The following is a 130,010-nucleotide window of genomic DNA, read 5'->3' on the forward strand; positions in this document are numbered from 1 at the left end:
GAGAAAACATGCTAGGTAAACTATTTCCTAGGTGAAAATTATCTCCTAGGCAGAGATGTAACTCTCTTACTCTAATCAGAATGCAATGAAACTCATCAAAACAAGACCAAATATCCAACACTTTCCTTAATCTTTAAAGACAATGTGTTCCTAGGGTCCATTTTAAAAAATGATTCCTGTATTTGTATAGCATCCTCCACTGTATAAAGCAGTTTTGTGTAAATATCTCGTTTAGCATTCACAAAAATCTTTAAGAATAGGCATAATTATCATGAGTCCAATTTTGCAATTGACATGGTGAAACCCAGAGAAGATAAATGAATTATCTAAGCGAACAGGAATGACAAGTTAGTATGCCAGGACTGGGACCCGAGCTATATTACATTTCAACAGCAGTTCAGACTGGCACAGCTAAAAACAGTTTGAGGCCCCAACTCTGGTGAAAAATCTCTCTAAAATATGATCTCATTTTGTATTTGTGTGGGGCCATAAAGACACTGAAGAGTTGATGCTGGGATTGTTGGCACCCAGCCCTGCCTGCATTTATCCATCAGAAGAATTGACAAAGGATTTCCCATCACAAAATTCAAACAAGAAAAGATTGAGTGGCGCATGCAACCCTGGCGGGAGTCTCTCAGGCTGTGCTGCTACAAGCTTTAAACCACCACTTAGCAGCAACGCTCCAGATTCTAAAGCCTTGGATGCTTCTTCAGAGCTCAACCTGCTCTTTGAACACGACACAGAAATCAATGGCACATACCCTTGAAGAAATGAAAGCCAAAGCACTTAGAGCTTTGCCAAGCAAAGACTTCTCTGAAGTGTTGCTTGGTGTGAGGTTGAGATTTAGCATTCCGGAGTGAATGCTAGGTTCTGTGACAGTATAAAGAGATGCAATTTATTGGCTGGTGACAGGAGAGCCCACCCATCCTTCCCCTCTGCTCTCCCCCCTCTTCTGTTTTAGGACTAAATAAATGCCCTCTAATAAAGCCCGTCAGCTTCCAAGGCCTGAAGAAATATCACTTACGGAAGTCATTAGTCAACTTTGCCTTTGCTTTCTGGTGAGTTGGTATCTAAGTTGGAGTTCTCTCAGAAGCTTAAGAATTGTGAAGACCAGGACCATGTTCCTGAAAGGTGAGGTAGCCTAGTGGAAAGGGATGAAATTTAGCACTGGAACGGCTAGCTCACCTCTCATCCTTGCACAACCTCCCTGTGTCTCTGTTTCCTCATCTGTGTAATGGAAAAGTATGAATAACTCCCAGCATCCCAGAACAGCTTACTGCAGGAATTCCCATGAGGATATTTGCAAAAGCTATAGAAGGACAAGCATACAGCAGTGTAGTTGAAGTATCTTAATTGGCTCTCTTTTTAAAGAAATGTTTAAGATATATTTATTTTTATTGGAAAGGCAGGTTTACACATAGAGAGAGAGAGAAAGATTCCCATCAGCTGGTTCACTCTCCAAGTGGTTACAATGGCCAGAGCTAAGCCAATCTGAAGCCAGAAACCAGGAGCTCCTTCTGGGTCTCCCAGACAGGTGACGGGCCCCAGGGTCTGGGACCGTCTTCCCCTGCTTTCCCAGGTCACAAGCAGGGAACTGCATGGGAAGTAGAGCAGCCAGAACAAGAACTGACACCCACATGGGGTCCTGGCGGTTGCAAGGCAAGGATTTAGCCAATGGGCTACCACACTGGGCCCCTTAATTGGCTCTCTTTTCAATTCTGTATTAACGTAACTTTTTATTCCATGAAATAGAATTAAATGTTCCATGAACTGAGCAGATAAGGTTGGTTTTGTAGGAAGGAAAGTAAAGAAGAAAGTAGAAAAGGACAAAAACAATAAGAAATTGGTCATTTCAAAGCTACTTTTCCTGGTAAGGGAGGGACAGAAGAAAGGACAATAGAAAAATAGCTCAATGGTTAAAACCAGGCTACTATCTTATCTATGAAGATTCAAACAAAAGGACCTTGATTGCTACACCAGTTGAAATCAACCTAAGAAAGACTTGGTTCTCTCTCCTATTTTACTTCCCACCCCCATTTTTATTTATTTTTTTTTTTTCTTTTCAAGATCTATTTATTTAAAAGGCTGAGTGAGCAAGCGAGAGAGTTCTTTCTAGGCCAGGATGAAGTCAGAAGCCTCAAATCCCAACCTGGTTCCCCACGTGAGTGGCAGAGGACCAAGAAATGGAGTCAACATCAGCTGGCTGCCTTCCCAGATGCCTTAGCAGGGACATAGTTCTGAAGTACAGAAAAGGACTCAAACTAGCACTCCTCTATGGGAAACCAGCATTGCAAGAGGTGGCTTCCAGCTGCTAAAGCACAATGCCGGTGTCTCTCCCAACTTCTTGAGAGGTTAGAGAACAGCTTACTTTTGGTTTGCTGATGTGGAGAGTTGATAGTATGGATGGCTCCACTTTGAGTAGTAGTGTGGTCCGTTGAGACCCAGTACAATGTTAGGTCCAATAGCCTCCTGTAATTTTTAAAAATGGTTTATAACCTGCCAACAGAAATATATTTGCATTTTTCTTTCAAAGAGCTTTAGTTTCAAGACTCAAAGAACTTATTGGTAGGACTCTGTAACTAAAGTTAAAATAAACAGCTGAGTTCTGGGGCAGGTGTTCAGACCAGTGGTTAAAATGTCAATTGGATACCCACATTTTACATCAGAGTGCCTGGGTTCAAGTCCTGGCTCAACTCCCACTCCAGTTTCCTGCTAACACATGCCCTGGGAAGCAGCAGGTGTTGGCTCAAGTAATTAGGTCTCTACCATGCATATCAGAGACCTGGGATGAGCTGCTACTGCCTGGTTTTATCCTGGACCAGTCCCAGCAATTCCAGAATTTGAGGAATAAAGCAGAGGATGGGAGATCTCTTCTTATCTGTCTCTCCGATTCTCAAATAAAATGAATAGTATTTTAAAAATTGTGTTAAAAAGAGTAGGTTAAAAGCACTACAAAATGTTTTTCTTTTCATGCAGAGTAAATACAGGCATCTCAATGTTTATTGCAAATGAAGTTTTGTCTGAAAATATCTAACAGCTTTGATTTTATGTATTCTATATTTGGGGCTAATCAAGTTGATTTACAGAATCTGACCTTGTAGAATTGGCAAAGCAGGGAACTCAGATATTTTGAATGGGGCCAGTGTCGTGAAGCAGCAAGTAAAGTTGCTACTTGTGACCATGGCATTCCATACTGCAGCACCTGCTCGAGTCTGAGCTGTTCTGCATCTGATCCAGGTCCCTGATAAGGGCTCGAGAAGCCAGTGGAAGAGGGATCAAATACTTGGGCACCTACCACCCATATGGCCCTGGCTCCAGCTTGGCCCAGCCCCTGCCCCTGCCACTGCTACCATTTGAGAGTGAGGAGTGGATGGAAAATCTCCCTCTTTTCCTCTGTCACTATGCCTTTCAGATAGATAGATAGATAAACAAATAGATAGAAAGAAATATCTATTTTAAAAAGAGATTTTGAATGACCTCTTATTTGTCTGTCTTGAATTTACCCTAGATTACACAGTAGTATCTGGTGGCAGCATGTGATAGTTTAGCTCAATTCTTGTGAAACTTTTTTTCTTAATTAAAAAATAAAGAAAAATTTTAACATTAGTTTTGGTTAACAGAAAAACCATAAATATAGTACATAGAGTTCCCATAATCCTTACACTCATTTGTACTTATTATTAACATTTTAAATGAGTATAATATATTTGTCAGGATTGATAAGCTAATACTGATACATTATTACTGACTAAAACCCATACTTCACTAAGATTTCCTTGGGGCCACAGCTTGGAACACTGCTTACCATGGTGTAGTGTTGGTCTATGTCCCAGTTACACTACTTCCAATCCAGCTTCCTGCTAATCCATGCTGGGAAGCAGTAGATGATGGCTCAAGTACGTGGGTCACTTTTCCTCACGTGGAAGATCCAGATAGAGTTGCTGGTTACTGGCATTGTCCTGGCCCAGCTGCAGTGGATATGGGCACTTAGAATTGAGCTAGTGACTAGAAGATATTCCTTGTATCTTGCTGTTACTTTGCCTTTCCATAAAATAAATCTTTAAAAATTAATCTACAATGTCCTTATTTTTTACCTAATCTGCTTATTCAGTTCCAGGGTTCATCCAGAGCACCACACAGCATTCAGTCACATGGCTCTTCAAACTTTTCTTGGCTATGACAGTTTCACAGACTTGACTTGGTTGAGATAACCTTGACAGTTCAGAGGCGTACAAGGCAGGTACTTTGTGGAGTGTCTCTCCGCTGGTCTGATGTTTTTCTCCTGATTAAACGAGGGTTCTAAGTTTGAGGGAGGAAGAGTCTTCCAGACACTTTCATTTACTTGAGCTTGAGAATATTCCAGTAAAGAGTCAAATCAGTCTCTGGAACAAGGAAAAGCCTTTTGGCCTGAAGCCATGTGGTCCAGAGTGGATATCACACAGCTAGGAAAGAGCTGCAAACACAAAGTCTTCCAGAAGAATCTGTCTCTCAATAGACTTAGTAGCATCCATAAGCCATCCCAGATCTGTCACTACCTTAAATGCTTTCTTTCCGTGGGAAAAAAAAATGCCTAGGCTTACAATAAAACTTAATGAGAAAACACAATTTATTTTGCAGAATTCCTCTTAGGCAATATAACAGGTCGTTCAGTTATGTCTGGATATTTTGAAATTCCTATGCTGTCCTGAGAAGAAGTATATGAGTAAGAGTATGAGGTTTATGAGGACATTCTATTAGAAGATAGGAGTAAAATATAAGTTCATTTCAGTACAAAAACTTTTTTGAAATCCACTCAGATTTTGACATAGTCCACATTTTCTAACAGCCTTTTAACACCCTCCTCTTATGTACTCAATGGAACTCTGATAGTTCTGCTGCTGAAAAACCTGCCTTAACCAAGAGAAAAGTCAAATTCATGGATTCTCTCCCATATCAAGCATTTGGGGTTTCATCCAAAAATGAAGTGATGGCTTCAGAATCTAGAGCCCAGGCACACCAGGACAGCTGATTCTCAGGAGATTCAAGTTTGAGTTGGAATCTAATAGAGGAATCTTGAAATACTCCTCCCAAGAATTCAGCATTTTATTCCATTTTCTGCAAAAGCTAGTTGTTAGGAAACAGTTTCCCAAATATAGCAAAATTTAAACATTATGTAATACACATGCATATGTTCTATATATGGTTTTGCAGCCAAAAAAATGATCTCAATGTATGTGTGCAGAGACGGACTATCCCTCTATAATCTCACTGAACTTTTCAAAGTGAATCTGTTCTATGCAGATATAATAACAGCTCAACTTATTTAGAACTTATCTGTGTTTATGTCATATAAATCTCTGTATTGTCAACACTCACCATCTTCTATAAATAGGAAAATTGAAGCTTAGGGTCCTACCCTGGGATACACAAAGTAAGTCAGAATTTGAATTGAAGCACTGAACCATCTGGCTTCAGATTCTTAGCTCCTGATCACTGGGCTCAAGTACCCTTGCAACAAGAAATCTATTTCAAAATGCATTTTGTTGAGAAGAAGTTTTTTTTTTTAATCTTAACTTTTGGGGTCTTGTGATCAATTTCTATTGATAGGACACATCATTAATAACATCTGAAGATCAGAAACAGGAAGATGTATCAGTATTGGAAAGTCAAAGAGCTTCAGCCCAGTTGAGCCACAGCGGAACAGTAAGAGATTGCACTCAGCAGCCTTCCCTGGAAACCAGCTTGGTGCTCCACACTCCACACACAGCTCGGCAATAGCAAACGAGAGGGACAGCAAGGACAGCAAGTCAGGGGATGCAGGCATTAAAATGGTTTGTTACTCCCAGTTGCCTGGCATCCCTGGCATGTCAGGCTGCAGGAGATGACCCGAGGAGACTGTGGTCAGCAAGGGACTACAGCAAGAGACGTCAGTGTGGCGTCCAAGGGGAGTAATGAGCAGAACAGCTCAACGAGCAAGAGGTCTTCAAAAAGTCCACAGGGAGGGGTCAGAGTGAATCTGTTCTATGCAGATATAATAACAGATTAAGACTCAGATGAAGATGACATGTGTGATGCTGATAACCTACGGGAACATAGGTTCTAGTCTGGACTGCTCCACTTGTGATGAAGTTCCCTGCCAATGTGTCTGGGAGAGCCACCCAAGATTGAGCAAGTGTTTGGGCTCCTGCCACAGTGTTAGAGACCCAGACAGAGTTCCTGGCTCCTAGCTTCAGCCTGCCCCAGTTCTGGTTGTTGAGGCCCTTTGGGGGAGTGAACTCTGTCTATTGATCTTTGTTTCTCCTTCTGTTCTGTATGTAACTCTGTCTTTGAAATAAATAAAATATTTTTTTTAAAAGATCACAGAGAGGGCCCGGTGCAGTAGCCTAATGGTGAAAATCCTTGCCTTGAGAGCATCAGAATCCTTATCGGTACCTGTTCCAGTCCCAGTAGCCCTGCTTCCTATCCAGCTGCCTGCCTGTGACCTGGGAAAGCAGTCGAGGGCGGCCCAAAGCCTTTGGATCCTGCACCCATATGGGAGACTTGGAAGAAGTTCCTGGCTCCTGGGTTCAAATCAATGCAGCTCCGGCTGTTGCAGCCTCTTGGAGAGAGAGTCAACAGAAGGAAGATCTTCCGCTCTGTCTTTGCTTCTCTCTGTATATCTGACTTTCCAATAAAAATAAATCTTTTTTAAAAATCACAGAATGTGTACGAAGAAAAAGCAGTGCATGAATTTCAACATTTTGTACTCAGGAAGCTCATCATTTGAATCCAGTTTGCTCTGTCGGCTTGAGGGACTCTCGTAAACAGACTGTGGTGGCTTGTGGGGAGTTTCAGTGGGCTCTGGTGCGCCAAGGCTTCCATCTTTACACGAAAGCACAGCCTTCCTTTTCAGAAAGGTTAGAACCCATCCAATACAAGAAAGCAGCTGCAACAATTAGTCTTAAATCTACTTTGTGAGCAATATGCATTCTACCACACACACACACACACACACACACACACACACCTTGTCTTACTGTACGCACACCATCAGACAGACCGTACTGACCTTCGCCCTCCACACACACTAAATCACACATTTTCAGAAGTTTGCACTGACTGGATCCCAACTGACATGACCTTTTAATGTCTTAATAAATAGATTAAGTCAGTGCAGAGCTTAGCTTGGGCTTACAGCTTCCTTAACACAAACAGCAGGATCTCAGATCCTACGGGCTGTTTACCGCAGGCCATGCTTTCTTCATAATCCCGACAAAGTCAAACACCACATTATCTCAAGTTCCAGCAAATACTTTATTCTCTTCATGAGCGTCTCCAAACAGAAGGAAGCCAAAGCTTGTTAAAGTTCTTCCAGTAATGAATTTGACTGTTTTTCCAAAAAACAAGAAAAAAAAGTTGTGACTGGATATGAGTTTCCGTGAACTGTGTTATGAGTCTTTTAGTTGGGCAAAGTCCTCAGATTTGAATAAATTAAGCACAATGTCGATAGAAGTAAAAGAAGTAATCTGTGAAGAATATTCCAGCAAAATAAGGGTCTGTGGAACAGTCAGCTAAGTCCTGCCAAGACAGGAGAAAAGTGAGAACATCAATAGAAGACATAAGTGTAGTTCAACTGCTTCTTTTATACATAGAAACATTCATTCATTTATTCTCTTACTATTAAAAAAAAAAAGAGGGATGGGCCTTCATTACAAGGGCTCAAGTTGAAACTTGGGAAACCTGTATCCTTTATCAGCGTGCCTGGTGCAGCCCTGGCTGCGCTGCTTCGGACCTAGCTTCATGCTATGTGCATGCTAGGACGCAACACTGACAGCCCAGCCACCTGAGTCACTGCCACCCATGGAGGGAGACTTAAGGCAACCTTCTGGCTCCTGGCTTAAGCTCCACCCAATATTGGCTATTTTAGATATTTATACCCAGATATAAATATGTGTTTTAGATGCTTATATTTAGAAACCTTTCTGTCTCCTTCCCTCTATTTCCCCCTCCCTCCCTTCCTGCCTTTAAAATGAAAATTAAAAGGAATACATAAAAATTTTTAAAGTAAATAAAGAAAACAAAATCACACTTACTGGTGCCGCTACGCGAAAATGGTAAGTGCTGTCAGAGAATGGAGCCACAGGGAGGCTCCAAATATGCTGATACCCCTAAACAAGGAATGAAAGATATCCATTTCATCACCATATTCTACACTCCCTTGGATAGAGCATAGGCTGGAAGACACATTTCCTAGGCATCTGCAGGAGAGGATTCTGTGATCACAGCTTTTGCTAGGTGTCACTAGCAGGTTCCACGGTTCCTTAAGGTCACAAGATGCTGAGTCAAGCCCTGTGATTGGGGTGAGCTAGCAAAGAGAAACACTGGCATTTGGCCCAACGCATCCCTTCCATAGTAGGGGACAGAAGCCACAACTCTACACGTTTGTACTAGAAAGGAAGGCATTACCTGTGTCATCTCCTGGGAAACTTCGTAGCTTTGGATCGCTGTGGTTTCCATTTTACTACGAAAACATATATTTCCAAGGGCGAATTTGCATTGGAAGACTATCAGTGGCTCCGTTGTGCTTTGGGAGACAAAAGAAAGGGCAGATGGGAAAGGAGTTTCCAGTTCCTCCTGGACTGCACCTGACAGCAAGAGGGCTGATGGGAACATAGCTTGCAAGTCTCCTTGAAGGGAGGCACTCTCTTACACTTTCTTACAGGAAGCTCCGTGTGCCCACAGGCTGGCTCCCATGTTGTTAGAGAGGAACTCAACTGCAGCTGAACATGCCATCATACGTTCATGTCATGACTTAAAACACCTCACATCAGAGCTTCCCATTTCCAAAGATTTTTACAATGTCTGCATGTGAGATATTCCTTCTCTTACACTGGCAGCTGAATTTGCACTTTGCAGCATTTCCAGGATTTTAGATTCTGTAACTACTCTGGCTTGAGTAGATGCTGTTTGAAACAGCAAAGCAAACAAACACAGAGAGGGCTTGGGTGCTTTTAAAACTATCACAATGGAAGGCCCGCAAGAAAGGATGGCTATTCTCTGGCAGTTGACTCACTTGTCATTATCAAGTAGATGATACCCATCTGAGTTTGGAAACCTTCTGTGTGATGGAGGTGACCTACAATCTCAGCTCAGTGTATGGCAGCCATCCCTTGTCTAACACCAACAGCAGATGGCCCAAATTCTGGATACTACTGTATCCTGCGTAGGCTGTATACTTGCACATTCATACCTATAATAAAGTTTACTTTCCGGGCCACAGGCAGGGTGCTGGAAGGGAAGCGGGGCTGCCGGGATTAGAATCGGCGCCCATATGGGATCCCGGGTGTGCAAGGCGAGGACTTAACCACTTGCGCCACCGTGCCAGGCCCAATAAAGTTTACTTTCTCAATTAGGCAGCAGAACAGATTAACAGTAACAACTAACAATAAAATAGAACAACTCTAATATACTATTATAAAAGTTATGAACTTTACTTCCGGAAACTTCCATTTAATGTTTTCAGATAATGCTTGTTCACGGGTAATAGAGCTATGGAAAGTGAAACCGTACATAAGAAGTGTACAGTGTGTGTTATTTTAAAGTCACTCATGTCAGAAACAGTTTGCAAACCCAAAGGCCTGACTGAAGTGGCTCATAGGATCTCTGGCTTCTTCGGCAAACATTGTATGTAAAGTCCCTTCCTTCCAAGAAGAGCCGGAAATGAATACGGAAATACAGAAAACCAGGTTCCTCAAGGAGGGTAAGGGGAAGGTACAGTATGCTAACCTGTGGATGCTGAATCCCCAACATCAGCTCATTAAACAAGCCTCCGCAAGGCTTGGCAGAAGCAAAGCTGATGGGAGGATGAAGATGAAACCTGGAGAATTCAGAGGAAGAGATGCAGGTTGTGAATAATGGCAGCGGAGGCAGAAGACAGAAAAGAAAGGGGAGGAAAGATGAAGTGTGAAGAAGGAAAGCAGGAGAACTGAAATCCAGAGATGTGAAATAACTCCTGCATCTTCAAGACAACTCGCTCACTGCATAACTTTTAATGAAGTGGGTGGAAAGTCTGATAGCACTGAAATGATCTGCCATGTCTGATAACAATAGGTAAAATCAGACTTGCAGCTTTGGAGGAAAGGTGGTCATCATAAAGATGACCGTTTGCCGAGTGTCTGTTCTGTGCAGGAACGAGCACTGTCCTTACAAACAGATAAAGGATGAGCTAGGTTTGCCCCTCGGCTCAGCTACTGATCAGCTATGAGTATCAGAACATAGTTACGGATCACTCTATACCCAAACGGCCCTGTCCGAAAAGTAAAAAGTAAAACATGCATGACACGCACGCACCCCAGGTGGGTTGTGGTGCAGGTGATTAGGGCCCACTGCGGAAGGTAAGTATCTGATGGGCTTTTGGTGTTCAGCAAAGAGCCAGCAGTGGTTTCACCAGTGCTAACAGCCATCCCTCAGCAGCTCTGGATGCTGGGACCTGATCTAACATTCATTGCATAGTAGAGAAATGATGGCTTGGAGACACAGAATCAGAAAACCCTGGCCAATGCACCTGCAAAGACTGACTCCTAGTAGTCTCTCTCTCTTCCCTGGGGAAAATTGTGGAGTCTGCTTTCCATTGTCACCAGTTCCCCAGGCTGTACAGCCCCTCTTCTAGGGGCCACATTATTACCATTGGTCCCATCCCATTCAGCAGGTGCAAGTGTAAAACTGAGAACCTTGCCAGTTCCCAGGGAGCACCTGAGTGATGCCAGTCTCACCTTGGGATCCTTCCTCAATGAGGCCAGAACTCAGCCTGTCATTAGTTAATGTGGATCAATGCACTGATTGAGTCATCAGTTTATTAAGCAATAGAGCCTATCAGTGCAAGTTAACATCTGCAGCTTCCTGCCTTCTAAATTGTTGATCAAAATGTGAAATACACTGAGACTTGTAGTTAATAATATAAATGGTCCCATATTCCAAACTGCAAAACTAATTTAGCGACAGCGGAATTGTTAAGTCATCTTCACGTCTCCTCTGAGAACACTGAATATGACTCCTGTTTCTGGAATCAACTGAGAACAAGTTTATATTTTCTAACTTTAAAAAGTTGATGATAAAAGTAGAGTTTTTACTATCACCACACACTTACTTGATTTCCAGGGAGAATTTGACATTAGTTGGTGTCTTCTTATTAACAGGAATATTGTAATTATAATTTCCAGGCCTAATTTACAGAAAAAAAATAAAAGCACAAATCAAAGTAAGCAGTAAAAGTTTCAAAAGGCTAGTTTGCCATCTTTACACATGATGTAAGCTACGAAATACTGTTTAATACACAATAAATGTGAAAGATTGAGTTTTATCTGCTACCATGTTACGCATTTCAGAGATATATGTGTTAAATTTCAGGGCAATCTTTCAGGTATTCACAGCAAACATACAACAAAGAGCTGTGGGGCTTTAGAATGTGCAGAAAAAAATGATGGAGCGTTAAACCCCAGATCAAACACACAAAGCTCAACACACAGGAAGTGACTTCAGGCCTTCCTAAGGAGATAACAACTTTCAGAAGATAAATGAGGCAAAGGTTTCAAAGTAACAATCTCCCTGGAAATAAGGATTGGAAATAATAAATGCCAGTTCCTCCGTCATAAATCACTCCTTTTAAGCAACATTAACACCATATATCACACACTTTTAGAATCCAAGTCTACTAAAATTATTATAATCCTAGTTACCATTTAGTAATGGAGAAAATTACAAGATAAAAATGCTTGCAACTGGGGAAAAGGAAAGTTCCTGTGACTTGTATTATACTGAAAAACCAGCAAAACTGCAAAATGTATCTAATACAAGTTTCCCTATGATCTGTCATCTCTTATTTGGAATTACATGGAATAATGACTTAAATAAATCAAATAAGTGGAAAAGGAACCAGTGGTTTTAGATTCTCTTTAAATAATATTGCACTGAGCTGTTCAAATGTGGAAGTATGCAGCAGGTGTTTGACTCAGGGTTAAGACGTGTTTGGGGATGCCTGTGACCTGTATTGATGTGCTGGGGTGCAAGTCCTGAACCTCTTCTGATTTCATCTTTCCAGTGATGCACACCCTGGGAGACAGCAGGCTTTGGGGTCCCTACCACCCATACAAGAGATCCAGATTGAGTTTTAGTCTTCTGGGTTCAGCTAGCCCAACCCTGTAGGCTGCAGGCATTTAGGGAGTAAATCAATGCATGGACAATCTCACTTTGGTTTTGTCTCTTAGTTTGTAAGTTAAAAGTAAAAATAAAGGAAATGGAAAGATACAGCCTTTTACAACACACAAATGTAAGAAAGCAAAACATCCCATTGTACTCCATACGTTAACTTTTGCATGTGTATCCAAACAAAACTGAAAAAACTGCACTACCTTTGTATCAAGTAGAGAACAGTGCTATTTCAGTAAGGAATTTATTTTTAAAAATCAGAAATATCTGCACTGAGATTGGGAATACTGGATCCCATGGGATTCAGTTTTTATTATGTTTCTCCCAATATCAGTCAGTTCTGCAACAACCCAACTTGGCAGCCTCCTCTTATATAGGTGAGAAGTGGATATGCAAGCAGGAGCTCCAGAAACTGAACCTAAAACGTCTGACTCCTGGTCCCAGTGCCATCTCACCATAGGAGTGCAGATCTGTGCTGACACACACCAGATGGGTGAGCCTCTGCGAGCCTTTTCCAGGTTACTGAAACTCAACCATCAGTTGAAGATAAGCAAGACTAACCTCACAGGGAGTTTGTGAGAATTCAATAAGGAAACAGGGTCACCCACAAACCAGAAGACAGAACATAGGTTATTCTTGCAACTCCAGACATTCCATTGAAAGCCTAAATTACATTGAGTTGAAAAGGAAAAAAAAAACTTAAAAGCTCACAAGATTCATCACTTCAGTTTCAAATACTGGCCTGGCATTTAACCTAGCCAAGAAAAATAGCTCCTCGTTCTCCACGCCTACACCTTGCATATGGTGTTTGCTGGAGCAACCTGCACTCTTGCTTCGCCATGTATAGCACGATCTCCATACAGTGGATGTGGCTGACAGCTTTTGCAATCTCTGAATTCTTTGCTCCCCTAAGAAGAGCTAAGATAAGATATTTTCTTTAGAAGTTAAAATAATGACATGTCTTCTATTAGAATGTGCAAATATGAGTTCACTCATCACCTGGAGCCATCAGTAACACTGTCTTTTTTTTTAATCCACAGAGTCTGCCAGCAGCTCTGGGCCTAATAGTACTGTGCCCCACCCCCCAAGAGTCACCCACAAAGCTGCTCCCTGGGCTTTCTGCTTTGGACTTTCTCATTAAACCAAACTACTAGAGTCAACGGGGCTGTGCTTTGTTGACATTTGCTAGTACCAATTGTTTTATGATCTCTTTGTCCACTGAACAACAAATATATTTTCACTTAAGGAGCAATGTAAGCATGTACTGATTTCACCATGTCATTTTAGCATCCATTCCAGTTTCAAAAAGCCAGAGCCCTGGGTAAATTCCAGAAACAACTAGGACATAAAGAGTAGGCTTACCCACCTACACTGGAGGCTTCCACTGCAATACCGGTGATCTATTATTTGCTGGATTTCCATAATCTGAATAGAACTGATGGTTGTATCAATCCCTGAATTGTGAAGAAATGGAAGAAAGTAAACTCTTCTACAGGGACAAGGTGTTAACATTCTAGCGCCGCCCCCTAAATTGCATAGTGTGAAATGAGTTTTCCCACATAAGCAGATTTCATTTGCATTCACGTAGAAAAACAAAGGCAAAGAGAGGGGAAGGGATTTGGGAGGGGTGGGTAATGGTAAAATTTAATAAAAATCCAGGCTCCAATAAACTGTCCTTGCAATATCCAAAAGAAATTTTGGAGCTAAAAAAATCCTACAAAATTGAAATGTACTGAAACGGAGCAGGCAATTTGAAAAGCAATTTGTTTCAAAAAAGAAAACAAATTGAAAATATAGTCAGAATGGGGGGGCAGGAAATTCAAAGGCACTATTAAAATCCACAGAGCTCAACTATCACACTTCTGCTAGGCAGTAACCACGTCTTAGGCCTCCTACATTTTGGGGATGGCACCCATTGTAAAAATGCAATCCCTGGGTGTAGGTGGCAGGCAGGGTGTGCCTTCGTCTTTGCTCCTCACTCCTGGAATGCCTTTCCAGCTTGTAACGGCCGTCTGGCCCTGCAGAGCCAGAAAAGAATGTCACTTAAATGTCAACTTACAGTCACTTCCCCAGCGAGCTCTGGTGAGTACATCTCTTTGCAAGAATGATTTGCTTGTGTCTTCTAAGGAAGAAAAAAAGGGCCATGAGTCTTGAAGCCTTGTTCAGGGGGAGACGAGAGGAAATCCCATGTGGGCCTCAGTTTATCTAGGTCAGCTGTATGTCTCTCCACCCTTTTTTTTCCCTTTCTATCAACCCCTCAGGTCTCTAACCCATGTCTTGCTCATCTGGTTTTTTCTTACCCTTCTCTATTTGTTATGGACTTAACCGTATACCCTCCTAATTTCAGTGTTGCGGTCCTAACCCCCACTACTTCAGAGTGTGACTGCATTTAGAGGCAGGACCTTAAAGAGGTAATTAACAGGAGGTCATGAGAGTGGCCCCTCATGTAATCGTGTGTCCTTGTAGAGAGACACTAGGGGCACAGCATGGAGGAAAGACATCAGGAAAGCACACAGAGATAAGGTACCATCTGCAGGCTCAGGAGAGAGGCTTTGGAACAAACCAGGTCTTCTAACACTTTGATCTTGGACTTCAGCCCCCATAACAGAGACAATATTATCTGTTGTTTAAGCCACTTCAGGAATTCTGTGATGCCAGTCCAAACAAACCAAGCTATCACGCACAATTAGGTCCTGCTGCTCCCAGTGCCTACCTTTCCAGAGCCATAGCATTTATTGTTGAAGTACCTTACATGGCCATCAACCCAAAAGTGTCACTCCATGGAAGGGCATATAATCTCTGGATCATTACTTAGCTTTTTTTTTTTTTTGACATAGTTTTGCTCTTTCTTGACAGCTTGGAGGTAGGGAACCTTCATTAACATTGTGAATTCTTCAAAATCCTTGGCATAATATGTTGTTCATATTAGGAAACCATTTGTCTTTCTAATTAGTAGCTACTCTTCATCAAAATCATCAGATTTAGATCACATGGGTTCTTTTCTGTGCACCCTATTAGTACTATCTGGAGACTACACATGCTTGTATTACAAAATGTAAGTATGTCATCAAGGAATCTCTGTTGAATACCTCCACTGCCAAGTGGCTCATTGACTTAGAGAGAACCATTCCCTCCTTTGTCAGGTGGTTCTGAATGTGTTTTTATTGAGCGAGCATTTGTCTTCTCCTGGCTCCCCCTTTGGTGAACATTCTATCTCTTGAGTGAGTGTAACACCTGGAGAAAATTATTCTGCCCAGTCCAGGTGGCTGAGCAGCAAGGCATATCCACGAACCCTATTGTCTTTTCTAGGTGAAAACAAAGACCATTAAAAGCAGGAAAGCAGGAAGGAGAAAGAAAACAATAGCAGGTATGTCTGGAATCTGATTTCTGATGTGTTCCAGGAGACTCAAGAGGAAAGCAAGAGAAGGAATTCTTCGGTTTAGTCCCTTTAGGGTTCAACCCAGAGCCTATAGCTGAGTGGATATTGGACCCCATTAGTTTTTCAACCCTTTCTACTTCTGTGGTCTCTATGCCAGATAAAATATCCTGTTCAGATGAAATGTATAGTTCAAGGGCAGTGAAAAGAGAAGGTAAAAATGAAGAAAAAGAGTAACAGTAGAATCATAAAATGCTAACCTTCTCTACACAAATGGAGTTTGGGGTCTCTAAAGATAAGTACAACTTACAAATTGATTGCGCTTTCCTAATTACTTAATACCTGAATATCAAAAGCTAGAGAAAATTCTTTTAAAAATTATACACACATACACATATAAAGATGTATTTATTATCTGGAAGGCATAGTGGCAGAGAAGGAAGCATAGACAAGCAGAGAGAGAGCGAGGGAGAGAGAGAGAGGTCCTCCATTCACTGGTTCATTCTTCGAATACTTACAAATGCTTGGGACTGGACTGGGCTGAAGCCAGGAGCCAAGAACTCCATCATGTGTCCCAGGTACATGTCAGGGACTCATGTCCTTAGACTATCATCTGCTGCCACCAAGATGTATTAACAGCAAGAAACATCAGAAGCAAGCAGTAGTTGAGTTTTGAATTATCACTCCAATATGGGATACAGGCATCCCAAGTAGCAGTTTAAGTCACTGTGCCATAATACCTGCCCTGGAAAAATTCTTTCCTATTAAAAAATAATTGAGAAGCAGAGAGACAGAGCTTCCAACTGGCTCAATCCTCAAATGCCCACAACAGCCATGGCAGAGTTAAGGCCAGCGCCAAGAGCCAGGAGCTCAGTCCATGTCTGCCATGTAGATGGCGGGGTCCTGACTGCTTGTGTCACCACCTGCTGCCTCCCAGGGTCTGCATCAATGCTTGAGTCAGAAGTCAGAGCTGGGAGTTGAATCCAGGCACTCTGGAATGCCGACCACTAGGTCAGAGACCATTCTCCGTTGCAGAAAATCCTATAGAATTTACGTATTTTTGCCTTGAAGGGTAATTACAATAACTCAACTTTTTATGCATTATCACATACTACTTAGGAAGGTTTTCCTTGCTTGAAAGGTAACCTAAGAGAGGCACTGTGGGGTCATTATGAAGAGGAGTAGTTCCGGTCCAAATAATCTGATTCCGGTGTCAGCAATTTTCCTATGCTGCACATGGGGCATGGTCGGGGGAAGAGGGGGAAAGCCTGTTTCAAGCCTAGGGTGAGAACGAAGCTGCAGCCAGGTGAAGACAGCAATGAGCTCCCCGTTGAGGCCAGAGTCACCGAAGGGCTGGCCCACTTACTGTATCCTAAATGGCATTTTGCAAGCAACTTTGAAAAAAGTTATCACTCAGATCATTGTTATTACAACTATGGAAAAAAATAGGTCTCCTTTAAAAAGCAGATAGTGAAATCAACCATTGAGTGGGTTGCAAAAAAAAAAAATTAACAGAAGTTTATAAACTGTTGGCAGTCATGTTTTACCATATTTGTAGATTTAGATCCACGTTCAACTTTCCCTGCCAAATTCTGGGAAAGAAAGAAAAACCAATAGTGTACAGTACTTGAGTCCCATCACTCTCCTGGGCATCTCTGTGCTGGTTAGTCCTTCCTCCCCCTTTCAATAGGTAGAGAAGTTGGTTCACTTGTCTGCCCATCAGATTGTCAGCTCGTGGACAGTCTGCAGCTTGTTCTCTCTTGTACCCCCTGATAGGACAGTGCCAAGCTCACCTGTAGGTGTTCAATAAACATTTGCAAAAGGATGGAGGGAAGAGAACCAGGGAAAGAGGAAAGAAGAGAAGAAACATCAATTGCTGAACCTCCAAAAAATATTTCTTCTATATTCACAGGGAAAATTCTGAGGAAATGGAGAAGAGGAAATTGAGGAAACTGGAGAATATTTATGAGAAGTGAGCTCCTTTATCAAATAGGAGGGGGGCAGAACCCAAAGGTAGGGCTGACTTTGTAATATATAAAAAAGTGTTACCCAAAAAGGTTTCTAGAGTTGTTGGATTCTAGCTAATCCAGTAATAATGTTCAAATACCCTCCTCTTACTGAATTTTGCTTACTGTTCCCACATAAGGTTGTAAGTTTAAAAAGCAAATAAAGCATAAAGAATAGAAACTGTGGCTTTTCCACTCTACCTATTTTCTTTGCCTATTCTTTTGTTCTATTTTCCTGCTGAATATGCAGGGAAAGGGCCCAGCATAATACGCCCTAGCCAGAGAAGTACAGATTTGTCTTCTTTCCACAGAACTATGTTCTCAGGTTCCCAGAGATATAGAATCCTGCAAAACTGAGCCTACTGGGATAAAGTATTTTCTAAGACAGTAACAGAAAGATCAGGCTAAGAAGAAATAATTTTGGGACTGGAACCATGAAAATACTTTTCAAAAGCAGAAAAATAAAATTGAAATCTCCTTACAAAATACTGCCAATTTGTAACATCTTTGAAGCAACACTCTTCAACTTGGAATGGCTGATTGTTGGAAAAGCATAAATCCTGCATTAGTCATACAGGGGTAGCCCTCATTTTATAAATGTCTTCCAAAAATATTCACTATAAGCTTGGTATGCGTGCCTGCTGATTTTTGCTGTAAAGTTGGAGATGTATTTCACAGTTGGCAGATAAGACCTCCCAATAAACTAAACTGGAAACCTCTGGAGGAAACAGTTCAGATGGCATGTCACCAAAGTAGATCTGGCGTGGTTGAAGGTGTATATTGAATTACATATAAAGCTAGGTAGACGGCTGAGTCCCAGGACAGCATCACGGATATCATTCCATGGACTGAACCAGATTCATGCCAAGAAGTCAGTGAGGCCCCCAATCAATCAACGAATCCTTTAACTCTGGAAATCATTTCCCTTTGCTCTTCTCTAAGCTCTGATCTCCAAAACAGAACGAGCATGAATTCCAGATGCTCTTTGTGATATTCTGTAAAAATCATAACTTTATAATCCATAGGATTACACAGAAATCCACATCCTCCCAATCATGTTCTTTGCTTTTTTAATATCCACCTCTCTTGTCAAACCCTTATTGGTCTCTTAGATGAAAACCCAATCCATCACATACAGGAGCTCCTTACAAGTTCAATATTCCAAAATACTTTTCACACTCTCATTAGTTGTGTCCAAACTTTTATTACGTGAAGGGAAGAGAGGAATAACTTTTATGAAAGACACTTTATAAAAGCTAACATAACCAGCTTAGCCTCCAAAGACAAATAATGACTTGAGCTTAGTATGTCATAAAAATGCTGATTTCAGCTCTACTGTTTTATTGTAGTCCTACTCCTCAGAGAGGAGGTTCATCAATGTGTTTTGGGATTTATTAAATTGCTAGATATTATTCTGCTTCCCATTGAGAATCTTCCTAAGCTTTTCTTTACCCTAGCATTTCTCTTTTCTGTTTATTCTTTCAGTTTCAGTTGGTCTTCAATGCCTTAGAAACATCTGGTTGAAGTAAGAGTTCCCTGGTTTTCCCCTTTTGTATTCAGGAGTTCCAGTATTGCATGGTGTCCTGGGAAGAAGGAAAACTAGACCAATTGCAGCACAGAGAACCTTTGCTCAAACCCTCAGCAATTTCCCACATTGGGGACATCTGGATGGCTACATGCAAATCTGGCAGTGTGAAAGGTACGTTATGCCTAGGTGGAAATTTTAAGAGCTGGTGCAGTGTGTCTTGTTCTCATATCATTACAAGATAATGGAATCATGTATTCAGGTGGAGTCTCCACCAAGTGAGCAGTGAATGACAATGATGCAATTGTGATTTAGATTTGATACTGATACAGTTAGGAACAAAATTTTTGCCATATAAAATCACTATTACTAGGAGTTGCTATGTAGTGCAGCCACACTTATAAACACTGTAATTATTATCTATTATTTTAGAAACACATTAATATATGTGTATAGGAGAAAATTTTGAAACGGCACAAATTATTACACATGTGGGAGAATCCTAATTGATCAGAGATAGTTTCATTTGTAGCCCTTATTAAGTTGCTATAGCTTTTTAAATGTGACCATTGTTACTTGAAAAAATTACACATGCATTACGTGTGTGTGTATGTGTGTACGTGTGCATGCCCCTAGAAGGAAGAGAGAAGAAATGTCAGTCTTGTAGGTTTCATCCTGTGCTCTAATTAGAATTCCCCAAGACTTTTATACAGCATCCTAGTTGCTTTGGGTGGAGAGCCCAGACACCACGTCATTTCTTCAGTTCAAAATGAGTCAAAAAAAAATCAACCCACATGCCCATGATTACTTCACTGATGCTATTACTATCTTTCTTGGCAAAAGTGGAATTTCTCAGTGGAAATCATAAAGACTTGAACCAAGCAAAATATTCTCCCTGGGGAAGGAACTCAATATGATAAATAAATCACGATTAGTGTGTATGTGTAGTTGAAGATTTTGCCACCCTAAGTAGAAGTATGGAGGTACTAATATGATCCAAGTAAATGCTGACAAGGGAAAAAGCCCTAAGTTCAAAGGCCTCATGTCTGCCTTTGCCCATCATTTACCTGCCCGCTGGCTGCGATGGTTCTCAGTCTCTGTGGTCTGGCTTTGTAAAGGACTCGGAGAGACTCTTCTCACGCTCCAGATGGGGCAGCAGTTGGTCTCCTGGCAGGGCAGGATCTCACAGAAAGTGATCTCAGGTACTGGCAAGTAGGTCTGTGTTGTTGCCAGGGCAGTGTGAGGTGCTGTGAGGCATTGGACAGAAAGGAAGAGAGGCCACAGGGTGAACCTGAAAAGCTGGTTTCTCCTGTTGACAGAGCCTCACACTGACAGCTCCCAGGAGACACTGACAAGTTCAAGAGTGAAGATGGGAAGGCCTTACCTTCAGGGGAGGTTGTGGACAGCAAAGCCGGCTCCCGAGAACTTGTGATGTTGCTAGGAAGGGAACACAGAGAGTCATGCAAGCCGACTTCCAGAGTCCCTCACCCCCTAGGAATATGTCTCACCTGGTAGGGAGATTTGTGCCCTGTCGGTCTTGGTCTTTTAAGCTAAGTATGTAAAGGCAGACTATTGTCAAGGCACTGTTGGGGAAAAAGAAAGAAAAGTGTCACATGGCACATGAGTCTCCAGATCTCCTACATCCAGCTGGTCCAAGATGGATGCTCTCAGGCCATACAGATGGGAAAAGAGGGGAGGAGTGGCCAGAGCTGAGAGAAACACCAGGGAAACCAGCATAGGCAGGCATTCCTGCCTTGGTGAGAAAAAGGCCTCAGCTTCCCGGAGCCCTGGAGATGCACGCTGGTGGATTTATTTATCTATTTGTTTATTTTGCCTTGGGGCACCTCCAGCCCTGGCCAGCTGTCTCAGACAGAAGCAGCTGTCAGTAGTGGAAGATTCCAAGAGCAAGCATGTACACAGCTGGAGGCAGTCCTCTACTGCTTGCAGGAAAGAGTCAGGGCAGGGCTCACAGCCTGCTGGGGAAGGTCGCCTGCACAATGAAAGGCTGCTTGGGTCTACTAGCTGTGGATGCCAAACCTGTCTTTTCAGAACAAAAGACACAAAATTGGGTAGGGGAAGGCAAGGCAAGGCGAGGCATGGCAGTGTCTCCCTGCCCCCTCCAGTCCCAGTGCTCAGGGTCCTCAGCTCTGCGAAGCTCTCCAGAATCATGCTCTCACATCCACGCACTTACTCTCTTTGGCACTATGTAAAGTGCGACAGCAGAGTTGTCCAGAAAGTCTACTGAGGACTGTATAGTCCCAGTGGGTGCTGGACTTGAGGCAATGCTAAGATGTCTTTGCCTGCTGGATTTCACACCTGGGCCTCCAAATGGGATTCCTGATTTTAATCCCATCAGAAGTAGTGCATTGACCGTGTCCTAGGTAACTTCAGAATATTGATGGGAAATGGAATTAAGGGATAAGTTAATTTTGGTGCCAAAAAACACACCCACATCAAATTCATGCATAATATTTTCATAATATGCATTTTCCAGAACTTTTGGAAGATCTTGCCACTTGTGGACAAGGAAATTTGCCATGTGTTTGAATGCCACTTGCAAAGAATGAACTCCTGATGTGTTCTCAGCAGCAGCTGGTGACTGGCGGCAGGCTCAGTTCTACCTGGGGAAGTGGTGTGAGTTTCAAAGACGCCATGTGACAGAATGGAAAGAGTCACCGTGGTGATTGCTGAGGTTCAGTCTCTTTCTCCCCAGCTCTGTGTGACTAATTCTTAAATTCTCCATCGTATTCATCCCTGGTGTCTGCCTCAATGCATAGCTCAGAGAACGTGGCAGGAATGCAGAATCAGTTATCTGCTCTCTTCTTGAGGGATAAGCCCTGGTTTGCTTCCCTCTCAGGTATACCGCAGGCCAGAAACAAGCTATTAAGCCTCAGGCCTCCTGCTGGTGGCCTTAATGGACACCAGCATTGTAATCTAAGATCTGAGAAGCATGTTTAGAAAACAATCCCTACCTTAGCGTCAGACGTCTAGATCCCTCCCATGGGCTGGGAATCTGTGCTAAGCACATCCTCCTTGCTTGATGTAAGGATCTCAGCCAGAGAAGGCAAGCACACTCAGGGGGATGAGAGGGTAGGGCTCCCAACAGAGAGAGATACTCAGTGCAGAGGATACCAAGTGGGCACAGGTGGCCAGACAGATATGGGTGTCAACAGTGCATTTGCTTTGTTTAACTGTCTAGCAGATTTGGCTACATTTTCATATTGCAAGTTTTGGTGACCCTTTGGTGCAAATCCACTTATGAATCTGTAAGAATTACAATTAAAATATGAGTGACCAGAGGGAGTGGATTGTATCTGATTTCACATTCTCACCTCCCACACCGCCACCCCCCAAACAGGAAGGAATGAAAACAAAGACTGTAAGAAAGTTATTTGAGAAGTTACCAAGCACACACACACAGTGCCACCATTACCATATGCATGCATGCATGCACACAAGGAAGATATTGGTACCACTAAGACACCAAAGTTGACTAAAAAAATCACCCTTTATCTCCCACTCAAGTGCAGAAATTCTGTGCTTTTTCTTCAGAATGTAAGTTTTAGAAGGCCTTCCTCAGTCCCAAGCTGCCAGAGGTCAGTGCCTGGTTTACAGGGCTTCTTGTCATCACAGTAAAATAGAAAACGGGTTCCAGCTCCGAAGTAAGGGGACAAAGAGATGAGAAGAAAAATAAAAGAGTTTGGTACAGCACAACATTGAAGTTTTTCTTACCAAAAGGCCATTACTGCTGTCAGACTTATAATCAAGGTCTGGAAAACCCAGTTAGGACACGACTGGTTTTTTCCTGAAAAATAAACCTATAAAGAGGGTCAGTGATGCTCAGGCCACCTGTGGAACTCGCAGCAGGGATGTCTGATGCCCCCCTTGATTGGTTCCTGCACCTGCCTAGATTTACATCTCCTTCCCTGCACAGGATGCTCTTTCAGAGCCCATCTCTAGGCCTTCCCTCTCCTGGATATCCAGGCTATTCAGCCTTCTCCTTGACATCCTGCAGGACAACTGGCTATGCCCTTCATCTGGTATTCACCCTTGAAATTTAATGGGAGATAAGGACTAGGATACTGTCAGAACGCTGAAGTCAGCTTCTTTTAATTGGAGACTTTTGGAAATCAAAACATTGTCAAGATGTGAAGGTATATGCCTAACAGAAGTCTAGGCATCATGACGAACTAAAGAAAACATTTCTGCAGCATGAGAGCTTACCAAGTAATTAAAGCATACAAAGGTGCTTCATAAAGTTCATAGGAAATAGTCTTAAAAGATAAAGTGAGTAAGGGACAATGCAATGGTTCTATTGGCTAATCCTCTGCCTTTTAAATACCAGGATCCTATATAGGTGCTAGTTCATGGCCCAGCTGCTCCACTTCCAATCCAGCTCCCTGATGGTGGCCTAGGAAAGCAGTGAAAGATGGTGCAAAGCTGTGGGATCCTGAACACGTGTGGGAGACCCAGAGACTTTGGATTGGCTCAGCTCTGGTCACTGAGCCAATTTGGGGAGTGAACCAATGAATGGAAGATCCTTCTCTCTGTTTCTCTTTCACTCTGTAAATCTGCCTTTCCAAGAAAAATAAGTCTTTAAAAAAAAAAAAAAAGATAATTGGTGTGGGGGGTGGGGGGCAGAAAGGAAGTAGCCCATGGTTCAACAGGCTGGTCTTCCACCTTCAAGCAGAGACATCCCATGTGGGCACTGGTTCTAGTCCCAGCTGATCCACTTCCAGTCCAGCTCCTTGCCTGTGGCCACAGAAGGCAACAGAGGACGACCCAGGTCCTTGGAACCCTGCATTTACGTGGGACACTCAGAAGAGCTCCTAACCATATTGGCTCAGCTCTGGCCACTGTGGCCATTTGGGGAGTAAATCAGTGCATGGAAAATCTTTCCTTCTCTGCCTCTCCTTCTCTCTGTAAATCTGCCTTTCCAATAAAAATAAACTAAAATAATCTTTTATACAATAAAAAAAGATAACATGGGGAGGAGGTGTTCAACCTAGGGATTAAGAGGCCAGTATCTCATATCAGAGCACCTGAGTTTGATTCCCAGCTCCGACTCCTGACTCCAGTTTCCTGTTAATGCAGATCCTGAGAAGCAACAGTGATAGCACAAGTGGGCTAGGCTGCGTTCATCCATGGATAGACCCGGATTCGATTCTTAGCTTCAGGTCAGCCTAGCACCACTTTCAGGAATCAGGGAAGTAGCATATGGTAACTTGGTCACTCTCTCTCTCTCTCTTCCTCAGATAAGTAATTTTTTTTTCATTTTCCACACAAATTTTGAAGTTCCCTTATACATATTACTATCCAAGTCTCCCACCTATTTAGAAGGACAGCCCTGAGTCTGTTTCTTATTAATTCTGATTCCCATTCAATCAGACATTTAGTGAGCACTACCATATACAATACTTTATACAGAAGATATAAAATGGGTGAATTACAGTTTTTAGGAAAGGAATAGGACAGACCTTCTGGACTGATATACATTAGCATAAAAATTTTTTACTCAGGGAAAGGGCTAAAAGCTACAGGCTACACAGTTCTAGAATTGTGGAGAATCTGAAGACATGGCACATACCCTGCCCACTTAAATAAAGTGCTCCTAAAAGATGAGTTTTCTACCAGTGCAGTGGGAAGTATTACATTTGCTTCTTTCCAGAGATACAGGGTAGAATCATTCTGTTGGTTGTAATGGTACTAAAGGGAAGGGGTAAATAAGAAATATCTTATAATCAGGTCAATTTGTTTTTGTTTTTTAAAGATTTGCTTTATTTTTATTGGAAAGGCAGGCATACAAAGAGGAGGAGAGACAGAGAGGAAGAAGATCTTCCGTCCAATGATTCACTCCCCAAGTGACAGCAACGGCTGGTACTGTGCTGATCCAGAGCCAGGAGCCAGGAACTTCCGCCAGGTCTCCCACACGGGTGCAGGAACCTAAGGCTTTGGGCTGTTCTCGACTGCTTTCCCAGGCCACAAGCAGGGAGCTGGATGGGAAGTGGAGCTGCCAGGATTAGAATCAATGCCCATATGGGATCCTAGTGCATTCAAGGCGAGGATTTTAGCTGCTAGGCCGTCGTGCTGGGCCCCAGTTCAATTTCTTAATCTTATCTGCTTAAAGAAATTATCTCTAACTGTAAAAGGGAAGGGCTTAAACAAGCTCTTTGTGATAAGGATACAATCCCTGAGAGGTATGGTGAATGCATCAATTGAAGTGAACTTTCTGAAAACCAAGAAGGCATCAGCCTAAGACCTGAAGCCAGACTAAGTAACATAAATGTCACTGATCTTTGTTTTCCTAGCCAATGAAATAAGAACAACAAGGGAAAAAAAACCCAATTAACATTTTCATGGCTCTCAAATTCAAGTATGTATGAGAATTACATTAAAGCCGGTAAGAAACTTAAACGCTGTGGGTACTTCTGCTGTGATAGGTTTTATTTTGGATGGGTGGGGTGGAGACTGAGATTCTCTAAATGGTGAGATGATGGGAAGTATTTATTCATGTTCACTTCTCTCCATTCTCCTCTCCTCCTCTTCAAAGTCCTTTCCACTTCACTCTGAACTCCACTAGAAGCAAGAATCACCCACATGGGTGCCTTGGAGACAGGAAAAGGAACAAAGAAAGAGGGGTGCTAGACCTATGAGCCCCAGGTCAGGGGACACCAAGGCTCCCCCAGTGCGAGCTCCATCTTGGCCAGTGTTAGGAACTGGCTTTCTCTCAGTTTCTTACCAACTGCTGAAGCCTATCCACTTGCTAACACAGCAATTATTTTGCTCACCAATACTCCACCGCCAACCTGTATTTCCACGACCTCATGGCCCAGTGAGCTGGTGGTGGTAATGGAAGGGAAAGTCAACTTGCTGAAAGCAGAGACCTGCTACCAACACCACAGAGGGCAAGTATAATACTCCTAGTTTGTATTCTTAGCTAAGCTGCAGGGATGATTCTGACAAACACCAGACTCTAAGAAAAACTAAAACAGTGGGTTTATTAGTGCTAGGAATGATGAAAATCACACGGTGTGCCACCTGCTCTTCTGAGTGTTTTATTTCTACTGTTGGACCCAATCTTCACAGTGATCCTCAGCAGCCCCATGAGGCAGGTCATTTTATCATCCCCATTTCAGAGACAGGATGAAGGAGGAACAGGAAAGCTGTGTTTTCTCCCAGGTTCTTAAGAGAAAAGAAAAGTTCCAGAATCTGTACTCTTAACTACAGCACTGGGCTGCCCCCTTTTCTGTCTCAGTATAAAAAAGAAAACCCTACACAGTGTAGAAATCTTTGTTATTATTCAGGGTCTTCGTGGCTTATCAGGAAATCCAAACCTGCACTAAAGTGTTTTCAGCCTTATCTATCCTCCCTAACCAGTTCCCAGGCAGCCTTCAATGAAGCCTGGTCCAGCTCCCAGAACTTTGTTTATGCCTCTGTTTGAAGCCTTTCCTCCAGTTCCACACCCCTTGCCAGCCTGTCTTGTTTTGGGCAGCATTTATCCAACCAGGTACAACCTTGCTTTGTGTTTTCTTTGCATTCTCCCAAACTACTTTGTAATGCCTCAGAAGAAAAGATCACATCTGACTCATCTTTGCCACCCACAGGGCGTCTGCAGTGATCAGGAGGGCTCTGGGTTGAATGGATGCTCTTTCATGCATCCATGAAGTCCCTGATCCAGTGTCCACATCTCAACTCTCACCCTGCCCACACACCGGACACTCAACCACTTAGTATTTTCAGCTGGAATCGTGAGGCTTCAGGGAATATTTTCAGACTGAACTCTCCACTCCTTTATTTATTTGGTAAATATTTTTTGACCATCTTTTCCGTGTTAGTTCCTAGGGATACATTAAGACAGATCCAAGGCCTACCCTATGGACCACACATTCTATTTATTATTCAGGAACAAGTAAAGACCTTCTGGGTGAAAGGTGAATTTAAAGAAGCCGAAGCTAACAAAATTGTCCCTATCTGGCTTCTCTTTATCTTGTAATCACAAACTGCTTGGTGCCAACACCACCTTTCCCTACTCAACATTTTTAGTGTTGTGTTTCTTGAGCTGCATGTGCTGGACACTATGCAATGAGCTCATTTAATCCTACCAACAATCCTAACACGATGGGTGCCATATGGAGCTCTGGTTCCCAGTGTGTCCTCAGAACACTTCTATATGTATATTTTCCTGTGTGTTTGTGCTTGCTGATATACCAAGAAACTTGTCAGCAACATGTTTCCCTTGTCTTTAGTAGAGCTATGCAACGCAGTACAGCGTGAAGCTTAGAGAATAATGTAGGCAGTTACTTAAGCACCGGTTAAGTTGCCTTTAACAAGGTAGTCGTTAAGGTCAAGAATAACTTCCTTGGGCAGGTCCACTTTGAGGTCACTGGTGGATCAGAGGGAGCAGGGCAGGAAGGGAGGGTTGCGGCTTTTCCCTCACTAACACCTCTCTGTGATGGAGAGAGTGGCCTTGATGCTAATGAATGTCAGCCTTCACTTTCCAATGTCAGATTAATCCTAGGGATGAAACTTTTCTTCACTTGTTAGTAAAACCATCACATTTTAGCCTTTGCAAGCAAGTGAAAACCTATCCTTTTCTTTTTGCATGCTAAGTACCAAATACCAAAGGAAAAGGGGAATTTGAGGATTAAGGGAAGGCCCTTTGGGATCTACGGGAGTTAAAGATAAGTGACTAAGTGGGGTCAAGGAACACCGGCAGATCTGATGGCCCAGGGCCCAATGCATGGAGTGGCTGGTTAATTTCACCCAACAGGAAATATGAGCAAAATCTGTCAAGACAGTTCTGAAATGTTCTATACTCATTTCTCTAAACTTTTATGCTTAAAAACAGTTAATATATTAAAGGATTAGTACGTAATTTCCAAAAATATGCAGGATGCAAACTATATATAAATAAGGAAAACTTCTTCGATCATTTTCCTGAACTACTTTTCTTGAGTATAAAAGATATCATCCCGGTTCATTAAACATGTAAGTCCATTTACCTTATTGGCTTTTTTGGAAAAGGTCTTTCTTGTAGAAGATGCACTAACAGTTCTGCTAAATTTGCTTTAAAAAGAAAAGAGAGAAAGAAACAGAAAAAAAAAAAAAAGGTTACTCTTCTCTAGGAATACATGACAAAGGCCCAAGCTATCATAACACAGTAGTGTAACTTTCCTTCCTGTGACAATAATTTGAGAAAAGAAAGCTCAAGGCAATCCAGGCAGTTAGGCATTCTTTTTGTGAAAGGAGACATCAGTAGGCGCAGTGGATGCATGAAACACTAAATTTCTCTTTTTCGGGAAACTCAGCCATGGGAAATATAGACTTACTCTTTCCATAACAACAACAGCAACAATAATCAGTTTTTTTTTTTTCCTGAGGACCAAAGTTCCCTAAATTTAGAAATTGTGACCTCTCCAGAAAAGAAGCCACTCCTGCCAAAACTGAGCACTTCCTGTAATGCTGCTTGGGCTTTGTCAGTTCTCAAGCCACAGAGAAAAGAAGGGAATGACCACAGAAGGCAAAGCACTCTCCGAGGACAGGGACCTCCTTCTCAGAGAGTCCTGGTCTCTACGTGACCCAGAGGGCCACTGAACCTGTTACCTGGAAAGAACCCGGGCTCGTTTTGCCCCCCAACATCCATGGCAGTGCTGGACGCACCTGCTGGAACTGGTTTCACTGACAGAAGACTTCCAGCTGTTGAGTCGCTTTAGCCTGGCCAGTTTTTTGTTCCATATCTCCAGCTCTTCTATTCTTTCTTCTAGGTTGTTGGTTAGTTTGCAGAGTTGCTTCACCGCACCCACATTTTCCATAAAGATCTGGTCCTAAAAAGGAGATTATAAATACAGAGTGCGTATGTACACGGGGTGTGACCCAGCAGGGGATGGTCCACAGCCCACTGCAGCACAGCTGGCACACACACTGAAAGTGGTATGTCCCCATGTCAAAGTTCTTTCCAGATAAATCTGGAGAGGTGTGAAACTGAGAGCTGTCTTGCTCAACTGCTGGCTCTGTAGTAAAACTGCTGCTGCTCAATTTGCAATAAAGGGGAAATATGTCCTTGTAACCCAAGAGAGAGAGGGGAGCTGAAGGACATTATTAGATTTGGGACCCAAAGATTTATTTCCAATGGCTATGACGCTATAGTTAAAACTCGTAAAACGCAAGTCAGAACTGGCTTCCAAGTGTTGATTTGTGTGTTCGTCGCTAAGTCCCCCTCAGAAATGCGCCCAGGTTTGCTGGTTAAACATGCATCACCCTGCTCTGGTGAAGGCAGCAGCAATGAAGAGCCAGGCTTTTGTCGGGTTCTGCCTCTCGCTGGAAGTTGAAAACCTGGTGAAAGGTCGTAACTTCTTTGGGCTTCTGTCAGTTCAGCTGCCCATGAGAGAATAATGCTCGATGTATTCATTTATGTTTCAGCATCCCATGAAGTACTGTGTAAAATTTATACTTTAACCGAAATTCCAAACAGAAGTTATAAAACCAAAAGGAACTTCCTGTCCAAAGAAAGCCACTGACACATCAGAAAGAGAAAGGAAAGACTAACCAAGGCCACAAGGACAGCAGACTCCTCCCCCGTACCCACACTGTACCATAGGAGCCATCCTGCACCCCGACACTGCAGCTGTCCTGGGAACATGTGTATCTATCTCTTAGCCATAACCCGATCCCAGGGAGCTCTTCTCCACTCACAGACCCCATGCCCTCAGCTCCTTTTCCTCTCTCTGTTTCTATGTTCAAAATCCTACAGCACTTTCTGTGACTCACAGGACCTGGTTAACTGTTGCCAAGGACTGAGCTAAAGAACAGGAACTCAAGGGTGTTCGAAGGTCAAACTCAGAACCTGTGTGTCTTTCAGAGCCCAGCCTACAAACAAGCTTCATGAGTTTAAGATGCTGGAAAAGTGGGCCCAGAGCAATAGCCTAGTAGCTAAAATCCTCACCTTGTACATGCCAGGAACTCATATGACCACCGGCTGCATCCTGGCAGCCCTGCTTCCCATCCAGCTCCCTGCTTGTGGCCTCGAAAAGCAGCCGAGAACGGTCCAAAGCATTAGGACGCTGCACCCACATTGAAGACCTGGAGGAAGCTCCTGGCTCCTGGCTTTGGATCAGTTCAGCTCAGATCTGGCTGCTGTGGCCATTTGGGGAGTGAACCAGCAGATAGAAAATCTTTCTCACTATCCTCCTTTCTGTATATCTGACTTTCTAATAAAAAATAAATCTTTAAAAGACGCTGGAAAGCAATTGACAAAGGAATGATGAGCTGAACCTGACAGATGCAAGGCTTGCTTTGGGCAGCTGCATAGCAGGCATGTGTTCTGAAATACCAGCAGGCTCTCTCCAATTTACAAACAGGGAAGGGTCTCAGCATTGGCCCAGGGCTGGGACTTCACTCCAATGCTGACCTGTGATTTAAAAGCAATTCCCCAAATCCCACCCCAGCCAGGAGCTCACGGCATCCCTCTCTTGCACGATGTCCTCCTACAAGTGATTTATCACCTGGCCACTTGTCTTGTCTTGGGCAGGTGGGAGAGCAATGATTGCACACATGTATTTATGTATCCCGCCAGCACGGAGCACCAGGCTGTGCCCACAGGTCATGCTCTGGAAGAACACACAAAAGGTTGGGAAGTCCTAGGAGTCAGATACTTAGAAAAACAGAAAACATTCTTCTTTGGGAAGTGAAATTGCCAGAAGCTTAATCTCTGAAGCCTATGCTTTTTTTTTTTTAAGGAAACACCAAAAAAGATTAATTCAATATTAAAATTAAAAGGCACCTCTCTGTGCTGTCTTCTCAGAAGTCACCAGAAAATCCTAAAATTTTCCTGAGGTTTCAACCAAATATTCTTCAAATATAGCCAAAGAACACAAAGTGATATAACTACTATGGAATGGAATTTGGCAATATCTAGCATCACTGCATTTATTCTTATCTTTAAGTCTGTAATCCCACTTCTAGGAATCTATATCAGGCTTCTGGTAAAACTAAAGGGAAAAAAGGGTCAAAATCAATACAAATGCCCATCCTAGTGGACTGTGATGACGCAGTCATGTAGCAGCGCACAATGCAAGTGGAAAAAGGAATGAAGACCATCTCCATATATTGTGCTGGAATAAAATCTATCATAAATGAGGGCACTTTAAAAAAATCACAGAGGGTAGATGCTGCGGTGCAGTGAGTTAAGGCGCCACCTGTAACACTGGCATCTCATAAGGAAGTGACCTGTGCCAATTCCAGTCTCTGCTGCTCCATTTCCAATCCAGCTTCCTGCTTATGCACCAATTCAAATCCCAGCTGCTTCACTTCTAATCAAATTCCCTTTTAACATGCCTGGGAAAAGTAGTAGAAGATGACTCAAGAGCTTGGGCCATTGCCACCTAAATAGGAGACACAGATGAAGCTCCTGGCTCCTGGCTCCCGCATGTCCCATCACTGATCTTTGCCAGTTAGGGTATGAACAATTTGGGAAATGAACTAGAGAACTGAAGATCTCTTTTTCTCTGTTTCTCCCTCTCTTTCAGTAACTCTGCCTTTCAAATTAGTAAATAAATAGACAAATAAATAAATCAACAATATTTTAGAAAAATAAAATGAAACAATTGCAGTTTAGACACAAATTAGGTTTGATGATATAAAGGAATCACCGTAAGCCTGTGTGTGGTAATAATAAAGTGATTTGATTTTTAGGAGGCAGTCCTCTTAGAAAACGTATTGAAGTAGCCAGTAAAATAATACTATGTTGAATCTTGCTTCAAATAATCCAGTTTTCTTGGGATTTGGTGGAGGATTTAATTCAAATGAGATTGCATAAAAATAGGTAACTATGGAATCTTGAGTGAGGCATCTGAAGGATTTCATTCTAATTTTGTAAATGTTTTACATTCCTTAAAAATGCTTTTAACAACACACACAAATTCTTCTGACAAAAGCCCCTCTAAACTTCTTAATCTGATGCAAGTTTTCCTTTAGTTCTACATTTGTATTAATAAAAATGAGGCAGAAATCACGAGGAATAGCATTCTGCGGTTCTAAATCACAATAGATGTTAATGTAGTTACATACTGTGTTCATACTGGAAGGTGTTTTACACTATAACCTTATTTAAGGGAGATCACATGCTTAATTATTGCATACAAAGAAGGCCAAAATAGAATCCCATGACCCTGTTCGACTCCTTTGTGCATCCTGCTTCTCACTGGCCATCTCCCAAGGTTTTCAACTTCACAACCCAAACTTTGCTTCTCTCTGTCTTCCACAAACACTACTGCTCACACCTTTTTTTTTAACCTTCTCAACTGGCTTCTTACTTTTTTTTCTTTTTAAAAAATTTTAAGCCCATTTGACATATGTACAATTTAAAGTCACAGATGAGCACAGCTTTCATTTATTTAACTCATATATTTACTTGAGACAGAAGACCCCTCCTGCAGGTTCACATCTGCCAGTGTACACACTGATCAGGGACTGAGCCGAGGCTGAAGCCAGAAGCCAAGAACTCAAGCCAGATCTCCCACATGGGTGGCAGGGACCCAAGCACTGAGTCATCACGTGCTACATTCCAAGGTCTGCGTTGGGAAGAAGCTATAGTCAGGAACAGGGCTAACCATCAACGCCAAGTACTAGAGAGGGCAAAGAGGGTATTCTAACCAGAAACTCATCCACTCAGCCTAATGCCTCCCTCATATTTCTTTTAATTGTTTGTTGATACATTAATTTATGATACAGCCCAAAGCATGCAGTGGAGAATCATAACCAAATTCCTTCTAAACCAAGTAAATTCTTTCAGCAACATCTTCCTCAGCAAAACTGAATACAGCCTCATGAAATATCAGCAGTGGCTATAGTTGTCCAGCAGCTTGTCAATAATGATTTAATTCTCTAAGTCAAATTTGCCAGCACTATACACCTTCCAGGTAGGTCTAACAAGCAAGAAGATAATTCATGAGTTCTTCTATTTGGGAGGAAATAAAAGGCAGAGGAAATTTACTACCTTCCTGATTCTAATTATGGCCAGCTCTGATTTTATGGATTCAATGGAAAATTACCAAAAAATAAATTTCCAGGACATGTTAGATGGACTCTGATAAAAACATTTGGAGTTCTGACTTATGTCCCCTATCACCACTGTGAAGTTAGTGTAGAAAGTTTCCAAAATGTAAACTTGAGTCTTCTGAAAATAGCCTTTCTGACGTAAATAATAAGATCTGCTCTAGAGAATTTTAACAAGGAATATGCATATCCTACATGCCCTGGGAACTTTTTCTACACGCATACATCTAGACCCCATGTAGGGGCCTAGAGTCATTAACCCTGAGAAAAGGGGTAAGTGTGGAATACTTTGAAGAATTTCCACATTTGATGCTCACTCTTGGTTAAGAACTATTTGGTGACTGAATCTAACTTAATTACTCAATACTGTTCCAGCTAGTAAGTTTTAGAAGAGATTGAATAAAGCAGCTGAAGCATAACGTAACCACTGTGAAAATGATTGGCCTAGCCTACCACCACGAGTCACTAATGACACTGTGAAGGAAAAGTGGCAATTCTCTCAAATCACTAATGAGCTCTTCTCTTAAAAGACTCTATTGGTCATTGTTAGAAAGACTTGTTTTGGAGTAGAGTCCAAATGGACAAAGGATGAATGTGTATTTTAAGTGGACACTTAAGTATTACTGTACCTGGAAGCCACAGAGGGGTATTTGTAAAATCAGAGCTGCCACCAAGCTTAAAACGGATCCCTTATCCAAAACTTGTCTTTCCCCGAAGCCCCATTCTCAGTTTGCTCAAACTGTTTGGAACCATTTGTCATTCACTGAACTCACCATGCTTCCTCCAGTCCCTGTAAAAGTGCAGGCTGCTTCCACTACCTGCTCTACTTTCCTCAAACATGGTTTACAACATAAACACTTGGACAATGGCACCAAAGACCACATCCTGCTTAAGCCAATTCTCCAGCAGGGCATGATGAATAAATGAATGAATGTTCACACAGGGTGTTTCATGCCATGAACAGCTCTCTAGTGATAAAGATGGCAGCCCACTTCTTTCTTTTTTTTTTTTTTTGACTGCGTAAATTACTCTTTAAAAAAATTTTTTTAAATAATAATAAGGCCCACTTCTAAATTATTCTTTTGTCTGAAATTTCACCCAGAGATGCAGAGGAACTAAAGTCCAAATTTCCTTTTTATGTTAGGGAATGTCCATGGAAATTTGGGTGAATTAAGCAAGCACTTCTCATCTAATCATCTTCAGTGCAAGGGGCCAGAGGTTTAAGTACACTGGGCTCAATCTGGGCTAGCTCTGTTCCTCTTTGGAAAGGAATGGGCTCAGGAAACAGACAATAGCCCTTCAGCCCTTGCCACCATGGGAAACCCTCTGACTTTGAAGAACACAGCTTGCAGCTCCTTGGTCCCTTGCACATCTGAGGATAACAAACCAGAGACAATGGAACACAGCCCAGGCAGTGGAGTTGATGTCTCTCTCCTCTTTAGCAACTGCAGATTGTCCTCTACCCGGTAACACTTAGTGAGAATAACCAATCTGGTTGCACAGAAAGCTTTGAAAAAATAAAATAACCCCTTATATATTTCCAAGAGAGAGCTACAGACTAGCATGCACTGATGTTTTATAAGAAAATCATGAGAAGACAGCTTATAATTGAACATTGTAAAAATAATTGCCAGAGGGAGAGAAACTGTCTTTAAGCCAATGGGTGTTCCTGATAGTTATTTAGGCTTTGAATAAACTCAGCTTTATAACTTTGTCTAGGTGTCTATTTTGTGCGGAATTTCACTAAGCCCTGACACGGCTTTCACAAAAGCAGGAAAAGCAGGCTACTGAGTGGCTGTGGAAGCATTGATGCCCAGGTCATTGACTGTCCACAGACCCTGGACGACAGGACAGGCTGGCTGTGCATGTGCTTCTCTGTTAAGAGGCCAACTCGGGCTCATTTCCTCGGATGCCATGCTTTGACTTTTTGCCTTATATGGGAAAAATCTGAGATTCAGGATGTTTATTAAATTGGGTGTCTTACTGCTTCCTCTGGTTGTTTGCCTTAGAATTTAACTTACATTTCTGTTTAGAAAAAATTTCCCAAAAGTTCATGAAAAACGTATATCAGGAAAAAACTATGCATGGATTTCCAAATTTGTGTCTATCAAACTTGTCTTTTCATGCCATTTTTCACATTTTAAAAAATATTTGCCGATTTATTTAATTTGAAAGACAGAGACAGACACCTCCATTTGCTGCTTTACTCCCTCAAATACTTACAATCCTCAGGGCCAGTGAGGGCCAAGGGCCAGGACTGCTCGATGCATGTCTCCCACACGGGAAGCAGGGACCTGAACACTTGAGCCACCACTGCTGCTGAGCAGACAGGAGCTTGCTCAAGTGCCCTCAGAAATGCAATGTTCTGTGCAAAGACTGAGACAAGTTTCTAGTTAAGCTAACACAAGATCCTTTGATCTCTCATGTTACCAGTGGCTGTTCCTCTGGAGGGCAATGGGTCTTGAGACTCCCCAAAGCTAACCCAGCATCTGACCTGGCCCAATATTCAGTGAATGAGCAGAATCAGTAATTCTTTAGCCAGTCACCTTTGAGGTGCCAAGCACCCTCCCAAGTGCAGAGGCAAAAACAATTAGATAAATCAAATAAGATAATTACCCTCAAAGACTACATTGTCTTTTGGTGGAGGGAAGGCAGAATTATCAATACCATATAAATCACAAGTAAATAATATTGCTTTAAGTTGTAATTAGCACTAGGAAGGAAGCCAACAACAGAACAATTTAAACAGAACAGAAGTGCCACCATCTTAAGTTACTGCTATAGATTTGGTTTTATTTTTGAGCACTGCAAAACAGTAAAGCAATACAGTCCAGTGAAAAGTTATATTCCTACCCTGGAAAATACAGGAATCAGAGAAAAACACTAAGGCAAACAATTACAGAAGAAGAAATCCCAATAGCTGACAAGAAATAAATGCGCAACTTAATATTAGAGAAAGGCAAGTAAGAACAAGCTGATGGTACCTTAAAACAAACTAGACACTGTTATACATAAAAAGACACTGTGAAGGAAGTGAAAAGACAATCCATAGAATGGTAGAAAATATTTTCAATCCTTATATCTGATAATGGATTCATGTTCAGAAGATATAGAGAATTCATAAAGCTCAACAACACGAAAACGAACAACTCAACCCCAAAGTGGGCAAGGGACTTGAACAGACATTTCTCCAAAGAAAATGTGCAAACAGCCAGTGAAAGATAGTCACTATCACCAATCATTTAAAAAAATATATAAATCAAAATTGCAATGATACACCACCGTATGCCCATTAGGTTGATTATGCTAAAGAAATCACATGTAAGTATGTTAATGAGGATAGGGAGACACTGTTAGTAGGAATGTACAATGATACAGCTACTGAAGAAAACAGTATGGAAATTCCTCAAAATTAAAATAGAATAACTTTAGAATCCAGAATTCCCCTCCCAGGTATATATCTCCCTGAGGAATTGAATATTTGTACCCACATCCACAATAGCATTATTTACAACAGCTGAGACATGAAAGCAACCCATGCATCCATCAACAAGCAAGTGGATAAGTAAAACCTAAAGAATTCACACACATACAACACACTTTATTTGGCCTTAAAGGGAAAAATAACTCTGACATAGACACAACACAGATGAACCTTGAGGACGTTACACAATATGAAATCAGTCATATGTTGTCAAAAAGACAACATCGTACGACCCCACTTCCAGAAGACAAAGGCAACAAGATCACTGAGACAAAAAGCAGAATGGTGGTTGCCCAGTGGCAAAGGGGAGGGAGGATTAGGGAGTTCCTGTTTAATGGGTGCAGAATTTCAACTTTACAAAATGAAGGGTTTTAGAGAGATGGTGGTGATGGTCACACAACACTACAAATGTATTTCATATCACTGAGATGTACACTTACAAATGGCTGTGATAATAAAGTTCATGTTTTGTATACCCTACTATTACATAATATTTGGGAATCCATACATTCTTAATGACACACCTCTTAAATGAAAGTGCTAGTCAAGGCTCTGGAAAGACATACTGAATAGTCTCTTCTTCCTGAGAACAGAAGGCAATAAATCCACTCTCACCACCCAACTCTTACAGCTCTAGGCTGAACTTATGCCCAAGACAATTCTATCATCTTAGGGTTCATTCAGTCACGACCTGGAGTGGAGGGGCCTAACCTGAAAGGTACACTCCAAAGGTGGCTGGCAACTACTGGTGTTGGCAAGACTGGCATCACCAGGAGGCTGGTTAGAAGTACAGAATCAGGGCAGGCATTGGGTTAAGTCACATTAGGTGGCAATATGGGTTAAGTCACTACTTGAGATGCCAATTCAAGATTCAGCAACTCCACTACTTTAAGGCAGCTTTCTGGAAAAGCAGAGCAAAGTGACCCAAGAGTTTGGGCTCTTGCCACCCATGGGACAGAACTGGACAGAGTTCCAGGATATTGGCTCAGCCCCATGTGGACTGAGAACCGCTGAGGCCAAATGGAGAATGAACCAACAGATAGAAATTCTCTCTCTCTCTTTCTGTTTCTTCCTTTCTTTGTCACATTTTCACTCTTTCAAATGAATCTTTAAAAAACCTGTAGCATTTCTGTAGCACCCCAGCACTTTCTTGCAGAATCATAATCTGCATTTTAATAAGATTCCTATGCTGTACTTTGATGTTTGCTGAGTGCTGCCTTCATGAACTGACCAATTACAATCTCTACCCCATATGTCTCCCCACAACTACCAAAATCCTGTTTCGGTCTTTCCTCCCAGCATCAAATGAAACAATGTAGTGGGCTTGCAAGCTTTGAAAACATGCAGGATTTCAGAGTTGGTAGGCATAGTATCAACAAACTACTCAAATAACACATACAGCATTGACAAGCAAGGAACTGGCAGGCTCAGCCTGTTGCCAAGCAAAGGGGAGCTAGTCTACAGGCATATTAATGTTCCTTCAAAAGATAGTGATTTGAATATCAAAGAAGTAAGGCACTCCCTCAGGTGAAAAATGATGAGGTCCATGAATATTTGTAAAAAATGACCCACTTCATTATCCTACAGTGAAAGTGACACATATAATTTTATCAGCGATGATACTCAAATACAGTTTCAACACTTCCTTCAAACTTTAACGATTTTATCAAAAGGCATACTGGGAAATCAGAATTTAAGCTATATTACATAAAAAGAAGATACATTTTTCCAAGCTTTTGCTCCATTTTAAAAAGTGAAATATAGCCAGAACTTTTTGGATCAGCATTTATCATGACATTTGGTTCTTCTTTTATGTACATTTATGCTAAGTGGACTTGTCCAGTGCCAATTTGTCTTCAACAATCTGCTGGACCCAAATTCTACTACTGTATATTCTTCCCCCTTGTCAAATTATAGCTGCATGTATTTGTGGTAAGTAAACTGATGCTTGATGTTTTAAACACAATGTGGAATAACCAAATCAATCAACTCATTCATACCCGATGAGAGTGTGGATTTATGTGATTTCTTATTAACACCTATGAACAATGCAAAATATTTCATACTAATTCACTCCACAACTCAGTGTCCCACATCCTGCTGGGATGTTTCAGTCCACTGTGCTACCACACACACTGGGCTTTAACCCCGGGGTTGGTCGCAATTATAGTAGACATCCGGTCATCAATGAATTACCTTGTCTACCATGAGGAAGTTCTCCAACGTCTCGCCGTTTTCACAGGTCACATCGCCAACGTCTCTGACGGCACTGGGCAAGATCTCCTGCACCTCCTGGGCAATCATGCCTATCACAAAACACTCAGGCAGGTTTAACGAGGGACACACCTTCGCGGGCGCACATCAGAATGACACAAGGCAGCCATGTGTATAAGTGCACACTTACCCTAAAAAAGCTTTTGTTTTCATCTAGGATGCTTTTGAGGCAAATAAATTTTTTTTCCTTAAGAACTATGATAGGATAGGGGCTGGCATTGTGGCAAGGCAGGTTTAATCTTCATCTGCGATGCCAGCATCCCATATGGGTGTATGGGTGCCGGTATTCTAGCTATTCCACTTCCAATCCAACTCCCTGTTAATGAACTAGGAAAAGCAGTGGAAGATGACTCAAGCACTTCGGCCCCTGGCACCCATGTGGGAGACTCAGATGAAGCTCCTGGTTGCAGCCTGGCTCAGCCTTGGCTGTTGCAGCCACTTAGGGAATAAAACAGCAGATGGTACAGTGTGTGTGTGTGTGTGTGTGTGTGTCTTCCTCTCTCTCTTTCAAATAACTCTACCTTTCAAATAAGTATTAGAAAAGAAGGAAGGAAGGGAGGGAGGAAGAGAGAGAGAGAGAGAGAGAGAGAGAAAGAAAGAAAGAAAGAAAGAAAGAAAGAAAGAAAGAAAGAAAGAAAGAAAGAAAGAAAGAAAGGAAGGAAGGAAGGAAGGAAGGAAGGAAGAAGGGAGGGAAGGAAGGAAGGAAGGAAGGAAGGAAGGAAGGAAGGAAGGAAGGAAGGAAGGAAGGAAGGAAGGAAGGAAGGAAGGAAGGACTACTTGGACCTGGTAAAGCTGTGTATCAGGCTAATCCTTTGCTTGTGACATCGGTATCCCAAAAGGACACTAGTTCTAGTCCTGGCTACTCTACTTCTGATCCAGCTCCCTGCTAACAGCCTGGGAAAATAGCAGGAGATGGCTAGATGGCTAAAATCCTTGGGTGCCTGCACTCACTTGGGAGACTGGGAAGAAGCTCCTTGCTCCCAGCTTCTGATGGGCACAGCTGTTCTAAACTCCCACTCCATTAGCAAGAAGACTCCAGTAAACAGACACAATGTGCCCAAACTACTCCACCAAGACATTGGGGTGCAGGCATCCAGATGCTAAGCCAAAAGAACCCAGAAATTCTTTAACCTTCTCTGTTTTAACGATTATGAGATTTCCCAAAGCATGAGAGACCAAATGCTGTCAAATACTACAACACACACCCTCCAAATAAAGAGAGGATTACAGTTTTAATTGTCCACTACATAGAATTAAGAGGGAATTTGTGTGCATACCTGTTTGATGTGCAGCGTTTATTCCCATTGCAGATGCAAATTCAGGCTTGTATTCATATTCAACAATCCTCATCTGGGCTATTCTTTTCAGCTGTTCATTTGTGTCAACCTAATTTAATTAAAGAAGAGCAGACTTCACCCACCTAGATATTTGCTATTCAAATCAATACCCACGGTGACCAAGAGAGATTAGAAATATTTTTTTCTGCTGTTCATTCTATTTTAACAAATATTCTTTCTTTTCCCCTCAAAGTTTCAAAGTTCCCATCAGTGGCTTTCTTCCCCTAATTCATAAATGGGCCTAGAGTTTTCCTGTCTAAATCATAGGGCCAAACTCCACCATTCACTGGTCTTGCCTTACATTCTTTCCTGCACAAGGAGAACCCTCATTCTGAGAAAACAGGATCTTACTTTGGAGCAAAACAACCACTGTTTAGGGTTGCAAGGCATAATTTTCAAATGGGCCCAGGGCAAAACATGAGTTTGCAATAGAACATGTAGGGCTTCATTCAACTTCCAACCTGGAGGAATGCGTAGACTGTATTGTTCATAGTATTTAGACATTTTATTGGAGGAAATTGCTCGTAGGGGATTGTAAGCTCTTCAGAAGGCAGCTCTCCTCCTGTTTCAGAATTCTCTCCCAGGAATCCTGTACTGAGAGCACTGTTTTTCCACAGAAGGCACTCCCAGCAGTCATTCAAGGGTCCTCAAGAAACCGCACTGGCTCTCAGCAACAGTAAGAAGACAATAGAGGGAATCTTCCCAAGTGCTCAGTGAGTTCTATCCAAAAGATTCCACTTTGAGCTGGACTTTGCCAAGCGATTGATGATATTAACAGAATAAACATTTTTTGCTTAATGACCTTATTTGACAAGTAGCAAGTTAGCACCCTATGTAAGCTCCCCAATCATCTTTGGGTACATAACTGGATTACAAAATCAACAGTGTCCTTATAATTAAAAAGAAACCACATAGGCTTTCATCTATGAGTCAGAAGAATAAAAAAATGCTTGTTGTTGTCTTAAGAGAAACCCTGTCGAGGTCCTCAGCTTTTCCCTTGATTCATTGTATGAGGCAGCAGGAAATGCTCCTGGATGGTCATTTAGGATTCTCAGTGCCTGACTATAGTTTGGCTGGTTATATAAAAGGGTGGCTATGTGCTCAATTGGTTAAATACACTGGTTTTACTTTGGTTACCTATCCAGAGTATAGTGTTGAGCTATTTTGATATTATCACCAAACTTTTAGTTCAATTCATCCATTCGTTTGTTTCATTTGGCTAACATTTACCAATCACCTTCAACAAATACCTCACATACAATTAGGAATTGGAAATGGCCTAGACAAGCAGACGCCTCACATATGATTAGATTATAGTATGAGGTGTGGTGCAGGGTAATGATGTAGTTAGGGATGGAGAATTATGGCAGTTCCAAGAAGGCACATATAATATTCTAGGGAAGGAGACAGCATAAAAGAAAGCTTCCTGGCCAATCAGGACTGGTCTCAGTCCCTCTTCTTCAGTACCTTGGCTTGGACCATTTTCCCCGCTTCAGCAGCTCTACTTCGACCTCTCAGTGTCAACATCCCTTTCTCCAAGCAGTGTTCCTTGATCTTCAAGACTATGAAGAGGTCCTCTGCTTCACATCCTCACAGCACCAGTCTCAACTGTCACTAGACAGTTGTGTCCATTTTATTCTGCCTTGCCTTACAGAATGTACACCCCGGTGGACAGACCTGAGCTGTGGTCCTGTCCATCATCTTCTGACAAGTTTCTAGTCCAATTCCTTGCATGTGGTAGTTGCTCAACTGATTATTTTTCAAATACATTGTTAGGGAAGTAAGGGGAAGGGCAGGGAGAAGACAGAAAGAATGCTAGGCAGACAGAACACCTTGGCAGAAAGATCCTTGAAGGATGCCTGGACAACCAAGGCTGAGTTTGGCATTACCGGACTATAAAGGTTAAGGATAAGGTCAGGGTAGGGAAGGTCTTACAGCTCATGTAAGAAATAACAAGTATAAATATCATATTGTCTGTGCATGTATCCATCACTGTGAGCTCCTTTGGTCATTAAACAAGTATTTACTGAACAACTATTGCATGCCAGAGCTGGTAATTGTCATACTCAATGTCCTTGCATGTTTTATTTGAAGCTTAAATTGTGATAAAAAAAAAAACCCATTCCTGCATGTAAAGTTTGTGTTGTATTCATTTCAGAACCTGCTCAGGGCCCAGAAAAGAAAACAAAAAAGAATGAAGGTACTGTCATGGCAGGACAATTTTTGAGAGTAACAGAATGGAAGGAAGGAAGTCAACGAGAAGCCAGCCTACCTACCTTTCTACTCCCAGGCCCTGCCCGAGTCTTTATGCACTGCATCATGACAGTGCTGTTCTTGTTCCCCACCTTCCCCCTGGTTCCTGTGCATTCTGCATGAGCTTCCACTAGGGAACAAAGTGGAGGCTCAGTCAGTTCCTTTCTTGCTGAAAGCAGAGAATACACCTTCACTCAGGCTGTCCAAGATGCAGAGAAGAAAAATGGTCTCTGGTTTCCAAGTTGGGCCCTTGATTGTATTTTCCCTTTTTCTAACTGCAACCTTAAAGTTATTCATGTATTTAGCAAATATTAGACATAGCGATTAGGTCCTGTTGTACGATTACCATCCTGTTTTAGAGAGTTTTTTTTTTTCCATAAGAAAATGTTAAGAGTTATTAACTTGGAGACCTAACTGTCTTACATAACAATGTCCCTCAAAGGAAATGCTCTTCTGATTTCCAGGGCTGGCTTGGAAGCATCCCAAAGCCAAATATAAATGCTGTGTCTGGCATGTTCCCTATGAACACACTTGGCCCAGAGAAAATCCTTGAGGCCAGCGCTAAGCTTTCTTTGAATCCTCCCCAGGAACTCCACACAGCCAGCAAGCACGAAATGTCATTCTTTGCTCATTAGTGTGTGTGGAGTAAGAAGCCACAAGCTAAATGTGGGTTTTCACAACAGTTTTGGAAAATTTTGACTGTACAGGTGAATGAACATGTTTGTCCTGCCTCTTCACACCAGAGGTTTCCACATCATGAAATCAAGAACCTCATCGCACAGAAGACAAATGCTGGTCTATTCAGAAAAGGCCAGTTGTTATCTATCATCTGGTTGTAGTCCACATCCTGCCTTAGCCCAGTGCCATGAGCAACTTGGGTGACACCTGCTCATTCCTGGCTGAGGAACTTCTGCATGTGACTCTGAGGGAGACTCTGAGTGTGTTTTCACTTTCCTGGGCTTTTCGCCTTCAACCAGCAGTCTGGCTGATGTGGTGGGGAAAGGGCAAAGCAATCTTCCAGCATATCTTCTTCACTGATTTCTTGCTCTGGTCTTTGCTTTTCACTCACTTGCAGCCTGTTTTCAGTCTTCAGCAGGGAACCTCATAGATGCACTCAACCCTCAATAACCTCACTTTCTTTTTCTCATTGACATCAGTACCCTGCAGCTCTCTTAGGTTTTCAGTGGGTTCCTTCAGCCACTTTCTGCCCAGGATCCACTGTAAGAACTGTATTTCCTTCTCCAGTCTGCACCCACATTGGTAAAAATAAGACCACTGGCAAGCCAAGTAGCTCCTCATATGGAATGATTGCATCTCACAACTGTTCCAGTGACATGGGTTCCAAATGTACTTGCATCAACTTTTCTGAATCAATGTGCATCTGTGTGAGCATTAGAGGGTTCCTCCACCAGGACTCTAGGCAGTGCTCCTGTTTACCTTGTCTTGAGTGAAAAGACACACAGGGCAAAGCAACCATCCACAGTCACTTTCCCATTTTACAGCATTTGGCAACATGCTCGGATATTACATTTGGCAATATGAGCTTGTCAGGAAACCAACTCCAGCAAGGCAGACTTCCCTATCAGATGAGGAACTGTCTCCAGTCCTATGCATGCAAAGTGACCAAGGGCAGGATTACCATTTGAATGATGGTATCCTATTCAAAATTCATGTGAAAACTTAATGTTCCTCTTCCATCCCCTCCACTACATGAAGATACAATGTTTGAGGAATCACCTTGGAAGTGGGAGCAAGGGCCTTCACCAAACACCAAACCTGCCAGCACTTTGGACTTCCTGGGCCCTAGAACTGTGAGAAACAAGTTTGTGTTCTTTATAAATTACCCTCTCCATGGTATTCCATTATACCAGTACAAATGGATTAAGACAGTAAGCTTCCCAGAGAAGTTGGAAGAATGACTTTTTGAAAGTTGAAAAACTGAGCCAGGGAGACAGATGAAGTTCATCATCTCTTTTGTCTCAAATAGAAAGCAGACAAGAAAGATGGGATTTTCAGGGACATATATTTCATAAATGTGGAAAGAGCAAAGGTAGAACAAATACATTAAAATAATATAATGAATGAATCCTATAACTTGCATTTTGTACATGCAAATAAAATAGCTATCTACTCTACAACTAGAAAATGTCTTACATCTATGAGCATAGAAAAATCTCTTAACAGGGATAGAATGAATATGGACAACCCCTGTGCACAGATCATAAACAAAGGCATAGAACTCCCTGGTCTAAAATCCCTTGGCTGGTGAAGCCAGACCTAACCCTCTAGTCCAAGAATGGAATGCAGAAACTTTACATTTAGAGCCTGGATTGGTGTAACCTTTAGTTTAAATAGATAAGACTTCCAGGAAGGTATCTGCCACTCCACGATAATGAACTTCCCTCGGACTAAGGAGCAATGTTTGAACACTCTGGTAGATGAAATTGCTTGTTAAGTCTGAGAGTAGCAGGAGCATTTCCTACGTGTTATATTCCATTCCCATTTCAATAAGACTCAGGGCAAATTTCATAGACTGTTTCAAGGATAAGTTTTTTTTTTTAAGATTTATTTATTTTTATTGGAAAGTCAGATTTTACAGAGGGAAGAATGACAGAAAGATCTATTAAAGCCAGACTCCAGGAGCCTCTTCCAGGTCTCCCACGTGGGTGTAGGGTCCCAAGGCTTTGGGCCGTCCTAGAAGCTGGATGGGAAGCAGAGCAATAGGGACATGAACCAGCATCCCATATGGGATCCCAGCACATGCAAGGCGAGGACTTTAGCCACTAGGCTACCATGCAGGGCCCTCAAGGATGAGTTTTTAATCAAGGATTTGAAATGCAGACAGTTCATCTCATGTTACAAATTCAAAAGCACAATATCTGGAAATGTATGTAAGAACTTTCCAGTCCTAAGTTCCCATCCAGTTAGTAGGTCACAACTCTTCTAACATGAGCTGCAAATTCTTAATCAGTATAAAAGTCTACAATTACAACCATTCTTTAGAATCCTCCATGCAAAGGAGAACATTCCTTGGCTGATTTAGAGAAATCAGTGCTGATTTGCACTGAGAAAGGAATTTAGGAGGAAGAGCAATGATTAACAGATTAAGTCTCCTAATAGCTTAAAAAAAAAAAAAGAATAAAGGAAACAAGGGAAATGAGGTTTAAAAATACATAGACTGTGCAGACTCAAAAATTCTTTTGGGAGTTGAGTGGGTGAGGCATTTGGCCTAGTGCCTCAGATGTTTACTTGGTTAGAGTTCTAACTGTAGTTTCCTGTGTCCTAGGAGACAGCAGGGAATCGCTAAAGTTCTTGGGTCCCTGGCACCAATGTGGAAGACCCAGATTGAGTTCCAGGTCCTGACTATGGCCTGATCCAGACTTTGCTACTTTCAGGCATTTGGGGAAATAAACCATCAGGTGCAAAATCTCTCTGTCTCTCTCTATATCTTTCAAATAAAAATAACTAAATATTGTATCACCCCTCTCCAATTTAAAGTAATCATCAGAATAAATCATGAGGAAAAAATCTGTTTTAAAAAAAGAAATGTTTTCCTAGTAGCAAGTTGGAAGTGGGATAAGGAGTGGGAGCAGAGTGTGGGAAATGGAATGAAATCGGCACTGGTTAACTGATCAGAATCTAGATCCTCGTCTCTTTGATTATAACTCTCCATGATGACTTATTGTCTCAACTAGTTAAAATATAAAAAACCCTTAGGGTATCAGACTAGCGAGCGTTCTTCCACCAGGAAACTCTATGAGTTAAATGTTTTTCCTGGGCGCAATTGCTGGCGAGAGCTCCAAGTCTAAGAGCAGTGGCCTTGTGTCTGGGTAAGGATTCTGATTTCCACTGTGGCATTCCCCCTTCTTCATGGAGAGAAAAAGTTTTCACCTTGAACCCTGGTGGATGGGATGACCCAGTATAGGTCAATAAGGAAGAGCCTTTTAATGGCTCTCCAAAAAAAGATGGTACACTGGGAAGACAGTAGCACCCATGGCTGATGCCAGGCATCCTGGGAGGAAGAACCTGGTGAGCATCAGCAGAAAGACAACCAGGAACTAATTAACCTGAGAAAGTGCTCGAAAGATAAGCACAGAAATTGAAAGGATAATGGCGTCCTATCATCGTCTACCACCCTTGTCAAGTGCATTTGTTTTCTTGGGTAGGGACTGCTTCACAGTTTCAACAGTGGTGCCCGCCGGCTCAAATAGTCATCATGCGAAACAGCAGGTGCAGCTCCTGCGATAGGCAGCATGCAAGGATGCCTTCAGAAAGATGTGTCAGAAGCCAGGGGTGTCAATACACCTGGCTGAGGGGTCAGAGAAGAGGTCTGAGGCCTGCCCCTGTGCTTACCTCCTGGATATTCTGCTTTGCACGGCTGTCAGAGGGATGCATGATGGTCCCCATTACTTTCATGTTGCCACAGACAACCAGCGCCTCATCCGGTGCATCTGTGTTTATGCCTACTCGACCGTGACAGATGACAGACTCTGGAACTTGTCCTCGCTGCCATAATGCATCACTGTCATTTTCAAATTGCCCAGGGTTAGAGGCCTGGAAGAACACATAAATATATCACCATTAAAGTTACAGTAGCAGGAAGAGATGATTGTGTTGGTGTTCTGAGCAAAAGTAAACAAAACACTGTTGAAGATTTTCACATGGGAATTCTACATTAGGCAGGGCAGCCTGGCACTCACAGGTAATTTCAGGGTCCCAGCAGAACCAGATTTCTCTAACCACCCACTTCTCCAGCAGTGGTGACTCTGTATGCCGGGGATTAGAAAAATCCAATCTCCAGCACATCTCTCTGGGAATGAAAGGTAGGTGATAAAGAAAAATCAGGGTCTAGCACTGTGGTAGAGTAGGTTGGACCATTTTCTGCAATGATAACCTCCCACGTGAGCACAGATTCTAGTCTTGGCTGCTTTACTTCCAATCCAGCTCCCTGCTATTGCACAAAGGAAAGCATCAGATGATGGCCCAAATACTTGGACCCCTGCTATTCATGTGGGAAACCCAGAGGGAGTTCCCAGCTCCTGGCTTTGGTCTGGCCTGTTTCAGTAATTGTGGCCATTAGGAGAGTGAGCCAAAGGATGGAAAATCTCTCTCTGTATCTCTCCCTATCTCAATAACTCTGCCTTCCAAATAAATACGTCTTTAAAACAAACAAACAAAAAAATGGAAAGGAAGAAGAAAGAAAGAAAACAACAACAACAACAAACCTAAAATGTCAATCTTCATGGGCAAAAAAGTTCAGGGGGCTGGCGCAGTGGGGTAGCGGACTAATCTCCAACCTGTGGCACTGGCATCCCCTGTGGATGTCAATTTGAGTCCTGGCTATTCCATTTCCCATTTAACTCCCTGATAATAGCCTGGGAAAGCAGCAGATGATGGTCCAAAGCCTTGGGACTCTGCACCCCTGAAGGAGACCCAGAGGAAGCTCTTGGCTCCCATCTTTGAACCAGCTCAGCCGTGGCTGTTGCAGCCATTTGGGGAGAGAACCAGCAGATGGAGAATCTCACTGTAACACCAAATGTCAAGCAAAATACATAAATCCTAAAAAAAAACCATTCAAGTTTATTAAAGTTCAGACAAATAAAAGCAATGCTTTTGTAGTTTCAAAACACTCATATTTATGATTTGATATGCCATTGGCAAAGGTAAAACAAATATATTTAGTACACCTCAACTACCCCATATGTACAGATACAACTGAGGTAAAACAATAATAACTACATTGATTTGGTATTAACTCAAAATGAAATCCAATGACATATATATTATTATCTTCATTTTATTGGCACTGAAACACTCAAAGAGTAAATAAATCCCCTAAAGAAAAGCTGCAAAAATCTGGGGCTGAAATTACAGGTCTCCTGATTATTAAACAATGTTTCTGATTTTACCTATTTCCTGGTGTTACCTACAGGTGACCCCAGCATTTGTCAAATAAAATTCAAATGAAACTATTGAACTTGACAAAGTTTTGGAGATTTCACTCTTCAAAGAAATTCTTTGCAAAAAAAATTTTCCACTGTTCAGCCTAAGGCTTACCTAGGGCTGCTGAATAAATTTCCAAAGCTGTTTAAGCAGGAATCTCTAAATCTCTCCAAATTCTCACAAGGACATTACTTTATTTTCAAAATTATGGCATATTCTACATGTGATGCTTTGTGTATGTGAGACATGTGGCCATAAATCTAGACATTTAGGGTTCTGGTCATCCAAAAAGTCACTATTCATGCAATGAGTTCACTTTTTGCCTCTCTGGTGGCCTATGAGACTTTACAAGTTTACATGAGTTGAATGTTTCCAGATGATATCTGAGGATGATTATGGAAGCTTCTTGCAAGAATGGAGGCAGAGATGGAAGGAGTTTCACTGCTCTCAACATTCTCTCCTAATACTGTGTGAATGTTTTGCCATATGTTTATGTTCTCCACTAACACGTCGCTCAGGGCAGGCACCTCATCTTGCAGTTAACTGGAGTGTCTGTGTTCTTACTCCACCTGGAACTCCTGATCCAGCTGCCTGCTGATGCAACCCGGGCAAGCAGCAAGCGATGATTCAAGTGACTGGGTCCTTGCCACCACAAGGGACAGCCACCTTGACTTGCCAGCTCCCAGATTCAGCTCTAGTTGAGTACTTGGCCATTGTAGGCATTTAGGAACTGAACCTGTGAATAGGAGCTCTTTTTTTCTTCTGTTTTTTTCTCTACCTGTCTCTCTCTCTCTCTCTCTCTCTAAGCCTCTTCTATAAACATTTCCAATTATTAATAAAATAACACAAACACAAAATTGCAGAACCTTTAGTTGCCTTCAACTGCCTCTACCATTCCCACAAGTTTGAGCCTGAGCTGTGTGGAAGAATGTATCATCAACACTTGACAGACAAAGGCAGTAAAAGAAAGTAACAACTTTCAACATTCTTTTCTGTAAATTCACCCGAACAAAGAGCTCTTCTGTGAGGTCCCTAGAGCTCCCTTGGTTGTGAATGGCAAACTGGCTTGGACTCAAATCCTTTTATAGTGAGCAATCAACTACACCCAAAGGTATGCCCTATAAAATGTCTATGATTTTGCTCAATGCTGAGCATAATGAGCCACTTCAAGGAAACAAAATAGGATACTGAGGAATTTTTTTTTCTCTTAATGAGCTTTGGGATAATTATTATCACATTGGTAACTTGATACTGGAGCTCTGGGTATGAGTACATTTAATTGTTTGGAACAATTGCTTACACTTGGCTTGCATCAGATGAGAAAAATCATATGCCTGAAATACGTCCAAATTGTATAGGAAAGAGGCATGGATTTACAAAGTCCTAAACCCATAACCCCAGAGAGGAGACTTCATCAGGAACAGGAAGTACAAGATCCGTGAACTTACTTCCTTGCTCTAGAATCCACAATCTTCACATATCAAAGCAAACTACAATGGGACACATTTTTCTGAAATGCTATACTCACCTATGTCCCAGTAGTGGTTGATGGGACTAAATCACAATAAATTTGTTAATGTTTCTAAAATAATATTATTATTTGTGTCACAGCTTCATCTATTTAGGGAAGACCTGAACATTGTAGTATAAGATATTTTGAAAAGTTTGGAATCAAGATGGCAGAATAGGGTAAGGACACGTTTAAACAGACGGAAAAACATTTAATCAGGATGAAGCAGAGAGGACACATTCCAGGAAATAGGAGATGACAGAACAACAGCAGAGGGGTACCTGGAGACTGACAGACACAGGAAAGCAGTGGACACGACGGTGTGGTGTTGCAGTGACTGATACTCCAGCGGCATTCAGCTAATGGCGATCTGAACTCCACCAGCAGCCAAAACTCCACCAGCAACCAGGTGGGAAGAGACTTTCACTGGAAGTTTGGGAGGAGAACCCAGAGAAAGAACTGTCCATCCTGCTGGTCCATATAGTTTGACCAGGAGCAGAGACAGAGCACCAGATCCCAGACAGGCTGTGTGAGAATAGGGTAGATTTCACAGCCCAGTCAGCCCCATAGAGCAAAATTGGGTGCCATTTTGCATAAGAAGGCAAAGGCAAAGGAAAGCACTGAGCATAAACTGAGCTGGGAGTGAACTCATTTCTGACTCAGTGAACTGCATCAATGTGGCATTCTACAGGTTCCACCCAAGACAGATCCAGGTAGCCCTTAGACCTGACAGCCAGCAGATCAAGAACTGTAGTAGTGGTACGTCAGGCGCCATTTTGTGCACTGTGGCAATAGCTTTAGGACTGCAGGGGACAACAGTGAACTGTGCATGTGCTAAGCTCGCAGGAACTCACTGAGTTAAGTGGATTGCACTGGTCCCGCAGGAAAATAATACCGATTATGGCATCGTATGGGTCAAAATAGGTCTGTGTAACACCCAGACCTAACATCCAACAGGTTCTGGTAAGATCAGCGCCACCAACAACCTAGCCATATAGGACACCCCGTGTCTCCCTAATCTTGGGACCTGCTCCAACTGGAGGTGTGAGAAAGGTTGTACAGACAATGATGCAGCCTCAGCATGGAATCACAGGAGGTGGAGAGTGGTGAGCCAGGAGTTGGGACTACTGAGTTCTTTGTGGAAATCTAACATAAGAACCCAGACCTGGAACTCACTGGAGGGAGTGGCACAATTGGCTGCAAGCAAGAGTGTTGTGCCAACTGCAATAAGTAAAATCAAACTGTAGACCTGTGTCACTGTGGGTGACACAGATTAGAAACCTGCCCCAAGGAGAAGACTCTGCTAACGAGAAGTACAATGACAAAGAACAAAAGCACAATGAATATGACTAAAGACTCTATGGAGCAAAACCCTATGCCAACCTCAGAGTTCACTGAGAAAGACATAGTGAAAATGGGGGACACAGAATTCAGAAAACTCATTATAAAGCTTTTGATCAAAAATGAGAAGCACATACAAGAGTTCAAAGAATTTAAGGAATATTTTACACAAGCAATAGCAGCAATAAAGCAAATCAAGGCTGATATATATCAGAAATTAAGAACACAGTAGAGCAAATTAAAAGTACAGTGGAGAGTCTCCAAAATAGAATGAAGCAAGCAGAAGAAAGAATACAGAATTGGCAGATATTTCCTGTCATCAGAGGGAAGCAAACAAAAAGCTTGAAGCAGAGCTGGATCAGGCCAAAAAAAAAATATTCAGGAACTGAAAGACACTATTAAGAGGCCAAATATAAGAGTTATGGGAGTCACAGAAGGTGCAGAAAGAGAAACTGGTTTTACAAATATATTTAATGAAATAATAAGAGAAAAATTCTCTAATTTAGAGAAAAAATTGGGAAACAACATCCAGGAGGGATATAGAACTCCCAACAGGCTTGATTAAAAGCAGTCTTCACCAAGACACATGATCAACAAGCTCTCTTCCATTGAACATAAGGAAAAGATCCTTAAATGTGCATGTGAAAAAAAATCAATTGACATATAAAGGAATGCCAATTAAACTCACAGGAGATCTCTCACAGGCAAAAAGAGAATGGGGTGACATATTGCAGAGTCTAAAAGAAAAAAATTGTCGGCCTAGGATAACATATCCAGCAAAGCTTTCTTTTGTCTTTGAAAATGAAATAGGGCCTGGCGGCATGGCCTAGCAGCTAAAGTCCTCGCCTTGAATGCGCCGGGATCCCATATGGGTGCCAGTTCTAATCCCGGCTGCTCCACTTCCCATCTAGCTCCCTGCCTGTGGCCTGGGAAAGCAGTTGAGGACGGCCCAAATCCTTGGGACCCCGCACCCACGTGGGAGACCTGGAGGAGGTTTCTGGCCCCCGACTTTGGATCGGCACAGCACCGGCCATTGCGGTCATTTGGGGAGTAAATCATCAGACAGAAGATCTTCCTCTCTGTCTCTCCTCCTTTCTATATATCTGACTTTGTAATAAAAATAAATAAATCTAAAAAAAAAGAAAGAAAATGAAATAAAATTCTTCCACAATAAAGAAAAGTTAAAAGAATTTGCCTCTTCAAAATCTGCCCTACAAAGGATACTTCAAGATGTTCTCTTGACAGAGAAGAGGAATAGTACCTACCCAAACAAATGGCAAATGTGAAGAACATCCCAGTAAAATGACAACAGAAGACTAAATCAATGACCAACCCAATCCTAAAATGACAGGACCAAAGTACCACCCATACATATTAACCCTGAATGTAAATGGCTTAAACACAATCAAATATCATAGATTAGTAGACTGGATTAAAAAACAAAACCCATCTATTTGTTGTCTAGAAGAGACACATTTCATCAACAGTGGGTTGCATGGGTTTTGATGCTTTCTGTTAGTTTCATCTCTTCAAAACACTTTCTTCTGATTAAATTCTTCAGTGACTCATAGATCACATAGTAGCATCATTTTCTTCAAGAAGGTTCTTGATTTTCATTTCTTCAGCTACACGTTAGTCATTTAGTAGCATGTTATTTAACTTCATGGTATTGTTAATTTCTTTTTTTCTTCCTGATGTTGATTTTGGTTTGTGGCTTTTCATTTAAGGGGATGTATAGTAGCTGTGTAATGGAGACTGTCATATCTAGTAACATGTTATTTAACTTCATGGCATTGTAAATTTCTATTTTTCTTTCTATTGTTGATTTTGTATCATGACTCTTCATTTGAGGGGATGTACAGAAGCTGTGAAATGGAGACTAACATATCCAGATGTGAGGATACAATGTAGTATGCATTTCTACTTCCAAAGATGGACTTACAAGGAAACTTTTTACTGTATCTTGATAATGTGATGCTGGACTCTCTGTCATTGTCCATGCCCGCAATGATGGACATATGACTGTGTATAAAGAACTATACTTGAGTAATGATATAGAGGAACTAGGTTGGGGGGGTGGGAATTGGGGCTGGGATAAGGGAAATACCAGGAGCCTATGGAACTGTATCATAAAATGATAATAATAATAATAATAACAATAAAAGAAAAGTTTGTAGAAAACACAATTAAAAGATACGTATTTGGGGATAAGATTTTTTTAAATTCATGCATAGCTTTTTCATTTTCATAAAATGTATTTCCTATAACCTTTGTGAAGATTCCTCATATGCACGAATTTCAAACATTTTTTGCATTAAAATAAATGTATTTGTTCATTCCATTTTCCATGAACTTATTGAAGTATCTTCATACATAATGACACTAACTGGTTATGTGACCTTGGGCAATCACCTAACCTTCCTGAAGAGTAAACATAATTTTCTTGGGTCCAGCAGAATGGCTCAATTGTTTAATCCTGCCCCTTCAAGCTGGCTTATGTCCTGGCTGCTCCACTTCCCATCCAGCTCCCTGCTTGTGGCCTGGGAAAGCAATGGAGGACGGCCCAGAGCCTTGGGACCCTGCACCTGCATGGGAGGCTTGGAAGCATTTCTGGCTCCTGGGCTTTGGATTGGCTCAGCTCTGACCACTGCAGCCAGTACGGGAGTGAATAAGCAGAAGAAAAAAATCTTTCTGTAGATTTGCCTTTCCAATAAAAATTTTTTTAAAAATTTAAAGATAATTTTATCTTCTTTATCCATCTCAGAGTGCTATTGTGGGATTATTTTTAATCAAGGGTACATGAAACTAGAGTCTCAGATGCATCCTGATCACACCACCGTTGGACACAGCAATCAGTCCATCCTATAACTGATAAATCTGCTTTCCTCAGCTAATACCATCCTGGCAATGGGACCTGCATCCAGGTGCAAGTGGGGAGTGATACAAAGGGTGCCCCTTGCAGGTGCTTAGGACAAGAAAAAGCAGAAGTAATCTGAGGCCTACTCCGAATAAGTGTGAAACAAAAATCTAGAATGTTGTTTTTCTTAGTTTTACCAACACATAAGCAACATCCAAAAAGCTAACTGGAGAACTTGAACTGAGAGAGGCAGTGTTTAGGAAATCAATTTTTATTTTTACCCTTTAAAATAACTTCAGAAAACGGGCCTAGAAAGTGTTCCCTTTCAGGAAATGGCCCATGAAGCATGCATCAGCACCTCTCAGGAGCTTCTTAGAAATGCGTATTTTTGTCGTCCTTGAACTAAGGTGTCAAAACATAGGCAGACCCAGCTATCTGTGTTTTCACAAATTTTCTCAAGGATTCTTACTCATGACACAGTGTGAGAACTATTTCGCTATGCCCTACGCTCCTGTTCATGCCTCCACACTTAACAGAAAACTCTGGAGTTTGTATAAAGGTTTTATGTATTTGTTTGAAAAGCAGAGTGGTTGAAAGAAAGAGAGACCTTCCATCTACTTGTTCTCTGCAAACAGCTACAATAGCCAGATATGGTCCAGGCTAAAGACAGGGGCCAGAAATTCAATCCTTGTACTCCAGCCATCTTCCTCTGGTTTCCCAAGAGCACAAGCAGGTGATTGGATCAGAAGCAGAGCAAAGGGACTCACATCAACACTTCTATATGGGATGTCTACATTGCAAGCTATGGGTTATCCCACTATTCCACAATGCTGGTCTCAGAAAATTCCACTGAGCCTCAGCTACAAAGTGAAAATAATATTACTTCACAAATAAAAGCCTTTGAGTGGAAAAAAAAATCTGAACTTCAGAAGAGGCATTGTGCTTGCAGAATTGTGTGTGTGTGTGCGCATGCGCTCGTGTGTGTGTGTCATAAGCAGATGGATGTTGTGTGACATCAGCAAAGCAGGTGAGCACCCGTGAGCACCCAGGAGAGCTCAGCTCAGCCCAGCCCCACCCTTGGCCATTGTGCCTCTGCATCAGTTCTATTTCCCTCCCTGCTTCTGGGTGTTGGTTTTCCATTTCAGTACGGTTTGCAGATCAGTAAGAGATGAGTTCTTGCAGCTGTGCCCATTCTGTTTTCCTGGAAAAGAAACTGGAATAACGTATTCACTTCCAAAATGAGGAAACCCTAGAGTGTCTTTGCGAAGCAGACAAAAGTAATCATTTGTCCTACTTGCAACACAGCACACCAAATCAGGGTTAGTGAAGTGTTTTAGAAGGAAAGTAGATCTGGGGATCTGAAAGAACTTTGCTGGGGAATGATCATATACACAAAATCCTAGGAAATAAATCTGTGCCTTGAGTAAATTGCAATTGCCACTAAACTGGTCCATTTGCACGCTATGACAATAACATAATTCCAAGCTATCTTGGAACTATGACAACCCAGACAATTACTGGATCCTGCCCACCATTCTCCAAGCAGAAGGCTCACAACTGGGGCCTTCTGCAGCCCTGCTGAGGACCTGAAACCCACCAGGTCCAACATTCATAAATTATCTTTACCTGATGGCAAAGTGTTGATCACTATTATTTGAAGGAATGCTTGTTAGGCCTCAAAATAGATTTGGATTTAGTAAATGCAGCATGTACTTCTCCATCTAATGTGGACAGGAATTGCAATGCTTTTGACAAATTTTTCTTCCCATCCTTCATTTTTGAGCTCAGAATAACAGAACCAAGACACAGTTTAAGAGGCCACATGTGACTCTTCTAAAGAATAGTGGCTATTCTGCCCTGTGCCCAACCCAATACATACAAATGACCTTTAAAATGTTCATAAAAGGGGTCAGTATTATGGTACAGTAGGTAAAGCTGCCATCTACAACACCAGTGTCCCATATGGGCACTGGTTCATGTCCTGACTGCTCCAGTTCAGATCCAGCTCCTTGCTAGTGGCCTAGAAAAAACAACCTAATATGGCTCAAGTGTTTGGGCTCCAGCCACCAAAGTGGGAGACCTAGAAGACATTCCTAGCTCCTGGAGCAGCCTGAACCATTACAGCCATGAGAAGAGTGAATCAGCAGGTGGTGGCTCTCTCTCCGTTTCTCTCTCTCTCTCTGTAGCTCTCTCTGACTTTCAAGCAAAAACAAAATCAAAACTTCATGTAAAATGTAACCTATGAAAAACTATGAAAGAATTGTAGTTTTTAAAAGATTTATTTATTTTTATCTCATAGACAAATTTACACAAAAAGGAGAGACAGACAGATCTTCCAACTGCTGGTTCACTCTCCAAATGTCTACAACAAGCTTGAGCTGGGTCAATCCGAGGCCAGGAGCCTAGAGCTTCTTCCAGGTCTCCCACATGGGTGCAGGGGTCATCTTTTGTTGCTTTCCTAGGGAGTTGGATAGGAAGTGAAGCAGCTAGAACTTAAACTGCCACCTGTAGGGGATGCTGACACCTCAGATGTTTCACTTACTATGTTTCAGTGACAACTCCATGAATTTTAATTTTCCCCACCAAAATGAAATCATCTTTCAGTTCCATTTCTTTATTATATTTTGAAAGCACCCTCATATGTGTCAGGATGGCCTTCTAAGGAACTTTGGCACAGAAATGTATTCAGGAGACATTTCTATAACTCACTCATTTTGACACTAACACCATTTTTAAAAATCAGTTCTTCCTCTTGGTTGTTTTAAACATGAATAATTAAAGAGTTGGGGGAAATCTGCATTTGTTTTCACTCATGTGTTTTGGGGTTACAATGACATAATATCAGTAAGATGTTTCCAGTGAGAGAGAGGGTAAGGGCTGGTGTTAATAATGCTTTAGAATAAACTTCTATGACTCAAGCAGAATGCAGGGTCTGCTAACTCTTCAAAAACATCTGGGCTAGGAAAAAACTCCCACCTGGAAAAGCATCATTTCTTAGAAACAAAAATTTGATGGCTTGGCATGATAGCCTAGTGGCTAAAGTCCTCTCCTTGCATCCACCAGGATCCCACTGGTTTGTATCCCAGTTACTCCACTTTCCATCCAGCTCTCTGCTTGTGGCCTGGGAAAGCAGTCAAGGACAGCTCAAAGCCTTGGGATCCTTGCACAAATGTGGGAGACCTGGGGAGGGTTCCTGGCTCTTGGCTTCATATCAGCTCAGCTCTGGCCATTGCAGCTATTTGGGGAGTGAAGCATTGGATGGAAGATCTTTCTCTCTGTCTCTCCTCCTCTCTGTAAACCTGACTTTTCAGTGAAAATAAATACATCTAAAAAAAGACTTAAGAACATAAAAATTTGTGATTAACGTGACACATAATCTATGTCAAGTGAAATTTATTACTTTTAGTATTCATATTGAAAATGAATTACAAATTTTTCATCTTTTTGAAGGGCACCTTAAGGGGCTGAATGTCACTGTGCTTTGGGTACTTGGCAGGGTCCATCAGCTGATTCTTTGGTTCCCTCTCAAGCTGCTTTGTGTGGATTCACAAAGCAGCCATGGCACAGCTTAACAGGAGCTGCTGGTGGCAAACACAGAGACCCTGGCAGCAGGTAAATGATTCTGAGCATGCAGGTGACCAGCAGACTGCCTGGGGCAGGAGTCGCCCAGCTCAGGATGGCATGGTCAGCGCAGCCAATCCGTGTGCATTCTGAATAGAATGGCTTTGTCAGTCTTTATTCCTTTCTGAGAGAGGTCAGAAACAGCAGCTAGGGATCCATGACTAGATTTACAGAGAGAAGGAAAGACAGAGAGAAACATCTTCTATCTGCTGGTTCATGCTCCAAATGGCCACAACAGATAAAACTGAGGGGATCCAAAGCCAGGAGCCAGGAGCTTCTTCTGGGTCTTCCACATAGGTGCGGGATCTCAAAGCTTTGGGCTATCCTCTACTTCTTTCCCCAGACCTCAAGCAGGGAGCTGGATGGGAAGTGGAGCCGCCGGGATTAGAACCGGCACCCATATGGGATCCCAGCACATTCAAGGTGAGGACTTTAGCCGCTAGGTCATGCTGCCAGGCCCTATCTTCTACTTCTTTCCCCAGGCCACAACAGGGAGCTGGATGGGAAGTGGAACAGCCGGGATTAGAGCCAGCGCCCACATGATGTGCTGACACTTGAAGGTGGAGGATTAGTTTGTTGAGATGTTAGTGCAGTGGCCAGAATATGCCAGAACACGCCAGAACATGCAAGACAGTGCGGTCCCTGCAGAGGATGTCTGGCACTGGTGCCATCCACTCCTGACTCATTCCCTGACCCCGCTGTGGCTCCAGGGAAGCCTCCTTTGCTGCAGGTAATCCCAGCCCTTACCCTGCAACGCTTAAACACATGAGTGTGGACTCATGGTGGGGACTGCCATGAATAGGAAGCTTGGTACTCTGATTTGGCCAACAGCATCACAGTGGGTACTTTGTTTCAGGCCAAGAGAAGCTCAGCTCTATGTGTGGCTATGAATGCGTGCATCCCCACCCTCTCTGTGCCACTTCAAATACCTAGGACCAATAATACCGCCCCTCCCAGGGCGGCCAGGCCTGCACTCACCTGTTACCTCATGCCCTTGGCATTCACAGCAGTGGCCAGGCGGACCTCACACAGCCATGGCTGCAGCTGCCAAAGGCTTTCTGCTCTCACAGCTGCCAAGCCTCTAGTCCACAGCTGTGGCCAATCACTCATTCAGCCTAATGTGGAGCCGTTCCCATTGGCTGAGCAGTGGCCTGGATGCCCTGGGGCCACTCATCACTTTGCAGCCCGGACTGCTTCCCTACTGCTTTCTCTGCCAGAGGGAGTTAGGTCACCTTCCAGGCTCCATCATCTACAAACCGCATGGTGGCCAATAAGCTGGCTTCGAGAGCTCAGAGTCCTCTGGATGTAAAGAACAGAACGCCAAGGAAGATGATGTGAAATGGCGCCATATCTAGCTTACTTAACACACAGCCTAGGATACAGACTGAAGTCCTGGGTTTCTCTACCTCAGGATCACTGACATTTTGAGAGGAATTGTTCTTCATTATAGGGGTTGTCCTGAGTACTCTAAGAGTATGTTGGGCAGCAACCATATTCTTTACCTGCTAGATGCCAGTATTAATAACCAAGAACGCTTTCCAGACCTTGTCATATGACCCTTGGGAAACAAATAACCCCTGGCTGGGAACCACTGTGTAAAGATAGAATAGGTTCTGCCATTATGATCATCCTATAATAGCACATTTCAGGCATCCCATTGGAAATTCAAATTTGACTGCCAGGCACGAAAACCATTGAAAGAAACCAAAAAAATGAGCTTACCCTTACTATGATCCTTTCAGAGACATGCGCAGACAACAGATAGAACTGGTCTTGGTTAGCAGCATATAGTCCAACCACCAACATGAAGTATCTAATTCAGAAACAACACATAAGAGAACACAGAGAAAGTTTGCAAATACACCCTAATTGATCAGCAGCTCATTTACCCATAATAGTACTTATTTCAAGACTGCCTTTTGCCCCCCATAGTGAAATTAGCAAGCAGTTGATCACTTGCTATTGCTCTGGGTCTACCCTTTGCCTGTTGGAGACACTTATGGGCTATTTGTAGGCTCCATGCAGCAGAAACATAGCCTTCCCTTTCCAGACACCTTATGAGGGGCTTGGGCTCAGTGCATCTCACTCAGCCACATCCCTGGCCTTTTAATAGTACAACACTGCTCACAAACAGGATGGAGCACGTGGAAGACCCTTTGTCCAGAGACACCCAGGCCTTCATGGAGGGTGACCTGGCAGGATCTGCCCGCCATACAGGATCCTTCCCACCCCAATCTGTTCTTGGCTGTGTAGCCTGAACCATCATCATTCTTGACTTGAGCCCAATACCTGAACAACACCTCTCATCCCCAATTGCTCCAAGGGCAGATAATGAGCAGTTATTTCAATTGCATCTTCATTATGTTTCAATGACAAGTTTAAGATTAGATCAGTTCTTGAAGGCCAAACCCCTTATCAAAGAAACTTTAGCTTAATTAAACAAAATAGAAAAAAACCCTATCTGCCTGCATTGGTATTTTCTCTGGACTCTCTAGTTTCTAGGGAATAGGAATTTAGTCTGATATTTACATTAATTCAGCCGTTACTGGTACCAGCTACCACAGAGAATTCAAAATGTGTCATATACCAGGTTTTGCAATTTACCTATGATCTTTCTTTTAGACACCAAAACATTCCTACTGAGACAAGAGATCATTCTTGCCCCCATTTCACAGTATGAAAAAATGAGTCTCAGGGAGGTTAGGTGCCCAAAGTCACCCAGCTAGCAGAGGCAAGATCTATGTTCTAAAACCAGTGGTTCTCCAGTGCTAGCATACAGCAGAATTATCTGGATGGCTGCTTCAAATGCAAAATGCTGAGCCCCACAGCCAGAGGTGGGTCTGTAGGGAGGTTGAGAACTTGCTTAGATCTCTAGCAAGGCTCCAGGCATTGTCTTCTCTGCTAGTCCTGGTAACACACTTTGAGAATCACAGGTCCAAATCATGAAGGCATATTTTCCTTTTTAATGAAAAAAGTGACAGTGAAGCTCTAAGACTCAGAGTACTGCCCTGGTTTCCAGCATGCCGGACTGAGAAAAGCACTCAATCCAACCCACCTTGGCTATGAGACATGCACATGCAGGGACTTGGAGAAGTGTGAGGGAATAAAGGTTGGTCAGGGCCATGGCCATCATGGGGAGTGTGGACAGGAGAGGCAGAGTGTGGGCAAATGAGAGACGGGAAAAAGCTGGGAGAGGCAGAGGAAGGAGCAGGGCAGTTCAGGGTGGCCCGGGGTGCTGGCAGGCAGGGCCATCAAGGTCAGAGGACAAAACAGCCAGCCACTTCTGGGGTGCACAGGGACACAAGTACCTCTGGTCAGGATTTGGTTTCCCCTTCTTCCTCATGTTATTTGCTGTCGTTTCACTGAAGTGTAATCGTCCCAGCGTTACTTTGGTGACCTGGTCAGCCAGGAGATCAATTCTGAAACAACCAGCAGAAATACCAAGAGGTGGTAAGAGAACATGGAACCTGGGTCATATTAGGTCCGTTCTTGGGCTCCTGTTCTAAGCACACTGGGGGAACAGCTTCTTGCAATCACTGCTGGTTCATCAGGGAGCTACAGCATAGTCAACAATGGCTGCCAAGGAAGGCTGTGGTTTGACCTGAAGTGTTGAGACATGCTGACTCAGCAAGAGCTCAAGCCTGGAGCTTCTGACGCCTCAGGGCCCTGTGTTCCCCATGTGACCACCTAGGGGTACTGGCACTTGCATGGCAGGGAGAAAGAACACAGGCATCACCACTTCTCCAGATCAATTGGGAACAGCTTGGCAACTCTGCCACAAATCTGTCTTCTCCCAGTTTCCTGGTGGGAGGCAACTTCCTCCAAGAGGCGGCAGTCACAGGCAGCTCACGCAGTGGGGGAGGGCCAGTTGTACAGACAAGCCAAGGGCTAAGCTCACACAGATGGTTCCAACCTGATGACCACCCCTCCGTGCGGGCTGCAGAACCCTCTTCTCAACCCAAATGTTGGGGACTCAGGATCAAAAACCGTGATGTCTCAGTAGCATCCCAGGCAAATCAGTCCACATGCAACTCTCCTTCTCATAATGCCACAAAGGAGATTCCATTTTTGAACAAACCATATTGCTTTGGACTGCCACATGCAGCCACATGCTTTGGATATGATCAGTCACCAGTCTTGTATATTTCTATCTTGGTCCTCATTGATCTATTGACACCGATGTAAAAAAATAAGAAAAAAATGAATTGCAAACACAGCATGGATTTAAAACCTTAATTCAGTCACCACTGTGATGATTTAATGAAAAAGTAAAAGTAAGATCTAGCCTTGATCTGTCTCAAGAAACCAAAGCTGTTAGTAAGGTTGTTAGTAAGCTTGTTATAAAACGTAATGGTGATTTGTGATGAGTGCTTCGCCTAGTGGTTACAGCACTCTTTAGGGCACCTATCTCTGTTTCCTGTATCCTTGGGTTCAGTGCTGTGCACCACCTCCTGACCCCAGCATGGTGCGAGTGCAGACCCTGCAAGGCAGTCACGTAGTTGAGACAGCTCAAGTAGTTGGATTCCTGCCAAACACATAAAAGACCTGGGTTGGTTTCTCAGATCCCTGAATGTTGCAGACATTTGAGCTGTAACCAGCAGATAGTAGTTCATTCTCTTGTTTTCTCTCCCTCTCCCTTTTTAATCTCTATCTCTCAAATAAAAACATTAAAAAAAAAATCTCAGGAGTTGTTTTCTCAGGAAAATAGATTAAACCACCACCTGCAGTGCTGGCTTCCTGTATAGACATAAGTTCTATTTCCTACCCAACTCTCTGCTAATGCACTTGGGAAAGCATTGGAAAAGGACTTGGACCACTGTACCCACACAAAGACCCAGAAGAAGCTCTCAGTTCCTAGGTTTGGCCTGGCCTAGCCCTGCCCACTGTGGCCATCTAGGGAGTGAACTAGCATATGGAAGAGCTCTCTATTTCACACACACACACACATATATATAAACCAACACATACACACACACAATATATGTGAAGTCAGATCGGGATATATATATATATATGTGTGTATATATATATATATATATATATATATATATATATATATACCACAGTCTGTATTTTTCCCTTTCAAATATATAAAATAAACCTGTTAAAAAACCACTTTTTGAAATGGTGATTTCAAAAGTGGTCCCTTTATAAAGAATTTCTTCACAATTTCAATGCATTTAACAGCTTCATTTTTTGCTTACAACCTATGTTCATAATACTAACTTATTATTTATTTAAGTCCATGCATTTTATTTTTAAAAAATGTAAAATAAATTATCCAACAATCTTCTTCATAAAACATTCACCAAGGAATTCAGAAAAGACATTCTTACTTAACAGGATTAAAAATCTTTTTGCTTCTGTCTGCTTGGGACTGTTCAATGGCAATTATTTGACTGGTGGCTTCTGCCTGTTTGAGACAACAAAAGGTAAATGAAATTTTAGATTATTAATCAAAATGTGTAGCTATAGAAAGTGTTCAAGTTCTTATAAAGTTCTCCAAGGTTCCATGCTAGGCCCTGGGTTGGAAGTGTAAGTCATAGAAAAGACACAGAAGAGGCTATGGCTCCTGCCTTAAAACAATGCATTTTTGATGAGAAAACAATACTGATCAAATTAAATGATAAAAAATGCTGACGAGATTACATGATGAAACATAAGCAGAAGTGAATACAGAGTGAGCCAGCAGAGGACTGAAGCATCAGGAGCGATCGACCACAGCAGGGAGGCAGTGCAGACAGAAGCTCTCTCATTTACTTCTTTAGTCTGAGACTATGCGTTGAGCACCTTCTGTGCACCTGACACTACACAAAACTTTGGAATTAAGATGTAAACAAAGCTAAGCAAAATCCCTGCCCTTTGGGGAGCTTATACTCCCGTACTCTAGAAGAAAACGATGCTATAAAATATAAATAAAGCATTTTTTCAGTCCCTACTACACACTATTGTTGTTAGTCCATGAATCTTGGCAAGGGCATGGGGAGGCCAGCCTGGAACCACACAGCTTGTGGGGGCTCACACCACAACAATCTTTCTGGAAAACAACTGGGCAGTTACAGTAAGAACTGTAATGATGTTTCATCTTCTGGAATTTATCCTCAAACAAAATGGGCACACACAGATATTCATAGCAGTTTCATTAACAGCAAATTGGAAATAAACAGAACTTCAAATAATACAGTTGATGAATTCATCCGATGCACCCATATAATAGTAAATTATATCATCTTTGTGTATATTGTTTTATAGGGTCCTTTATAGTAGCATATGATATTGTTTTCACAATCTAACATTACAAACATGAGAAAAAGATCAAGAAAAACTGGGCTACCAAATGGTAGATTCCAACTACAAATAGCCTGTCTCTTGGTACATTTTTCTATCCATTTCTTTTAGTTACTCATTTCTGTTGTTTCAACATTTTCACAATGAAATCACATTACTTCCATAACAACAAAAATAGGTGCTGTTACTGTAATTTGTTGTGCTTATTTTGGTCTTTTTATTGCTGATTTGGTTTGGTCAGAGCTCAGTTTGGCGTAATAACAAGTGATGTGCTCAGCAGCCACACCCATTTTAGAAAACTTGGTGCCCAAGCCCAGGAGTGCGAAATTAAAACAAAGCATGTAGCTGATGAAGAGTCCCCACTAAAGAGCCGATTATGAGGCAATAACTTAACAAAGTCATACAACCAGAATCCTAAGCTCAGCTCTATCACTTATCATCTTAGGTGTACTGTGTAGGGCTCCTACACAGGGCTCCGTTTCCCCACTTTAAACTACAGAAAGGAGGTATTGACTGAATTAGTGTCGCTTTAGAAGAATCTCATGAAAACCATGCACCTACTCATACAAAAAAGCATCAACATAAATGCTTAATAAAAAAAGTGGGGCCTGGCACAATAACCTAATGGCTAAAGTCCTTGCCTTCCAACTGCCAGGATCCCAAGGGGATGCCAGTTCACGTCCCGGCTGTTCCTCTTCCCATCCACCTCCCTGCTTGTGGCCTGGAAAAGCAGTAGAGGATGGCCCAAAGTCTTGGGACCCTGCAACCACATGGGAGACCCAGAAGATGTTCCTAGCTTCTAGCTTCAGATCAGCTCAGCTCTGGCTGTTAGGGCTCCTTGGGGAGTATATCAGAGGACAAAAGATCTTTCTTTCTGTCTCTCCTTCTATCTGTAAGCCTGCCTTCCCAATAAAAATAAATATATCTTAAAAAAAAAGTTGGCATGGGTCCAATATGGGTACCATTTTGAGTACCATATGCTCCACTTCTAATTCAGCTTCCTGCTAATGGTACCTGGGAAAGCAGCAGAGGATGATTCAAGTCCTTGCATCCTTACACTCATGCAGGAGACCCAGAAGAAGCTCCTTGCACCTGGCTTTGGACTGGCCCTGCTCTGGCCATCATGCCATCACAACCATTTGGGGAGTAATCCAGCAGATAGAAGGTTGCTCTCTCTGCCTCTCTCTCTCTCTCTCTCTCTCTCTCTCTCTCTCTCTCTCTCTCTTTTCTCTTTCTGTAACTCTGAAATAAATAATAAATCTTTCTTTTTAAGTTAGTGAAAGAAGTGTACGATTTGTATGCTGACAACTACGGAACTGTGATTTGAAGTGATGTTGTGTCAGTTTCCAAGTCTAGACCTAATAATTTGCTGCTTCCAGTTCCTGGGTTTGGGAGCACTTAGTCCGCAGAACCCATGTCCCATGCAGGAGGCAGCCCAGGCTGTCCAGGGAGAAGCTCTAAGGCTTCCCAGGCCTGCTTCCTGCCCCTTTGACTGATAGCAGGTGCCCAGCCCCAACTTGACAGGTGTGAGCAAGTCATCTTATAATAGTTTCTAAACAGAGATGGGGAATCATTAAAAAGCTCTAATGCAGTTGTGGGTGCGTGTCATTGTTATTGCAAATCACTGAATTTCGGAGTACTTTTTTACATGGTAACAGACAACTGTAATGCTTACTAAATGTTGCTGCACTTAAATTGAGTTAAATAAAATACTTACCTTAATTCCAAAGGCTTTCAAGTAAAACATTTCTATTGGCTTTAGGCCCATTTGGGTTTTCACAAATTTTGGATTCCCCCAAACTTGGACATGGACGGTTATCTGAAAATGGTTCTTCTTTTGGCAAACAAAAGCTTCATCTGCTGGTGAAAAATTAAACCCTTTGTCTGTGATAACTTGATAGCCCACATCAGGTCTAGGGAAAAAAGGAATCCAGAAATCAATTTCACACATTTTCTTTCATTAAAAATATTACTTATATAAACACCTTAAGAAAACACATTATGGAAAGTGCCTTTTACCATATGCAATCAATGGATGTCTTGCATGTTTACAAGCAAAATGAAAATGACATTTCAAAGCCTCACTGGCTCCTTCCTTGTTTTTAATCTGCTCATAGGAAGAAGTACAACTGCTGCCAAATGGAAGCTTTGTTCCTCAGAATGCCTGTATACTTTGTACTTTCTAGACTGCTAATCTACCTCCACATTACTATAGAAAGCCATTGGAATAGAAGTCAAGAAGTCACAACACTCACTTGTGAAATACATGTAACAGAATTCATCTCTTTCCTCCTGCAAAGGAGCAACAGAGTTTCTACATTTTCCTCTAATTTTAGAAGCTGTAACCATCAGTGTCTGCCTCAGTCCAGGAGGATCCCTGCTCCTTGCAGGTCCTCCACTGTGCCTCAGGTTGCTGCAACAGCAGGTCAGGCAAAGGCAAGCACACCCACTTGTGGGAAGAATTGGATAAGGATATAAGGATTATGCTGTACCCTCCGGGAACTTTAGGCTAACTCACATGACTTGAATTAAGCCACTTCCATGCTCATTTAGAGGCCAGGTGGATAGACCTGTACTGGTTTGACCACAGAAGAATTTGGGGGTTTGGGGGTAAGGTTCCATATTTTGCTGTCAAAAACTCTGAAGAAGGCAAGGTTTACAAGGCAGGCACAGTGACTTGAAATCGAAGGACAGCTGAATATTAAAATGCAACCAACAAGAGTGACACAGTTGAGGATCATTATGACCCTTTAACACCAAATCTCTGCTTACAGAAAATTATTCTCATTACCTAAGAATGGCAATTCTGCTTTAGACATCAAAAGTGATGGATATAGTTGACTACACTGACTTTTTACAACTGACTTTGACAAGCCAGGTCTGAGACATCATTTAGGGAAAAAAAAAAAAACGATAGGATAGAATTTTAATTCTGAATATACTGCATTGTGGGTAATTTAAGGAGTATTTTGTTAACAAAAGAAAGCAGAGTTATCTGAATAGAGGCAAGTGATTTTCTGTCTTAAAAACAGTTAAATCAGGAGAGCCTGAATTTTATTGGCGATGAACATGCCTTCCTTTTTTGCTTAGCAAAAGTGAATTATGGCTAAACATTCAAAATAAGCTGCCTGTTTACCTTTGAGTTGATACCATCTGTGTTCTTTTATTTCCAGATCACTGGAGCAGAGATGGGCTGCTCAACTAAACTTAAAAAAATCTCTTCAAGTAAGAAGAGAAATAACCCTTTCCTTGAAAATTTGATCAGCTTAGATGCACGGGGGCTGGGAAACGTTATAGGATATAACTAAGCTACTTTCTCTGGTCATACCTCAGTCCTTACCTGTAAGGAAGAACATGGACTGCTCCCCAGAAGATAACCAGATGAAGACTAAGACTCAAAACTCACAGGCCCTAATTGTTCCAAGTGAACAGGACTTAAAGTCATCACATTTGAATACTACAGATAGAAATTTGTGATATCTCCTATTAAACACACCAGCTCTCAATGTCTGTTAACTCCTTGAGGGTTTCTTTTTTAAACCATTTCTCCATTCTGGTACATCTAACTTGAAAATACTATAATAAACTAGGCTATATTTGAATTTTGAAAATAATCAAGAAGGCCCTCACATATATAGCCTATTATTTCTCTTTTCATGTTATATTTGTTTATATGAGAATCCTGATTTTTTCACCATTAACACTTTTTAGAGCTTCAAGAAGATATCTATAGTCTGTGAAACTTTCAGAAATCTTAGGCAAATTATATCCCAAAGAGTAAAGAGAAGCTCTAACCAATGTTTAAAAATAACAATATTCACATTTTGTTCTTGAAATTTAGTGTCATAAAAAACAGGTGAAATTTGGTAGGATAATTTTATGATTTTATTTCAATCTCTTAATATAAGGAAACCATGGGCTATGATTGCTGCAGAGTACGTCAATAAGGAACTTAACAACAGTTTGACTTACAGCATGTACGGTGAGGGTGGACACTAATAATTTAAGGTGGCCCAAAAAAGAGTTCTGTGGTATTGTAGATTAACAGCAGGATGAAATACTATTGATTGGGAAAGCTGCCTCTTCTGGCTTTGGTTCAATAGACTGTTGATCCCCAAGAGTCCCTCTCCCTCCATCACTTAGTGGGTAGATTATAATGAGTTGGAATTACACATCTGGGTTCCAGCAGGCCGAGACACATGGCCTGAGTATTCATTAGTTGGGCTACAAAGCACAAGAGATAAGGCAGACACTTTCTCATTGACCCATCCCACTTAACCAGGGGTGGCATCAAAGCCCAAATACCAAAAACTCAGTCCAGAGACTTAGTACTTCCTGTCCCCACTGAAATCTCCAGCTTATCTCAAGGGTCATAGGGTCACTTACAGCTTTTCATAGTGGCTGTTCAACAAGCTGTGCCAAGGAACACTTTGGTAGGGCTGCCACTTCAGAGCAGGGGAGCATTGGTCCGCAGGTATCCCATTCTGTCCCTCACTGTCGTGGTTCTGTATGTCACCATTGAGACTCCTACTTGTCACTGCAAGGAAATGAGTGGGTTAGACCCTTCCTACCAGACTACTCGTCCAGGATCCAAAGGCAGCTGTGTGGAACAGACAAAAGGACCACATGTGAGGCCAAACAACCATGCAGGAGATGCCAGGTATCAGGAGACAAGAAAGGCATCACTGGCCCAACTGTCCATCAGCACAAACAGTGGACTGAGCTCAGTGAATCTCCAAGGGCAGGTGGTGGGCACTGATTGGAAGCCTCTCTTCCATGCCTATCTGCCCTGTTATCTGCAGTTTCCCCTCCCAGTCTGTGTGGTTCTGGTAAAGTCCTCGCCCAGCCCTAGGAGGGCAGTGATCAAGGCTGGACCCATCACAGTAGAGCATTCAGTCCTGATATTGATGGATGAGTGGCCTAAGCCAAGCCCAGAGTGTCTGAGCATCTCAGGGGTTCTAGGTACAAAGATGCTGGCTCTTTTGCATGAGGTTTGAGCCTCCATCTCCAAGAGTTGCTGGCGCCTTCAGGGATGTGAGACAAAGCCCATTTGGGAATGAAACCAGCAGACAGAAGAAAGAGGCAAGAGTGAAGGGTATGAAGGGCTGATGATGGGATTGAAGTTCTGGGAACCAGTCCTTAATGTTCAGATTACAGGAGCCAATGGAACCCTAGGTTTTGTTTGTTCTTTGTTTTTATCCCCCATAAGGCAGTGTGATTTGTGGTTGTTGTTGTTGTTATTCCCATTTGGTTTCACTTTTGAAGACTGTAACCAATGTGTTGTAATTGGGTGCAGGCTCCTGAGGGCTCATGATTCTGAGGTTCTTCTAAATTTAAAGGAGTTATTTATTCATTTTGAGAGTCTCCCTTCCTGTGGCTGAGAAACAGAAATTCCAAGTGCCCATCCCACCCATCTTGCAACGTTACCCAAGCAAACAGAATGAGAACAGAAGGGAAAGCACTGCAAGGGGCTAAAACCAAGATAAAGTAACAGAGAAGATCTTGTTAGTATGCAATATCAACTGGATGAAATCGCTACTTGTGTCTGCCAAAAATGGTCAAATAACAGCAATTTCACTTGGGCAACCAACTATTTTTGCATAATCCTTGCAAGTTGTCTTAATTGAGTATGCCTCTCCAACTGTACAATTCAGTCTCGTCTGCTTTTCATGAGAAATGCTAGTGGGTCTTTTGCTGGTTTGGTTTTCGCCTAACTCCTCTGCTGTCACCTGTGCTTGACACGAGCAGACAAAGGGAAGCAGCACGCGTGTGGAAGGCCAGGTGCAGCCCATCAGGAGGACACAGGAGCCAGACATCGGCCTCTGTAGAACATGCCCGCTTAGCTCACAGCATGGGAAACACAGCAGAAAAGGGCATACTTTTATTATCTAACTTTTTCTTTCTTATTTTTCCCTTGAGGACTTCCTAAGAAAAAATAAATAAACAGCTTCTTCAGGTTACTTTAGATCCCAAATGTCACAGAAAATGTATTTTTCTTGGAGTATTATCCTTAAATGTCAGCTAAAAGAAAAACACCTTTTTGTATGTTTTTTTTTTCTTTTTTTCTTTCTGTGTGTGTATGGTTTTTGTAAACCACCTCTTTTGGAAAGATTTTTCAAGCTCCTGAAAAAGTCTCTACCAAGAACACTGGACATGGGCAAAGTGAGGAACACTCTTATGCCTTCAAATGCTCCTGGGCCTGAGATTTATTTATTTATTTATTTATTTAAGATTTATTTTATTTTTGTTGGAAAGGCGGGTATACAGAGAGGAAGATCTTCCATTCAATGATTCACTCCCCAGGCAGCTGCGACGGCTGGAGCTGAGCCAATCTGAAGCCAGGAGCCTCTTCCGGGTCTCCCACGCGTGTGCAGGGTCCCAAAGCTTTGCACCATCCTCGACTGCTTTCCTGGACCACATAAGCAGGGAGCTGGATGGGAAGCAGGGCTGCCGGGATTAGAACCGGCGCCCATATGGGATCCCGGTGCATGCAAGGCGAGGACTTTAGCCACTAGGCTGCCGAGATGAGCCCAGTTAAATTTTTTTTATAAAAGTAAGTAGTGGCACTGTCCTTATCAACTGTGCATGTTTCAGTTGAATGACTCCAATGTTCCCCAAAATACTTTGGTTCTTGGCCTCCCTAGTAACACTACCTGATACACAGACACCTGGTGAACACCCACTAACTCCTGCCCTTCTCTGCTACAGCATGGCCAGCAGGTCAATACACTGGGTACCTGGCCAAAGGCCAGTATATGATCCCCAGAAGCTGAGGGAGGAGCAGGTCCTTCAGGAGAGCCACATTTCCTGCCCTCTCCCATCTCAACAGTAGAGGTTTTGAGGGAGTCATTCCAAACCGGAGTGACAGGATCATGGCTTCCCTGGGAGTTGTTCACTAGCTGGTCAACCCTAGGGACTGGATTCTGGCACCACAGGCGCACAGTGAAATTCCAGGCACAAGCTTGGGCTCATTTGCCATAATACATGCTCCATATGTTAGCGTCTATTGACCAACATCATATGCGTGAGATTTTTGTTCTTGTTTCAAATAGCAGTCCTTCACTCATTGTCATGGCTTGATCATCATCTACTCACAGTAGAAATATTCTGCCAGATGTTTCCAATCTGTGGTTTTTTTTTACAAGCCATGCTGCATGGACTGGGTTGCATATGCCTTTTGGTGAGCACATGTATAAGCTTCTTTTAGGTTTATTCCATGTGTGGGATCACTAGGTTGTAGGACATGCTGCAGGAGTTGCTGCCAAATAGACTTCAAACGCAGCTAAACTAGAAAGTTTTCTTAATTTCATTTAATGGATGTGCAGTTGATATTTCAAAGACCTGAAATAACCTGCCCAGTGTCACAACTGATGAGTGGAAGAGACAAAATTCAGTGCTTACTATGCTCTCCTTGCTGTTCTGACAATTTCCTGAGAAAATCAGGCAGAATAGAGAAGCAGAAGAAGGGACAGGAAACTGCTCAAGTTCCAACCTTTGAGGGGAAAAAAACCAAAAACACCAACATTGTGGGTTGCAGGTAACATGGCTGTGGCTGTCTGAGATATCTGCATCCCATATAAGTGCTAGTTTGTGTTCCAGCTGTTCTGCTTCTGATCCACCTCCTTACTAACGGCCTGGAAAGCAGCTAGAAGATGGCCTCAGTTTTGGGCCCATGCACCCTCATGGGAGGCCTGGATGAAGCCCATGGCTCCTGGTTTTGACTTGGCCTGGTGTTGGACCTTGTGGCCACTGGAGAGTAAATCAACAGATGAAAGATCTTCCTCTCTCCTTCTCTCTCTGCAATTCTGAGAAAGAGAGAAGAGAGAGAGAGAGAAAGAGAGAGCGAGAAAGAGAGACAGAGAGAGAGAGTGTGTGTGTGTGTATCTTCTAACTCAGAATGAGAGCAATCGCCAGGGCTGGGCCTCTCTTGCCTCTCCAGCAGCGGGAACCCTCGGGGCCAGCCTCTTCTTGATTCTCAAATGAGAATCTTAATTTCTCTTCTGACTCCCCAGTGCCAGTTCAGATGGTACACCACTCACCATGAGTCACAAGGAACAGCCTCACATCTGGAAAACCCTCTTGTAGCTGAAGTCTCAAATATAAGAGGCTAGAGGCTTCCCAGGGAAGGCATGTACCCTTTCATACTTGGGGTTCAGTTCAGGTGAGACCAGGTACCAGCTAGTGGGAACCTGCCAAGGTACAGCTTTTCCTAGAAGCAAGTGTTTCTGTCTGCCCTCACCATCCCAGGGATTCTGCATTTTGACCCTGTCGATGAGGCTCTTGAATCCCTCGGCCAAAGAGGGATTCTTGGGAGAAGGCTGCCAGAATAGCTTCATTGGCTGATTCACAATACCTTCTCCCATCAAAATATCAACTCCACTCAAATCCATGGCTTTACCAGAAGTGCCTCTTTCCTGGAGCCACATGGTATAGCTCTGCCATGGCAGATAGTTCATTAGTAAGCTTCTGCAAAAGAAAATATAGCACATGGATTAACTACACAGCCTTTTTAAAAAAAAAAAAAAAAAGAGAGAGACAAAGAGCTGAAGCCCTGCTTATGTTGACTGGAACTGTTGCCTGCAACCAATTCTCTTCAGCTGACTTTTCATTATCCTTGGAGTAGGATTAAAACCAGGGTCTCAAGAATTCCTGTCTGACGGCACCTGCCAGCTGCTATCCCATAGCCCATCTTGGGGGATTGTGAGAAATAAATGCCCTTTGGGGACGGCAGCCAAAAATTATCCCAGGAAGAAGCTTCACTCTGGACTGACCAGGATGCTGTACAACCTTCTGCTTTGGGCACAAAAACTCCTGGAAGGTCTGAGTGACTCACTTTGGACACTCCCTTCTCCCCTCCAACTGCAGATCTGGTAGGGCATGAGTGGGAGGATGAACAGATGGTTCCACCTTCTGGCTAAGAATTCACTCAGCCTATTAGGGAGAATCCTAAGACACTACAGGCTAAAGGCAGGGATCCCTGAAGAAATTAGTGTCACCTCACACTGGACGTGGGCAGCTCCAGATTATCCAAAATAGGGGTTTCCATGAGCAATTTTAGTTTCTGGGGTTGAAAAAAGAAATCAACTTCTGTCTACCTAAAGGAATGGAGCAGTAAAAGATTCGCTTGGGCAAATACTGGATGCCTAAGCACTCTCTAGGGATGGGGACTTGGAGACTTGACTGAGAGGAGGAGGTCATTATCCCCTAAAGACCTCCATGGCCGGTTGGCATTGGAGCTAAAACCAGAGGTCCCCACTGGCTGAGATGGCACCCTACAGGTGTTAAAGGCAAAGGCAGCAAGGCAGCAACCTTGACTGGTGAATGACATTGCCCTTTGAAGGCTAGAAAAGCCACAGCCACACACACACAGACACACAGACACACACACACACACTCCTGGCAGTAGAAACTTCCAGAGTTTGGGATTCTGCAAGAGGGAACCCTCATGCCAAGCTGATGCAGGGATGAGAGATAGGAACTTGCACTCTGAGCACAGGGCACTATATATACAACCTCCACTGGAAAATCTACAGTGGCTAAGAAGCCCAGAGAATTTACTTTGAAAATTCAGAAATTCGAGTCTTCAGACTCCAAATGATCAATTTGTTCACAACTTGGTGAAAACTAGGTTGGCTGGCCCCTACGGCATCAGATTCTGCCTACAGAGGACTTCCAACATGATTTCAGAAAACTTCAAAGCTTTACTGGAACTTTCTGGTTTGATGTGAGGATGAGGAAAGCTCAACCTTCTACCCTCCCACTCCCCTGGAGAAATCCTCTAAAGTCTTGCTTCTTAGAGTGCCTTCCGGGAACCAGCAGCATTGGCCTCCCCTGGGAGATCACTAAAATGGTAGGTCTTAGACCCCAGATCAGATTCATGTAGTCAGAATCTGCACTTAACCCAAATCCTCATGCTGTTCTACACACATCACAGCTAAAGAGATTGACGCTAAACAAGGCGCTGGATGCACCAGCAAGCTCTTGCGGTTGGCAGTTGTTGCAAACTTTCCCCAAGCCCTGAAGCCCAGGTCTTCTGAGACATGGCACTCCTAAAGTGGAAATCCTGTGATTGCACCTGTACCCAAGAGGGAACAACCTCTCCCCGGAGCACATAAGTGACCCTACCTGGAAAGGCATATCCAGAGGGAAGACAGCCTGGAGGCCCTATGAATGGGAATGCAATCTTGTAAGATTGCTCAAGGCTGCTGACAAACCTTGACCCAGTAGCCGAAGGTTTGCAGGCCATGATCTTGTCCCTCCCCAGGTTTGCTCACTTGATCTGGAGTAGTGAGGCCACACTTGACAGTCTTCAGGGTCCTCCAGGGCCTGCGTGTGTTTCCTCTTCTTGGTTGGGGGTAAGGAGGCACTAGAATGAAGAAGCCAGGATGGACATTAGAATTTTTCTTTGTTAAACTAGTTCAATCTCCCAGGTATCCACTCTCCCCCTCCTAAGGCTAACTCCAGTTAGTTAAGGTTCTTTAAGTCTTACTAGTCAGAAACTTCGATTTTTTTTTTTCGGGGAGTCTGAGATTCACCTGCCTGGAAAACAGACTTTTGCAAAGGCAAATCACGCACAATGAGAGGACAAGAACATAAAACTCTGGTGTAGGTCTTTGGGTGACGTTTTAGCCACTTTTTTTTGGTCACCCTTTGCACTTTTGTCACCAAGATCTGATGGAAAAAAGGAGGGATTGGTGGGGGGAAAGACTATTAGTCAATAACAGCCGACGGATACTTTTCTGGTAATTTACTCAGTTTCCGTCTAGTGGATTCACACACAAACGGCGCTTCCTCCCTTACGCAGAAACTCCCTGTGCCTTTCTGACACTTCAGCTCTCTGCTGAATGAGGGCCTTTGTGTTTCTTGGGTTTTTAATTAAAAGATGGGCTGGTCACGTCCTATATGCGTCTCAACGCTGCCACCTGCTGGAGAGGAGTCCATGGGACGCTCTACACGGCCAGCGCCTGCCAAGGGCTTTCTCCTGAGGTGGCGTCTGCCTAATGCTGGTTCCCTTTACCCAGAGACGTGGCACAGAGATTGCTGATGGTGAGAGCAACTTAGCCCGAGGTGGGAGGACGTGCACGGGTCCAAAGGGGTGGCGGGATGGCTGGTGTCGAGGTAGCAGGTGGGAAAGCCGCTGTGGGTTTGGCTGGAGCAGTTCAAGGTAGCCATGCTCTGCGGAGGACGTGTGGGCAGCATTTCAGCAGCAGCTGTAGAGTGGAGACAAGTCGCTGGGGCCATCCCGGCTGCAGGTCTCAAGGTCTGGTGGCAGGCACCTGGGGAGGAAAACACAGCAGAAGTGCCCTCTACTTCTCACTACCCAGCTTCTGAGAAGGGGCAGCACAGGGCAAGACCTCACTCACCTTTGACCGGTGGAGGAGAGTAGGGGTCTGATGCAGAATAGGGTGGAGTGTCAGGGAGCTGGCGTTGCCTGAGGATTAGAGACACAGGTTGCTTTGTGCTCGACTCTTTCCCATCTGCTAGAGTTATGTCCCTGGCGGGAGGCAGCTCCCACAATGGAGATTCCAGGAGTTCTGGGTGAGGGACATGACAAACAATCCAATGTCCACACACATGGTAGAATGACTGGTTCTGAGTTCCAGTTCTCCCAGTCCCTAGCTGCAGCCATAAACCAGCACTTAACCTCTCTCGGGCTTCCATGTTTTCTAATACAAAATAGGAGTAATCATCACATCCAGGTCTCAAAATCCACAACATCCTGCTCCAGACCCAGTGCCTGTGAGTGGAGTTTAACTGCTGCCACTATCCCATAACATGCTCAACATACATACACTAGAGAGATGCTGTGCATGCTCTTGGCCTAAGGAGGTACGAATGCTGCCCCTTAGCATGCAGAAACTCCTCACACGAGGACCATTTGATTTTTATCTCATTTTTCTTGGTTAAGATTCCAATATGATACAAGGAAGAGAGAAGCTTGTTTTTACCATGCACCAGGAAAGTCATGCTTTCTCCTCAAATGGGTTCATTCCATTTATCCATTTCCTATTCAGAAGATGAGAGACCATCCATAGATCCTGCTCCAGAAAACCACATCCCAACCAGTATCAGCGAATGGTGAGGCCTATGCATGGAAGGACATGGGATTCAGAGTGCCACAGACCAGGTTACAGCACCGCAGTACCAGCCAGGGTGAGGATGGATGGAGGCTGAATTCCCAGAAGGAGAAAGGCAAGTACAGAACTGTCTGGGAAGGGTGGAAGGGATGGAGGGAGCCAAGAAAAAGCATCTGACCAGACAGGACTCCATGAAAGCCCTTTTTTATTGGGGTCACCAGGAGTCTAAGCAGAGTTGACTGGAGATTTGATTAGAAAGAATCAAATCCTCAGATAGGTCTCCTCACCCTGCAGATTTGATAATGATCCTTTCAGTGGTTAAGAAGAGTCCCTCTGTGGAAAAACAGAATGAGGAAACTGGGGTACAGGTTTGCCAGGCACAAGGACCTGGGGAGGGGCTCGAATGAATATTGGAAGGATTCAGTGATACTTGAAATGCCAAGGAGCAGGCATTTGGACTAGCTGTCAAGATGCCCAGCTCCTAGACCAGAACAGATGGGCTCCATTCCCAGTTCCAGCTTCCTGTTGGAGACTTTGGGAGACAGCAGTGCTGGTCTGAGTAACTGGGCCCATGTGGGAGACATGGGTGGGGTTCTCAGCACCCAGCCTCAGCTCTGGCCCACCCCTGGCTGTTGGGAGGCCTTTGGAAAATGAATCAGTGGATGAGAGCTGTCGTCCTCCTGCCTTCCACATATTTAATAACTTAGACCAGCTTCCTGCTTATGCTCATCCTGAATGGCAGCAGGGAATGACTCAAGAACTTAGGTCCTGACCGCACACCCGGGAAGCCCATATGTAGTTCCTGACTGCTGGCTTCTGCCCAGCCAAGCTTTTGGCTGTTGTGGGCATTTGAGTGGTTCTCTTTGTCAATTTATGTATCTATCATTTGTCTGTCTTCCCAATTTAAATAAATATTAAGAAAATCTAAATGCTGAACTGTGAGATGCTCTCAGTCCTACTTTGCCTGCATCCAACTGGATTTTCTGCATTTACGAATTGGAAATATTGTTCCTAAGAAAAATCAGATGTACTCACAGGGGAATACTTTCCAGTTACCAAGGAAATAACCTGTCCCTGATCCCTCTATAACAAAGTTCATGCTTTGAGAATAACAGCTTGCACTCAGAATTTCCCAAACAGAAACAATGTAGGAACAGCATTTTCACACAGCTTTCAACATTAAAGACAGAGAACAACCAACTAGATACATAGAGAATGAGAGAAGGTCTGAAAGAACCCTCTTGGATCTGATATGACTGGGAACCTCCTCGTAAACATGACCCTCCTACAGATAAAAACTCTCAACTCTGCAGAAATTAGAAGACCTAGGAGGGCCATTGGAACCAGAAAGAGATGCTATGCTCTGAGTTACCTGTTGACAGCTTTCAGCATGAAGGTCCATTAAAGTCAGCACCCAGAGAAGCCAACTCTCCTACAGAAACCCAGCCTCTCCAGTCTGAGAAACCAGGAAAGAGACTTTGGGTCAAACAACAGATGCTGAAAAAGGAAAAGAACTCTTGGAAGAGGGATGCAGATTCCATATGGAATGCACAAGTCTCCTGCTCACCCAGAGCAGCTGGCTGCGCACAGCTTAACCAAGGCTAAAGGACTGGGCTGAAATAAGAGTTACATTCCCAGAGACAGAGTTCAAAGTGGCTGTTTCACGACAAACCAACATGCATCCCTATGTTCATAGCAGCACAATCAGTAATTGCAAAAACATGGAAGCAACCAAAATGCCCATCAGCAGAAGATTGGATAAGAAATCTTTGGTTCATCTACTCCATGGAATACTACTCAGCTATTAAAAAAAACAAAATGCAGTTCTTTGTGGCTAAATGGGCCCAACTGGAAACTATAATGTTAAGGGAAATGAGCGAATCCCAAAAGGTTAGATACCACATGTTTGCCTTGATTTAACCTGTAATTTTTGTTTGGTTGTTTGTTATTTTTTGAACCTGTCATTGATACTGTCTCAACCCAGATGTTTTGAAGAATGGAACTTGCATTATTTTTAACATATTGTTTACTCAATACTATGTCAATTAATTCCATAATGTTGTATATTGATGCTGAGGTTTTGTTGGGGCTTTTAACTGACCGGAACTTTACTCTGTTAGCTCTACCTTCAGACCAGAGAAGGTCTCCCCAAGAGGCCACTGAACTTATCTGGACAATAAGACGCTGGACTTTATGCTAGGTATATGCTTGCAATGAAGGAATCTCAACTGAACTTGAACTGAGGTTATGCAGCAAGGTGGAGGAATCCACTATGGGGGGAGGGGTATGGGAGGGGTGGGGGGAATCCCCAGTGCCTATAAAACTGTATCACATAATACAATGTTAATAACAATAAAAAATAAATAAAAATTTCAAAAAAAAAAAACACAAACTGGCATCTAAGACAAGTAATTTCCTTCTAAAACCAAAGTCTTTATGTTTTTCAGAGGAAGCCTATCCAGAATGCTGCTGCTTCTATGGATTACTTAGTGGCGATAGGTGGCTGTTGTAGCAGTTATATCACCATCTGGGATTCCCACACCTGGCACGTGCAGATCTGAGTGTTGACTGGAGTCCAAGCAACTTGGCTTCTAATGTCGGGGTCATAATAACACTATCCTGGGAGACAGCAGTCACACTTAAGTACCTGAGTCCTTGCCATCCATATGGCAAACATGAATGGAGATCTGAGCTCCATGCCTGGAACTAGCTCAGCCCCAGCTGTTTCGGGGATGTTGGTAATGAAGTGCTGGGTGGAAGATCTCTCCCCTGTCTTTCTACCACTGTCTCTCTATCCCTCTGTATTTCAAATAAATAAAAATAACACATTTTTAAGCACTTGACTTAAAAGACAGAAATTATAAGAATAGATTTTTTAAAAAGCAAAACTGAACTGTTATGTTGCCTATAAGAAACACTACACATATCACAACTCATATAAATTGAAAGTTAATGGAGAGAAAAAAGTGTACAAAAAGGCAGGTGTAGTTTCATGAATAATAGCTAAACTAACTTCAAAATAAGAGTGGCTAAAAGAAGGAAGTGCATTCCATAATACAAGAGTGATTTCATTAAGAGTGCAAAGAATTTGTAGCTGCTTATATAAATATAAATAGAACTTCAAAATAAAAGAAAAATTGGCAGGACTTAAAGGAGATGTAGACAGTTGTACAGTCACATAGCTGGAGATGTAAACATCCTTCTCTCGTCAACTCTGTAGAGCAAAACAGCGAACAAACAGGTGGGACAAAAAGTAAGAGATCATCCAAAGAATGTCCTTAAGAAGAAACTAATGCTACCAAGAGAAATTTTTCAGTTCTGTTTATAAATTTTCAGGAAAAATGAACATAGTCAAAGTCACGCAAATTATGAAAACAAAGCAACGATTCAAGAAAACAAAAACAATAAACATGGCAAACTACATAGCCTAACTGGAAGCTTTTACACAACTTCATGACACTGGGAGCCTTGGAGTGGGAGTAGAAATAGATGTGAATATGGCATAAGAAAATCAAGTCCTCCTGGAAGATGATATGAAGTTCTTCAAGTAAAAACAGCAATATGAAAATATCATTTAGGCAGAAAGTGGTACAAAAATCTAGATGAGTGGAAAAGTGACTCCCACTGAAAATACTGAACTCAAGCGCAGGGAAAGGAATGGACCTGGTGCACTGATCACCCACTGGTGTGTGCCACATGTGCAGCTCTCTTGAACTTCCTGATTCTGAGCATCTCAAGCTCTGATACATCTTCAGATTATGTTGTAGCTGGCTGTGGGATCTCACTCTTCCACATCTAAGGCTGTAGGTAGTTGTTAGTCACTTGTACAGTAGAGGAACCTCTAAATCCAATGTCAGTTAAAACTGAAAATTACAGGTAAGTGGATCAACTCACACAAGAAATATGGCATAGCAGGTTGTAAACAGGATGGTACACTCCAGGCAGCAGGCAAGACTTTAGGTTCCTGTGCTGAGTGACAAGAGTCTGTGCTGGCAACTCTGAAACCAATGCTTGCAATTTTTAAGTGCCTTCCTTACATCTCACTTCTCTTTCCAAACTTCACCACAGCTACTTCTCTATTTCATGGTATTTTACACCCTCCTACACACATTGCATTTAAATACTTTTAGAGAACATTTGTAGTTCTTTTCAGAGAATTTGAGGGAAGAATTACCAATAGCAACTTTCAAAACTAGGCAAATTGCTAAAACAAGAGTGATGATTAGCTTCAAGAAAAATGCAGTTGCTTGGGATTATTTCTGTGCTGTGTACTCCTGCCGGCTCAGGGTCGAGATCCCAACAAGGCAGGTTCTCCTGCTTTGGCCTTTGTGCTGTGAATTTGCTGACTGTGATTTCCATAAAGTAGACACCAGACACCATGGGTAGTTCTTCTATAATACACATTTTCCATGAACTTTTTGAAAGCCTTGCTCATGCATGAATATCAAACTTTTGCTCCAAAATAAACTTAACTTTTTAATTAAATTTATACTTTTAGAATTTTTATTTACTTGAAAGAGAGAGAGAGAATTTTCCATCCACGGGTTCACTCTCCAAATGGTTGCATTGGGTCAAGCTGAAGCCAGGAGCCTGGAAGTCCATATTGGTTTCCCACATGGATGACAGGGGCCCAAGCACTTGGGTTGTCTTCCACTGCTTTGTCAGTTGCATCAGCAGGCAGCTGGATAGGAGCAGCAGTCAGGACCTGAACTGGCACTTCTGTTTTTTAATTTTGGTGTCATAGGTAATGACTTTACCCTTTGCAACACAATTCTGACCTTTTAGTTCTACTTTTCTATACACTTTTTAAAGTGCCATCATATATAATCTATGACATCTGCCTGCTGCCTCCAGAGAACCCAGTATTTCTATCAGACTGCAGCCACTCAGGCTTGAGTGCCCCTAGCATGTTCAGGACCCAACTAGGCATGCTGTAGGACTGCATACAGTATTAAAACATAGTACTTAAGGCAGCACCCAAGTAGGAACTCACAATTCACCAATTCAATCCCCAGATTCTCCAATGACTTCCACAGTGCCTTTGCACAGCACCAACTGCCTCTGCTCCACTCCACTGCACTTCACAGCAAGCTCAGCTTAGCACAGTGCCTACCTAGCACAGAGCTGGTACCAAATAAATACAAATGACTTTTCACAATTACATTTGGTCATGAGTGAACTTCACACACAAATTCATATATTAAGAGAGGACTTTCTTGATCACATAATCTACCACCCTCTACCCCTTTTTCTTACTCTTACTTGACTTCATTTTATTGAACGGCTTTAGACTCCTTGCCACTACTTTTCTCTTTCCACTGGAGTGACATGAGGTGAGCAAGGTCATGCAACACCTGTAGAGAATTTTCAAACAAGTCCCAAGCCTCAGAAGAGTCAATCTGCTCAGCATTATCACCCTAGGTCATCAATTCCAAGAAGAGTTCGCTGGTGCTCTGCCAGGTGATCCCAAACCATGGCCTTTCTTGTCAAGGGTTTCAGCTCTCCTATTCACTGCTGAATTTAATTCTTCAGCTAGAAAAAAATGTTGTTACTGAAGATACTTCATTTTTCTTATGCATGATTTATCCTCTCACATGAACTTTAACACATTAACACATGTCTTGAGGGCAACCATTTGCCATACTGCTTAAAATGCAATTGGACATCAATATACCATACCAGAGTTCCTGAGTTCAAGTCTTGGCTCTGCTTTATAGTTCCAGCTTCCTGCTGCTCTTCACCATGGCTCAGATAACTGGGTCCCTACCACTTGTGTGGGAGACTTAGACTGAGTTCCCAACTCCTGTCTATGGCCATACCGCCCTGAACATGCCCAGTCTCATCTGATCTTGTAAGCTAAACAGGGTGGGAACTGGCTGGCACTTGGATGGCAGTTCCCAGCTCCTATGCTTGGCCTGGCCCAGTCTCGGTTGTTGCAGGCATTTGGAGAGTGAGCCAGTCGATGAGTGAGCTCAGACTCTGTGTGTACACCCATGCTGCATTGTACCCCAGTGATGGGCATGTGGAGGGCAATCAATAAATACTTGGGTCCCTAGGGTTTGTACCCTCTCCCCTTGAATCTGGAACCTGGGATAGGAAAGGGCCTTGGCAGAAGTGTTCTCAGAGGATAAGGTAACCCAAGAACACCATTTCCTGATAGAGCAAGAAATAGGACGAGGAAGAGACTACTCTTCCTCCAGCACTGTGTTAACAAACTGCAGGGATTCTGACCCTCTTACACTCCCCCACCTCTGCTGCTTTAGATAAGAGAACCTCTTCTGAAAGCCTGCTCTGGATAAGGCACACTGTTGATCCCTTGTATGTGTTGTCCCTGCCAACACCTACAACTCCTATAGGAAAAGGCATTATCACTGGCCCTGATCCATGGCAATGAAACTGAGGCTTGATGAGGTGAAATGATTCAACCAAGACTGCTCATCTGGCAATCAGGCAAACTGGAATTAGCCAGTCTTCCCCTAAGATGATCCTCTAAATCACAGGGTGCTGTTATCAAATTAATTCAAGGGAATTTCCTTTTGCACAACCATCCTGAGAATGGAGAATCAGGCAATGCTTTAGCTACTCTTCTTCTTTAGTTCTTGCAAAAGTCACACCAACAAACTCAAACACCATTAACAAGCTATGTGCACCACCTCAAGCCCTCTCCCAACATCATAGGCAAGAGCATGCTGGCTTCGCCTTCCTGGCAGTATAACTAGGACACAGTAGCTAAGTCATTTTGTCATCCAACCCCACACAGTGAGTCAAATCCTAAGTAAATCCCATGACATTAGATGTTCAAACTCAACCATCACACAGATTCTGCAGGCAGGATTGTAACATCAGCCTGAAGCTCATTAGAATGGCCACCCTACTGGTCATACTCACTCAAACCAAACTGTGTATATTGCTTGGTTTGGCTTATGACAGCTGGTAGGGAAAGAGACATGTTTATGGTACCTAAGGCAGGGTTTTCAAACTGCAATATGGGTCTGAAAGCCACAGGGCTCCTGTCAAAATACAGATTCTGATTCAGCCTGTCTGGGCAGCTACTTTTCTAGTTCCTGGGTGAAAATTCATGCTGAAGCTCCCTGGTAGCCACATTGAGTACAGGAAGGAAGCAGGTGACCTCTTGGAAATTTTTCAAGAAAACAAGGCTAGTCTTAAAGATTTACTGGTCTCTTTATTTTTCAAAACTTTCTCTCCCTTGGGCACATGTATGCACACCCACTGTCTTCATCTTTAAAAAAAATACTTATTTATTTGAAATGCAGGATAACAAAGAAAGAGATTATGTATCCGCTTATTATCCACTTATTCACTCCCAAAGTGGCCACCAATGACTGAGGCTGAGCCAGACTGAAGCCAGTATCCAGAGCCCCACCCAGGCCTTTCATGTGGACAGCAGAGCCCCCAAGCACTTGGGCCATCTTCCACTGCTTTCTCAAACACATCAGCAGGTAGCTAAACTGGAATTTCTGCACTGGAACCAGCATTTGGATATGAGATGGGGCACTCATAGCCAGCTGAACCACAATGCCAGCCTCTTCTTGTTCTTTTTTTGTCCTCTAGCTTGTCTCAAAGCAGCACTCTGCATCTAGATATTTCCCGGGATTTCAGAAGCCATAGCAGTAGGTAACCAGCTGGGTAATCTAATGCAATCAGAGAGGACCTCCACCTGCTCCTTCAGGGCAGAGGGCTGCTCTGGATGCTGCCATGTAAGAAAGCAAAGGGCTAACAGTAATTTGCAGAACCCTTTTACCTACTCACAGAACTGAGCTCAGACAGAAGAGAAAGAGATTTTTATGGAAAAATAAGGAAATCCTGAGAAGCATATCCCAAAGCTTGGATACAAGTCCACACCTCCCTGAAGTGGTCCATGGCCAAGTAAGTGTAAGACATGCTATATACCACTGCCCTTTCCCAGCTGGACTTTAGCACATAAAAGCTCTGAGAAGTCCTGTAGTTTGTTCAGTTTGGCTTATGCCAGTGAGTCATAAGCTTAATGATTGATTGGGAAACTCTGAATCTTCTTCTCCCAACCCCAGCATCTCCTAGGATGAGTTGTCATTAAAGCATTTGGAGAACTCTAATATGCATGTTTAGAAATTCCATTTTAAAAAACATACTGGAGATCTGAAAATGAGCCTAGGAGAAAAAAATATATTAGAGATCTGAAGATGCGTCTAGGAGATTCAAACCGGCTCTCAGTTGTTTTGAAGCCTAATAGTCCCTTCAGATAAAGCATGAGCACTGACAGTTTATACAAGCATAATTTACAGGCTAGTTGGTAGAGCAGTTGCTCAGGATTTTAGTAAACGCAGATCTGAATCTCAGTCCTGCTATCCCAGCCACCCACCCACCAAAAATGTCTCCCCAGACTAATGGGACAGACACAATTAACTTGCACAAAGAGTCTGGTACTTAGATTCAATGCTTGGAGTAGCTGAGCAGTTCATTCAGGTGTGACAATCACTGTGCCAGCTCCATATCCCTATGGTCATGGACTGGACCTGTATCTGCTTATTGTCACTGAGACTTTTATTGCAGCTCAAGTTAACTGCATACACCTTAGCATGTTTTTATCAGTAATAACAGGCTATCTGATGGTGGGATGTTTTTTAGCGAACCTGCACTCTGACAGTCTCCACAGAATTAAGGTTCAGAGCTTTTCGGAGCCACACCCTTGGCTACTTAATTCTAGGTACTTTTAACATACCTGCCTGAGGTTCACATTACTCCACCACATTCCCTAAAATAACATGGAGAAAAAAGGGGCAACATGACTTAGATCCAGTAGATGTTAATCCCAGCCCTGCCACTTAGTGACCTGTGGATAGTTACATAATCTTGCTGCATCGCAGTCTCCTTGTCTGCAAGATAGAGATAATTCTACATTTGGTAGAGCCTTAGCAAATGAACTGTATTGCATCAGTTCGTTTATATGGAATTAAATAACTGAATATGTAAACCCCAAAGAGCAATGCCCAATGCTTAGCAAATGCTCCATAATATTCCTTCTCTATGCCACCTATAATCCAGCTCCCAACCCCTCTCTCACTAGACAAACCAACCCTAAATCTCTTTTGGGGCGGGGATGTCTGTGGGCGGACATCTTTGGACCTGCCAGAAGAGTTCCTATTATCCTGGAGTCTTAAGAATGTGTGGCAGTTGTCAGACCTCCCAAGTGAGAAGACAGCCCTGGGACTAAGACTGTTGTCCCTCTAAGCAGCTCCAGGTCTTTCTGCTAATCCTAAAGTGGCTCAGATGACTAAACAGCTCTGGGGGAATCAGCTGTGCTTCTCTCAGAAAGACACTGGGGGTGGGGAGAGGGCAAGGAAACTTTCAGCAGAAAATGAGAATATAGCTGCTGTTGATAATTCGTGCCAGCTGCTTGGATGGCATTAGAAGCCTGTGATGGGCAGACACAGCGACTAGTGTCTGGGTTCAGCCCATGCAAGCAGTGCCTGGAGCTTCAAACATGGACCCAGACACTCAGCATCGCTTTTCCTCTCTCTATTCTTCTCTCTTACTCTCTGCCAGTCCCTCTCCTTCCCTCCCTCTGTGTATGACTTGCATAATTTCCACTATTCTGTTGGCAAAGATGTCTCTATGGTCAAACAGCAGGAAGAACCACATACATAAAAGATCCACAAGTCAGCTTCACTACCACCACTAAGGTTCAGGCTATGCTAAAGTGGGATCAACCAAAGCATTGAGGTGATAATGACAGAGGAGGGTTTGTGAACTTGAAGACAGATCAATAGAAAGTATACAGTCTGAACAACAAAGATAAGTAAGACTAGGGAAAAAATAAAAACAAAAACCCTGATTGAGCTGCAAGCCTCAGGAACCTGTGTACCTATCAAAAGGCCTAACATCTTATTGTTGGAGACTGGGAAAAAGAATGACACTGATACAGAAAAAAACAAATGTGAAGAAATAATTAGCAAAAATTTCCCAGAAATGACAAGAATTAAGATGGTGGAATAGGATTAGGACATGTTTAAACAGACGGTGAAATATTAGCTGGCATGAAGCAGAGAGGGCACATTCCAGGAAATAGGAGAAGACAGAACAACAGCAGAGGGTACCCAGAGACCGAAAGACACAGGAAAGCAGCATGTGGTGATACCTTGACTGATACCCCAGCAGCATTTAATGAGCGATGATCTGATCTCCACCAACAGCTAGAACTCCACCAGCAACCAGGTGGGAAGAGACTTTCACTGAGAGCTTGGGAGGTGAACCCAGACAAAGAATTGCCTCTCCTACTGGGCTGTTTGATTTGACCAGGAGTAGAGACAGAGCAGCAGATCCCAGACAGGCAATGCAAGAACAGGGTGGATTTCACAGCCCAGTCAGCCCCCTAGAGCCAAATTGGGCGCCATTTTGTTTAAGGAAGCAAGGGCTACGGACAGTACTGTGCACACACTGAGCTGGGAATGAATTCATTTCTGACTCAGTGAACTGCAACAACATGCCATTCTACAGGTACCACCCAAGACAAGTCTGGGTAGCCCTCAGACCTGACAGCCAGCAAATCAAGAACTCTAGTAGAAGTACATTTTGTGTACTGTGGCAAGTTTTAGCACTGCAGGGGACAACAGTGAACTGTGCATATGCTGAGCTCGCGAGAACTCACTAAGTTAAGTGGATTGCACTGCTCCCATAGGAAAATAATACCGATTATGGCATCGTATGGGTCAAAATAGGTCTGTGTGGCCTTCAGACCTAATGGCCAACAGGTTTTGGAAAGAAAGATCAGCACCAACAACAATCTAACTATATAGGATACCTGGTGTCTCCCTAATCCAGGGACCTGCTCCAACCGGAAGTGGGAGAAAGGTTACACAAACAATGGTGCAGCCTCAGCATGGTATCACAGGAGGTGGAGACTGGTGAGCCAGGAGTTGGGGCTGTGGAGACCACGGTAGAAATCTAACATAAGAACCCAGACCTGGAACTCACTGGAGGGAGTGGCACAAGTGACTGCAAGCAAAAAGAGCCATGTACCAACTGAAAAGAAGAGTAAAGTTGATAAATATCTAAATAGGCTAATAAAAAAGAGACAGCGAGAGGAAAATCAGAAACAAATCATCAATATAAAGAACAAAAAACAGAATATCACTACAGTTTTCAGAGATTAAATAAGTAATCAATGACAATTCTTCCCCAAATGATTTCCAGGCATAATACAATGCTGAGCAAATTTCAGCAGGATTGCCTAGAGGTCAACAAGTTGATTCTCATATTTGTGTAGGAATTCAAAGGAGCCAGAATAGCCAAATAATTTTGAAAAAGAAAAAAAACTTGGAGAACTTACACTGTGTTACTTTAAGAAAAAGTACAATAATCAAGACAGTATAGTATTGACAAAATGAAAGGCACATAGATGAATGGAACAGTAAGATTCTAGAAACAGACTCAAATAAATCTTGTCAGCTCCTTTTTTTACAGCAGTATAAAGGCAATTCACTGCAGAAAGGCTATCCACATAATCATTCTAGAATAATTAGACATTCTTTTAAAAAAAATGATTTTGACCTATATCTCAAACCTCATATAAAAATTAATTCAAAATGTATCCTAAATCTAAAAGTAAAATGTAAAGCCCTAAGACTTTCAGAAAAAGAAAAAGGTGAAAATTTCTGTGGACTTGTATTATACAAAGTTTGTGCTTTTACTACAAAGCACATAAGATAAAATCCTACATAAAATCTACAAGTTCCACATCATCAAAACTAAAACTTTTACTTTGAGAAACATACTGAGAAGAGAATGGAAACATAAGTTAGGAACTGGGAGAAATATCGATTAATCATACATATGACAAAGCCCTTACATCCAAAATACTTAAGCATTTTTCAAACCAAGTGATAAGAAAATAATTCTAATATTTTTAAAGTGGCAAATGATTATATGTATGAATGGCAAAGAAGCACATGAAATGATGCCCAAATTCATTCATCATTAGAAAAATGCAAATTAAAATGTCATGTAACACCACTATAAACCTGTTAGAATGGCTATAATAATAAAATTTTGAAATTTATGATAGAGAAAAGCAATTTAATCTTTATCTGTGGTAATATAAAATGATGTAATCATTCTAGAAAATTTGATAATTTCTGCAGTTGAAGTTACAACATGATCCAGAGGTCCAGATCTTAAGTATTTATCCCAGAGAAGTTAAACTATTCATTACACAAAAAATCTATACATGGATATTTATGAAGACATTATTCATAATACCCACAAATGAAAATGTCTAAATATTGTCAAGTAGGTAAACAGATAAATTGTGTTATAACAACTCAAAAGAGTCTTTCTCAGCAACAAAAAGGTATGAACTATTGACCTAAGACATTCTGCCAAATGAAATATGCCAGACTCAAAAGATTATACTGTTTTATTCATGTGATCTTCTGGAAGAAACAAGACTGTACGGAGTAAGAACAAGTCAGTGGTTAGTGGGGATTATGGGCAAGCATTTGAGTCAGGTTCACCATAAAGGAGACATGTTCACATAAGGGACATGTTCAGGTGAGAGGACTGTATGAATCCTAACCATGGTTGGCTATAGAACGCTAGAGACCATCAACATTTGTAGAACCATACACAGTAAAAACTTAATTCCAATGAATTTGAGGGAAGAAGTAAAAGTGAAGCTGAAGTAGCTATGTTAATATCTGAAATTAAGATCAGAAATCAACAAAATGTAATACAAAACAACAATATATTTAACCTGATTCTTTGAAAAGGTTTGATAAGCCTCCAGCCAAATTGATCAAGGGAAAACAGAGATTACTGGTACAAGAATAACAAAAGCATCTTAACTATATATATTTCTTTTTTTTTAATTTTGACAATCTTTACATAGTTAATTTGGGTAAAACTATATATCTTTCAATTGTTAAAAAGCAAAAGGAAATATGAAAAGCTTATGCCAGCGAATTTGACAATTCAGGTAAATGGACAAACTCCTTGGAAGACATGATTGTCTAAGGGGGCAGCCACCAATAATAGACAACCTGAAGAGTCCCACATATTTTAAAGGCATTGAACTCATGATAGGAGGGAGGCAGAGCAAGCAAGACTTCCCACAAAGGAAACCCTGGGCCTAAATGGCTTTGCCAGTGAAATCTGCTCAAGATATATAATAGAAGCTTCCGGGCTTATTTGATTATTCAATTAAACTATTATTTAGTTATCCCACTTCAGAACATCAAATGGAAAACAACCTTCTCATTACTTACAGAGCCCCCAGATCAAAATCGTTGCCCAAGAACTCCTCCAGCAGACTGGTATCCAGGGCAGGGTTTTCCAGAGTGCTGTTGGCTCCCTGGGCTGCAAAGACAAAGGGAAAATCTTGAAAACCATGAGGATTTCAGAACAACCAACAACTGAAACATTTGACAAACTCTCACCCCAGAGTCTCAAAGCAAGTAAATGTCACAATGCTTTTGCTGAAAGTGTGGTCATTCTCATACGCTTTTTTACTCATATATGTTCTTTGGAAATCTCCTTGGATGTTACATTCTTCCAGCAAATCCATGACTTGTTAAGCTGCCCCTTCTTGTGCGCTTGCATAGCCCCGTAATCATTTCCTTGTTCACCATTAGAGCTGCTTATTTTGCATGTCTTTTGTTATCTATCATATATAGACAGATATAAATCTATTTACCTGTCATCTGTCTCTCAAATATGTAACCCTTTCTTACTGTACCTTCAAGGATTCATAACATGAAACAAGCAAACAGCAAACATGCACTTGTTGGATTAAAAGAAGGAAAGAAAGATGAACAGATGGATGGATGGACAGATGGTTGGTGTGTTAAGCGAATTATTTCCAATTATGCTCAGCAAGAATTTTGATCTTATTTGAATTTTTGTCAGAGTTCATAAAATGTAGCACAATAGTGTAGTTCTTTTTCTTGGTTTATGAAATCATGCTGGATTTTTTTCTAATTATAGTAAATATTGTTAGCATTTTAAAAGAATACAAGATATAGGGTCATATTATAGAGAAGACAGTTATCTCTATTTGTGGGTAATATCCTTTTATAACTAGAAAACTCAAGACAAACAAGTGAAAAAATATTAGAAATGGCCAGAAAATAAACAGGGAAGTTGGTTGAAATTAAATGTGAAGTGGTAGGTGTTGTGTGACATCTGCTTAAGTTGCAACCTGGGACACAGGAATCCCATATAGGAGTGCTGGTTCAAGTTGTAGCAAGTATCGGATCCAGCTTCCTGCTCATGTGTCTGGAAGGCAGCAGGAGACAGCTCAGGTGCTTGGGCCCCTGCCACCCTGGGAAAATCCAGCAGAGTTCTGGGCTCTGGCTGCAGTCTGGCTCAGCCTTGACCATTACGGGCATTTGGAGAGTGAATCAGTGAATGGAAAATTTCTCTTCTCTGTCTCTTCCTCTTGCTGCCACTCTGTCTTTCACATAAAATAATAAATAAGCAAGTAAGTATGAAAACAGGCCAGGTAACAATGGCCTTGTGAATCATGACTTAATTTTAATAATATCCATTTAATAACATCTATTATTTCACAATCCTGGAACACAGAAAAGGAAGAAAATCATATGTGTAAAGTCATCATAACACCAATGCCAAAATCTGAAAGGCAGGAGATCCATAAGGAAAAGTACAGACTGATATTTGTGAATATATACCCGAACCCTGAACACATGTTGTGAAAATTCAATATTAAGATTTTATCATCAAGGAAGACAAAGATGATTCCATATAAGAATTCATGCATCAAAGGTATGGTAGTTTTTTACCATCTTGATGCCAAAATGTAATGCCCATTCAACATGGACTTCAGTGACTGTTTCCTTAAGGTTATAAATGAGTACATTCACACATATAAATATAGATTTCTTACGTGTGTGTGTGTGCGTGTGATAGAAAACTCACAACAAATAACAATCAGTAACATGTTCAATGATTTTTAAAATCGTAATTATCTCCATTTATGTTAAAATATAAAATGATTGTTTTGTTACATTACTACATAATTTATTTAATCAACAAAATGAACATTGTGAAAGTCAGAGAGGTGGGGCAATTTGCATATGATGTAAATGTAAACTTAAAAAACCGAAGAATGGCAACTAAAACATTACAAATACTATGCAATATCAACAAAGGAGCTATCACAAAAATTGCATGTTTAAAAATAAATATATGTTCATACATAAATAGCTATGAAGAAAATGTAATTCAAAAAGATATCATATATAAAAGGAATATAATTCCTAGGGATAAGCTTAATAAAATAAAAGGAAATGTTTTTAAATTATGATATAATCAAAAGATGAACAAATGCACAAAATAATTTGTATTAAAAAGAAAGAATACTACAAAAACATAAACACTCCTAAATTAACCTGTTCAATACAGCCACAATAAAATATTTGTAGATTTTGGAAGAATATAAGGATTCTCAAACCCTGATGGAGACATACACAAAAAAGGTCTACATATCTGACCACCTCTAAGGTTTTGGATTAATAAATCTTGAATCAAAACCTCTTAATGATTACCTACATTCTCCCTAGAAAAGGTCTGGGCAAAGATCATAGTTGTCAAATTCGTTGATGTAACCTCATCATCTTGCCCTTTCCTGATTTAGAACTGACCACAGAATGAATGAATGTCTTCTCTAGAGAGGATTAAACTGATGACCCATCAATGAAGTGCAGGCATAACTAGGACATGTGATCACTACTCCATGTGCTCTCCTTTATCCCGCCCTCTCTGCTCAGGTGATTACACTAGCATCGCAATAACAACGGTGTGTGACATCTGTGTTTCTTGCAGAGCCCTGTGCCCAAGCCTTCGTTTTATCACAATATTTTGAGGGTCATGAGAGCCTTTCAACCACACATTTCCCAAACAACTGTAAGAGAAAACCTCCTGTACAATTATCCCACTGCAGATGCTGCTTACCACTATCAAGAATCACTATCTGAAACCCTATATCCAAACGTTAAACTAAGGAGAGCAGGGGAGTTAGTTTTACTGCAATCAATTGCCCAGGATTTAAAAAAAAGGGCGGGGAGATGTCCTCATGTTCGCCATTGAGAAGGGTGACAAGGATACTGCTTATGGCAGTATTATCTTTGGGAATTCCCAATCCTCATTTTCTGTGACACACTTTGTTGTCTAAAATGCTTTCCTTTTCTAGGGGACCATAATGTTCACATGCATAGATTCTGAAATTATTATTTTTGGTGTTTGCCAGCAATGAAAAGCTCTTTTCTTTCATCTTACTAAAATTTGAAACAAATGCTACACAATGTAATGAAGGCTTAATGAATTTTGTGTGGGGGCTTGCCAAGGACAATCTATATATACAATACTTCAACCCTCTTTCTCACATTCCAATATTCCTCGTGTTTCATGTTCACTCTTTAAAAGAAAAACTGGAGGCCTTTTCTTTCTCTGTGTTCCAGAACTGTGGAAATAGTGGAGAAGTATGGTCAAGTATAGTTTGAGACATGGGCCAAAAGGGAAATGGGGAGACACAGCCCAAGTGTCTTCTAGGCTTATAGGAGAAGGAGATGCTTAAAAGACACAGGGGTCAGAAATGGCCTCGCAAGAGAGCTTAGACTTGAACTAGACTTTGAAGAAAGGAGAAGACAGCAATACAATGAACAGGAGAAGGTACATTTTCTCTTTTATTTATTCAATCAATATTTATTAGGCACCTACCACATTAGAAGAAAATCAGACATGCATCAGATATGAGGGAAATGGATAAACAGGATCTTGAGGTAGTGATGAAAATAAAACAGGGTGGCATGAGAAGCGGTGGCAAAGAGAAGTTCCGCTCAACTTGGAGCCTCTCTCAGAAAGGAAGCAGCCCCTCAAAGCTCAAGGCAGAGCTCATCAGGCAGGAATGGCAACAGCAAGAGCCTAGGTTGACTGGACTGCACTGGACCTGTGTGAGGAAAAGATCATTCTTGTGTGGCCACAACACAGGTGTGTAGGGATAGAAGAGATAGTCAGAGCAATGGGGTGGGGGGAACCTCTGGAAATGGCATGATAAACTCTACATGGCATTCCAGTTGTATTGTGGGAAAGGATTATATGAAGACAAGAACAGGAAAAGGCAGACCCATTCAAACATCACTCCAGTTGCCCAGGGACTCAGAATTTGGAGTTCTTCATCAAGCCAAGCAAAAAGACAAGCACTTTCCTTGCATGACCTCATGTAATCTTCCTACTGGCCCTGGGAGGCAGACATCACCTGCTTGTGCAGGTGAACCAGCTTGCCCAGCACCCCAGAGCCTGCAAGTAGCATGAAAGGAAGCCAGCCTCAGCCTGCCTTGACTCTTGAGCTTGCTCTCACTTCCACCCAAATTGTTCCCACCCCAGTCATTGCCACCAGCAGTCAGTGCTCCTCCACGTACCCTGACGATGCCAGCCAACTGCAGGAGAATGGCCTTGCTTCTACTGCTTCACTGGGCTTTGGACAAGCCAACTGCTAAGACAAGCAGATGGAAGGGAAAATTTGTTTAGTTTCCCACTGAAGCCCCAGCTGGTGTTCCATCTGCTTTAAACAGAACACCCCCCATGCACTCATGTGTACGTGCATACACACACACACACAATTCCCCAGAAAGAATGAGAGCCGCTCACAGATGTTAAGAACTGACTGATGCATCACTTTCATCACACACCAGCCCCCACCAGCCCCAGGTAGGTGGGTCACAAATTCTAACAATTCTGACAGCTCCATGACATGCCCCATTCAACATCTAAATAAACAAGGACAGGATCCTTGTAGTAGCTTCTTTCTCTAAGACTCCAAAAATGACATTTGTGTCTTCCACACCCAAAAGGAAATAGTCAACAAGATAAATCCACAGTGTCAGATTAGGTTGTTTTCAGAGTTTATACACTCACACAGCACTCTCCAGGAGCTTTTAAAATAAATCTCATGCTTTAAGAAATAATCACTTTACTCTAATTGTCCCAAAAACTTGTTTCTAACACCCTAACTAGAAGAGTACAGACATGGGCATTTCCTTTCCTATCAGGAAAGCAGACTTTCATATCTGGATTCCATCCTTTTCTAGATATTTCTGTGTACTTGGGAAGGGCTGCCACTGTCCTACTGACACGAGGAGAAGCATTGCCCAACCTGCCTGCAAGAGTCAGACGGGCTGCCCCTTCATTGTTTTTATGCAGACAGCCTCTTACCCTGGTCCTCTACCTCCAGTTCCAGGCACAAAGCCAGCTACAGGGCAGTGATTTGACCTGCTCTTCACGGACTTATACAGAAAAGGGAGAAGCACTTGGTTATGAAGCCCAACACATTAAGGGGTACCACGGAGAAATCCAATTTATATCCACAGAGTCTAATAGTCAATATACCAAAGTACTTCAAAAGTTCTTGGAAAACGTAATTCTGTTTATTTTCTGTGCAATTTTTTCTTAAAAATCCATATGTAGTTAGCACAGGTTTTCCATAACAAGCATTTTCTATCAACTTTTTAAAAAATATCTTTTTATTTGAAAAGCAAAGAAACAGACAGATGGATTTGGTCAAGCAGAGATTATCTACCTCCTGATTCACTCCTCCAATGTCTAAGGGCCAGGAGCCCAGATCTCAACCCAGGTCATCTGCATGGGACCCAAATAGTTGAGCTGTCAACTGCTCCAGCTATCACCTGCTATTTGCAGTTACTTGCATTAGCCAGCATCAAGAATGAGGAGCTAAATAAGGACTTGAAACCAGAAATTCCAATATGGAATGTAAGGCCTGCAAGGAAGTGCTTTAATCACTTCACCCAACACCAGCGTCCTTCGAGAACTTTCTGAAGTTCTCTCACACATGTGCCTCAGGGGCTTCTCCAAGGATGGAAGCAAGACAGGAACAGCACAGACCTTCCAGCCAGTCCTCCCAGCCTCCTCCACCCACTTGCCTGTGCACCACCCAGTTCTCTATAAAAACCTCCCTTATTTGTATCTGATAAATCCCCCTCCCACATCACTTGCCACAACCCTGAAGTCCCCTGTTCCTTTCTTTATTGTTTCATGCTTTGAGCTACAGGACAAACCCAGAGCAGTCAGACAACAGATATGATGATGTAATGCAATGGCTATTGTTCTAGCTGTTAGAAAGGAGTCTAAAAAGCAACAAGGATCTCCCAAATTGATGCCTTTTTGGGCCTAAACACAGTTTTCCCTGCAAAATGTTCATGAGAAAATAGAGCAGAAGTGCTAATAGATATTACAGAGTCAGAGGAGAAAAAAAGGAGATGGTGGGGAGGATGAGAAACAAAATAGTCCCCATCTCTCAACTGCTAAGGATACTTATGAAAATCCACTGAAAATAAAAGAGGATCTAAAATCTAATGTCAATGTTTAGTCACACTCTAGTCACGGGCAGTTGAGCAAGAATGGTACTGGCCCACAGACATTCCCAATCTATTAACTGAAAATTTCTTCAACCTACTTATTTATACATTTATATAATATCTGCTTCGTGCCCAGGCATAAAATCACAGACAAGCTCACAATCCCATGAGAGGAAGGAGAACATTGGTTATGGCTGGAGCTGAAGTTGGTGATGCATCAGCTTAAACCACTGTTGCAATACCAACATCCAAAACTGGGGTGTCTGTTCAAGCCCCAGCTACCTCGTTTCTAATCCATTTTCCTGCCAATGCATCTGTGACAATAGCACAGGATGATCCAAATGCTTTGGCATCTACCACCTATGTGAGAGAGATATAAACGGAGTTCTTGGTACCAGGCTTTAACATAGTCCAGCCCTCGGTGTCTGGAAAGTGAAGCAGCAGATAGATGTCTCTTTTGTCCTTCCTTTTTTCTTCCTTTCTTCCTTCCTTCCTGTCTCCCTCTCCCTCTTCCTTATCTATCTCCATCCCTTTCTGTGTGTATATATAACTCCCTGTCATTCTATCTTTCAAATTAATAAATAAATAGTCTTTAAAAAAAAAAAGAAAGAAACGAAACTCACTAAGTCAGTGCAAGGCATCAGATCTGAAGAATGTGTGCTTGGAGACCTTGGAGATTGTGGGGGCTCTTCTGGAGTAAGCCCTGAGTTGCCTGCAGTTAACATGAGACCTTTCTAAGGATAAGTAAGGTTTTCCTAGGGAAAAGAAATGGTAAACATTTTAGGAACTGAGAAGAGCATGTAGAAATGAACTCAATAGTTAACAGCAGGACTCCTGTGGAAATGTGTCAACTGTCTGGCTGTAGCCTGGAGGCAAAGATGAACATGGCGGAGACTGGGAGCAGCACCCATCATGAACCCCATGTACTGCTGCAGAAACAGAGAAGATGATCAATGGAATGGAATAGAAATCCCAGAAGGGAGCTCAAACATATACAACCAACTAATCTTCAATGATAGAACTGAAAATAATTGAGGGGAAAAGTCTGGTCTCTTAAATGCTGCTGGGACAATTGGATAGCAGCCTGCAAAAGTAAGAATGAAGACCCTCGCCTGTCGCCTTATATAAAAACCAGCTGTAAATGGATCAAGGACCTAAATCTACACCCAAAAACCATCACACAATTAAAGGAAAAAACATAGGAAGCACTGGCCAAGAAAAGGAATTGGGAAAGACTTCTTAGAAAAATCACCAAAAGCACAGGCGGTCAAAGCCAAAATAAACAAATGGGACTACATCAAACTAAAAAGCTTCTATGCAGCAAAGGAAACAATCAACAAAGTGAAGAAGGAACCAACGGAATGGGAGAAGTTTTTTGCACACCGCACAACTGATAGGGAACTAATGTCCAGGATTTACAAAGAGCTTCAGAAACTCAGCAATAGCAAAGCAAACATCCCTGTGAAGACATAGGCAAAGGAAATGAACAGACACTTTTCAAAAGAACAAATTCAAATGGCTAATAGACAGATGAAAAAAAATTCTCAGGGAAATGCAAATGCAAACCATACTGCGGTTCCACCTAACTCCAGAGTCTGGCCTACATTCAGAACTCTACTAACAACACCTGCTGGCATGGATGTGGGAAGAAAGGTATCCTCCTTCACTGTTAGTAGGAGTGTAGACCAGTACAACTCTGGAAGTCAGTATGGAGGGTGCTAAGAGAACTGAAAATTGACCTGCTCTGTGACCCTGCTATCCCACTTCCAGGAATATATCCAAAGGAAATGAAATCTGCATATGAGAAAGGCATCTGTACTCCTATATTTACAGCAGCACAATCTGCAATAATAAAGAGATGGAAACAACTCAGATGCCTGTCCAAAGAGAAGTGGGTAAAGAAACTGTGGTACATCTAGTCCATGGAACACTACTCAGTCATTAAAAAGAATGATATTTTACCATTTGTAACAAAATAGTTCCACAACCAGAGACCATTATCCTTAATGAAACAAATCACTCCCAAAAAGACAAATACCATATGTTCTCTCTGATATAAGGCAACCTTCATGCAAAATATAATGCCAATAGCCCTTTCAATATTGTTTTTGCTATCTCTGAGGAGTTTTGACATTTTTATTTTCATTCATTCAAAAAAGTTTTCGTTTCTCTTATTAATTTCCTCACTGGCTCATAGATCACATAATAGCATCATTTCCTTGAAGCATGTCTTTGATTTTCCTTTTCGTTTCTTCAGTGACACATTTGTCATTCAGTAGCATGTTGTTGTAAATTTTCTATTTTTTTTCTGTTATTGATTTGCTTTATGTATAGTAACTGTGTAGTAGAGACTACTACATGCAGATGTGAAGATACAATGCAGTGTGCATCTCTATTTCCAGGTCAAAGATGGACTCTCGATGAAACTGATGAACGTATCTTGACAATAGGATGCTGGACTCTCTGTTGTTTTCCATGCCTACAATGTCAGGACACATTTAAATAGCAGAATGATGGACTTCTTACTGATTGTGAAGGATCAGACTACAGTACGACATGGGGTAAATCAGGGATAGGATAAGGGAAATCACGGAGCCTATAGAACTGTATCATGGAACAATAAAATAAATAAATTTTAAACAATTGTTCTCCTATGTAAGGAGAAACATGAGGTATTTGTCTTTCTGTGTTTGGCTTAATTCATTGAACATGAAGTGCTGCAGTTGCAACTATTGTGATATAAACGATATAATTTATGTTTTAAAGCTGAGTAATATTTGTATATATATTATATGCTATATATAAATGTATATACACATTTTTATCCATTCAACTCACAACAGACACCTTGGTTAATTCTATCTTCTAGCTCTTATAAATAGAGCTGCTATAAGTAAAGGTAACTACTGATAACTATTCATGCCTTCTGGGTATATATCCAGCAATTGGATAGTTAGATCATATGGCAAGTCCATCTCTAGCTTCGTAATAAATGGTCATACTAAATAAATAAATAAATAAATAAAATGGCCAAACTGTTTTCCACAAGGGCTGCACTAATTTACATTCCCAACAACAACCATGCCAGCATGTATTACCCTCTGTCTTTTGGATAATAGCCATTCTGACAAAGGAAAAGCAATACCTCATTGTGGTTTTGATTTACATTTCCTTACTGGTTAGTGATATAGAGAATTTTTTCATATATTTGCTGACTATTTGCATTTCTTCTTTTGAGAGCTGTCTATTGAAGTCCTTTGACCACCTCTGAACTACATTGGTTTGGGGTTGTTGCTGTTGTTATTTTGAGTATTTTGAGCTGCTGGTATATTCTGGATATTAATCCTTTGTTGAATATGTAGTTTGCAAAATAGTAGTTAAGGATCCTGGTGCTACAGTCATGTCTGGGCTAAAATCCTAGTTGATATACTTCTCATCCATGTAACTTTGGGCAAAATTATTTAGCCTCTCAGTATTTCAGTTTCCTCACCTATAAGAAGCAGCTAGTAAAAACAACTACCTCAGCAATTTGTGAAAACTACGATAATGCATAAAAATGCTCAATGCAAATTCCAGGTCATGAAAAGACAAAGGGTAACCCTTGGTTATCACCATCAGATGCTGCACTCAGGGAATTCATAGAAGTAAAGAAAAAACCGGTATAAAAACAGGATACTAATATGATTCGACAGTGCAGATGGTACACATGTGACAACACACATGATACAATGAGTCACATACATGACTCAAAAGGAACAAAAGGATGTATGGAAGCCTCTGGGGGCAGAAGAGGCAGTAGCAACAGAGGCTGGGAGAGAGAATGTCCTGAGACTCTGGCTGGTGCAGACACACATATAGACACATGATCAAGAATGTGGAAGTATGTGCAGCAGTGTGTGCTGGAGTCACTCTGCACAAGCCTCTGCTCAACTCTTCCCAACTTCACATTCAATAACATCATAGTTTGAAATCAGCCACACTGAGAATATTTACCCTATGGAAAACCAGCACAACAAATCAAGGCAGCTTTGTTTTAGCCCCAAGAACTAGATATTGAACCTTTACCAGCACATCATTGCTTGGGAGGTTAGACCACTAAATTTTGTGACTGATTGCTGGGAATCTAGGCAATTCCTTATCTTAAGGGTCATGGGATGCCAGGAGATAGGAAAGATGTGAGAGTTGGATGAGCAGCCTAGAAGGAAGCAATGCAAGCCTGTCTTCTCTTTCTGCACTCCACATATAAGCATTTCCCACACCCATCCTGAACTGAATTTAGCAAATAAAATAAATGAGACTGATTTACAAATAGTTCAGTGGCTAGGAAGTCATAACTTTTGAAATGAAACCTTAGCAAGCTTGTACGAACACAGATACCCCCATAGGAGTTCAGGGGTTCTCTATCTCAATACAGTATGTGTGCTCTGGAACAACCTTGTTTTCTGCAGAAAAGAATGGAGGGTTGGGAACAGTCACAGAAAGTTAACAGAAACAATAACATTGCTTCAGAGATCTAACAGGCATGATAAATCATTATCAGTACCATTAAGGAGTTCAGCACATACATGCACTTGTCCTTACACAAAACATGTTGGCTGAGATTGTGGAAGTTGTCAGGGGCTGAATTGCAATGAGAAGGCAGGGGGAGCAGACAATTGGAACTATGATAACTGGTTTACATCAGTCATAGTCTGACCAAAAGTGCTGGGTCAGAGTCTCTCCTTCCTGGGTTCATAGACTCCTCCTCCATCTAGACAGATCGGGCCTCTGTTGGCTGAAAAGGGGTGGGCTGGGTGTGTTTGCAGATGGTATGTACCATATGTGACTTCAAGATGTGGATCTGTTTCTGCAATATCGATTGTATTACAATTCCACAGGAATGCGTCATTGGTTGCTTTTTTACAACTTACCAATCACTCAGGGTAAATAATCACTGCTGGTTGGCTTAGCATTGTTGGAAAGCTGCCCTTGTGTATTGTAATTTCTTCATGGATAATCACAACTTTGTTGTGATTCCAAGTCAGAAAGGAAAAATTATCATCTACTGCCAACAGGCAACCTCCATTTCGGCAAAAGTATGTTCGTGTCTGCACTAGGAACTTCTTAAGTTCACACTTTTCAATTTGCATCAGTGACCTGAAGCATGAGTTAAATAAGATTCTTTCATCTTCCTGGGTGTCTGGGAATCTATTTTTCTTGGAAACTTACATCTGAGTCTCCTCCCAGTCCTGTAAGGTGAAGATTAAAGTTTTCTGCTTCACTCACTTTCTCTTTAATAACGTGCAATTTTGTTAATATACACAAGGAATAAATAAAGTACCAGCAGAGAAATAGAACATCATGTATAACAATCAATAACTTTAATCAGAGAAGATAAATGTTGAAAACAGAAGTGGTTTATTAAAATATGAATTTATTTGTGTGGAAAGACAGAGAGAGAAAGAGAAGATAACACTCTCCTATCCACTGGTTTATTCTCCAAATGTTCATAAATGTCAGAGCTGGGTCAAACTGAAGCCAGGAGCCAGAAACTCCGTCTGGCTTTCCCACAGGTGACAGACCCAGCTACTTAAACCATCACTTTTGCCTCTGGGGGTGTCCAATAGCAGGATGCTGGAATTGGGAGCACAGCCAGAACTCAGACCAACCATTCCATGATGGGATGGGGTTCTCCAAGCAGTATCTTAATTGCTAGGCCAAAGGCCCACCCCAGTCAAGTTTTTTGTTTTGATTTAATGACATAGAAGCCAGTAAAGGAACTTTATTGATTTTATATACAAGATTCTGAAGGGTTATTGTTCTAATTTAACCTACTAAAAAGTCTAGTTTTTCCAAAAGTTAAGCAGAATAGGAAGCAGGAAAAGGCAGAGGAGAAAGAGAAGGAACATGAGGAGGAGGAAGAAAGGAAGTCTTTCCCAAAGAAATACAGCAAAAGCAGACTCCACCCACAGCCTCACCAGGTGGGTTGGGCTGCCCTGGAATGTAGTATTGAATATTGAAACATTTTCCCTCTGGACTACGTCGCATGGCACAAGTTCAGGAAAATGGAACAAGAAAACTGCCCACCTGGCACTCTTAGGAATGTCTGTTCTATTCCAGAAATGCCTCCCTGTCCTGCCAAGCCAGAACAGTCTAGGTGAGTGCTGAGTCAGGGCTTAGTCTTCAGCCATTTGTTGGTGTGAGAAATAAAAAAGGTAATGCAGGTATTCCTGTAGAAACCCAAGCCTCTAGATTTTTACTTATTAACTGAACAGCTCTGTTTGTATGCTGCTCCATGCCAGTTCTTAGGCACTGAGGCCATGAAAATGAATGAGGCATAGTTCTTCTTTATAGGAACAGACACCAAAAACAGCAATTACAGGCTTTGGAAGGTCAAGTGAAAAATACTATGGATATACATAGGCATCCCTTCAAGGAATGAGGCCAAAGGCAAGACCTGGCATGAACAACATTTAAAACAAGTACACAAGGGAAGGAAGGCTATGTGCCAGGAGCAGGGGAACCCCAAATGATCCAAAGATAAAAAAAGCAGGAGACATGGGAGCTGCAAGTCAGGCCATCCTGAGTTAAACAGTTCTACTAACTTTTCTGGGTCTCGTTCCTCATCTGAAGAGAAGCATTCACTGCTCAGAGGATGGTTAACAGACTAAATGACTATGGTGGTAAGCATCAACCTATTTCCGTGCGTTGGTACACAGGAAACTGCATCTCTGTTTGCTTCTCTGTGCCCTGTTTTTCCAAGAAGACAAGACTCAGAACAAAGAATGAATGGCTGAATTCAAGGAAGAGTGCTTTCATCCAAGCAGGTGATTAGGTGAAGGCTTAAGAGACAGGAATTTGCTAACTCTGTTCTGCAGCAGAATGGAGTTGAGGACCAGTGAAGTTCTTGAGGACCAGTAAAGTTCAGGACTAGTGGAGTTCTTGAGGATCAGTGGTCAGCTGGTGAGAAATTACATAATGGCTAAGGGCAGAGGAGAAAGAAGAGGATAGAAGGGGGAGGTTTTTTTTTTTTTTTCCAAAGATGAACCATATTTACAGATGTTATTTTTCTGACACCTAGACAGAGATTGTGAAATAAGCCAGCACATGCCTTTACTGGCTTGTTCCTTTGAGAAAGCATGGTGGGGTGCAGAAGCAAAGAGCACAGAGGGAGAGCACTTGACACGGTAGTTCCCATGTAAGAGTGCTTGGGCTTGAGTCCTGGCTCTGCATCTTGACTCCATCTTTTACTATCATACATGCTGCAAGGCAGCAGGTGACAGTCTAGGTATTTGAGTCTCTGAAGCCGACACTGGAGATCTGGATTGAGATCCAGGCTTTTAGCTTCGCCCTGGCCCAGCCCTGACTCTTATCAATAGTGAAGCAATGGATGGGAGGTCCCTGTACCTCTTTCTCTCTCTCTTTTCCCTGTCCCTCTCTTTTTCTCTTCCTTTATGCAAACAAAAAAATAAATATTTTAACTTTTTTCTAAAAATTAAATGGTAAGAACATTGGACTTAGAATTAGAAGACAGGTATGCCACCAACCCTGGAACTTCTCAACTTATTAGATCTGTCAACTCTTCAAGGCTCTATTTTTCAATGCATAAAGCACCTTCTTAGAATCATGTAAGAGGTTAATGAAAGAGTTTGGAATATGGAAGAGTAAAGAGGAAAATGGGCACTGGCATTGTGATGCAGTTGGTTAAGCTGCCCCCTAATGACACCGGTGTCTCACATAAGAGTGTAGGTTTGAGTTCTAGCTACTCCCCTTCTAATCCAGATTCCTGCTAATGTGCCCAGGAAAACAGTGGAGAGCGGCTCAAGTATTTGGGCCCCTGCTACCCATGTAAGAGACCACAATGAGTTCCTGGTTCCTGGATTTAGCTTGGCCAAGTGCCAACTGTCCCAGCCACTTGGGAAGTGAATCAGCAAAACAAGTAAATGTAAAAATTAGTGGCTGTGGGTAAAAGTCTGTTTTTCCTAACAGTTCCCTAAAAACCAACTAGGAGGACAGTTCCTGTGCTTTGTTTCACAGCCTCACTTCTTGCCCACCATTAAAGGATATGTCAGATTCACACAGAATCTACCTCTGCCAGAAGAAGGAAGCAGATTTCTGTCAGTTTGAGTCCCATGCAGCTAAAAAGAATAACCAGAAAACAGCATTTTACTACAGTAGGTTAATCCAGCACCTGAAATGCCAGCATCCACATTAATGCTAGTTTGAGTCCCAGCTGTTCTACTTCAGATCCAGCTCCCTGCTAATGTGCTTGGGAAGGCAGAAGATGGCCCGAGTGCTTGGTTTTCTGAACTCACATGGGAAATCTGGAAGATGCTGTGAGCACATGGATTTGGCCTGGGTGAGCCCTGACCATTGCAGCCATTTGGAAAGTAAACCAGGATATGTAAGATATCTTTCTCTCTCTCTCTCTCTCTCTAATAAAATTTTGTTAAAAATCTAGGAAACTGCCCAGCACAATAGCTCAATTGTCTAATTCTATCTGCAAGTGATAGCATCCCACATGGGTAGCAATTCTGTCCTGGCTGCTCTACTTCCCATCCAGCTCCCTGCTTGTGGCCTGGGGAAGCAAAGCCTTCGGATCCTGCACCTGTGTGGGAGGCCTGGAAGAAGCTCCTGTCTTCCAACCTGCCCAGCTCCAGCCATGTGGCCATTTAGGGAGTGAGCCAGCAGGTAGAATGAAGATTGCTCTCTCTGTCATCTCTCCTTCTTTCTTTAAAATCTTCCAATAAAACTAAAGGTTTTTTAAAATCTAAAAAAATCTTAATAAAAGGTTTGATTCTTTTTAAAGAAGTAGAGATATTTCCTTTCATTATCAGCCTAAAAGGTAGGTTTCCCAAACTCTGCATATCATGGTTGAATGACCTGTTTGTAATCATTGGATAGTAAGATCAGCAGATAACATTTTTCCATATGAATTTTTCACCACCCTAGCAAAACTGACAGATAAAAGATAACTGAGAGATAAAAGATCTGGTCAGGGCAGGCACAGTAGCTTACCAAGCCAATCCTGCCTGCAGCACCAGCATCCCATATCAGTGCGGGTTCATGTCCTGGGTGCTCCACTTCCAATCCACTCCCTGCTTATGGCTGCGGAAAGCAGTAGAGGATGGTCCAAGTCCTTGGGCCTCTGCACTCACGTGAGAGACCTGGAAGAAGTTCCTGGCTCCCAGCTTTTGATCAGCTCAGCTCAAGCCATTACAGCCATTTGTGGAGTGAACCAGCAGATGGAAGATCTCTCTCTCTCTCTCCTCTCTCTGTAAATGCTTTTCCAATAAATACATACATATCACATATATGTATGTATGTATATATAGTATATGTTTATATAGAATATATATATATATATATATATATATATATACAGGTTATAATAGGACATAGGTATGAGAGGAAAAGTTCTGCCTTTAAAATGGTTTTACAGGGCCAAGAGTGATAGCCTAGTGGTTAAATCCTCACCTTGCGTCTGCCAGGTTCATGTCCCAGGTGCTCCACTTCCCATCCAGCTCCCTGCTTCTGGCCTGGGAAAGCAACAGAGGATGGCACAAGACCTTGGGACCCTGCACCTGCGTAGGAGACCCATAAGAATCTCCTGGCTTCTGGCTTTGGATCTGCTCAGCTTGGGCCGTTGCAGCCACTTGGGGAGGTTAGGTCATGGATGGAAGATCTTTGTTTCTATGTCTCCTTCTCTCTGTATGTCTGCCTTTCCAATTAAAAAAAAATCTTTTAAAAAATAGATTTGCAGTCTTTCAACTTTTGAACTGATTACAGATTTACTGTAATATTTGTACAAAATGTGTTAACTTTTCCAGAGATGACAATAATAACAATGTATTCCTTTCAGCTTCCACCTTACTCCAAAGCAAGGAATACCAACCAAATGTTGGAAAGATGGAATTGAGTTTCCCTGTTCTGTCTTTTCTGAAAAATGTTGATTTCAAGGCCAACATGAAAAAGCTTTTGCAATAAGCGGAAATACTCAGTACTTTGTCCTTTGTTGCTTGGCAACTCAGGGCTATAAATGGATTTTATGATTATAAAGGCTCTGGAATTAATGTGAACATGTAAAAGTCGTAATAACTCCCTGGAGACAAGAGTATTTCCTTGAAAAGGAAATGTATAGATCAAACTATACAGCTTGTACTCATTCCTATTTCAAAATAAATTAAGCAAACAATTTAGTTCCTTCATACTTGCAAATACCATTGCAAAAATCAATAACTAGAGATTAGTTCACTATGTCAACATTCTGTCATCAAGTCTAACAACTGTAAGAGGTAGGTACATTTTTTTATTTGTCATCTATTTTTAAAATACATAGTTACTTATTTGAAAGGCAGTTACAGAGAGAGGGTGGATAGACAGAAAGAGATCTTCTATCCAGTGGTTCATTCCTCAAATGGCCATAACAGCTGGGAATGCATCAGATCTGATCCAAGATCCAGGAACTTTATCCAGGTCTTCCACATAGGTGGCAGGGGCCCAAGTACTTGAACCATCCTCTGCTGCTTCCTGAACACATCAACAGGGAGCTGGAGTCAAAGTGGAAAGCCAGAGCTCGAACCAGTGCTCACATGGGATGCCAGCTTTGCAGGTGGCAGCTTAACTTGCTGTGCCATGACAATGACCCCTGGGGCAGGTATTTTATCATCATTTTGCACATAGAGAAACCTGAAGCTGTAAAAGCTAAAGTCTAAGTAAGTAATCCAAGGTCACACAACTAAGAAGAAAGGAATCAAGAGTGAAAGCTGTCTACCACTGACTAGCACATCATAGCGTCCAATGAAATGTGTTTCTTGACTCCTCTAATATTTAAAGCTCTTAATAGTTTTAATTCAATGAGGGTGATGCTAATTCCAACTATCAAGTCACACAATATTCTTCCTAAACATATGACTCCCTTCTGCTGCACATGGCACTTGTGTCTTACATTGCTAACACCAGACTACCAAGTACTGGAACACCATCTTGCTGGGCATTTTGTCCTGAGTCACATTACACAAAATGACAAGGCTAAAAGTTCACATTTTCTATGCCACTTCTAAGCAAACCCAGCTGCCTAAATTCCCTCTGTAGATTTTTGTTATGCATGGAGCAGTACTTCTGAACAGTGTTGGGTTTCTTTTTTCTTTGCAGGCTGATTAGTGACTTCGTATTAGGGTTTCTGAAGCTGCCTGCACTGTAAACCATCAGCTCATCGCATAGTGCTAGAGCTGAGCCTTGCCAAAAGTGCCAGATGATAATAAAGGGCCAACTGCTCACAGTCCAGAATAGTTGTACATGCAAATTTTCAAAAAGAAAAAGTGTCCTGGCTATTTTGCTATTTTTATAGGAGCCATGAGTTCTGCAACTAACTTCCTCAAACTGCTCAAAAGACACTGTGTGTAGGACTGGGAAAATCAACCTGCAGCCAGCCAGTCTTCTTTGCCAACCCAACGCCCGAGAAACAATAGCTGTATTAGTCAAGGCACTGTACCTGACTTCTTTAGGTCTATTTCCTCCACTGTGAAATGATAAACAAACTGGCTATTTGTTGGTTCATTATATTGTACAAACTATGGATCAATATTGCCAAAGGTCCCAGAACAATAGCTAACATAAAATCAAGCAGTAGTATCCTCAGAGATTATAGGCTGCTCAGGGAGATCTTTTATACAAACTAACAGATATCTTAACTCTAGAATATTAATTATACTTCTGGGGTTTGCTCTATAGTGTGGTTGGTAAAGCCACCACCTCCAGTGCCGGCATCTCATATGTGTGCCAGTTCATGTCCCAGCTGCTCCACTTCCCATCCAACTTCTTGCTAACGGCCTAGGAAAGCAGCAGAGGACGGCGCAAGTGTTTGGATCTCTGCCCCCATGTGGGAGACCTGGAAGAAGCTCCTGGCTCCCAGCTTCAAACCTACCCAGTTCCAGCCATTTGGGTAGTGAACCAGCACATGGAAGTGCTCTCAATCTCTCTCTCTCTCTCTCTCTCTCCCTCTCTCTCAATCTCTCCTTCCCTACCTCCCTCACCCTCTCTCTGTAACTTTGCCTTTCAAATAAATAAAAACATATTTTTAAAAACAATTATGCTGTTTCACTACATGATAGCCATATGTCAGGTCCAACACTTCATTCCACTTAATTCTTACTGTGTGAGATATTACCTCCATTTGCTAGATGAGGAAACCGTCACAGAGAAAAACACTCATTTGCTAAGGCAACACCTGCAGAATGCAACAGAAATAGGATTTGCACTCAGAGCCATCTCATTCTTCTGCCCTCCTTGATGTGCACACTAGACTTGGGAGCTCCAACTTAATGACTATGACTGATAATGTTCACCTGATCTTCACAGTGGATGCCAGGCACCTGTGAATCGCAGCCTCAGATGAGAAAGATATGGCAATGAAACCATTCCTGTCCCATTATTGCAGCCCAGGTCTGTTCCACCTTGACTGCTTCATAGAGCCTGGTCCTCTATTCTCATGAAGGTTTGCAGTTTCTACTTTTCACCTCCTAAGATCTCCTGGTGACTTCCAAGTATTGATCTTGGCACCCAGCTCAGCTGGTGACCCAGTTTGAGTTTCAGCTTCTATGGACTTTGATTTCTGACCCTTTCCATCCAAAGTTCATGCCTCTGTCAGGTTTCTGCTGAGTTCCATGTCATCTCTGTGACCCACTGCCAGTAAAGAGCTCCTTTTAAAGAGCACAAAGTTCCCACGACAGGAAAACACCACAACAGAGGAGCCAGGAGTGATGAGGAGCTGTGACTTCCTTCCCAGAGTTGATTCAGATATTGAAATGCCTGCAAAGAAAAGGAGCATACACCCAGCTCCTGTGTTTAGTACTTTCTCTCCCACAGAAAGTGCTGGTCAAATATGTCACTTATTAAACACATATACCAAACCTTTTTTGAGCAGCTACTACAAGAAGGACCCTAAGTCTGCCAAATGAATGAGGCACAGTCAAGTCCTCACCTGGAAGTGCTCCCTGAGTCAGGGGAAACAGCCTTATAAACACAGAAAGCAACCTTGATGCTAAGAGTGCCAGTCTAAAGAGTTCACCCAAGTGGTGGAAAAGCATGGGGAATTATGCTTCTAACTTGGCCCAGGTGAGTTTGCCAGATGAAAAAGCAGGAACCAACATTCCAAGGCAAGATGCATCAAGACCACAAGGCAGAGCATACTCAGGAAATCACAAAACCTTCAATGGGAATGACTATGGACATAACAAAACGAGGATGGTGGTAAGGAGAAACATGTAGTCATGCAAGTACTATTTTGGGCCTCATTTAATCATTGTACAACTGAAACAATATTATACATTTCCCAGTTGCACCATTGCAGAGCAGAGATACAGAGTTTAAATAGCTTACCTAAGAACACACAGCCAATAAATAGTAGGTTAAGATCAGAAATCTGACCCTCAAGCATGCTCTTAACTCTCTACCATGCTGTTTTTCCATGGGCATATCCCTGGAGATAAGTTTACACTGGAACCATTGGCCTGAGGTCCAGGCATGCTGAGACAACAGACATGTCTCAGTACTGCACTTCTATCAGCCAACAGCAGTGTGGAAAGGGGGACAGCCCAGGAGGGTCTTGCAAGAGAAGAATTTTCAAAGTCATCCCAGTTTGCAATTGAAAGATTTCTGAGGTCAGAGCAACAGAATTTGGAAAACGACTAACTATAGTCCATACAAGTCAGTGATACTCTGGTTTCCAATTTGGAAAGAGCTATGATTTAAACATGTCATCCCCAAAATGTAAAAGTTGCCAATGTGATCATATCAAGAGGTAGGGTCTTTCAGAAAAGATTAGACCATAGACATCCCTATCCATATCCCATAACTGGAGTGCCCAAGTCCAAACCACAGTCCCACTTCTTGATCCAAGCTTCCGGGCAGGTAGAAGACAGTTCATGTTGTGCAGTCCTTGCCACCTAAATAGGAAATCCAGACTGAATTCTTGGCTCCCACAGTTATCTTCTTCCAGGTCCAGCTTTTGCAGACATTTTGGGAAGAAACAAGAGGATGGGAGATTCTTTCATTCTTTCATTCATTCATTCATTCTCTTTATCTCTCTCTCTCTCTCTCTCTCTCTCTCCTCCAAATGAAAAACAAAAGGAGGCCTCACACAGTACTCAGCCATCATGCTCTTGCTCTTTTCCCTTTACCATCTAAGAACACAAAGAGAAGGCTTGACCTTCAACTTGCAGTCTACAGAACTATCAGAAATAAATTTCTGTTCTTTAGGAATTTTATTTATTAAAATCTCATGGTACAGTATCCCAAAATGAAATAATCCAAGAAATTTGGGACAGTGAAGAGAACACAGAAAGTAGTGAAGACTGGGATCAGTGTAAGTGGATTGATTTGAGAAAGCTGGGAGACACCCAGGCCTGTACAAATGTATTTTAAGCAGTTGTGAATATGGATCTGGAACTGGCTGAAGAGATATTGGTTATGCTAATCCATGTGGTAAGCTCATGGTACACAAACAGAAGAACTTCAGAGTTAGATTGGGGAAGCCAGGACAACAGCTGATGGACCCTAAGCAAAGACAGAAAGGGTGAACAGAGAAGTAGCAGTGGAACTACAGAAGCAAACAAGGTCAATTAGGAGACATTTCGCCAAAGGGGAACAGAAGCCAGACGAAAATGAGTTGGAAAGTGAATAAAAGAGCAATGAAGATAATGAGTATTTTTCAGAATTCTTTGATGCAAAGGAAGGAAACAGTGATGTTTTCGAGTGGGGGCAGAGTTGAATGAAGTAATGCCTGAATTTCAATTCCTGTAGGAATTTCTAGTACCTTCTGTTTTTCCTTATATGGACTTGGATGTCAACTGTGAAAACATTCATTAATATTAACCATTCCTAGCAGCATGTGAGGACTAAGGAATAAATGTTGATTCCCTGCAAGGAGTTTTTCTTATTAGATTGGGTTGAGCCCTGGAAGCGTCTCTGCCAAGGGCCTCTGGCAAGGAACGCTGAGCAACCCCAAGGGATAGGAGGGAGCCCAGGGAAAAAGGAATGATTTCTATTCCTGGTCAGGTGAGCTTCTCCGAGAAGAAGCCACCTGCTTTCCTGTTCCTGCAGGTAACAGAAAGAACAGATGCTCAAAAATACTTTCGTTTTTTATTACAACATTGGTTTGGTCTAAATGTCTTCACAATACTGTTACGGATAAGAACACAGAGGAAACAATTTCTTCCTCACTGCATTCTTAAAATCATCATCTCACGCTAAAAAAAAAAAAGGTGGTATTCACCACTAGCTCACTCTCCAAATCCCCTCCACCTGAAATCAGGAGCCAGGAATCCAATCTGAATCCCCTCCATGAGTGGTAGAATCCAGGCTCTCTGACATGGGATACAAGGTGTCTACGCAGCAGCTTAACCTCTATAGCAAACACTTCTAATCATACTGTCAAATCACTGCTTTCACAAACCTGAACAACATTTTGAGTAGAATCTGTAAATTTCTCAACTCTTTGATTGCTGAAATGTGACCCCCTGGCACACCCCCCTTCCCACCATAGGCTGCTCCAGGTGCCAGCTCCTCTGGGAGGAGCAGGAGAGGGAAGTATCACTATTCGGGGGCCACAGCACTCACTGGTCCTTAACCCGTCCTGGGTCCTGGACTTTGCTGAGCATCTGAAGGAATCTAGAGTATCTTTACCCATAGGTCTGAGTGCACATTAACACTTCTTCTTACCCAGTTTCAAAGAATGCCAAGTGACCCCCTAAACCTCATCTCAGCTCAAGGACTCTGGACAGAAGGCAACTTATCAAAAGTCAAAAGGAACAACTTCCTGGCAGGGCTTTTGACATTATTTATCAAAAATACCTTAAATAAAAATTACATGTTCTGGGCCCAGTGGCATGGCCTAGCGGCTAAAGTCCTTGCCTTTAACATGCCAGGACCCCATATGGGCACCAGTTCTAATCCCGGCAGCTCCACTTCCCAACCAGCTCCCTGCTTATGGCCTGGGAAAGCAGTTCGAGGACGGCCCAAAGCCTTAGGTTCCTGCACCTGTGTGGGATACCCAGAAAAAGTTCCTGGTTCCCGGCTTTGGATCGGCACAGCACCAGCCGTTGCGGTCACTTGGGGAGTGAATCACTGGACAGAAGATCTTCCTCTCTGTTTCTCCGCCTCTCTGTATATCCGACTTTGTAATAAAAAAATAAATAAATCTTTAAAAACAAATTCTATGTTCCGACAATTCTATTTTAGGAAGATCTGAGTGGAGCAGTGGAATGCTAATCACAATACATGTTTAACAGTATAAACACAGAATCTTCCCCAATGAGCAATAATAAGAAAGTTAAATTATGTTTTCTCATCCACATGCTTCTGGGGTCTGAAAGTGAAAGATGTGTCCTTGCTCTCCATTGATTTCCTTCCTCTCTCTCCACCTCACTTCACTTGGAACATGTGTCCAACAATTAGGTTACTGCTGGCAGGAGCACCAACCAGCTTCCTGCTCTGTTCCTTTGTCACAGAACTTGACCACAGCTTGTTCACTTGGTCTTTCCAACAGTACGCTTGCATAACTGCTGTTGCTTCAACACCTACCCAGAGATATCTCAGTCTCTCGGAGTCTTTTGCTCCTCACTTCTGAATGTCTTGTCTGCCTCATCTCAGGCATCTCTCCTCATCCTTCCCTAGACCAAGGCATCGCCATTAGCCACATGGCATGCTGATGTCTCGGTTTCAAGCATCTCTTCTCTGACCACTCATTGACACTATTCTAATAACTCTCACACCAGCTGGGAACTCCCATCCAATAATTTTCTTCCCACTTTCCCATAGTTCCTCAAGCCCTTTGTCTCAACACTTCCTTTCTTCCTCAGCTCACATAAGTGGTCCTTGTGACAATCTTCATCAAGGCTTGTATCTCTCTTATCTTTTCTCCTGTGGAATTCACCTGGGAAAACTTCAACTGAAGTGAAACCAAATTCTTTACCCATTCTTGGACTGCACCTAAGCAGCTGAATGCTGCTGAGAACATCACGCAAACTCAAAGTAACTAATGACAAAGCCCAGGCCCAACCTCAACTGACAATTTTATCATCTCCTTAAAACAGCTACTTTTTCACTCTTTGTAGTGAGCTGAAAAGTGGCCCCCTCAAGAGAGATGCTCACCCTGAACCTGTGAGCGGGATCTCACTTGTGAAAAGTCTCAGCAGTTAAGTATCTTAAGATGAGATCATCCTGAGTTAGGATATGCCCTAAGCCCAAACACAGGCATCGTTAGTAGAAGGGGAAGATGACAGCCATGGAGAACAAGGTGTTATAGAGACAGAAACAGATACCAGTATGGTTTGCAGTAACACCAATGATGGCCAGCTGCCACTAGAAGCTAGGATGGGCATGAAACGCATCTTCCTCTAGGGCCTGCTGAGTGAATACAGCCTTTCCAACAGCTTGAATTCAGACTTCTGGCTTCCAGAACTGTGGGAGAATACATGTCTGTTGTTTTAAGCCTCCCAATGTGTGGTAATTTATTGCAGTAATCCTAGGAAATCAACATGTTCTCTGAGAAGGTAAATGCCTTCTTCTCTCCCCTAGCTCTCAGCTGGCTCCTTCCAACCTCTAGCTCCCACATGACCTATGACCTGGCACTGGTCATTGTCTAGGTCTCAATTCCAATGTCACCTTTTCTAAAGTCTTTCCTGGTTGCCTTAGCTCAAGGAACACACTCCTCCTGTCATCAGCCACTTTATACACCATCGCCAGCCTTTATTTTCTTTATAATTAATGATGTTTATATCATCTTCTAAATTTATCTCCTTATTGTTTTCTTCATTTGGCTAGGAGGGCCCTGCTCATTCACTACTGAGTCCCTAGCCATCAGCACAGACCCTGGCTCATGAACGACATGGGAATATTTTTGGATTGGCTGACTAAACACAGGAAGAAATAAATGATGTAACCATGTGTAATCACTTGCAATCACTTACTATTTGATGACCCTGAAAATGAGTTGCTTCATTTCTATCAGGCTAGCATTTCTCACAGAAGAATAAAGATCCTTGAAAGAGTCACTTGGATGGGAATTGGGAAGATGATAATTATGTATCAGTAAGAAATTAATGGCTAACAATCATTTGTCTCTCTGTACCAACCATGGTGCTTCCCAACAGCATTCTTATTTTTACTGGAAAGTCAAATTTATAGAGAGAAGCACAGACAAAGATATTCCATCCACTAACTCATTCACTGAGTGGTCCCAAGAGCTGGAGCTGAGCCAGGAACTTCTGAGCTGGTGCCCATATGGGATCCCAGCATATGCAAGGCAAGGACTTTAGCCACTAGGCTACACTGCTGGTCTGGCAGCAACGTTCCTAACCTCTGATGACATTAGATAGAAATGCTCAACAATTCTAAACTGCTGGCACAATTTGGCTGGTGCTTCTTGTCTTTGATAAGGTTTTAAAGATTTATTTTATTTTTATTGTAAAGTCAGATTTACAGAGAGGAGGAGAGACAAAGATCTTCCATCTGATAATTTGCTCCCCAAGTGACAGCAACGGCTCATGCTGCGCCAATCTGAAACCAGGAGCCGGGAATTTCTCCCAGGTCTCCCACACAGGTGCAGAGTCCCAAGGCTTTGGGCCGTCCTCAACTGCTTTCCCAGGCCACAAGCAGGGAGCTGGATGGTAAATGGGGCTACTGGGATTAGAACTGGTGCCCATATGGGATCCTGGCACGTTCAAGGTGAGGACTTTAGCCACTAGGACACCATGCCAAGCCCATTTGGTAAGCTTTTATCCTGTCTCCAGGATGGTCTAAGCTTCCCTGATAAAGGGGCTGCCACACAAAAGACCAAGTTCTTGCTTCTGTGGAATCATTTCACATAATCCATGTCAACAAATTGACCATGAAACCAAACCTATCCTTGGAGGAAGTAACCTTCCCCACTCATGTGATCAAAGCTGCTTCAGGGTGTTATAAAAGTGCTTCAAATACAAGGTTCTACAGAGCTGGCCTATGTGGTTTACCATTTGCTTCCTCTGGACCACCTCATTTGATTGGATCAGAAAGCAGAGGGCACAAGTGTATTAGGGTTTGAGAAAGAGAGAAAGCAGTGATTCCAAAGTGAACCAGCCCTAGCAGTGGGCAGCTCAGCAGTTCACAGTGGCTCATCCCTCTCTAGAACTCAGCAGCATCAGCCAAGGTCGGTTTTGTATCTCGGGGAGACATTCATGATACACTAGGACCTCTCAGAAAAGTCATCATTTTAGTCTGCTAATCATGGAACTCAGGATTTCTACCAACTGGTAATACTTTATCACAATCACCACTGTTTTTTTTGGACCTTTTTGCTGTTGAGAAAGTTGTCCCAAATCTAGTTAAAATTTAATGACTGCTTGTTTATTTTTGAAATTCAGAGAGATAGCTAGAGATCTCTCATCTGCTGTATCTTCTTTCTTCCTATCAATATTGCTGCGTATCTACTACACTCTGACACCACAGGGCGTTATTCTGAGTTCCACCTCTCTTGTACTCAATAATCCTGCTTCAGTTTCCTTGATATCTTTCTAGATTCATCTGGTCTGGTTGGTTCCTTCAGGGACTGCTGTTCTGCCAAGGAGTCTTCAGCTTTTAGCCCATGTTCCTGAGCCCGAGGAACCCCCAGAGCATTCCTGGAGTGCTTGTGGACAGCAGATGGCTTTGCCTTCTTGACAACCCTGCTTTAACAATCACTACCTAAGGAATTTGAATCTGATGCAGACAGGCAGGGAATGCTGGAAGCTTGCATGGCAGCATCTTCCTGAGGGGATTACTTTGTTTTCCCTCATATCTCAACCTGTCCACAGCGTCTGGTACTACAGCTGCCTCCACAGCCTCCCCACCAAGGGAAGGAGCTTCCATCTGTCTGTTTCCCTCCTGGGTCCTCACCTGCATCTACTCTACTCAGTATGGGCAGGAACCTCATCTGCATTCATGAGCAGCCAGGGAACATTTGCTTTAGGACACTACAAAGGGAATGAGTAAATCATTTCTCACCCATTCAGAAAATTTCCTCCTCAGACAGTAAAGTGAATGGACAATATTCTTTTCAAATGACTTAATAAACTGCTCTAACAAGCTTAGAAACCAATGATGAACCTGATATCAAGGTAGTCTGAGAAAAACATCCAAAGTTCTTCAGGGAGACAAATATTGACTCTAACATTTTAGCTACCAGAAATAAAAATAAATTCAGGTTTGGGATTTACTGTACTTTTTTGTTCATTTTAATCCAGAGAGTCCTTGGAAGGGTTAAGTGACATCCTAATGTAACGTGACTAGCACAGGGCTTGGCACACAGTCAAAGCTCAATATCAGTGTTGCTGTCAATTTGGTTTGAATGAGCTGACATCGAAAGCTTCGCAGTTAACCTAAAACTTCTCAAATGTCAACAAATGTAGGTTTTTTAAAGCACAAATTTCATTTTCATATAGACATTATATGAACATACATCACAGATTTTACTTAACTATATCATTAATGAAAGAACCAGGAAGTTATATGAATTCAAAGGAGAATTCAAATGATATAATATATACAATTCATTCCATGATTTTATTTATATGCATATAAATAAAATATACATAAATCATGTACATATAAAACATGTTATTAATTGTATATAAATAATATTTCAGATGATACTTATATATAATGATGGAATATATCAGATATATTTACCATAAATTTATTCATAATATTTCTCCCCATGTAAAATAAAATCATGAAATGAATTAACTAATAAAAATATAATAACTTTAATGAGAACTATTGATGCCCTGAGGACATAATTTATTTACATATCTGTAGATACAAAGCATGGGCATTGATATCACTCATCTACAATTCACAGGATCTTTAAAATAGCTCTAATACAAAAGAAGGTACAAATTCCAGAGAATCTAAAAGCCAGAATGATGTGGTTCACACACAGTTTACTAAGGAAGACATCTAATAATCCTTTCATCTATGTCAAAGACTTTTACAGCCTTTCATTACACATGGCTCTTAAAAAGGAGAGATTTTGCTGAATCAAGCCAACTTTGTTTAAACATACATTTAAACATACAGCCCTCATAATCTGATCACTCATAAGTAATTACTTTTAATGCATAACATGTACTCATGCATGTATTTTCCTATGTATTTGTATATGCACGTATGTATTCAGGGTCTACAAATAGTTTGCATTATGAAAAATTATATATGGCTTTTATAACTTTTTACATTGTAACTAATTTATCTTCTATTTCCTAAGAGCTTTTAAAAAAATGTGACAAGCAGAAAAATCTTCCACCCACTGATTCACCTCTATTTGACCAGACTGAAATCCATTTCATGTTGGTGGCAGGGACCCAGCAACTGGAACTATCACGTGCTATCCCCCAGGATGTGTGCTAGCAGGCAGCTGGAGTTAGAAATGGAGCCAGAACTCAAACACAAGCACTCTGACATGGGATACAGGTACCCCACGAAGCTGTCTGATCACTACAACAAATGCCACTCCATCCAGGAATGTTTTTAAGCCCCCTTGTGTATATCTACTATAACTTTTCATTGTTTTTTAAAAATTGGCTTTAATAAACTTTGCTGCAGAAAACTCCATTCAGTTGTGCTATATATTCCAATTTGTAGCTTTCCTCTTTAATATCATAAAAAGTTTTCTTATCATTATTTTGAAAAGCTACAAAAATTCCATTATGATGAAAAACCATAGTTAAAAAAACTCATCTGCTATGATCATAAATTTAGTTTCTGGCAATTCTTTAGGTGTGATAAATCAAAACATGTGTTTCTTCTGATATCAAACAGTTCAGAGATCACCTGGGCTTTAAGAGGTTGCTGCGATCCCTGGAGCACCTTTGGGCCGTCTTTGACTGCTTTCCCAGGCCACAAGCAGGGAGGTGGATGGGAAGCAGGGCTGTCGAGATTAGAACCAGCACCTATATGGGATCCCGGCACGTGCAAGGTGAGGACTTTAATCACAACGCTATCATGCCAGGCCCAACCTTGGATTTCTTCTATGGAAAGTTTTCAACAGAAACAGTGACACAGTGACATATTGACAGGAGCATGGCCTGCAATGACTGGCCTTCCTTGTTAGAGCACTGTGTCTACTTCTGCTGTCCTAATTCTTAGGTAAATCTGAAGAAATTCTAGAGAAAGAAAATCATTAACATCTAAGAGAGAGGCTTCAAAATCCTACAACCTGCATTTAAAGGCAGTTTTTGTTGGACTTGATATAGAGTTGGTGCTCAGTACTGGCTGAACAGAACATAGAGTTTAAAAAATTGATAATACTGTCTGATTTTCATGGGACAGGAGCCACCTACACTCATGCCTGTTTCTTATTTGTAAAATCTACCGTCTTTTCAGGTATTTACTCAAAGGTAAAGTCAGGAACAACACTGACCATATTATAGTCTTTCTGAGAAGAATTGCCTCTTCTCTTCAAATGAACTTTAAACCAGCAGAGAGTTTGGTTTTGGACTAAGGAGCGTAGGAATACTATTAATAATAACAATTATCATATTTAACAACAATGAGATATTGCAACAAGCCACATCCAGGATTTGTAGAAACTACATCCACAGGGAGCTTTAAAAATAACACAAACAATGACAGTGTAAGGATCTGATAGATCTACGAGTTCTTCTAGAAGTCAGAAAGTAAACCACATTCTCTTTTTTCAGGTCTTCTCCAGCTCTGGAAGAAAATGAAGTAGATATCCTGTACTCACTGAAGTAAATTGAAGAGGGGACAGAAGCTGGGCACAAAAGTTAAAGCACTGGTTAGGACAGCTTATCTCACAATAAAGTCTGAACTTGAGTCCTGGCTCTGACTCCCAATTCCAGTTTCCTGATGACACAGACCCTGGAAAGCAGTGGTGGCTCAAGTAATTGGATTTATGCCACCTTCATGAGACACTGGGATTGAATTTCAACTTCCTGACTTCTCCTGGTCGAGTCCCAGTTGTTGTGGGCATCTGGGGAGCACAGTATGTATGGGCGCACTCTAGCTCTCTACCTCTATCGCTATTTCTAACTCTTTTTTCCCCGTCTCTCTCTGCCTCTCAAAAAGAAAAAAAAAATGTGGTGCTTTCCCTAAAAAAAAAATTAAAAACTGATACAATTATGTTGTGAAGCTTGCTGCCTACTGCTCAAATAAAAGTTCTGCAGGATATAAAGTCAGGTGGTAGCAATCAAGCAAGATGGATGCGCCTATCATGTGCCAATCTTAACCCAGGTGGACAGTGCCATGTGGCCAACTGTCAGAGATGGAACATTCAATGAGTTAGATAGTAGGATTGAGATAACATGGTAAATACCTTGATTTTCTTTTCTTTTCTGCCCCTTCTGGCAATATCCAAACTCCCAAAACTACCACATCATGCTGATTCCTTCTAAGAGTGATCCAAGAATCTCAAGTCTGTCTAGTTCTTGTTCTGCATTCAGCAAGGTGTTTGATCAACTCCACTCAACCTTTAAACAGCCTTCTTTGCTGAGCACAAGAAATGCAAAAGCACTTTCTCGGGTTCCTCCTACCACTTCTGTATAGCTTCTGTGACTAAGCAGGAATCCCTTTGGTTCTTTCATATGCCTCCTTGGAAATACCTTGAAGAATGTAAAAGCAATGGGCACATTCTCCTTCCCAGGGCAGTCTGATCATGGCTAACTGATAAAGACCAAACCACACTGGTGTGGACACCTAAAGGTGTCCCAAGAAGACAAGTCTTTGCTTTTCAACAGTCCTACCACCAGATTAGTAATACAGTTACACAGGAGATCCCATTTTAGCTTTTTAGAAGGAAGAAGACCCGTGTGACCATGTCCCATGGGATGCCTCTCCCTTAGGAAAAAAAATTATTCTACTGAAGAATCAGACCATTACTCAGTTACACATTTCTAAAATGCTAAGAAAATGGAAAAACGGGAGCAGGACAGGGAGGAAAAGTGTTCTTTTGCTGTTTTATATTCAATTATGTTGAGAGAAAAATATTTCAATTAAAATTTTACATTTTTCTTATGCTATAAGCAATAACTTTAGAGATAAGGAAAATCTATAATTTTTAAGATGTGCAGAGGTATAATAAAATCTAGCATAGAGCAGGGGCAGATACTAGAAACAAATTCAAGATAACCTCAGAGAGTTCAGGGGGAAATAGTATTAAAAATTATTTCGGTGCAAAAGTCTTCTGAAATTCTTTTCAGAATTCAGACTTTTTTATAAGACACGTTATCCATGCACTTTTTAAAGACCTTTTGTATGCACAGATTTCAATTTTTTTTTTACACCAAAAACCCGTATTTTTCAATTCCACTTTTTCTACAAACTATTAAAAGTACTCTACCCTACGCTGAACCCCTGTTGCTTTCAACCAGGCTGCATTGATGGAAACCCTGTATCAAAAGAAGAAAAATAATTGCCCCTATCATTGATTTTTGCTAACTAGGCACTAAGTAAACGCCACTTCCTATGTCAGGAGAGTTAATCTAAGTATGATAACATTCCACTAAAGGCAAAGTTTCAATGAACCCCAGAACAATGGAAGCGTCAATGCCAGCAGACATTTCTCGAAGGCAGCAACCTCAAGCTGGAAACTGGCTTCTTACCTTCAAAGAACTGCTGCAGAGCCTCGTGCTCGCCTACCACGTCCATGGTGCTGGGATCCTGGTAACTGTTCCCTTTTAAGACAGGGTCCTCAGACTCCCGGAAGTGCCACCCTCCGGATCCAGAGCCTAGGAGTGATCCTGAAAACGTTTTGTTTTCTTTTTATTGGAGTGCAGCATGTCTTCAGCCATCTGCTTGTGCCAGGAAGTTGGCCGAGTTCTCAAAGGTGACTCTCGAATGAGAAGGATATGCGTGGCGTTGGGACAACTGGAGAAGGGGGAAGTAGCAGCGAATCCATCTAGCTTCAGGCTGGGAGCAGCACCCACTCTGCCTTCTGCCTTTGTTTTAAGGACCTTTGTCCTTGGTGACACATGTAATTACATAAATGGGCAATAAATACATAGTCTTATCTCCTATGTGTTCTTTTACACCCATCAATTTCTATCTCTGTCTTTATCAATCAGATCCAGTTAACTACTACCAAGATAAGTTTTTTTTTTCCCTAATCAAAAAAGGGGCAAATCAATATAATGACTTTTATAAATACCAAAAATAGCAGATTATTGTAAAAGGCTTGTGAGAATGCATAGCTAGGATTTGATAAAGATTTCCAAATTTACAGCACAAACTTAGATTCCTCAATACACTATGGGTTTACTTCCTCCAGATTTTTTGTTAAAAGTGTAAACCATAATATATGAGAAGTCTCTCACACAAGCAATAAAAACTGCATTACAAATTTAGTAATTCTTACAGCTGAATATATGGTTCATTGTGAAATAGTTTGTTTTTACTGTTCTGCTATAATTTACACAGTAATAGCCTAAGAAGAATATAATTAGGAAATTAAACTACTCTATTAGCCCTTTGCTTTGTTCTTCTCTCAATTTGTGCTTTGATAAAAATTATGAAACGACAGAAAAATTGAAACACTATCATGAAGTACTCATTTATTCCTCACTTAAACTTACTAATTATTATTGTCTTGACATTTTTGCATTTTCTCTCTTAAGATATAAATATCCCTTTTCTCTATTCGGCTGAGCCATTTGGAAATGAGTTGCTGGTAACTTGACATAATACCCCTAAATAAGCCAGCATGTGTCTCCTGACAGCAAAGCTATTTTTCTACCAGGAACAACATCACCATTATAGCAAAGAAATGCAATCAACTTAATACTGTCATCACATGTATAATTTCCACCATTCCAAAATTACTTATTATGACCTGGCATTTTGATCAAGGATGCTATGAATGCTAAATCACTTTCTGTTGACTGTATCTTTTTAAAATATAGAACAAAAACATCAAGACATCGCAGGGTGCCCCAAAAGCATTGACAATTTTTAGGTATGTTCAAAAAATGTTTTAAATCTCTTTTGAAAAACACATTTTGTCCCAGGTCAATTTGGGCAAGTCATGAAATTGTTTGAAAAAAACAATTTCCTACTTGTTTCAATTCAACTCATGTGAGGCTACCTGCTGGGTACAGGAGATAAAAAGCTAATGTACCTGTTCCAGGTTCAAATTTAGCGAATGAGACAAACCCAACGAACTATAACCCAATTCAACTATAAGATCCACAGAAAACATCCCAAGAGAACCAAGAGAAGAAAGATTAATCTAATCTGCAAAAACCAGAAAAGTGGGGCCTGGTGCCATGGCCTAGTGGCTAAAGTCCTTGCCTTGAACGCACCAGGATCCCATATGGGTGCCGGTTCTAATCCCGGCTGCTCCACTTCCCATCCAGCTCCCTGCTTGTGGCCTGGGAAAGCAGTTGAGGACAGCCCAAAGCCTTGGGATCCTGCACCCGCATGGAAGACCTGGAGGAAGTTCCTGGCTCCTGGCTCTGGATCAGCACAGCACTGGCCGTTGCTATCACTTGGGGAGTGAATCATTGGACCGAAGATCTTCCTCTCTGTCTCTCCTCCTCTCTGTATATCTTTGTATTATAAATAAATAAATAACCTGGAAAAGTACCACAAAGAACTAGGATCTGAGGAGATGGCAACAGGTTCTATAACTTTAGGAACATGAGCAAATGGCTTAGAAGGAAAAGTTCACAGTGGGTGCTGAGTGTTTGATGCAGTGAGAGGGATACTGGAACAACAGGCTAAAGGAGGATCCTGGTAGATTCTGGAAGTCACCTAATCCCCTACATTTTCACTGTAAAGGTATGTATTGACAATTTCTATATGAGAGAGTATGGGGCAATGCACGACATAACGACACCCAATTGTAAAAAAGAAAAAAATTAGTGATTACAATTACTGATTGCAGCAGTAACTAAAGTTAAACCAGTTCCAAAGCTACTATGAGAATCCACTTTAGCAGTAAAAATGAAACCAAAAAAAATGAATAAACAAAAACAAAAACACAAACAAAAAAACCCTAAGGTTGGAGCCAGTATTATGGCATAGCCAGTAAAGCTGGTGCCTGCAAATCCAGCATTCCATATTTTCGAGGTTTCAAGTCCTGGCTGCTCTATGTCCAATCAGGATCTCTGCTAAAGAACTTCAAAAGGCAGAAGAGGATGGCCCAAGTGCTTTGGCCCTTGACACCCAAGTGGAAGATCTGGAGGAAGCTCCTGGCTTCAGCTTGGCCCAGGCCTGGCCACTGCAGTCACCTAGGGAGTAAGCCAGCAAATGGAAGTTTCTTTCTCTCTCTCTAACTCTTCCAAAGAACTATACAAGTCTTTCTTAAAAATAAATACATAAAATAAAGCCAAAGAATATACAAATCTTTAAGAATAAAATAAAGCTTAAATCAACAAGAAAACAGTATATTGATTGAATCCAGGAAGCAAGAATGAAATTGGTGCAATTTTTTAAAGTGTTTTGATGCCTTTCAGTAATATGGCAGCTAAAATGCCTAGACCATGCAGCTTCCAGCCACACTTCCAGCCCACTGCTCTGGAAGTCCATGGAAGTAACTCCCACAATGGAATCCAGCACCAGATTACAACTCTGGGTCCTATCTGAAATACACCCAAAGGCTCCACATTCTCAATTGCAAAGGAGTGGTGGGAAACATCAGAGAGGACTGAGCTGAAAAGCTACGGTTAATGTCACAGTCCCAAGCTCATCTGCTTCAAGGGACAGCAAAGTTGGTAAGCAGGTCAAAATAAGCAAAACTACTCAGTGACAACCATGTAAGGATATTAACCCCCAGCCTTGGTGTCAGAACATCTAGAAAAGGCAGGAAACAAGCAAACCAGACAGTGTGTATTCTGCTAATGGGCGGGGAAAGCCAGCTGCGGAGTGATGTCAGTGAACTTCATCCAAGCACTATCAGTCAAGAATTTGGGCTCACTGTTCCTGCTAAGACAGGAGGTGAACTGAGTAGTGCTGGCTCATGGACTGACCCACTGGTATGCGCGAAAACTGGCACTCGGAGGGATTCTGATGGAGGAACCTGGGCAACTCCTCTGACAGAACACAGACCCTGCAAGTAAGCGCAAGAAGCATGGAGGGAAACAGCCCAGAAGAGGTCATGGACAGTGTCCCACTGGCATACATTTGGCATGGGTCAGGGGCAGACCAGGCTAAATCAGTTCACGTCATCCACTGGCAAATCCAAACACTGGAGCAGAGTGTGGGTCGGGCCAGGTTAGGTTGCGACAAAAGCAGTATACAACACAGAATGCCAAGGCGAGGCTGCCTGTGCCAGATGTAACTGCAGCACCCAACCAGCAAGCGTGAGAATCAGGAAGGGAGGGGCAGAGCCAGCAGGGGAATAAGGGGTGGTCCTCTTGCTGGACAGCTACTCCCACTGGAGAGCGTGAGCTGGGATGGGGGCAGACCAGATTAGGCAGGGTTACAGCACCTGTGTGCCTCATGTGGACCAGATCAGGGAAAAACCAAGCTGGGCTGATTATTCCTACTGGTGCAATCTACAATTGGAGTGGGTGAGGGTTGTTGAGGCTTAGCTGCAGCATCAGCTGGCAGAAGCTGGCACTGGGGGCTAGTTCTGTCAAGTCAAACCATCTGGAAAGTGCATAATCCAGGAGTGGGAGTGGCCTGGGAGGAAATAGTGGGCTCCTCCCTCTTGGGTTACCATCCCCACCCCCATGGGAGGGCACGAAAACTAGGGCAGGGGTTGGAGTGGCTTGAGAGACACCCAACAACATCCGTGAAGGCTGGATAGTTGAGCTGGTTAGATGGAACAAGGTTTTAATATCCACTGACATGTATGAGAGCAGAAGGGGATGTGGGACAGACTGGACTAGTCTGCCACACATACTGGCAAACCAGGACAGGGGACGGGCCTGGTGGGGGTTATTGTGGGTCGCTCCGACTAGGCTGCAGCCCACATTCGTTTGTGTGAGGGCCAAGGATGTGCTGGGAAGAACCAGGCTGGACTGCAACACCCATTGGTTTCAGTGGAAGACAGGGATGAAAACAGAACCAACCCAGCAATTGCAACCAACAGCTGATCCGGGCAATGGACTGTGCCGGGCCCTGTGCTTGTTAGTACATACAAGAATCTGGTCTGGGAATACCTCAAAGTTTCTTTGGGGATCCCCCCCAATCGAGATTCCGGACTCAGAACCCTAACCATCAAAAGACAGAGGACAGAACAAGTCCATCAACCACCTCAGCTACATGTTGGCAGTGAAAAACTGGGCAAACGGAGACTCTAAGATGGACTATGTGAATGAGTGGATTCTTCAACGACCTCATCGTGCTTGGAGTGGTGAGAGTGGCAGCAATTCAGATCCATTGAACTAACAAAACCACTGGAGCAAGTATCTCAGAGCATGCCCCACATCGGGGAACTGGGGTGGGTGGGAGACTAGGTGGGGCTTCTCCTTCAAAATCCCCTTTTACATCAGATATATTAAGGAAACAATACAGAACTAATTGTCTTGCCCTTCTTCCTGTAGCACTTGAACCTTTTTACCCTAATTATGTCAAGATTGTCAAAAAATAAATTTAAAAAAAAACTTCAAGTATAAAAAAAAAGAATTTGGGCTCATTGTTATCAAAATGATCAATTTCATGAGAGAAGATTAAAACACAGGCTTCAGTTTCAAATCTCCTCATTATAAAAGTTGACCACTAATGTGTTTTTAGAAACACATTAAAAGGAACAGGGAGAAAAATAAACCAAAATATTTTCAAGGGCAAGGAGCACAGGCATGAAGCTCAACTGAGGTCAGGAGGGGAAGGTTGGGAGGGGGAGCTTTCACAGGCAGACTTAGAACCATCAGCAGCTTCTAAGGAAAGTAAAAGACATCTAGATGGAAATTGCTGAAGGACTGAAACATGTGTTTCATATATGTATATACATATATTTGTATATGTTTGTGTGTGTATATATATATGTATGTATATATATAGAGAGAGAGTGCAGAGCACTTGACTGCGGACACATTCAGTTGGTAGCAAGTGAAATTTAGTAGAAATTTCCCCCTTTAGTGAATAGCAAATACTCCATTTGCTTGGTTTATGATCTTTATTCCTCTAATGCTTCCTGACTCACTTGACTTCCTTATTTTTGCATCAATTCAATGGGAACACATTCAATGGGAACACATTCTCTTGAGTAGCAATCTAATTCAGCTCTGCTTTAGGTTTATCTTGATATTAATATTGCCTAGAGATTTCCAATTGGTAAGATTAAAACCCAAGCAGCTGTGCTTCCCTCCAGGGAGGTGGTTAAGCTGGGGATGTGGTGATGGGAACTGTCTCCCTCTTGAGTCTGTCCCTGAAACCTGTACCTCCAGAATGCAGCAGACACTATGGTGGTTCTTTCCCCAGGACTGTAGCTAAGTTGGTACTTCCCCGAGAGGCTGCCAATAGGAAAGTTTTATGGGTTGAATAGGATTTGTTGCCCCAAAACTCATGCAGATGTCTCAACTCTGATGTCCTATGTTAATGGTTAATGGGACCAATGAGAGATCCTTGGGTCACTGAGCACATGCCCTTGGAGGGTGGCTTTTGAGGTTTGATAATTTCAATTTAAGCCCTAGGTTCTCTGTTCCCAACTCACCATGTGGGCATGCCTCCACATCCATCATATCCAGCCTCCATAGACAGCAAACTATGAGCTGTCTTGAATTATAAGACCCAAACTGTGAGCTGAAATAAATCTTTCCCAAAGATGGTTCTCTCAGGTGGTCTACCTAAATTATTGAAAAGTTCACTACATTAAAATTGTTCCTCTTATTTTCAATATTTTGGCAAGTTGCCTGATAGTTTTGTTTCTTTAAAAATTGCAGCTTTAAAAACATTCATGGATTATCTTTTAATGGTGATTTTTACTGTTATTTATGTAGTAGAAGTCACCATTATGAAAAATCAATGAAGACTTTTTGTCGAGTTGGGGTTTTTTTCCATCAGTGTGATGGAAAACCATTATAGAGCTTTAACCAGGGAAGTGACATGATCCAGATTTTGTCTTGAGAAGATGCAGGAAGCTGTTTCGGTGGTGAAGGAGGGCAGGGGTGGAGACAAGGAAACCAAGAAAGAGATTACTGCAGGAGTCCAGGTGAAACATAATAACCGCTTGGACTAGATAGTTGTGGTGGACACAGAGGGAAGTGGATGGACTGGGGATAAATTTCAGAGACAGCTCAGATTTGCTGATAGGTGGGTCTTGAGGTGGTGATGGTAGACATGGAAAAACTAAGAACAAGCCCTATAATATTGTTTATACCCTTGAGCAAGAGTTTATCCATGTTAGTGATGGCCACTGGAAATCCACGTGGCAGGATGAGTGAGCTAGTGGAAAGAGAAGTCCAAAGCTAAGTAGGGGGATGTCAGGGTTAGAGACAGAGTTGTGAATGACTGCTATATAGGTCATGTTTAAAGCTGTGAGTCTAGACAGGATGACCTACAGATGACTTAGATGAAGAGAAGAGGACCCAAGACAAACTCAGGGGATTCCAGTCTTAGGGCTAAGCTGAGAAAGAGCATGCAAAGGCAAGTGCAGATCAGAACTGACAAAAAACGACAAATTCCTAGTCGTGGCTTGCACAGGTCTACTTGGACTGATCCCATCCAACCTTCTCTTACTGCTCTTCCTACCACTAGATGTACTTGAGGTCTCCTTGCAAATTTTCAAATATGCCAACTCTGTTGTTTCCTTGTATTAGCTTTAGAATGTTGTCCTTGCCATTTTGTTTTCCCAAGACAGGGCTTTATCACAATCCATCTTAAAAGTGTTCCCACCTTAGGAACCTCTGATGGGCTGCAACTCCCACTGGTGACCTGGCAAGTATTGCCTATACCCACAATGCCATGATACACTTTAATAGCAGCATGTAGGACTTGATTGTTGCTGAAGTACTATTGTAATACAGGGTAAAAGGTTGGAAGGGGGGAATGGGGAGAGAGGGGAGTTGAGGGGGAAATCCCAACACATACAAAACCATATCATAGAAAATAGTAATAAACATTTTTAAAAGCCTGCAATATAGTTAGTGGAGTTCAAGTCCTACCTACAACTGTCTTGGCTAGTCAAGACCAAGTGATTTGGTGGGTCTTATATGGCCCATGAACCAGATGTTCTCCACTGTTCAAGTACTAAGGAAGGTCACGTGTTCAGAAACCAAATTTTGCTCTTCCAGCCAATGTTACACTATGCTATACAGTCAGGGGCTATGATTATCCAAGACTTAGAAAAGACCAGAGAACATGAGAATCAGTCTTTATAGCAGAGGCCAGAGAGGCCTAGTGATCTGCCTGACTTGCCAATCTTGCAAGTCTGGACCAGAATGAGGGTCTCCAAGTAACTACCAAGTAAGAGATTTTGCCATTAAGCCAGCCTCTCTGCTTAGTTCTAAATCTATTTCTGAAACTTTTCCAAAAGTTAATCACTTTTAGGCCTTTTGGCTAATACCAAGCATCATTTCTGTATATCTGTATCAGATTAGTATCTCATACATTCTCTAACTAAGAAAAACACAGTAAACACATTTTGGGAGCAGAGAGTTGGAATAGGATCTTTCTCTGACCACACAAGGACTTGGTGTTGTCATTACCTCCAGAAACAGTGCACCCACTTGGGGACCTTAAAAAACAAGCAGTGCAAGAATGCTTTTAGAATTGGTAATACTGGCAACTTAATTTCATCTAGATATACTGTCCTGAGTGTAAGTTAGCCATCATACTAATTCTTCCTTCTCTTGCCTTACTAAGGATTCTTCCTCTTTGAGGACTCAGTACCGTTGTCATAGTAACTCAGAGCTCAGTGTAGCACTTGTCTCCAGAGTAACCCATCTGGTCCCATGGCTAACTACTCTCAAATTTATCTCCTGCCCTGACTTTAATGCTGAACTTAAATTCACCCACTACCGACTTATCATCTCCACTTGCATATATACCCAAATTTGTTCCTTCCATAGAGTGCCTCAACTCAGCAAAATCGCAGCATCTGCTTAAGCCAAGACTAGAAATCATATTGAATTTCTTTCCTTTCCCCTCTGCAGGGTACAATTCTTCAACCATCCATCCCATCACGTATTTTTCCTGTTAAGAAATGGAAGAACATTAGTGTATTGGGGCTAATTAATAATGCTGACCTGTAACACACCACACACGCGACTTTCTACTTCATTTATTCCTGAGAGCATTTACTTCTAATGACCAACAGCCATGAACCCACTAATCAGAACTAGAATTTTAATACTGACTCAGTTTGTTGTGTCCCTTCCTCTCACTTCTCCCACATTTACAGGAGGCTACTATCCTGAAATTTTACTGCTTGTTTTATCACATAAATATGAACACCTAACCAGGCACTCCTGTTAGCATATGAGAGTGATCCTATTGACTAAAATCTCCAAAACTTGACTTGTGTTGGGCTTCTTCATTTTTGCCAAATGTATTTAAACACATTATGATAGTCCTAATTTGTTTCCCTGTTTATTAACAAAGATAAACATTTAAGCTTTAATTACTTATTTGAAGGTTGGGTTAGAGACAGACGGACAGGAAGATAGAATTATCTTTCATCTGCTGGTTTACTTCCTCGATGGTCTCAATGGTCAGGCAGGACAGGGCAGGGCCAGGCCAAGGCCAGGACCCAGACACTTCACACTGGTCTCCCACATGAGTGGCAGGGGCCGAAGCACATTTGGTCACCTTTTGTTGCTTTTCCCACACCATAAGCAGGAAGCTAGAGCAGAAGTGGGGCAGCAGGATATGAACCAGCATCCATATGGAATGCCAGCACCACAGACTTTTACCTGCTATGTGCCACATTACCAATCCCAGGTATGTATTTCTAATATGGAGGGCCACAGCAGTTCTATTTATATTCCTAATACTAATCCATTATTGGCTGTGTTACAAACACATTTCTTCCCTTCATAGTACATTGGCTTAATTATGTCTTGAGATGAATAAGCTTTGAATTTAAAAACAATACAACTTATTTACACTCATAGTTATCTTTTATACTTTCTGCTTCCAACTTAAACTTCTCTTTAATTAAGCAGGACTGGGAAAATATTCAGGTGATGCAGATGCCTGGCAGACATTCCAAGAGAGATGTAAAGCTGAGGACACCCTGTGTACATGCGTAGCAGTATGTAGGCTTGGAGTCATGCACAAACCTGACGTCAGAGTCTGTTATTTTGTTTTTCCTTGGAATGTTGCCCGATTCCGTCTTCCCACAAAAGAGCTACTTAGCTACCATTTGCCTGGAACTGTTATGGGCTGCTCCCATCTTGTGAAAACTCAGCTAATCTGTGCTCTGCACCTGCTTTCCCACCACTTGGATTAGGTTTTGTAAAAGTACTAAAATCTCTCACTTGCTTTGTTTCAGTGTGTCATCCTGTAAGGTGATGGCCATCCTACTTCAATAATAAACTCAGCTCCAAAGTACTTCTCATGTTCTCCGTTAATTCATTTCTGACATTTCGGTGTATTTCCTATATATACGACATCTATACTTTCA

At 42.1% G+C, this 130,010-nt stretch overlaps 1 protein-coding gene across 1 annotated transcript; it reads right to left on the minus strand.

The window, feature by feature from the left end:
- Nucleotides 1-7,261: 7,261 nt before the first annotated feature.
- Nucleotides 7,262-120,151, minus strand: MYRFL (myelin regulatory factor like). Its single transcript, XM_040978215.1, has 25 exons — nt 120,106-120,151; nt 89,366-89,456; nt 75,393-75,460; nt 75,047-75,305; nt 74,304-74,395; nt 68,416-68,566; nt 65,747-65,942; nt 63,078-63,154; nt 61,050-61,160; nt 59,464-59,554; nt 46,823-47,023; nt 40,157-40,265; nt 38,802-38,911; nt 28,730-28,893; nt 28,072-28,135; nt 22,802-22,887; nt 20,578-20,652; nt 20,454-20,506; nt 20,137-20,316; nt 14,222-14,284; nt 13,529-13,616; nt 11,105-11,179; nt 8,425-8,542; nt 8,052-8,126; nt 7,262-7,536 (listed from the first exon to the last, which is right to left on the minus strand). The coding sequence occupies exons 1-25, from the start codon at nt 120,149-120,151 to the stop codon at nt 7,450-7,452; spliced, it is 2,730 nt and encodes a 909-aa protein (XP_040834149.1). The 3' UTR covers nt 7,262-7,449.
- Between the last annotated feature and the right edge of the window lie 9,859 nt (nt 120,152-130,010).

The sequence above is a fragment of the Ochotona curzoniae genome, unplaced genomic scaffold (assembly GCF_017591425.1).
Source record: "Ochotona curzoniae isolate NIBS_2020 unplaced genomic scaffold, NIBS_Ocur_1.0 contig_1014, whole genome shotgun sequence".
NCBI classification, from domain to species: Eukaryota; Metazoa; Chordata; class Mammalia; order Lagomorpha; family Ochotonidae; genus Ochotona; species Ochotona curzoniae.

What these genes read in the sequence shown, in the direction of transcription:
- MYRFL (XM_040978215.1), bottom strand. Translation starts at nt 120,151, where the DNA reads ATGGACGTGGTAGGCGAGCACGAGGCTCTGCAGCAGTTCTTTGAAG. An exon ending in AAACGCTGCACATCAAACAG is followed by an intron (nt 38,912 to 40,156) that starts GTATGCACACAA and finishes GTTTTGTGATAG; the next exon opens with GCATGATTGCCCAGGAGGTG. An exon ending in TTTCCAAAAAAGCCAATAAG is followed by an intron (nt 22,888 to 28,071) that starts GTAAATGGACTT and finishes CCCTCTTTATAG; the next exon opens with GTTTATTTTTCAGGAAAAAA.